At 31.1% G+C, this 107,696-nt stretch overlaps 10 protein-coding genes across 17 annotated transcripts; 5 read left to right on the top strand and 5 right to left on the bottom strand.

Moving 5' to 3' along the window:
• Nucleotides 1-15,406: 15,406 nt before the first annotated feature.
• On the bottom strand, nucleotides 15,407-17,175 carry LOC130452903 (RNA-binding protein 42). Its single transcript, XM_056792421.1, has 5 exons — nucleotides 16,969-17,175; nucleotides 16,263-16,606; nucleotides 15,987-16,128; nucleotides 15,722-15,906; nucleotides 15,407-15,641 (listed from the first exon to the last, which is right to left on the bottom strand). The coding sequence occupies exons 1-5, from the start codon at nucleotides 17,010-17,012 to the stop codon at nucleotides 15,508-15,510; spliced, it is 849 nt and encodes a 282-aa protein (XP_056648399.1). The 5' UTR covers nucleotides 17,013-17,175; the 3' UTR covers nucleotides 15,407-15,507.
• A 311-nt stretch (nucleotides 17,176-17,486) lies between these two features.
• On the top strand, nucleotides 17,487-18,290 carry LOC130452904 (60S ribosomal protein L21). The gene is made up of 2 exons (XM_056792422.1): nucleotides 17,487-17,581; nucleotides 17,769-18,290. Exon 2 carries the CDS (start codon nucleotides 17,777-17,779, stop codon nucleotides 18,254-18,256), a length of 480 nt encoding a protein of 159 aa, XP_056648400.1. The 5' UTR covers nucleotides 17,487-17,581; nucleotides 17,769-17,776; the 3' UTR covers nucleotides 18,257-18,290.
• Nucleotides 18,291-19,108: 818 nt separating this feature from the next.
• LOC130452905 (ubiquitin carboxyl-terminal hydrolase 46) lies at nucleotides 19,109-32,911 on the bottom strand. The gene is made up of 8 exons (XM_056792423.1): nucleotides 32,781-32,911; nucleotides 32,570-32,650; nucleotides 32,071-32,287; nucleotides 30,367-30,447; nucleotides 26,669-26,778; nucleotides 26,271-26,606; nucleotides 25,019-25,162; nucleotides 19,109-24,793 (listed from the first exon to the last, which is right to left on the bottom strand). The coding sequence occupies exons 1-8, from the start codon at nucleotides 32,781-32,783 to the stop codon at nucleotides 24,686-24,688; spliced, it is 1,080 nt and encodes a 359-aa protein (XP_056648401.1). The 5' UTR covers nucleotides 32,784-32,911; the 3' UTR covers nucleotides 19,109-24,685.
• A 1,767-nt stretch (nucleotides 32,912-34,678) lies between these two features.
• On the top strand, nucleotides 34,679-45,163 carry LOC130452906 (uncharacterized histidine-rich protein DDB_G0274557-like). 2 transcript variants are annotated; one of them, XM_056792425.1, is made up of 7 exons: nucleotides 34,718-34,901; nucleotides 35,401-35,685; nucleotides 44,038-44,088; nucleotides 44,336-44,392; nucleotides 44,705-44,827; nucleotides 44,900-44,956; nucleotides 45,009-45,163. In XM_056792425.1, the coding sequence occupies exons 1-7, from the start codon at nucleotides 34,760-34,762 to the stop codon at nucleotides 45,077-45,079; spliced, it is 786 nt and encodes a 261-aa protein (XP_056648403.1). In that variant the 5' UTR covers nucleotides 34,718-34,759; the 3' UTR covers nucleotides 45,080-45,163. The 2 variants fall into 2 exon arrangements, with proteins under 2 accessions (XP_056648402.1, XP_056648403.1); XM_056792424.1 differs by lacking the exons at nucleotides 44,038-44,088; nucleotides 44,336-44,392; nucleotides 44,705-44,827; nucleotides 44,900-44,956; nucleotides 45,009-45,163 and adding an exon at nucleotides 39,063-40,618 and having other exon boundaries at nucleotides 34,679-34,901.
• LOC130440671 (uncharacterized) lies at nucleotides 45,152-48,027 on the top strand. The gene is made up of 15 exons (XM_056773935.1): nucleotides 45,152-45,168; nucleotides 45,214-45,218; nucleotides 45,288-45,419; nucleotides 45,481-45,543; nucleotides 45,805-45,873; nucleotides 45,946-46,014; nucleotides 46,149-46,217; nucleotides 46,352-46,420; nucleotides 46,758-46,826; nucleotides 46,961-47,029; nucleotides 47,164-47,232; nucleotides 47,367-47,435; nucleotides 47,556-47,615; nucleotides 47,727-47,759; nucleotides 47,821-48,027. The coding sequence occupies exons 1-15, from the start codon at nucleotides 45,152-45,154 to the stop codon at nucleotides 47,922-47,924; spliced, it is 966 nt and encodes a 321-aa protein (XP_056629913.1). The 3' UTR covers nucleotides 47,925-48,027.
• A 9,119-nt stretch (nucleotides 48,028-57,146) lies between these two features.
• On the top strand, nucleotides 57,147-63,784 carry LOC130452909 (UDP-N-acetylglucosamine--dolichyl-phosphate N-acetylglucosaminephosphotransferase). Its single transcript, XM_056792428.1, has 4 exons — nucleotides 57,147-57,942; nucleotides 57,996-58,107; nucleotides 58,183-58,628; nucleotides 63,019-63,784. Exons 1-4 carry the CDS (start codon nucleotides 57,755-57,757, stop codon nucleotides 63,503-63,505), a joined length of 1,233 nt encoding a protein of 410 aa, XP_056648406.1. The 5' UTR covers nucleotides 57,147-57,754; the 3' UTR covers nucleotides 63,506-63,784.
• On the bottom strand, nucleotides 58,635-62,996 carry LOC130452908 (beta-1,4-mannosyl-glycoprotein 4-beta-N-acetylglucosaminyltransferase). 2 transcript variants are annotated; one of them, XM_056792427.1, is made up of 4 exons: nucleotides 61,825-62,996; nucleotides 61,343-61,768; nucleotides 61,104-61,289; nucleotides 58,635-60,006 (listed from the first exon to the last, which is right to left on the bottom strand). In XM_056792427.1, the coding sequence occupies exons 1-4, from the start codon at nucleotides 62,321-62,323 to the stop codon at nucleotides 59,936-59,938; spliced, it is 1,182 nt and encodes a 393-aa protein (XP_056648405.1). In that variant the 5' UTR covers nucleotides 62,324-62,996; the 3' UTR covers nucleotides 58,635-59,935. The 2 variants fall into 2 exon arrangements, with proteins under 2 accessions (XP_056648405.1, XP_056648404.1); XM_056792426.1 differs by having other exon boundaries at nucleotides 58,635-61,289; nucleotides 61,825-62,994.
• Nucleotides 63,785-63,970: 186 nt separating the features above from the next.
• On the bottom strand, nucleotides 63,971-76,681 carry LOC130452910 (bombyxin F-1). Its single transcript, XM_056792430.1, has 2 exons — nucleotides 75,844-76,681; nucleotides 63,971-75,340 (listed from the first exon to the last, which is right to left on the bottom strand). The coding sequence occupies exons 1-2, from the start codon at nucleotides 76,010-76,012 to the stop codon at nucleotides 75,123-75,125; spliced, it is 387 nt and encodes a 128-aa protein (XP_056648408.1). The 5' UTR covers nucleotides 76,013-76,681; the 3' UTR covers nucleotides 63,971-75,122.
• Nucleotides 76,682-97,859: 21,178 nt separating this feature from the next.
• LOC130452911 (uncharacterized) lies at nucleotides 97,860-102,672 on the top strand. Of its 5 annotated transcripts, none has more exons than XM_056792435.1 (5): nucleotides 97,860-98,029; nucleotides 100,392-100,595; nucleotides 100,671-100,823; nucleotides 101,132-101,270; nucleotides 102,457-102,672. In XM_056792435.1, the coding sequence occupies exons 2-5, from the start codon at nucleotides 100,524-100,526 to the stop codon at nucleotides 102,591-102,593; spliced, it is 501 nt and encodes a 166-aa protein (XP_056648413.1). In that variant the 5' UTR covers nucleotides 97,860-98,029; nucleotides 100,392-100,523; the 3' UTR covers nucleotides 102,594-102,672. The 5 variants fall into 5 exon arrangements, with proteins under 5 accessions (XP_056648413.1, XP_056648409.1, XP_056648410.1 ...); XM_056792431.1 differs by lacking the exon at nucleotides 97,860-98,029 and adding an exon at nucleotides 99,187-99,474; XM_056792432.1 differs by lacking the exon at nucleotides 97,860-98,029 and adding an exon at nucleotides 99,465-99,549.
• LOC130452912 (uncharacterized) lies at nucleotides 102,673-106,640 on the bottom strand. Of its 2 annotated transcripts, XM_056792436.1 has the most exons (4): nucleotides 106,315-106,640; nucleotides 106,042-106,188; nucleotides 105,176-105,305; nucleotides 104,883-105,112 (listed from the first exon to the last, which is right to left on the bottom strand). In XM_056792436.1, exons 1-4 carry the CDS (start codon nucleotides 106,363-106,365, stop codon nucleotides 105,015-105,017), a joined length of 426 nt encoding a protein of 141 aa, XP_056648414.1. In that variant the 5' UTR covers nucleotides 106,366-106,640; the 3' UTR covers nucleotides 104,883-105,014. The 2 variants fall into 2 exon arrangements, with proteins under 2 accessions (XP_056648415.1, XP_056648414.1); XM_056792437.1 differs by lacking the exons at nucleotides 104,883-105,112; nucleotides 105,176-105,305 and adding an exon at nucleotides 102,673-102,742 and having other exon boundaries at nucleotides 106,315-106,483.
• Between the last annotated feature and the right edge of the window lie 1,056 nt (nucleotides 106,641-107,696).

A 107,696-nucleotide genomic window follows, 5' to 3' on the forward strand; every position in this document is an offset into this window, starting at 1 on the left:
ACTTACGGCTCGTATTAACAGAATTTTTTTATGGTAGAAATATGTTTTCAATTATACCATTGATAGCTACGCATAGGCTACAGAGATTAATAAAAAAAACACTAACATAATTGATTCAGGAATACAATCTTCACAGATGAGTCTCGTTGATGTCCTTGCATCTAAAGCTTGTCTAAGAAATTCACCATTTTCAAAAGGGTTATGGTACTGAATTAAATGGTGCCATTGATGACCATAATTTGCAATGGGTAACCATAGAGAAGCTGAGGAATCTTATCTTAGTTGAAATCATGCTGCGACATGCAAATGGACGTTACACGGAATATTAATTGTTGTTTTTTATTTATACTTTATTAACACTATTTAATTTTAAATATTCCAAGATAAGAAGATTTATTTTCTTCTGGATTCCAATTGGAATTAAATCAATATCCTTAACTTTCAAACAGGTATTTGCGATCAAATATTTCGTTGATTCACACAAATTGCATTGATATTGGGAAAAAAATATACAGTACGAAGTAAAAACGGTGTTACCGTAAATATTTTGTTAATTGTTATATTTGTTTATTTATGAAAATAAATACTAGATTTCATTGGTTATAAAAAATCTTTCATTTCAAAACCAACGATGCATTAACACCCTAGATGGGTGGATACATTTATTACAGCGAACCTGCAACATCTCTAAACCTTTTAAAAAAAATGTTTCTTCTTGCTCTGCAAACCAGACCTCCACAGCTTTTATTACCTCCTCGTTGGAAGAAAATTTACGACGTCTTAGACTTTTTTTCAGTTGAGGAAAGAGATGATAGTCGGACGGAGCCAAATCTGGTAAATAAGGGGTGTGTTCTAGTAATTCAAACCCTAAATCACGAATTTTTTGCATGGCAACATGAGATTTGTGTGAAGGGGCGTTGTCCTGCTAAAACAAAACACCTTTGGATAGCTTTGCGCGTCTTTTCTCTTCAATTTTTCCCCGTAGTAATGTCGAATAGTAATCTCCAGTTATTGTTCTACTCTTATCCGAAAAATCAATCATGATTACTCCATGGCAATCCCAAAAAACTGAAGCAAGAACTTTTCCAGCAGATTTTTGGACACGAAACTTCTTAGGTCTTGTATAACCAGATGTCGCCATTCCATCGATTGTTGCTTTGTTTCTGGATCGTAGAGATGTACCCAAGTCTCATCCATAGTAACAATTCGATTTGAGAAGTCTACATCGTTTTCAAATCGAGCACAGATTGAACGCGATGCTTCTACCCTTGCACGCTTTTGGTCAACATTCAAACATTTGGGGATCCATTTTGCAGCAATTTTTCTCATGTCCAAATTGACGTGAACTATATGATGAACGCGTTCGTATGAAATATTCAGTTCTTCAGATAAAATCATGTCACAAACTGCATCGATATTTTCGGGGACTGACACAGAAATTGGCCTTTCCAATCGGTCATCATCTTCAATGGAAAATTTACCTTTTTTGAAGCTTGTAGTCCAATTTTTCACGGTGGCATACGAAGGACATTGATCACCAAGGGTATTAAGCATATCTTTGTAAATCTGCTTACCTCTTATCCCTTTTAAATAGGGATAAGAGGTAAGCAGGATGGGAAGATATTTCTGCTGTTCTTGTTATACATATTAGAATATATTTTATGTCTTTTTTCCTTTGATAATCCTGTAGAAAACATTGTCCTATTATTGTCCATGGTGTTCACTTTTCAGTTTTAATACTCATGTTTGCTAAAAAACATGCAGCGAAATGAAAATTACGATATCGAAGACTGAAATATGAGTTTTTCAACGTGGTACGAATTGAAGATTCAAAATAATGTACAATTCGTTAATGTTACCATTTAAGATTGTATCCTCAACTGGAAAAGTTTTGGTAAGCATTCCTGTACTCTAATTATAATTGATTTTAATGGAATCATGGTCAAACCATTAACAAATATCGTTATTATCATATTCTATCAAAATTATACATGTGTATGGTATTCAATTCAAAATTTTCATCTTTTTGAAACAAAGTGAACAGTTGTTTTTGCGAACAGCAGATGTTTTTGTCTTTAATAATATTTGTCGTCATTTGAAGACAATAGAAATATTTTTAATAGCTGATAAGATTTCTACGGGAAGGTCAAAACACATATTCTAATAACTTTCGTGAAAAACAAAAATTTTAGCTTCTTACCTCACTTGTATTCCATTGAAAACAAAACCAAGGGATTATATTTCAATTATCAATAAAAACGTTTGCTTAAGATCGATGGAATAAGGATCTAATCTAATTAAATTAAGCTATACTTTGATTATTTTTTTTAGAACTGTGGGATCAACCAAACCCAGCTGTAAAATCACTCTTAGACAAACTAAAATAATAACATTAACCAAAAAAGAATCATGTACAATCGAAAGAAAATATATTATACAAAAATTTAAACAACATCACTCAATTGCAAATGTAAAATGTGACGACAGACACTATGTTAGAGAAGAGACTCAAAGAAGAAAATGTTTGATCTGTTATAGAAAGCTAACTGAATATGGAGGCAGGAATCATGCCAGGAATAGAGCAACTCAGACCAGATTTAAATGTGTGCAGTGTACTAAATATTTTTGTATTTTTTGCTTTATCAATTATCATTCTTATATGTATTACGTACCAGATTTCCTTGAAACATTTTAACAAAAGTTTCGTGAATATGAACTCATAGTATATGCAAACTGAGTCGATTTTGCTATTTGAATTGATTTAGAAATAAATTAAATTATTTTAAACGCTCAATTTCTAAAAATTATCTTGAAAATATTTCGTTTTCTTTTTCCAGCTTTTTTATTTTGTTGTGGTTATAAATTAATATAAATAAAACTTTGCATCTTCCATCTATGCTCAAATTTCAAATTTCTGTATTTTTCCTCTCAAAAAATTTATTACGTCCTTTGACTATATATACTTCCGGTCCAAAGTTTTTCCAATCTTGTAGATTTCGTGATGCAGAAAAAGTAAAAATTCAGATATTTATATTCCAAATAACAAAGTAATGATGAAATCACAGTCTGTAGTTATTACTTATTTAAATTGTCGTCTATTCGATTCCACGCGTTTTCGAGTTGTAAACTAGAAGCTTTTTGAATTCCCTGTACAATAAGTCCCACAAAAACACAATCGGTTTGAAATCAGGCGATTGTGGCGGCCAAATCTTCACTTTCAGTACATTTTCCCTTTCCAATTATTTCAAATAATCTTTGCACAGCTTCGAGAAATGCTTGGAATTGTTGTCAAATTTTCTGCCGGTCAAACACTGACCAAAAAGTTTCCTTTAGTAGTTTTTATAGCTTTCTATCTCAAAAATCCATACAATTTTCACCAAGTCTTTAGTACAGCTTCCTCCAAAACGTTCCCAGGGATTACATTTAGATCGAACATACATTCTTCTTTTGACTTGCGCACAAACACTTTTCTCGTAAACCCAAAAGCCTCAAACTTTGACTCATCACTGCCTTTGACTTTTTTCTTATTTCAATTACCTTTGTACTCAAAGATTCATTGATGTGAACTGTTATCTCTGGGACCGTGAATCGTTGATTACGTTTACTGATCAATAGAAAACGTTTATCTTCAATCTTCAGCGGTTTTGCATTTGTGAAACCGCCCTGAACGTTTTGTATCGACAAAGCTCTTAGTGGAGGCAAAAATTAGATGGGGAAAATCGATTGACCGGTAGTGTATGTTTGTCGGTTCTCAATTAGCTCTTCTGGTCCATCTTTCTTCTTTACACAGTGATTCTTCTCAAAATTTCCTTCCACCATCTCCTTATCATTGAATGTTCATGTTTTTCTTCTTTCTTTATGTCGTCGCAATATTTTTTGATCTAATTGACTTTCTCATAATTTTAAATTTTTTATTTTGCGTCATTATTCTAGAATTTAATTTTTAAAAATGAATTCCTCAAATCCAAAGCACTTATCGTATAACAAAATGGTGTTTCTCTGTCATTATTGCCAACTATATTTTCTGATTCTTGTTTTCTATAACCACTACTAAAAATGCTGCTGAGTTTTATCTAAAATTATTAGTACAAACAATAATTTATTAAATAATAAACACATTACTCAATTGTTTTTTACTTATAAATGTTTTTTAAACTAATTTAGAAATGTTGTTGATTCCATTCTCATTGCAGCAAATTGGGATCTACCAAATCCAGCTGTCAAATCTCTTCTAGATAAATTAGAGAAACTCAAAAGGAAAACTTGTATCAATGACTTATCTAAAGGTGAGAGAAAGTACATAATAGACAATTTTAAACACCAACACGGTATTTCAAACATCAAAATTGACGGTAAACATTACGTTAAAGAAGAATTGCTGAGAAAACAGTGTTTGGTATGCTACAGAAAATTGAAACCGCACGGTAGGATTTACGCTAAAAACAAAGCGACCCGTACTAAATTTAAGTGTATCGAATGTGATAAATATTTTTGCATATATTGTTTTGTTAATTACCATTCGTATTTGTATCATATACCGAATTTTTGTGAGTGAATCAATAAATAAACTTTTTAACCTCTCTCAAGTATATAAATACCTTCAACGACCATGATCTTAGTAATTAAAGAAAACATGTTTGTCCATCCTCTATATATAACTCTCTGTTTTTAACAGGGTTTTATTATTTATTACATATATTATATTATAAGCGGTTTCTTATTATGGGGAACGTGGCAATGAAACACCAAAGTGGACTAACTTTAATATATTTTCCGAGCTTTCGAATTAATTAAGATTTTCGATAGTTTTGAATTGTATTAACTCTTGTAAAAATTTTAAATGTATAGGTTTCAATATATATTTATTATTAACTTGAGCGATCAGATTTAATTTAAGGGGGTATTCTTCAGGTTTTAGGTCACTACAAGGGCTGGAATAATGTCAATCAAGGCGAAATCTTTTTCATTCTATTTGTTAGTTTAGAAAATGCTAAAAATTTAGGCTTCTAGACCGGAATACCCCCTTAAACTTTGCATAGTTGTCGAAGACTGACGACAATGCAACAGTTAGATCAAAATATTTGTATATCCTGATTTAATTCGCCAGGATTCACAAATTTCTTTTTGTATCCTTTGCTAAGATAGAAGAAGAAAGATAGAGCTAGTGAACTAGGAAGCAAAAAATAAAATAAAGTTTAAAAATAGTAAGAAACATGCATAAACACTCTGTGCTCCGGAAAAAATCATTCAAATAGTCCCTGGACTGAAAATCAGGCTCAGTAATTCTCTCTAATTTTATTCATGTACCAACGATTATTTTCCACTTCTTAAGATCGAAACCCACTAGCAACACACCACGCCACGCCACCCCAAGTGTCGAATATGTGTCCAGATGTTTTTCCATTCGATTCAATTGTCTGCTTACACACTCAGTCCACTACGCAACACCCCACGCCACGACACACTATCCCACGTGGGACGATTCAAAATTCTCATATGTAACCGATACGTGTCAAGACGTGTGAATTCCCCTCTCATGTTTTGCACAATTTTTTTTGATTTTATGGACACAAAACGATGTTTTGTTGTGTAAAACCTAAAACTTCTAGGTTACTAAACGAACTACTAGCGCTGTCATCACGTGACGTGTTACGGATGTGTACATAACAATGTATCACGTGAATAAACGTCGCATGGCGTGGGGTGGCGTGGCGTGTTGCTAGTGGGCTTCGACTTTTAGTTAGATTATCGCTGAAAGCATGTTTTCAAGTTTTTTTAAACTATAATTTATTTTGAGTGGAATAAATACATACATTGAAAAAGTTGTAGAACAAAAAAATACCAAATAATATCAATAAAATATACTACCCTAAATTTTTTTAGAAGCCATGCATCAATGTCCATCTTGTGGCAAGACGTATAAATATTCTTACACCCTTACACGGCATCAACGATATGAATGCGGACACCAACGGCAATTTGTCTGTCCTCTATGTCCAAATAAAGCTTACACACAAAGTTCAACATTGAAGAAACATTATAGGAAAAACCATTCCGGAAATAAAAACGGACCCCACTGAGTATTGGTTTTATCAAAGTATGAACCTGAATGGTGCATTTAAACTGCGTGTCGTGTCGAAATGTTGTGGTATTTATCCGTGGATGATATGTGTCCAAGGATGGTATTTATCCGTGAGTTAAAGCTTATTATTGTTAAGATTCACGGCTGAAATTAGAGACACGGATAAAGCTTCATTCGGCTTAAAAAATGTTCGTGTCTCTATGGCTGAAATTAGAGTCACGGGTTTTTGAAAATATCCATTATTTTCCTCAATAATATACGGAATTTTTTGGTAATACCTAAAACATTTTATGACATGATTAGAATATTTTAATTCAACTTACTCTATTTTTTAGTTGCAGATTCCTTTCTATGTCCAAACTGTAAATAAATTTACAAGTACAAGTACAATTTGCAGCGCCATTTAAAATATGAATGTGGTATACTGCCGAAGTTTTGTTGTGATTACTGCCCCGAAAAGTTCAAAAGAAACTATAGACTCAAAATACATAAATTAACCAAACATAGCGACATCACGTTTCCAAATTTCATGTCGACATATTGAATAGTTAGACATTTGAGTTTGTATCACGCAAAGAAGTTGTTTGTATAAAAATACAACTTTTCAAGAAGAATCCGTCTCGAAAAAAGAGCAAAAAACGCAATAGAACCACAGGATGTTCAAGAAAAACGTAGTTTTGTTCGATACTTAAAAAAATGGCGTGAACGTTCAATATTTTTGTAGAATAATATGGGTCGATAAACTTTTTCTTGCAATATATATGTCTGGTACCAAGTTTTCGAGATTTTATACAAAATCATTTGATTTTAACTCAATTTATAGTTTCAATCAATAGTTTATAAATTATAATATAATTGAACAATAAAAATGTGTGACCCAATGGAAGTTTTTCGTATTCCAGTCCCTTCAATTTTATTGTCAACTAAACTAAATTAGTAGTAAATAGTACTGAGGAATTATCAAAATCATTGATCGTAATTAAAGGTTTATTTGTGACAATTTTTGTTAATTAATTTGATTTCCAAAAGTATATCCAGAAAAAGACAATGAAATCAATTGAATCACCACCACTAATTGACCACACGAGAAAAGCTCTCATTGCACGACCAAAATTGTGTAAAATAATATTGAAGCACCACGGTATGGTAAGTTTTATCTTTATTTTTCTCGTGGGTCACAAAATATGTAACTGAAACTTCGTATCATGCCATTCGGCTTGCTACGTTTTTCTTCAAACATTTTGAATATCACTTTGTTCACGTGTTGTGGCGCAGTAGTCACTTCTGATTTATTTATTCTAACATTCGAGTTTTTGAAAGAATTAATTTGTTATCGACCTCCCGCTCCATTCGTGAAATTCAATAAAACCTCGGTATGGATTCTAAATCGTCCTCCACCTATCTACACTCAAGTGTTCAAATCGAAGTAAATTTTAGTAAATTCGTTCGCTGTTATATACCTACCAGGCTGGGAGCTCAACGAGGGATTTAACCGGTGCAACAAATACAACTCCAACAAATGGGAATTTAGTTGAGGGCTGCAACCATCCCGAATTTTCATAGATAAGTCCCAGTCTTATATTTTATTCGTTGGGCTCTATTGGATAGTTGAAAATTAAAATAGAAGTGGCTACTGAACCATAATACGTGAACAAAGAAATATTCAAAATGTTTGAAGGAATGGCATGTTACAACTTTTGTTACATTTTTTAGTTAAAATTGATTAATTTGTCATAAATATTAAGCTGGTATCTCTTGAAATCTATACAATATTCTAATATTTACATTGTTTGTATTGAAAAATTCCCTTACAAAAGTTAAGTTCCGTGGATTTTTATGCATGATTGATGCATAATTATACTTCTAGCTATCATGGGATTTACTGCGGCTGAAAGGCAGATACGATACAAAGAAAGATTAAGATTAACGCTAGACTTATCTGGAGATTGAGAAAGATGAATTTAAATACATAAAGACAAATAATACTTTAATATTACGTTGAAATTCCTGTCATTTTGTGTCTGATCTCAAGTAAAAGGCCATTAAATTAGATTTACGTTGAAAATACCAATTGGAATTTATTGTATGGTTGTCTGGAAACTTTTTTCCTGGCTGACAATTACGTCCCTAGTTTTTATAAGGATTTTTTTTCTTTTTATGACCAATTTCTAATATAATTTAATTCATTTTTTATGTTAGCAGAGTAATTTTCAAATTGCGGTGGTTACACTATGTATATAAAACGAGTTAATCAATTTTTTTGCTTCTTTTGTACACCTTTTCCATTTTACACCATTTCCTAATCAGACCCCAAAAAATCAGACATATTTTTTAAAAAAATCGCTGCTAAAAGCGTTTGGGTAAAATTGGCACCTCAAAGAAAATCCATAAAATCTTGCAAACTTACAAAAAAATTTCATAATGAGCAAAGAATAGTGATCCACCCATATATTTTGCGGTATTCAATGTTATAAAACATAACTTTTAATTGACTATAACGGAAAATGATTTATTTTTATGACTAATTAATATCCGACATCATTTTTTCTTGATGTTTCGTATATAAAAACAAAATTTGACAATGTTAATGCAGTTCCATATACATAGTTATACTTTCTAAACCTTTCGATTCTTAATAATTAGTTAATCGTATTTCTACGATTGTAACTTTTGATTTTTTTTGCAGTTTTCCGATGCGAAATATGTCAGAAAACTTATCAACACAAGCGTTCTTTGAAACGTCACTTAATCTACGAATGTAATCAAGAACCGAAATTTTGGTGTACCGAAGACGGTTGCGGGTACAAAGCATTCCAAAAAGTATTATTAAAAAGGCACATGATGGTTAAACATCGATATCTTGAAATAGTATAAAGACAAAACTGTGATTAGAAAATAAAATAAATAGTTAGTGCGTATATCTAATATTTTCATATAGTTAATATGCGTTGTTATTAGGCGACAAAAAATACTCACAAAGAAGTGAAAACATGCTACTAAAAGCATTGAGTAGATGAAGCCACAACATAATACACTAAATTAGAAATAAAAATATTTTAATTGAAATTGTGGGGCCATAACTTGCGCCCATTTTATAAGTCTTGATGCATTTTTGATTTTAAAACAACAATTCACTAAAACTTGACGAAATGTCTAATATTCTACCCACATGCGAAATTATATTTTACCTTTTCCATAGACAAAATAAAACCAGATTATTCTATAAAAGATATGTGTGACGCTTCGAAACACACGCCACTGTCTGAGGCTCTAGAAATTTTCAATAAAGAAACTATGGTTTCCTTTGATTTTAAATGGATATTAAACATTATTTTCTGTTACTTCGAACAAAGTTTTCATAAAAACTGCTTCTGCATTATTAAATGAGAAAAGTTTACATACATACACATTTATTATGTTGAGCGTATGGAAAAACTTTTCTCAGTGTATTCTGTTGTGTCGTTCCCACCTGAAAAGTCATCGGATTGTCGCCTTTCTTCAATTAGTACTTTGTTATTCATACTAAAATATCTAGTCAATACCCCACTATTTTTACCTTCTTTTACGTTTTTCTATGTTCTAACTTCTTCAATATATGTAAATATTTAATCAATTATGTGTGTTAATGTTACAAAATAATGTTTTATTCAAATTTGATAACCTATTATTGAATTATTAATCTCTCATTTCAGACAAGACAATTTGTCCTGGTTGTGGAAAATCTTTTAAAAAATTCCAATCGTGGAGAGTTCACTCTCAACTAGATTGCAAAACTGTAGCCTTTAAGAAATGTTCTCATTGTCCTTTTATAACAAAAAGAAAATATAACCTCAAAATTCATGCATTGAAAAAACACGGCGTTAATTTATTTCAGTAGCACCTATATTAATATTTGTTTTGAAAAAAGGTTTATTAAATATTTTTTAAACGTTGTAAACAAATCAAATTATCAATAAATTTTATATTTTAATGTGTTTTCTCTTAATAATATTAATATTTTTTTAAATGAATTATTGAACATCGCTCATTGGGTGAAAATGCCAAAAAGCTGGCCAAAATCTAAAAAAATAAGATACTTTAATTGAAAATTTGTAGTAGGAAGTTTTCGAGGTGTATATGTGTTGAAATAACTCCATAAACCGCTACTATTGACAAGTAAATTGTCTATAAGAAACTAATGTGAGTCAGGTACCATACATTGATGGTACTCTGAGAGTATCAGGTTGAATAAATTATTTATTAAAGCATTATTGTGGTCGTTGTATAGAATTTTGTATCTTTATCATATCTTCGATTAGTGTGATGTTCAGATCTTTATCAATTGTTTGGTTAGTAACGTACCAGGGGGCTCTACTCAACAAGGAGTTTTTTTGGAATAAATATTTTCGTATTTGAAGGTTCACTGCAGCCCCTTAGTTCTATTCTATACCATCAGATTGGTATTAAGTCTTATTTGAGACTTTTTGTTGAGTAACCAGCGCATATTTTTTAGTTCCAAATCCAACCGTTTTCTCTTGTTTTTGATATGTGTTTTCCATGTAAGTTTTCCATCTAAATGCAATGGTTGCAAATTAGCGCAGTCAATCCTTCGATTTTTCAAAAGTTTTACATTCATAGAACCACCAATAACTTTTTGCGGGTTAATAATTACCTAGTTCTCATTATTTTCGATTAATATATACCTTGTGGGAGAGAATCCATAGTAAAACACTCATTTCAAATTGTAGGTACACTTCTTAAAGTGACTTTTCTAAAACCGTAGGTAGCTCGACAAATATAACCTCCAAAACGCTACCTGACACGGTTAGAACGTTTTGTGGGGCCGGAGACATCTCGATTTTGTTATGCCTGAGATACCCCACTAAAGCGCAGGACAAAAACGTCCAAAAATTAACCCTTCATTTTTAGAGTTTTGGCCAGCTCTTTGGCGCTTTTGCCCACTGTGCAGCGGCCTCAATTTCTGTTTGATCTTATTCTAATTTCGTTAGTTGTTGTTGTAATTAACATCAAAAACAATATCTAAAATAGATGGGAATTAGGGTGACCAAATAAACAGACATCCTCATTCAATAATTTCTTAAAAAGTAAGAAAGAAAACCGTTTATTTGCAAGGGTACTTCGTGCAATAAAAAAGGTATATGTCCACCCCAAAATAAAAGCAATATAATGTGTTATTTATTTGAAATGAATTAAAAGATAATTTGTATCATCTCATAATATTTTGTATGATAATATAGCTCGGGGTTATAGTAGATATTTATTTCTCCGTCAAAAGTATTTTTTGCCAATTTGATTTGTTGTTTTAGTTCAACGAAAAAATTATCAATGTAAACGATGCGAAAAGTTTTTTAATCACAACTCTTCTCTTTGGTACCATAAAAAATTCGCTTGTGGAAATAAAAGGAAATATCAATGCAATGAGTGTCAGTGGAAATCGACATACGAACATTTATTAAGGAAACACATGAAAATAAAACACGGTGTTATAGTTCCAACCAAATATAAAAAAACGTGAAAACACATCTGTAGTTTCAATTACATTCCTAATAAAAATTCGATATGATTTCGTTGCTAGCAATACTAAAATTCAGTGAAAATTAGTATGAAAATAATTTCAGGTATGTTGAAACTATTTTCTGACAGTTAGTCGATTGATTCTGCTCATCTGTAATGAAAAGCATGGTGAATCTTATCGATTTTTGTTCTTTACAAAACGATATAATATTTTTAGGCTTCTATCCATGTCCGAAATGTCACAAAATTTACAGACACTACGCTTCAAGAACGAGACATCTGAAATACGAATGTGGGAAACTTCCTACTTTTAGCTGTGATAAATGCTTCTATGTCGGAAGAAGAAAGTCTCACTTAACAAGCCACGTGGAGAGGAAACACAACTTTTACCAAAATAGACAGTATTTTTAAGTAGATAATATGTATTGATGTCGATATAGAAACCAAAAATAAATACGAGGGTGAATCAAATATAAACGAGACTTTTGTACCTGCGCGCGCAATAGTGATGGAAGAACGTTCCGCTGTTATTGGCTGTTAGGTTGGTTTGTCAGGAGTGGGGGAAGCACGTGACTCATCATCATAGACTCGCTCAGTGTCCATCGTTACGATGTCCGAGCAGTAGGTACCTCCCTCTATTGCGCAACGTATTGTTATAAAGTTTTTAGCTGCAGAAGGTGTAAAACCGGCCGAAATCTTGAGAAGATTGACTGCACAGTTCGGGGAAAAGACGCTGTCGCGAGCTAGAGTGTTTGCTTGGCATAAACAGTTCGTGGAGGGCCGTGAACGTGTTGAAAATGAGAGCCATGACCGCAGACCCCGCACCAGCATTACAGCGGGCAACATCGACAGTGTTCGTCAACTTGTTGAAGGTGATAGGCGTCTAACAACTTCGGATATTGCAATTAAGGTTGGAATAAGTTATGGGAGCACTTACTCTATACTCTCAGAGGAGCTAGGGTATCGCAAAGTGTGTGCCAGGTGGGTTCCTCGTCTTCTGACAGTTGACCAGAAACTGAATCGTTTTCAAGTGTGTGAGCGTCTTCTTGCTCGATTTCGGGAAGAAGGAGACCCATTTCTTTCTCACATTGTCACCTGTGATGAAACGTGGGTGCATCACTACACCCCTGAGTCGAAACAAGCGAGTATGGAGTAGAGGAAGAAAGGAGAAACCGGACCAGTGAAAGCCAAGTCACGATTATCGGCTGGCAAGGTTTTGGCTACCGTTTTTTTTTGACCAGTGTGGCCTGCTGCACCTTGATTTTTTGCATGAGCGCAGAACAATTAATGCGGCGTAGTACTGCAAAATTTTGACTGAGGTCAGACTTGCATATCGCCGCAAAAAACGACACCTTCCAATGAGAAAAGTGATTCTCATCCATGACAATGCCCGCCCCCATACGGCAGCCCTGACAGTACAAAAATTGGAGCAACTGGGTTGGGAGACACTGGAACACCCTCCATACAGTCCAGACCTGTCTCCCTGCGACTTCCATGTCTTTGGTCCTCTCAAGGAAGCTTTGGGAGGGCAAAAATTCCACAGCGATAATGAGGTTGAAGCATATGTGCGCAATTGGCTACAAACACGACCTGACTCTTTTTACCTGGAAGGAATTAAAAAATTACCTATACGCTGGGAAAAATGTGTTTCTAAATCAGGAGATAATGTAGAAAAATAAACTATGATTGTTTGTGCGTTTAAAATCAAAATAAATATTTTAAAAAATAAATCTTGTTTATATTTGATTCACCCTCGTATCTAATTATTATAAATGAAACGCTATAGTATTAATCTCAGCCATTTTATTAAAAATAATAGTTTGTTAATAAATTGTGTCAATTTTACATTTTTTTTATTTTAAACATATTCCATTGAAAAGTATGCAACTAACTTTACGTTTAAGTATCAGTGACAACGAATTTTCGCCCGCTAAAGATTTGGAAATCAAAGAATCATATTTTGCTTTTAACTAGGTGAAAAAGCGTGGAAGTAAATCAGAAATTTTCTTAGAAAACCACAATAATTTTAACTCCTTAGTTGTTGGTATGCTTGCGGATATGTTTTTTAGCATACATTTGACCTTCTGGAAATTTTATAACTGCCAAAATATATAAATAAGAGTGTGTTTGATCTAGATTAATACAGATTTTAAAGAGAAAACATTCCTGCTCATTATACAAAGGAAGTTATAAGAGCTTTTGCAGAGTTGAATATTCCATTTATTGAAAAGTCTAGGTGTGCTCCTAATGTCCTCTAACTGAGGTGAAATTTGACACAAAACGTTTATTCTGAAGATTGGAAAGCAACTATAATGTAAAATGTTCATATCAAACTTCTGCTTTATTGGAATTGAAAAAATGTTAACTTTGCACTACACTGTAGAAACACTGAACCAGTTAGCAGATAGAGTAAACCCACTTTTAAAAAGTATAACTTATAAAATAACGTAACAAAATTTAAGGCGTTGTAGCATTGTCATGAAAGCTTCGTCAAGATTGAATATGCGTGTCCCGTCAGCAAAAAATGGATGCATCTGAAATACTCTACACAAATTGTCGAAAAATGCTTCCGTATTAGCACGATTAAATGAAGTTTTTCTTGCTAAAATACAACGATTAGGTGACATCAGTGAAAGTTGTGGATGTCTAGTACGAAATGATATCAGCCATTCAACTCTAATATTATTATTCTTGGCCATTTCGTCGACTATCTATCTGCTATATGTTTGTTAGACCATAAAACGTGTACAAACATCCAACCAAGTAATCAATTAAAGATGTTTCTTCTTCGGGCATAAAAATTCTATTTACTTCATAATTGGGTGTTAATTTAACTGCATATTCTAGTCTTTGTTGCTTAAAAAAATAGCGCCTAAGTGTTGGATGAGCAAGACCTGATTTTTTTGGTATTTTTCTTAAATCATTACCATTTTGTAATTTAATCATGTTTAATAAGCTTGAACGCCACAGTGAAAATTGATGTCTGAAAAACTACCGTAATTTAAGCACAAAATAAATACAAGCGCCTTAAATTTTGTAAATTGCTCGAAAACTCAATTGCACAATCATTAAAGAAACTGCAAAAATACTCAGTTTTAGTAGGCAACAAATATTACAGATGTCAAATTAAACATATTGGAACATATGCAACTTAATTTACATGCTACTACATGTATTGAAATATATGCAACCAACACTACACGACTAAGTGGAATATAGAAAACCAGCATTGTAGGATCAAATTGAAATACGGCAACTTACATTACACGAATCAAAACTAATATTTTTTAAATATGAAAAAACTTCAACAATATGATATAAAGCACCCTTTCTTTTTTTCTTTCATCAACTATCATAAAGCAAATTGAATAATTGTCATTTATTTCCTCCTTTATGTGCTCTCCTAAAGATTAATCACTAGTTTGTAAATTCGGCTTTTCTTCCAGTACATTGGTCAATTTGAATTTAATTGTTCTAAAAGGAAAATTTCGCTACTTAAGTAAACTTGAATTGAAGTGGGAAACCGACAAATTAGTTTCTTTTAGTTTAGCTATTATTTCAAGAAAACTAATAATTGAAATTTGTTAGTTTTTGTTAAAAACTTTGTATGAATTAAGAAAAATCTTTCATTAATATTTAAATGAAATCAAATTGAAATAAGAATACGAACATTCTCTGCTGAAGCACACATAGATAAAAGGGACTTTGAATTCAATTCCTTTATACTTGTAGAATATAACAGAATATATGAAAATATACAATTTTTTCCATTCTTATACAGGTTTGAATATTAAAAAAGGAAAAGCCTGGGAAATTATAACAAAAATGTTGGATATCAAATGAAAAAAAGGTTTATTTAATCTTACTTAGATACAATAAAACTATATATACAAAGAAATAATTTACATATCTTATTTATCAGTGCCGGAAGTTAGTAAATTCAATAATGCCGCTTTCTCTTTTTCTTTTTTCTTTACGACATCTATACATCGATTTCTCCAGGTGCTTTTCCTCAGTTTTATCGGTCTGCTACCAACATATCGGCCTAAAAAATATAATTTTCACAAGAATACATATTTTATTTTCAATATTGGAAATTATAATTTTACTAAAAACAATATTTACCATTTAATTCTTTCATAGCTTTTGTAAAATCTGCAGGATCTTTGTAGCTAACAAATCCATATCCTTTACTTTTATTTGTTCTCTTGTCTCTAATTACTTTTGCTTTTTGGAAAGAAGGATATTTATTAAATGTTCTTGTCAACAATTCATCCGTAACGTCATTACCAAGATCTCCACAAAATATCCTGAAATTGTCCTGTGTTAGCATAACTGTAAATATTAATAATAGTTGATCATCTAAATTATAATTAAAAAATTTACTCACCTAAAATCATCCTCTGACCAATCGGATAAAGAAGGATCTTCCCAAGTTTGACCACCGGCGGTCCTCATAAGTTTTCTATTTTTACTACTTTTTCTTTTATATTCTTCAGGACCAAAAGACTGTAAAGCACTACTGGCTTTTCCTAAAAATTAAAGCTACTCTTTGGAATTCTTTTTTAATATAATAAACAAGATTCACAAGCAAAATATTCTGGCATAAGTAATTAATTACAATAAAAAATTTGAGTGGGCAAAGTAGATAAAATAATTGACTAACCTTGGGAAATAGCCAATTCAGCACTAACTTTTTCATTTTTCAATTTCTTCAATTTTTTCTCAACTTCGTTTTGTAATGCCATGAAATCAACAGATTGCATAGGTGCTGGTTGGGGGTGTGACTGAGTAGTGGTTACTAATTTAGGAGGAGCATACAGAGTAGGTTTGGCAGATACTACAGCAGGTTGACTTATGTGACTTGAGTATCCACTATCATACCTTTTTGGTCCTTTAGATACTTGTTGGGGAATTAGAATTGTTGGTGGTGGTATTGCACCAAATCCAGGTATGTATGTTGGTCCATATGAATTTAACATTGGTGTTGCAGATATCTCCGCTTCAAACCTATCAAATATTGAAATTTTGTAATGGTTATGCACAATTATCAATTTTTGTGCATATTTCCAGCAGAATATATACAAACATCTAACAATAGAATTTGGAGTACATATCTAATCTTTTAATTTTCACAAAAAATCTACTTCTAAAGAAATTTTATCAGATTGAATTTGAGGTATACCCTATTTTACCAAGAATCGATAATTTCAAAAGAATTTTATAACAAATCTATTTATGTTACGAAGATAAATTATTTTCATCAATTTCATTTTTAATAAAGTTTGTTTTTTCTTGAATTTTACAACATTTTCCTAGAGAAGTATAGAAATATCATTAAGTACAATTGCCAGAGGTTTCATGCAACATACCTGCTCATTTCGTCTTCCATGTTTCTATATTTATTTTTATCCATTTTACTTGATTAATTCGACTAAATTCAATCTTGAAGTAAAACAAAAACTTTACAGCAAGAAAATAATTCTCAATACGTCATACAGTCTCCCAATATTAAAGTACATACACAACTAAATGTTAATTTGATGTCTTCTATTCACATCATTATTATGTCAAATGTCAATATTATACTACCAACTGATAGGAATATACTGTTTTATGCAGATAAAAATTATTTTTAGGCACTTTTTGGATTAATGTGATATCAATTTTGAAATATTTAAATATTTTAAAGAAAATAGAAAGAGTTTATTGATTCAAAACCGCCGATTAAAAAGAATAAAATTTATAATTGTTTTAAATGAAGAAAGCCCAATGAATAAAACAAGATTAACAACGTAAAAATGATAACTATAAATGAATTTTTACTAAATTTAAATCGATAGAAGTAAAATTCAATTTGATTTGAGTAGTAGAAGTAAGAATTTAATATTAATAAAAAGATGGCGTAACAAACATTATCATTGTTGACGTTGACACATTATCCTCCGCCATTTCCTTTTACCTTGTTTCTTGACGCTTGAAAAGGTAATGTAATACTTAATTCAATTTATTTTAATATATTGATAATTTATAATTAAAAATTTGAGTAGTGTACTCATTTTTTTTAAACAATAATGTATGAATAACAGTAGAATCCTATTAGTTATATGTATTTTTTCAATAACCATGTGGTTTTCTAACCTAAAAATCATATAAATATTTCAAATTTCAGGTTTCAAAATGACCAATTCAAAGGGTTATCGTAGAGGAACTAGGGATCTCTTCGCCCGCAAATTCAAAGAACATGGAGTAATTCCACTTTCTACATACTTGAAAGTTTACAAAGTAGGGGATATCGTAGATATCAAAGGCAATGGTGCTGTTCAGAAAGGTATGCCTCATAAAGTATATCATGGTAAAACTGGTCGTGTTTTTAACGTAACCGCACATGCTCTCGGTGTAATTGTAAACAAAAGAGTTCGCGGCAGAATCATCCCCAAAAGAATCAATATCCGTATTGAACATGTAAACCACTCCAAATGTCGCCAGGATTTCTTGCAAAGGGTAAAATCCAATGAAAAACTCCGTAAAGAAGCAAAGGAAAAGAACATCAAAGTAGAACTTAAGAGACAACCTGCCCAACCTAGGCCTGCACATATTGTCAGTGGAAAGGTTCCAGCACAAGTGCTCGCTCCAATTCCATATGAATTTATTGCTTAGGTTTGTTAATTTTGAATAAAACAAATTTGCTAAAGTTTTTGTTTTTTTTTTATAACCAATTCTAATAAGTATCATTTAAGAGAAAATGACTTCAACCCTTTCAGTGCCAGTTTGTTTATTTGGTGTAAGTGAAGTTTTTGTATTGGAATTTTTTTCAAATGGGTCTTTTAGGATCACGGGACATATTTGTCCAAGTCTAGGTATTGGACATGTAAATCCTTTTGGTACTTATTATTGTAATAACTGATTTTTTTTGGTAGAATATGTCTACTTATTATAAACTAAATGTGATAAGTAGTAAACAGTTTTTTCATGGTGGTACATTATAAGCTGCATAAATTGTTTTAGTTCTTTTTATTTGCTTTTTCCTAGTACAGCAATGACACCTTGTAGGTCCTTTCATGGGTATATATTCATAAGATCTTGATGGCTGGCCATAGCTAATTAGGGATTCAAAGAACAAAGTAATCCAAAAAAATTCTTCCTTTTCTCCCTGTCAGTCGGTAAATATAATCAAAGAGTACTGCAATTGTTATCAACAGCTGATAAAAAACCTTTCTCCACTACTTAGTTGTCTTTCTGTTCATATCGTGAATGAGAAGTTTAGTTGAAAGATAATAGCATTCCATATATTATTTCAATCATCTTAGGTCAAAAAATATCTATTTGCCCTTTCTTTTCACTTCAGTAAGGTCATTTCTAAAGTACTGTGGCATTCTTTAGTGTCCTTCCAAGAAACTGTGTAAGTTTTGTACTCGTAAGAAATCTGTTAAAACATAATGACATAGTCTAGATTAAAAAAAAACATCAAATAATTAATTAATTTATTATAACTAACGATAATATTTACAGAACAAAAATAAAATCTGCATAGCAGTATATTTCGATATTAATGCACTAGTTATTTTTGACATCATTTATGAAAACAATTTAGGGTAAAATAAATTTGTTTTCTTCAACATAGGTACCTACATTTGATTGAAGAGAAAAACTAATAGAAATGACATTCCTTCATCAAGGTTTACAACCTTTGATGTTAGAAAACAGGCATCTTGGAATAATTATTGCTAAATACATGAAATGTTGGTAAATGACTGGAAAGTTGAAATGAAAACAAATTCATACTACCAATGAACACTTTCACTTGTTCAACAGCAGTTTATAAACTCTAAAAAGCTAACAATAAGAAGACAAAATTTCGTTGGAGGAATCATTAATTACATAACTATATTAAATTATAGTAAATTCATTTTGTTGCTGAATACTCGGAATTTTTTTGAGAAAAATTTCAAATCAAATATAGTTGATTTGTTATTTCTATTTAATTACTGACTGTAAGCTGTTTAATAAATTTCATTATCAACAAATTGTTAAAAAGTGGTCTTTGAAACAGTCCAGAACATTTTATAAGCTGGTAAAAGGTACTGCGGATCTAACTAAATTTGAAAAAGGGGCAACAAAATAACTTTTTTTTGACAAAAAACAAACTTTCCACCAAAACTTGTTCTATTTCACATAATTCTTACTGTTACCTTTTTGAGGCTATATTAAAGTCGGTTTCTAAATATATTTGCACAGGTTTCCAATAATTGACAATTAGACAGGGGTTTGAAATTTCAATATATATATATATATATATATATATATATATATATATATATATATATATATATATATAATATATATATGAATATCAAAGAAATCAAAACTTTTTTGTTAAAAACCCAATTTGACTGAGGTATATTTAATATTAGGGATTACCACGTGCTCTATATCTTCCATTTAATTATTTTCTTTAAATAATCTTAAGGATACCTGTGTTAATATCTAAAGAACATCACGTTACAGAATGTTGTGTAAAAGTCGCACATTTAAATTACTAAGTAAAAAAATATAATTTGGATAGATACCACTACAAAAAAATCAAATATTTAATTTTTATTGAACGTCTGAAGCAGATTAGAAATAAATAAAGTAACCATTTAAAATACAAAATGTAGCCCATAATTTTCTATAAAAATTTTGTAATATCCAATAAATAAACAAATATTATTACGAGGGTTAACTCAAAAATAACCGGTTTTGGTACCGTGAGGTTAGTTTACAAATGTCACATCATGTCTTTATTATATTTGTTTATTTAAATACGTGGTGAAACAAAAATCTTTCTTGACGCGTGTGAAGAAAACCAATTAATAGGGAAGGAATTTTTTTTGTAGTGATCATTCTAAAAATGAATTAGAAATATGGAATGTTATTCGATTTGTTTGAAACAATCTATTTATCCACATATTAGTAATATTTGATCTATCAAGACAGTTGAATTCATATTTTTATCAGATCTTTTATAATTTTTAAGTTTTTTTAATCGAAAAAAAAAAAATTGTAACTTTGGTTATATTATATATTATAAGGATCCTCGCAAACAATCAAGCGTTCTTTCTATTCAATATTAATCGAATTCATTAACGCTTCTGTTTAAATGAATGGAAATCCACAACGGTCGAAAAAGAAACTTCTAGTCATTTGTTCCAGGAAATCTGTGACCAGCTGGGAATGGAGAAGACCAAGGCGACCGTATAACACTTACAATCGAATGGAATAGTCGAGAGAATGAACATTATTGGCAGATATCCGTCTAAAGTAGTTTCCATATTTGAAGTGGTTCATAAGTTACAGCCCTGAAATGGGCACGCGCTGGGCTACTCCGAATCTCCTATATTCCTAAACCTGAATCTTTTGTGAATTAGGTCCAAGTAAAGAAAGGCCGTGACCGTTGAAAGACACTTTCGAATATTGACTAAGACGCCAGTTTTGCTGTGGCTGTGGCTGTGGCAGAACTTTCAAACTCGTTTTCTCGAAACGGTGAGCACGATATTTCAAAAACTATTAGACCGATCTTATTAAAATTTATACGGCATCTTTAATATGTCATAAGACAGCGATTGAACTAGGATTATCATGATTGCTTCGATAGTTTTTTATATTCTACGAGCGAAAAAATGAGTAAAAAATAGAATCTAATTTTCAAAAAGTCAATTTTTGTAATTTAGAATTCATTCTATTTCAATCCTCAGTCTTAAATATTAAAATTAAAATGCCATTTGGTTTTTTGATTTCGGATAAGCAGAACACTTGGTCACCGTCAAGCACCTCAAGATCTTGATGTCTTCCTGTCGGCCACTATAACTTTTTTTCACCTCAAAACTCACCTCACCTCATTTGTAAAACTTATTAAAACGTTAATAAAGATTATACAAAAACAATGAGATTGACTATTTCAATGATTTATCAGTAAAAAAATATTGAAAAGCCGAGAAAATGCAGCATATAATGGATCAAAAAAAGTCATTTACTGTTGATTTTCCTATAATTTGAATAGTTAGTCTACTATTCTCTACTATAATTTAATATTGGGCGCAGAATAATTGACGTGAAGGATTCTCTTAATCCTTTGAAAAAGTTGTATGATTTAATTTGATAATCTCCTCAAAATTTTAGTTCCTTTCTTATTTTTCTGTACTATTACCATCAGTTTTATTTTCCCTAACACTCCAATTTTGGATAAATAGAATCTTGTTTCAGTATTTAAAGACTGGATAATTGTTAGACATGATACTAAAAACAATATGCCAGTTTAATTTCTCACGATAATCTTATATGGCACAATATAATTGAATTTTTTGATAACATAAAACACGGTAATGGCTTCGAGTACAAATTTTCACCATTCGTTTTGTCAAATGTATCGATGAAACTACTTTTTGAAACCTCTCATCCTTCTTTATACAGATGGAACTCCTTTAGAAGATCTCATCAAAATCTTACTACTTTAGGAGAAAGATCCTTCCAAGGAGAGGAGAGGATATTATTCTAATTACAGTCATTTTCAATCAACTACATTTGGGCTTGAAGAACACACCAGAAACTACCCGGAAGAAGATTTATATCCGTAGAGTACACCCATGGAAAGAAGAGATTGTAACAGTTAATGTCAATTAATTTTAAGCAGTAGTTGATGAAAATTACCCAAAAATAAAACTAATTTTGTGTTTGGATCAGTTTAAATATTAAATAGTATTGGAATTAAGAAATGACATTTGTAAAAATTTGATATCTAAAGCCCGAAGAGTTTATATTGATCATTAACGTGTTTATTGTTATCAAATTTGATACATAGACCAGGGTCGATAATTTTTGAAACCAAAAAAAAATAATAATAGTATGAAACGCATTGGAAAAAGAGGAGAATGTAATAAAAACGAAAGGAAAAATAATTTACGGGCGAACTGAGGTCGGTACGGAAAAAAGAGTGACTTTTAAGGCCAAGAAAAGGTTTATGACAATGTTGTAGATAATAAAAAAAATCTACACTTTATTCACATAACCTCAAAATTGATGTGAAAAATTGAAATAACAAAGTTTTCAGTTTTTATTCTCATATTTTATTATTACCCAAATAATTTTGTCCCTCTTTTTTATTATATTCTACTTCTTTTCCGATAGTTTTCATCCTACTATTATTTTCTTTACTTTTTATCATTTTGAAAGTTTCTACCCTGATCTAATAATTAAGTTCACATCAATTCATTTATATTAAACTCTCGATTAACTGCGATTTTAAATTCTTCTTACTCTAATTCTCAATTCAATGAATGAATTTCATAAAATTTTAATTATTAATCTCAACCCCTTCCCCTTCTTTATCCTTCTTTGTTTAAAAGGTTATTTTAAACAATTTCTTCAATCAGATTGAATTTCTTACAAATAAGTTGATAAAAACATAATTGTTCTGGAAATGTTTGCAACTTTCAAAGAGAAAATCAAACTCCGGGGTATAAGTCTAACAATGATGACTAACTCATAAACGATATCATTCGAGGTGACATGAGCTGACAACCTACCAGTACATTATGTAAATTGAAAGATGGACGAACCAAATTTATTTATTTAAGAAATGGTTGGAAATTCAATCCTAAAGTTAGAGAGCATTTAATAGAATCTCAAAGTTTACCACAGAAAGCTGTTTGGGAAGATGGAACAATTTTTACCCCCCAATTTGCTTCAATTAAGAAAGAAATACAGAACGAAATTACTGACAAAAAGGATTAAAAAGGAAGATTATGTTTTTTAAATAATGTGGATGACATTCACGACGTAAACAATACCTAGAAGTCAGTTCAAAAATCAGCTTTCTTATAAAATCTTTGGTAGAATCTGAAAAGAAAAAAAAAGTTTCCATTTCATGGAAAACTGGGAGAGATGGGAGAGAAAATTTTGATGAAGATAAAATGAATGATTATGAAACTAATCATCCAGACTTCAAACACCTGAAAACAAATTGTAAAAGAAGAGTTAGGAATGAATTTGGAAAAGAGCAATGAAGATAAGATAAGGTATAAAAGAAAGTGAGCCACGACGCAACTTTAGTTCATGTCTTATTCAGTATTTACAGGATAGCACAACACTTTGTGATGAAAAATCCAATACTAAATAAAGAAAATTTTGACCTAATTTCTAAATAATTAAATTTGTATACCTCATCAAATGCTTATTTGTGTAAATTTGTTTTTTTTATAATTTCGCGGATAATCTAGAGTTGACTGTAGTACAAAAAACTCGAAATAAATATGTTAAAACATCCCGAGACTCCCTTAAAAAATAATTACAAAAACAATATAAAAAAATATACAAGTGCAACTTTCACAGTACAGTTCTAAATAACAACTAAAAAGTTTGCTTTTTTTAAAAAAAATAAATATAATAAAAACATAATAAATAACTTAGGGATCTTTTTACAACTTTTTTTACCACTTATTTGGGTATAATTCGTACAATATCGAAACATCATCAATCAAAAATTCTGAGCATTGAAAATTCATCGATTCATTTTTTTGCATCGCAGTTTGAATTGAACGTAATAAATAATGACTAGAAAGTGTCAAAGTTGTCATTTCGAAGTTTCGATATTCTAAAAATTCTTTTATCTTCGCTAGGACCATTTCCTAGAGAATTTCAAGTAATGCGACATTATTTAATCGCGCAATTGTATAAACGAAGAGAGCAAACAAGAAAAAAAGCCCAGGGCACAATTTAAGTAACATCTACTATCTATAATACATAATTTATTTGAGGTGCTTCTCGGACAAATCCGAGAAACACTTGTCTTCAGGACATTAGATAATGTCATTTATATATTAATATATGTATAACATATAAAAAGAAACACAAGGTCATTTTTTTTCACCCAATTACCATTTATACAACTGGCGAAAACAGCGTTGCATTTCAAAGTGATAAAAATATACTCCGGGAACTGGCCTGAACTGGAATTATCAGAGATATTGAGATAGGGAGGGGGTTATTTGTACTTCTAGAGAGAGAGGAAACGCCCTCCCTTTCCGATAAGGCGAGATGCACTCTTAGAGTTCATAAGCTTTCTCGGCTTTGGTAGAACAGAATGTAACCAGTTTCGGATGATTTTTGGGTGTCTGCTGTGAGGCCGTAGAAGTCTTCTATCGTAGAAGCGTCAATTTTCTAAAAAAAAAGTAGTGTTAGTATTAAAACATTGTTCAATCTATATCGGACAAAGAAACCCCATTCAATTCAAGTACCACTTCGATAGTAATTAATTTTGAAGTTAATATTAAAAATGCTCCACTGCATATAGTTGACACCATACAGACACAATTTTAATACCAATCTATAGAAAATAAATGATTTGATGTTATAAATATTCATTGACATAAATAAATGACTTACATCGACTTGATCATCGTCAAAAAGTAGCCAAAACCCGTGGCTTTTAACGATGCTTATATAATGTCCTCTATTAGGTCCGCTACCACAATGTATCACAACAGCTACAAGATCATAAAGTCTATCTGGATTCAGTGCATCATCAGACTACAACAAAAATGTACAAGTCCAATGAATATTGATTCTCTAATGTAACAAAAATTTAGAAAAACATATTTTCAAAAACCACATTCAAAAGAAACTGTGTGAATCATTTAGATTGAATTTGATAATTAAAATAAAAAATATAGTTCACAGGGTCCCACGGTTACTATAATGGTTCAAATAACCAAGAGGCTCAACAAATGATTTTGAACCTCAACCATGTAGAAACCACAGTAGGAGCTTGCAGCGATCACACACGATTTTTTCTAGTTCAAATCAGATATTGTCCATTCAAAAAGAACAAAGGGTTGAATCTGTGAAAAATCAAATATCGACTTTTGAATTCATTGGTATGACATTCCAATCCAAATTTATTTCATCAGTAAAACGAGGTAAAGTCCAAATATGAATTTAGAGGCAACAATCCACCATTTAAGGGTATTTTTAAACTGGTTGGATCGATACAAAGAAAAAATGGTTTTGACTCTGCGTTGATAACAGCTAGAGAAGTGGCAGAAGATATTGGTAAGTTGGAATTTTTGGAACCATTGGTTACATTCATACTTAAATTTTAGTTTAGTTGTTGTATAAACAGTATGTTCAGTAAGAAGACTTACTGAAATGACTTTCGACTCTCAAAGACTTAAACGAAAGAAGAAAATGTTTAGACCATAAAGCAAGTGACGAGGCTCCGAAAAAAGCATCCAAAGTAAGATACTTCAATGTAGTCGTGTCAGCTACCATTTGAAACCCTGAAGCAGCATGAAATCATTTTTGAGTATTTGGACAACGTATTGAATGTGTCGTCAATGCCTTACAAAGAACTTTCGTGTCATTGCAAAGACTTAGGAACTGCTTTTACCGATTGGAACCAACGCGACATTGAAGGATTGGAATTGTTTAAGAAGCTAAAAATATTTCCAAATGTTGTGGAGGAAACAGACAAAAGACCAACTGAATAAAAGCGGAATACTTAGAGCACCGAAGTGATTTACATCCCAATCTATTCATTGCCCTAAGACCATTCCTGTTACTGTTGGGGCTGCACTACATCAAAAATTATATAGAAATGTGGATATATAGAGATATAATTTTTTTTTGTAATACTCACCGTATTAAATAACCTAAGTTCTAAAGGAAAGACCACTCTGTGAGAAACTTTAATATGTCTATTGTACTGTTCGACATATTTGAACCTTTTGAGGTGTAATGCTAGTATCATAGGTAATTTTTTAACGCGCATACATTTCTGCGCCTCTTGGTAACTGCTGCAGTTATCACATTTGAACTTGTTATCGCTACATAACGTTTCGGTATTACTGAAACACCGCAGGCAATGTGTTATGCTAGTATTCTGTTCGATGTCTACTTGCAAATCGAAAAAGTCTTCGTCTTTGCTACTGACGTTCTCGCAATTCAAACATCTCGTCTCACTGGTCAAAATACCCTACAAGTTTAGTTAGAATCAGTGTCGCTAGGTTTATCACAAAAAATAACTGCAATTCCTACCTGAAAAATTTCATGAACCCACGTTGGCTCGGGCGGACTATGGGTAGTACCATTTTCGCCCGAAGCTTTTGATTTGACATTATTTGTAGTTGAGTTTTGCTGCCTTTCAGCTGAAAATAAAATTTTTGGATATATTTTCAAATTTACAAAGTGAGAATGGAAAATAGACATTTAGTTTTCATAACCTATAAAAAATTATGGAATCTGTACCCTGGCCACTAATAATCACGAGTTGACACCACGATATTCTGAATTATTTTGGCCATAATATTGACGCTCGTGCAACATAAGTCAATGGGTGTTTACAACGTTTATGGTACCAACTTTGAAAGATAGAAACGTAAAGTTTACTGAGACCCAAAGTTTTAATAAATGTAATAATCAATGAATAGCAACTGAAGTTGGGTTTGTTAAGAAAATAAATGAAAAATGGGAATTTTTCGTTAAAATATACCAGTTTTGGATTGAAATTTGGTCATCCAGAATAGTGGAAAATGGAAACCAAGAAAAGAAACAAATGAAAAATGGGAATTTTTCACTAAAATCTACCAGTTTTGGACAAAAATTGAAATTTGATGATCCAGAATAGTAGAAGATGAAAATTCAGAACACAAACAAATGAAAACTGGGACTTTTTAGCTAATTTCCACCAGTTTACAACATAAATGAAAGTTTGGTAATCCAGAATCGTAAAAAATGAAAATTAAGAATTTACGCAAACGAAAACTTTTCACTAAAATCTACCAGTTTTGGATTGAAATTTGGTCGTCCAGAATAGTGAAAAAGAAAATTGAGAATTCACGCAATTGAAAAATGAACATTTTTCACTAAAATATACCAGTTTTGGACAAAAATTGAAATTTGATGATCCAGAATAGTAGAAGATGAAAGTTTGGTAATTCAGAATCGTGAAAAATGAAAATTTAGAATTCACGCAAATAAAAAATAGAATTTTTCACTAAAATCCACCTGTTTTGGACAGAAATGGAAATTTGGTACTACAGATAGTGAAAAATGAAAACTAGAAACACAAACAAAAGAAAACTGAAAATTTTTCGCTTCTATCTACCATCTTCACAGAAATGAAAATTTGATAATCCAGAATAATGAAAAATGTAAATTTAAAATTCACGCAAATGAAAACTTTTCATTAAAATCTACCATTTTTGGACAGAAATGGAAATTTTGTAATCCAGAATAGTGAAAAATGAAAATTATAAACAAAAAAACACTGAGAATTTTTCGCTTCTATCTACCAATCTTCACAGAAATGAAAATTTGATAATCCAGAAAAGTGAAAAATAGAAATTTAGAATTCACGCAAATGAAATACCAATTTTGGAATTCTTGGGAGCATTAGGCAAAATCACGTGACAAATTCAAACGGACGTGATTGGCTCTTTATATATTGCTACGAACCGCCGACGGGAAAAGATAAAATTCGTTTATGTTGAAAGTCACCAACGGCAGACGGCGACGTCAAACGGCAACTATGAATGTTCATATGCATTTCAATATTTTTAATTTCGTAAAAGCAAACATCAACGGCAAACGGAAAGTCAAGTTTATGAATCGGCCTTTATAAATGGGCATTAATATTTGTTTATACTGCAAAGTCTTTTAGAGGTTATGTTTCGAAATAGACTACTTCTACGTTACTGGATTTTCATCGAAACAAGTGCTTGAAGTACTTTTATAAGATAATTAACTTGGAAAGAAAAGAAAATTCAACAGCGCCAGTTTAGCTTTCATCTGAATATTTTAAATCTACTCCAAAAAGTTATTTTAAGAAAATTTAATGAAATGCAACGTAATTTTATCAGAATATAAATAAGCAGGTTTATAATTTCGGGATTTTTTATCTAAATTTTCAAGATTCTAATCATTAAATACATTATGTACCCGGGCAATCTATCAAATGACATAAATTAATAAGTAGGTAATCAAAAATATATTTTAAAAGATGATTAAATAGATAAGAAAACATTTTCCATTATATTAAATAAAACTTATCGCTGTTTTTAGTTCGGTAACCTATATTATTAATCCGTTATTAGACATTATAAAATTTTACTGTTTGTTAAGAAAAAAAAAACAATAACATATGTCCGATAAACAACAATAATTTATATGTTTATCGAATTTCAACGCATATGATTATGGGAAATTATGTCAAAAAATTATAATCAGACTTAATTTGTTATTCAACAGATTGATTTTTAATGCTCAGATATAGAGTAATTAATAAAGAACTACCAGTTGATTTGATTTTTTTTAGGAATTATCATTTTTCTCGTGATAAATTGTCGCGATTTTAGGTATCTTTTGATACAAAAACAGTTTAAAATAACAAGTGAAATATTTCAGACCGATTTGCAATCAAAAGAGACCTAAAATCAAGACGAACAACATATACGAGGATGGTTCTGGAAGTACCTGGCCTGACATAGAGATGGAGGTAGTTACTCGAAAAATAACACTGTATTAGAAAGTTTCGAGTTTTAAGACGCCACGCTGATTGGCAGCCATCAATAGCGAACGTTTTGCCGACTTTTTGCGCCGGAAGATTCCATCAGCTGCTTCTAAATGTGTCACGAAATCGCGGATTCATTCACAAACATTCAAGTAATTTGCACGCTACTCTGTCGATGTGTTCACATCCATACTAAGAAAGAATAAGAAGTCCACATTTTTGTTTGCTCATAATTTAACAAACACAACATCGTGAAGATGTTTCCATCGAGTGTTTGTCAATGTTTCACAGCCGAGGAGCCATCACTTCATACCCAAACCAAAAGAACAATCAAAACAATGGGCTGGAATCGGTTCCAAAAAAAGGCAAAGACCGTTCCATCTTCAGACAAAGTTTACCATCTTGAAAAAGGAAAAACTATTAATGTTATAGTGTTATACGAACTTATTGCAACGTTTGAGAGAGGAAATCAAGCAAAACAGCCGCATTTGGCTAAGAAGAAAGTGTTGTTTCATCAAGACAATGCATCAGCTCACACATCCATTATTGCAATAGCCGAAATCAATGAATTAAAGGTTGAATTACTACCTCATGCACCCTATTCGCGAGATTTAGCCCCCTCTGATTATTTTCCGTTCCAAGACTTGAAAAAATGGCTCAGTGATCATCGATTTTCCAGCAATGAAGAGGTGATGCATCAATTAATGGCTATTTTAAAGAGCTCAACGATTCTTATTATAAAAAGGGCAAAATGTATATTTTAAAACAGAAGATAATAAATAATTTCATATTAAATAAAAGAAAGTTCCCATCGTAGTTTTACTTTTTTTATTAATTCGTAACCCCCAATCTGAGTAGCTGAGACCGCAGCTGGCTTTAGGACTCAGTCATTCATATTTTCTTATTCAGTATAATAGGATACAAGTCAATTGAAAATAAATATAATTGATTAAGAAAATGTTCAAAAAAGTGTGAAATAAATTTAAATGAAACTAAAAAGAACCAGTCAGATGAATAATAGGAAACATAGGAAACGAGATACAAGTTTACATTTTCTTATCAATACTTTTTGATATCACATGTTTTGCCAGCTATATCAAGTGTTTTTTTTTATTTATTGTATATTTCACCTTGAAAAAATATCCCTAATAAAACGTTACATAATAATTACAAAATAGTTTAAATTCGTACAAGCATAATAAAGCGGTAATTAACTATGACTTACCTAGTATAATTTCACTAATGTGGTTGATGAGAAAATTTAAAAATTCATGTGCATCCTGCTGCATATAGTTATCAAATTCCTCTACAAAAAAAACCGAATTATCTTGTTAAAACCATCCTAGTACTTGATTATTTTATGTTTTACTGCTTAAAAATAGTTGAAATATTTAGAGAAATAATAACTGCTTTCCATTTACATTAAATTCAAATGAGTTATGTATCATCTTATACTCAGATAATGACGTCACTGTTCAGTAAATAAAAGGAACTCATAATGTGAGTTAATATTCTCAATAACCACATAAAATTCACCATTATCATTGACGACATTTGATGACAAGATCTGACAACGTAATGTCCTCAATCTCACTTTCAATCTGAGTTACTAAAGCACACTTGTGCAGATTGCTGTTACAAACTCAGTTAGGTCTCACTTGTGAGACTGAAAAGGAACATGCATTGAATTGTGAGTTTTGATGTAAATGGAAAGTAGCTAATAATTAAATCATTTGAAAAATGGTGTATTGAGATTTCTAAATTTTATCAAAGAGTTATTCTTTTCTGGGACTAATATGTTTTAGAATAATTCAGTTTAGTTATGGGAAAACTGTGATTTTGTAGTTTTTTATTGAATCAAAGTTTATTGTCTTACAAAAATGTTTAAGAAGATATTTGAGTGAAATTTTTACAAAAAATCAAATTTTGTTCATTGGTTTTCCGTCCAGAATTCACTGGTATAACCAGGGTTGGACAAATTGTGTTTTTTCCGAAAAAATTAAAAATCAATTATTTTTATATAAAAATTAAAAAACCATGATTTATTTAGTTTTTTTTTTCAATTTATATTATTAAAATTTGATGCTATGTTCAAAATGATATTTTTTTATTCAGCAGCACTTGAATACATAGAGAAAAAAAAGTTCTCACCAAGTTTGATCTCTTAATATAAAATTTAAGTACTTACAATTTAAATATAAAGTTTTACCATTTCAAATGCATGTGAACAAATTGTGCATATGGGATTGCTAAATTCTTATTTTAAACAATACTTAAGGAGGTATTCTGGTCTAGAAATTTGAAAAAATCGATTTTTTGCATATTTTCAAAGCTTAGAATAGGGATGCTCTAGCCCTTTTGCTTACTTAATCCGGCCTGTTGAGAAATCTCACATGCATTTTTCTTTAATCTCTAATTTTTGTTATTTACAAATATAATAATAAATTGAAAAAAGTGAATTTTATGTATTTTTTCTTCTTTAAAAATCTCGTTATTTCTAAGTACTCAAATAAGTAATTATTATAAATCATATAAGGCTGACTGTTTTGAAAAATTTCAATTAGTTTGAAACAATATAGTTGAAAATGCAAAATTTCTGAAAAAGTTTTACATGCTCTACAATGAAAAGATAATGACATAGAGAAAAACTGTCTGCCATAACTTGTAAGTACAATACAATAAATAGGTATTGAAAATTTGATTGAAATTGGTCAAATTGATTCTGAGAAAACAGGTCTCAAAACAAGATAATTTTTAGTTCCCCAGAATAGAATCCATTTTAAGCCTACATTAATTGGAATTATGTGGGTAATTAATGCAATAATTACACAGTTATAACTAATTGAAATTATGTTTTGAACTACTAATTTCCTTAATTGACCATCACTGATCCTAATTCACCTTAGTTTATAGTATTTTACATACTAACCTTTTTCTTTTCGTAGCCTTGCTATAAATTTTTTTGGTGCTATAGATCCTACTTTTTTTTTCTGGGTGGCTATACTGTGAAAAAGGTCTGCGAGACATGTAAGTAATGTCTCTTTAGTCCTTTTATTCTTTGCTTTATATTCTAAAACTTTATCTCTAAATGGTTTACAAAAATACAAAGCTTGAAGCACTGAGTTACTGTAACATGTATTCCCAAACTAAAACAAATACATTATGATAGAAATTTACAATTATATCAATAACAAACAAATTTTTAGTGACCTAATACAGACAATAATTAAACATATTTTTCTAACCACTATAAAAGTTTGTCAAGCATTGTTCATAATATTTGAAGAAACTAGAATGAAAAAGTGTTTTGTAATGCTGTTTCAATAGAGTTAACCAGTTTCTTATCTAATTTCTTTACATAAAATAATTTCGTATGAGTTGCTACATAATCTTGTAAATATGAATTGTAGTTAAATTATTATACTTACATTAACTAAACCAAAGTAGTGCTCGTTGCAAGGAAATTGTTCTGAACCAATATCTCGTTCCAATTGGGAAATATTTGCACCCTAAAATATACATTTCTATGTTACATGAACTTCAAAGAGATACTTACATCAGAAAAAAATGTTAAAACGTAGATTGAATAAATGTTATCAAAACGAATGTTTCAATTATCATTAGTGGTAATTATCTCACCATATTTTAGTAGCTAATCCATAACTTTTGGGTTGAAAATGTGCGAAATTAACACAATTAGTGAACGAGACATTTCCATTTATCGCATTTTGACGGTTGACAGATGTTAAACAAATTCACCAACGTTCGTTAGTTCATGTGTCATTTAGAATAACTGATACATATATGAACCAATCGAAAGCTTTAACAATTTTCTATCTTTTTATAATACTGTATAATACTCTGAGGACAGACGAAAATTAGCACGTGACCAATGTCAAAAATACAACTGTCATCAATTTGTTCAGATTTTAGGTGATAATTGTATTAATTACATCAAATTTTTTCATATTAATCACAATATTTGAAATAGTGACAAAAATTTTGGTCCTACAACGCATTTAAAATTAAAAATATAGACAAAAATATATCTTCATTATATTAATTGCAGAAAACTAAAAATTTTAGTAAATACTTGAGATACTCTACAACAGATGACACTGTACCATTGAAATCGCAGTATCAACTACCACTTTTGATAAAAATATTTACTTTAGAAATTGTTACATAATATATAAAAAATTGCTTGAAAAGATCAGTAAATTTCACTAATTTTAGAGATTTCAGCTTCATGATAACTGTTATTAAACACATTATTCTCTTGATTACATGAAGTTGATATATAATGGATCAATAATATGGATTCATTTTGTAAAAAAGAAATATTTGGTTTTACCTAACTCGATCACCTCTTTTACAAGATTATTTTGGTATCTGATTATACAATTACAATTGTAAACTACTAGGTCCATAATTTTTTTTTAATTGCACTATTTCAATGACAAATATTTCAACTGCCATTTATACAGTTATTCAAACGATTTAAATTATTTTTTTAATGTATTCCTATAGATTGTCAATGGGGAATTTATGCATATCTAGGGAATTTTGTTTGTTGGCATTTTCCTTCGCAGTAAATAATATTTAATTTCAGGACCGTCTTATGTTTGAAAAGAAGCAAAGCAAAATCATAGACAAAAAATATGTAAGAAGGTTTCAGAATTAAGCAATTTGAAATAATAGTAGTTGTTGATTAACTACAAAGTGCATTGTAGTTAATTCATAAGTAAACTAGCTTAGTAACTGGAAAACATTCAAGGTTGGTAGAGGATAGAGGTAGAGGATAGGTTGCCCTTAGATCTTAAATATCCAATAATATACAGGGTGTTCCATTGCAAATTAAATGAATTTTTGTATGATTTTATTATGATTGCATGCAATTTCTTGCAAGGTTCAAATATTGTATAGATGAATATTGCACATCGCTTGAAATTATGCGTCGCATCATGGCCGCCACCAACAAAAGTTCCATTAGTAAAAGTTGAAAAATTCCTAACTTCAAAGTTTGTTTAATATCTTGTCACCGGTTTGAATGAATAACAAAACTAAGTAAGCAATTAAATGAATTAAACAAAAAAGTGATCAGTGGATAACTGTCAATAATTATATCTGTTGCTGTCTTGCTTTTGGAGCCTGATGCATGGTTAGTTGTTGAACCAAAAGTAATTAGATGTCGGCAAATCGTTATTGTTGTAATTTCGAGATCTAGCATGAACCAATTATTGCATTGCATTGCATCCATATATATAATACTCCCATACGGACAGTTGGTATGGGTAAAAACGTCCCAACATTACGGTGCCGACAATATTCATTATCTTTCTCGTTTGAGACACTTTATCTATACTGCGCATGCTTGAGAATGCGTAGAATCGAGCTGGAACCTCGGAGGATAGAGGAAGAATTATCATTTTGTGTTCCTTAGTCAGAACAATCAGAAATGTACAATCTTTATGTAAATAGATCATTATATCAACATTTATTTTTATAACGTCCCTGTTTATGTAATTACGCGGAACAAATAATTTTAATATATTGAGGAATTAGTACGTCAAGGGCGAAAAATTTTTCGCGTTCCAAACATCGTTTTGTGCAAGAAAATGTATAAATATATACGTATTAATTTAGTGAAACATGTTCAGTACTTTTCTAAAATGAAGAACACAACCATGCGACTTTTTACTGTGGCATTAATACTTTGTTGTTGCTTGAATTTTGTAATATCCAAACCAAATCATGAAGGTAAGTAATAAATCGCTAAAAAAATGATAATTTTATTTTTGACAACTTTTTCATGGAAATATATTATTAAAATTAGTTTCAAATAGTTTTATTATGTTATATATGAAACCACTAACTAAATAACGGGTATTTTGGGATGAATCCCCAGCAAAAATTTTCACAAAATGTTGTATAATGTAAATTGGAAACAAAAGATTCATTTTATTAAATTTTATTATGCTACTTTATCATTAAAACAAAACAAAACTGCTTTTTACAAAAATTTCCTCCGTTCAATTTCCTCTAAAAAATATCAGAGTGGTTAAATTCATAACATTCATTAAATGTTAAAAGTTAAACTTATATTGCACCACAGATAAAATGAAATGTAAAAGAAGCAGGAAAAAATAGAATAGAATAAAGTTAAAAACTGATCTTTTATAAAAAAATAAATATTTAAACGAAAATAATTGTTTGATATGTACAACATATGAATTCTCCCCTTGATTTTCGTTTCCAGAAAGCGAACATAACCATTTGAAAGAAAAGTCTCATCAACATCATAATGAAAGAGCTCATCAGAAGGTGAGGGCTCACCATGAGAATCATGAGGGAAGAGCACATCAGGTACATCAAAATGAAAAAGCTCATCAAGTAAGAGCTCATAATGGAAATCATCTTGACAGAAATCACCATGAAAGTAATAAACATTTAGTTGAGCGCAAAGGACATCAGCAAAGGTCCCATTTACATTATAGAGATCAACAGAACCAACAATGCTCGTGGGTTTGCAATGGAGACCAAAGTAAGTGAAATTATTTTTATTATAGTTATTATTGCTTGTTAAAATACCTTTATTTCCTAATAAACATTATCCTTGATATAATAAAAGAATAATTATTGGTAGCAACGCGTTGTTGATGATTGGTTGAGAAAAAATCCTCAATTAAAATATTCTTCTAGTACTTATTAATTAACTATTCTCTTCTGAAATTGTGACTTAATAATTCAAAAACATTTTTAAACTTCTTCCTCAAGGCCACATCTCAAAGACTTCACTTAATTTGTTGTTTTCAATAGAAAAAATTAAAAGAAACAGTAACGATAAACATTTAATTTCTAATCAATATTTTTCAATCAAAAATTTAGGAATTACGGTGATAACTAAATAAATATTTTTGAATTTCTTGTGGAAAAAAGTGCCACTTTTTCTATTATGGTTGTTATGAATTGTAAACTCGTTCCATCGGTTGATGTTAAGATGTCATAACGAAGTGGCTACCACTACTTTGCCGTGTGCGTAAATATTTTCTTAGTTTGATGTCTTTATGGAGTATATTCTACATAGATGTCTTATCAAAAACTACTAATTTTTGAGTAAACACACCAATTGCCATTGTCTGTATAATAAGCAATTGAATTTAAATTTTAAGAAACTCCATAATTCGTCTAGGAAAGACTATCACTCATACTTATAAATTATACTAATTTACAGAAAAAGTTTATCAACAATTTCATATTTTTTGGTGCGATATAAAGCAAACTAAAATATTTTCAGATTTGTTTACAGGATACACAATATTCCCGTCAAATGAACTCTTAGACACAATACATATGATCGTAAACATTCAAATGTCATTCTGAAAATATTTAATATTAAATAATTATCAATAGGACAGAATACAGTATGTCCTTCTAATTAATCGCAATTTGCAATCTATAGATGAAATTATAATAAATGTATACGAATTTTAATGAAACAATTTTTTTCATTTAATTAGTTTTGAATATAGTTTCGTCGTGAATCCAAAGATATTCTATAAAACGTAAATGGTACTCGAACTTTATTTATAAGTATACTTTGTCTCTAATAACTAGTACTCATTATATACAGGGTGGTCCAGATTTAAAGTATTGGAATTTATTTTTTCCTACCATAAAAATTTTTTACCTCTGCTATTCAACTATATAGTTATAGTTTTATTATTAGTGCATATTAGAATGATGGGTAGCAGGGTTGCCAGATCCTTGGTTGCTAAATACGGGACAATCTAATCCCACCATCTCGAAAAGCATGAAATGAATGAAATAAAGGAACATAAGGTCAAAAAATAACTTTTAAAATGTATTATATGGATTTTAGTATTAAAAGCTTTTTAAAACATACTCCAAACCTACTCAAACAGTATATAAATTAACAATCTCACTCGGTTAGAGCTTAATTCGACTGCTGTGAACCGAACTGAGTAACGATTGGTGAAATGGATGACATGGCGTCGTGGGGTGGTGACGCCAATATTAATGTACTTTGTTGTGGGATAATACAATGTTTATTAAAACATATTATGTAACTTTCCATTTAATTTTTTAATTTTGTCACTTGTGAAAGTGAAATACTGGACAAACAGCGTCCCGTTTCACTTTGATCCGGGACGCGGGGCAAATTAGGGAAATTCGGGATGTTTGGCAACCCTGATTGGTAGTGTGGTATGGCTATGGAGAAATATATATAAAAAATGTGATGATAAAAATATCAGTCTTAACTCCAAATTGCATATAATGTCTTTTGAGTAGTTTTTTAGAAATCGTATTAACAAAATGTCTTATAAAACGGTTTTCAATACTAACTGGAATCATAAATAAATAAACATCGAACTAAATGTTACAAATAATATTTATCTAAGCTATCTATCACAAACATTGTTTGAAGTGTCTCCTATTTCTGTCGATGCTGTTGTTACTTTTATTTAGATAATGAAATATACTAAAAAAATTCAATTCAAACTAAACATCTTGTTTAATTTTTCTCTCACTCACAAGTTAACCTCTCGAAAGATTAGTGACAAAAATCGAATCTTGAAAAAAACCTATTTGAAATATCTCGTATCTTATTTCCAAATCCAGTACTTATAACTATTTTGTGAAGGTCTGAAGTATGTGTGAAGCTGCCCCTAACGGCACAGAGCACATAGAACCGCGAAAGTATAAGAATGAACATAACCTCTTTCACAACATGACAGATTCTCTCTTAACTTGTTGGGGGAATTTTCGGTTGAATTACTGTTGCAGTTGGCAGCGCTTCCGTCTGAGTGTCTAATTACAACCGAGCAATAGTAACTTGTACGGTGTTTAGGCCAATTGGTTTTCGAATAATGAGATATTGGGATTGCCAGAATACATAGAGTCACGAAAGTATAAGAGTGAACATAACCTCTTTCACAACATGACAGATTCTCGCTTAATTTGTATCGAACGGGGAATTTTCGGTTGAATTACTGTTACAGTTGGCAGCGCTTTCGTCTGACTGTCTAAGTTAACTGCAAAAACAAGCTGTTGCAAAGGAAAAGAGAGTGTAAATAGGAATAGAAGATATCATATCCAAGGCTGTAGGGACTTGTTAATAAATTTGCGTTGACTGTAGTTTCCATGAAAAACGTTTTAAACGTAGTGTGCTCCATTTTAGAGGAAGAAAATTTCCAATGAGAATTTGAACTGCTGAAATGGGAACCAGACTCGAGCTGAAGAAGCTTCAAGTGGAGCTTTGACGAGGTGTTGTATTGGAAGGGATGATGAATAAATATAAAGAAAACCAAATAAAATATATATTTTTAAAGATATTTAAAGTGCATTTAGAATGAATTTTAAATTAATATAAATAACAATTAACTGATGAGAGTTGGGATGTTTGTAAATGGGATATTTTAGGTTTGGCCCCGATATAGGAAAAACTTGTTGGTGTCGTCGAATGCTTACTGAGTGTGCAGTTCGACCACTGCCCCGAGAGGGGTAAAAAAGAAAATGTTTGGTTCGAAAAAATGGCTTTTAGGGTTATAATAGACTTTATTTTTATCGTAAGTAGAGGCGGGTACAGTTGCGGTTGTTTTATTTTCCTATTGCACGGCAACTCTTACTACTAAACTTGTTATCAATGGTATTAAAAATGTTTCTCTTCATATTGACTTTAAATAGACCATAGATAAAACAATTCATCAGTTTTTTGAGAGCATTCCAAAAGATGATTGGGTCGAAGCTTTTAAGTTGTGTCCAAAAGGATTTTAATTTTTTAGCGTTTCAAAATATATCTTCGAATTTTGACATGCCGAATGTGTTCCTACAAAGAAAAAGTGGTACTTTCTAGAAACATTAGATAGTTTAAAATAAAATTGTTTAAATTTATTTCAGACGGTCTGTTTGACTCCAACATACAAGTGCAATACAAAACTTCATCGGCTTTATTTGGAATATTTAATAAAGCGTCCAAAGAGGCGTTAATCTTTGCTTACGATGCAAATATAACCGCTTTACTTGATGGTAAAACAGGATCGTCTTTTATCCTCGATATCTACAAGGATCAACTGATCAGTTTACCATTCATCCCGGGGATTTCGTGGAACGCTAATGACACAAGTTTCCAGGATTATTTCCAAAATATATCTATACCTAATTATTTACAAGCAGCGGAAGAAAAAGGCCAAAAGTTCGATATAGATAAAGTACCAGAGAGTATTGCTAACTCAATTGAAGAAGACTTGAAATCTCTAGGTTTACCGATTCCTTTCAACCAAGCTCTGCCTATGTTCACGGTTTTCTTAACGTCTTTAAGAAACGGTTTAGCGTTATTGTACGTGGGCAACGGAGCTTTCGATATTCAAAACGACGTTAGATGGTTTATCAAAATAAATCTGTTCTTAAATGATTTATTAAAAGATGAAGGTTTCGACTTATCGAACATCACCTTGGATCCTAAGAATATATTTAGCGGATCTTCTGGAATACAAGTTGTGGCAAATCTGTTTTCTCAATTAGCCAGACGCGTCAATTTTTCGTCTTTCTTCAATAGTTTCATCAATTCAAGGGAAAAATTTTTACATTTATTGGAAGATCTAAGTTCGGGATCTAATGACGGTCTCGATGGATTGATAACAATTTTTGTACATGTTATGAGAGCTTCGTCGATGGAGGAATCTCCAACGGCAGTGATAAGATCAATTTTATCGTATAATTCCACTGGATCGGAAGAAGCTAGTATGAGTCAAGTTATAGATCAATTTTTAGAGATAATGAGGGTTCAAAGTCACTTGTTCCCGATGAGCGAAGGCGCCGATTTGTTTATAAAATTCTTAGAAGCTGCCAACCATAATAATTTAGTTATGAACAACATACATATCTTCGATTTATTCAAAATATTCTTTTCTCCGAATCCAATGGATAGATTTAGTACTATTATACAAGTTTTTTCAAGTTTTATGCCGCAACGTGGCATTCCAGCTTTCTTTGGTTTCGTAAGAGAAATTATAAGCGATGGATCTAACTCAACCGTACTAAATCAACTACTTCCTGGTGTCAATATATCTCAGTTTACCGGTAACGGTAGCATGTTACAAAATATATTCGGCGGAAGAAATTTAACCCAGTTACTATCTGATGGTAATATAACGTCACTCTTGTCTCAAATTCCTGTTTTCGGGGATATATCTCGAAGAATTGCCTCAGCTTTTGGAGGACAAGGCATAGAACAGTTTATAGATCCATTCCATTTCGGATCTATTTTTAATAATGGATTCAACAATTTTCTACCTGGAATTGAGCAATTTTTTAGTTCGTTTACAAATTCTTCGCAAGGTGGGGGTTTTGAAGATATTCTGAATACGTTTCAAGGTGAAGCGAATAATGTATTTGGTTAATATGAATGTGGGCATGTAAATTTTTTCTGTTAAATATAAGGATTATCAATTGAATAACTGGATTTTTTCTGTACTCTCTATATTATTGCAAACTGTTTAGGGGCATCGTAATTTTTCACTCTAAACAAGTATTGAAGCTATTCGAATGAACTTTTGGACATAGCGGTCCGTTAGTCATAGAAATCTGCCGCCTGCGAACTTAATACACCTGCAGGTCATCATCTTCGAGTCTTATTCTACATATCATCACCAGTTACTATTCAATCTAGTACTGAATCACCATAAACTTGATCTACAATTATAATTTTTAATCTGTAAGCAAGTTTGGTGTGGTGGCAAAGCTTCTGTTTGACAATTCTTAACCTTAACCAAGTTTGTGAAACTTGTTTATCAACCGATAGATGTCTCACTTAGGAGAAAGCTACAGAAAATTAAAATTTCACTATTTTTAGTTTCTGAAATTCAATCACGATTCTTGGAGTTCTTTAGATAGAATTGATATGCAAGATGGACTTTTGTTGTTACATTTGGCACTATAGATTCGTCACGTATTCTTAAATAATTTTTTAGACTTTTTATATGAAATTTCACCAACTTCCAAGAATCAATCAACTAAAACTGTTAGGGCCTAGAAGAATTATGTCACTCTTAAATTTTAAGAAATCAAATGTACTATTAGTCATACCAAATGTTCTTTAATGGAGTTATACAATGAGATTCCTTCAGAAGTTTCCTAGAAAACAATGTAAAGAATCTTTATTACATTTTCCATTATCTACCAGGGGTTGGAAACGAGTGGGTGCAGACATAAGGGAATGAATCCTATTCGGTGCTATTTAAAGCGTTTTCAAACTGTTTGGAATTGCAACCTATCAAAGATAAAAGCGCCGACAAAAGCAAAAAACTTTGATCGTGTAAACCAAGGCTGCTCAACCTTTTGAAGAGTCGGGCCAAACGGTGGATTCAGTCGTTAAGGACGGGCAACTTACATTTCCTGTTTCAGTTACTCTCAGGACAAGCGCAATTAAAACTTAATTCTCAAGAAAATAAAATTGAATTATAGTTTATTAGGATCAAATTGTATCTAGTAATTTGTTTATACAATCAATGTGATTTCTGCCATTGTTTGACTTTTAATTATTTTCTTATGTTTGGCGACAAATCCGACGATGACAGTAATAACAAATATGATAAGGATGTGCGGTAAATACATGATTAAGATCTGAAAAAACCTTTTTGCATACATATGTTGATCCAAAACTACTTAAAAGCTGTAACGCCAGGTCAGTTATTGCTGGAAATTCTCCTTTTGGTACCAATTTCCAGTAATTTGCAAAATCTCCTGTAGAATTTTGTACTTTCGAAGACAATTTGTTGCAGTTCAACAAGTAACGAACTGACAGCTAACTTCAGAGAGGTCTTAAAGTTTGAATCGGGATATGCACCGCGGGGTTTTTGAATTTGGTGCGCAGTTTTAAACCACACTTGCGCGGGCCACTTAAAATTCCACAGTGTGGCCCGCGGGCTTGAGGTTGAGCAGCCTGGATGTAAACACTAGAAAATGGAGTTGACATATTTTCAGCTCTTTTGATTATAGAAACTCACCTTAAAGATAAGAATTATCTTCATTCGCAATTGCTAAGTAAAAAAATCAAATTTGGCAAAAATACAAAGATTTAAAGCCGTTGGAAGGAAGAATCAGAGCAATTATGTTTAATATACAGCTAGAATTAATTGTTTGTCTTTGTTTCTGATAGAGTTGAGCATTTTAATGAATTGTTTAACTTCAGAAATTGCAAATTTAGCTAATTCTGCAATTGCTGCATTAATGCTTGGAAAGTGTACAAGAAAAAACTATGTTTATAATGAAAGTAGGTGTCGAGGATAGAGAAAAAAGGAACATTTAGCCTATTTTCAAAAAAAAAATAAGTAAGTTACTTACAAACTAAAAATCGAATAGAATTTCGGCTTCTATTTAGTATTCTGCTAGTTTGACATAATTTTTTAATACAGTTCCATTTATTGGAAAATAATTTTACGTCTTATAGGAAATAATTAGACTATTTTCATAAATAATATTATTAAAAATTCGTTTTTATTCAATCCAGTTTTTGTTAAAGTAAAGCGCGAGAAATATATTTACAATAATTGTTAAATAGTAAGATAATTCCAATTTAATCCGACCACCCTGTATTTCAATATAAATACAGGAACACCTGCCAAATGCAAGAGTTGTTTTACATACGAGGTGTGATGAGAAATGAAATAAAAACGTAAATTTCTTAAATTAAATTCATACGCTTTAATTGACTTATCAACTATCAAGATTTTGCCATCTAGGTGCAAATTTTCAATGCTGGTTTGATAAATATCAATTGGTTTTCGTGGAAAATGTCTCGAGATAACGTTTAACACATCATCCAATTTTTTTTCCGCTATTGTTGCAGTATAACGCCTTTTCTGTTAACAATCTAGCATAAATTGGTTCCCTCGATCCAATTTTTCACAATAAAGCTCTGCATTATCATTTTGTCCAGGTGTCTGTACTTCATAATGATGAATTCAGCGTATATTTCACCAAACCGCTTCTTAGGGATGTAAACCCGGCTTCGTGGTACTTCATGGTAGCATTTTTTATTATCATATAGAACCAATTTTTCGTTTCCAGTGACGAAGTTGTCAAAAAACGCTCTTTTTGAATCCGTTGGAGCAGTTCGTTACATGTGACGGTCATATTAAGTTTTTTGGTCGCAACTGTCACGTAATTAACTCAAAAAAGTTTTATATTTACGAGTGAACAAATCTCCATAACCTCAAAATGTTTTATACCAAGGTTAAATCCATAATTACAAGCATTTCTGGTAGGTTTCTTCGGTGCTGTAGTGGTCATGGTCTACAAAATATAAGGGATAGTGTCCTTTTAAGTACGTTTTTCATTTTCGAAAATCGTATGGTGCTGAATGAGGTGAGTAAATTAGATGTGGACAAACTTTTAGTGCAAAAAAATCAGAAATAAAAAGCGTTTCAAGCCTTTTTCTCTACGTTCTAGTAAAATTAGGAGTTTGTAGTAATTATTTCCTTTTAATGTATACTTATAATAAAAGACTATGACCTGGATGTTTGACGCTTTTTAGTGTGAGGTAAGTCATCGATTTTCCAGACATATTTTTTAATATATGAATTAGAGATTGAGATGTATCAAAAAAATGCTGGGAACTCAATAATGGCATTGAGAAAGCTAAATTGGTATACTTATTGTTATTTTTATTATGAATATGATGAAAAAAAAGAATTTTTAAAATGTCCGAATACCTGTAGTTACTTGGAACTTTTCTTTCATAACATAGAACAGCGAAAATTGACAAGTTTACTTTGATTTTTGAATAGATTTCGTTAAATTCTATGATGATATAGTAAATTAGCTTTCTGTACTCGCTATGCTTTATCAGAATAACATGCTTCTTTGTTACAAGGTGTGCCTCAACCCCCACAAGGAATCGGTGCGAGCCCAGACCCTCAAATAGGTAATTATTATTATAAAATATATGTGAAAGCGAAATATTCCTATAAATAGATTTTTTTAAATATTTTTCTTGATGAAATTAGTACCAAAAAACAATTGACTTTTCGTAATATTTACATTTACATAGGACAGACATTTAAGTACATAGAAAATAGATTAAAAGATCATAAATACCATAAAAACTGTATCAACAAACCATGAAAATCTTTCTTTTTCTACTGTTTTATGATGGATATTTTTGTTAAAAGGGGATCCTGCAGCTCAAGCTAGTTTCAGACCAGATTCTAATCCATCAGATTCACAAGGTAACTTTTTTTTGTATATCCAGTTCCTCATCAATCATGATAATATATCCCACAGATAATGTTTATAGACGAAAAAGTGTAATAGAGAAATTGTAGTACTTGTACTACATTTCGAGGATTGAAAGGGGGGAAATAAGGCAGGTAAAATTGTAGGGAGACAATAAACCCCCTTGATTTATGCCCAAAATATATCAAAAGAATATGAAATTAACAGTTATGGTTTTATAAATAAACCAACGATTTAATTACTTCCTAGAGACATTATCCTTGATTAAGTCACTCTATTAACTAAACCGATTCATTTGTTTAAAGGTCCTCCATCATTCGACTCAGGTTCCGGAGGACAATGGGAAAGCAATCCCGGTTATCCATCAGATTGGTCACAAGAAGGGTCAACTGAACAAGTTAATGGAAATCCTAATCCTGGTCCACCAGGTAATAGCTTTTATCTAATATTTCCTCTATTTCGGATTACACAGGTCTCAAACAACTATTTTTTTTTTTCAGAAAGCGGTCCAGCAGCTTTTTCAGGCGCAACCGATAACTATTTTCCCAATCAACCAGGTAATTCTTTATTCTAACTATTTTCATTCTTAATAATGATTGTTTTTTATAGAAGGTGCTTCATCAGCAGCATCAGCTTGGCCAGATAGTTGGACGACCAATCCACCAGGTAAAGCTGTGTGAACGCGGCTTTTATATATGATCTTATTTTTTATCGTTGTGAATCTTTATGAATAAAACTATCTATTGATAATCATGAACATGAAATTAATGTTTATAACTTTTTTATTTTGATAACCAACAAACTATATATACAGGTACTGTATATCCTTCTCCTAATACAATAATTATTTATATAAAACACCTTTTTTGATAATTGTGTACAAAAAAGGTACTCCTTCATCTTCCTCAGCAACATCACCCTTTCTTGCTAATAATAATCCTTCTTCTAAACAACAAGGTAATTCAACAACTTCTTCAGCAACCAAAATCGTGACAAATACTCGAGATTATGTTCCTAATGGTACAGGAAACAATAAAATTCATGAAATTGTTTATTTTGTAATATTTGTTTTCGTCAGAAGGTGTTCCAGTATCTCCTTTAGCAGCATCAGCAGGTCCAGATAGCTCGAGGCCCAATCCTCCAGGTAATAATAAAATATTTACATTATGTTATTTATTTTTATATCAAATTTATACCAGGATCTTCCCCAGTTCAATCTTCAGACTCTTAGCTACTCGTAGTGCGTTTCCCAATCCATTTTTACAACTATTTAGAATAAAAATTGCTCCAGCATCTTCATCGGCTATTTCAGCTGGTGTTAAACTCCTAATCTACCAAGTACTAATTGGAAATATACAGAAATTATTACTTCATATATAAAATAAGCTTTTTTTTATATTAACAGTTGCTCCAGCATCTTCTTCTTCATCATTAGATATTCCACCTGGAGATATTTCTGCCTCTAATACCCCAGGTAATAATACTATCGAAAAAAAATATATTTTTACCATTCCAACTGCATTTTAACAATTGTTTTTGTTAAAAGGTGCTCCAGAATCTTCTTCGGTGGCATCTCCTGGTGTAGTTATTGCTAGTTCTACTTCTAATGCACCAGGTAATGATTTCTCATACGAAATTACAGCTTGACAAGTGAAATTATTATTAAAAATTACTTTCACTTTTGAACAACATTCTAAAAATATGTTTTTACCATTCTAACTGCATTTTAACAATTGTTTTTGTTAAAAGGTGCTCCAGAATCTTCTTCGGTGGCATCTCCTGGTGTAGTTATTGCTAGTTCTACTTCTAATGCACCAGGTAATGATTTCTCATACGAAATTACAGCTTGACAAGTGAAATTATTATTAAAAATTACTTTCACTTTTGAACAACATTCTAAAAATATGTTTTTACCATTCTAACTGCATTTTAACAATTGTTTTTGTTAAAAGGTGCTCCAGAATCTTCTTCGGTGGCATCTCCTGGTGTAGTTATTGCTAGTTCTACTTCTAATGCACCAGGTAATGATTTCTCATACGAAATTACAGCTTGACAAGTGAAATTATTATTAAAAATTACTTTCACTTTTGAACAACATTCTAAAAATATGTTTTTACCATTCTAACTGCATTTTAACAATTGTTTTTGTTAAAAGGTGCTCCAGAATCTTCTTCGGTGGCATCTCCTGGTGCAGTTAATAGTAGTTCTACTTTTAATGCACCAGGTAATGATTTCACATACGAAATTACAGCTTGACAAGTGAAACTATTATTAAAAATTACTTTCACTTTTGAACAACATTCTAAAAATATGTTTTTACCATTCTAACTGCATTTTAACAATTGTTTTTGTTAAAAGGTGCTCCAGAATCTTCTTCGGTGGCATCTCCTGGTGTAGTTATTGCTAGTTCTACTTCTAATGCACCAGGTAATGATTTCACATACGAAATTACAGCTTGACAAGTGAAATTATTATTAAAAATTACTTTCACTTTTGAACAACATTGTAAAAATATGTTTTCACCATTCTAACTGCATTTTAAAAATTGTTTTTGTTAAAAGGTGCTCCAGAATCTTCTTCGGTAGCATCTCCTGGTGCAATTAATGCTAGTTCTACTTCTAATGCACCAGGTAATGATTTCTCATACGAAATTACAGCTTGACAAGTGAAATTATTATTAAAAATTACTTTCACTTTTGAACAACATTCTAAAAATATGTTTTTACCATTCTAACTGCATTTTAACAATTGTTTTTGTTAAAAGGTGCTCCAGAATCTTCTTCGGTGGCATCTCCTGGTGTAGTTATTGCTAGTTCTACTTCTAATGCACCAGGTAATGATTTCACATACGAAATTACAGCTTGACAAGTGAAATTATTATTAAAAATTACTTTCACTTTTGAACAACATTGTAAAAATATGTTTTCACCATTCTAACTGCATTTTAAAAATTGTTTTTGTTAAAAGGTGCTCCAGAATCTTCTTCGGTAGCATCTCCTGGTGCAATTAATGCTAGTTCTACTTCTAATGCACCAGGTAATGATTTCTCATACGAAATTACAGCTTGACAAGTGAAATTATTATTAAAAATTACTTTCACTTTTGTATAACATTCTAATAATAAATAAACAGCTTTTTTGATGATGCCTTTTTTAGCTCAATCGGATTTGTCTCAAATGACACGTAAAATAATTAGAGGAAATATAGGCGGTGGAGGTAAGTTACAAAATTCATTTTCTGTTCTTTATATTACATTTTGTCATAAATTAAAAGTCTCTAAAATTATTATCCTGATTCAACTTATAAATTTTTGTATAATTTTTTCAGTATTTGCAAATTTTGAATTTGACAAAAGACAGGGTGAGTTCTAAATTCTCGTAATTGAAACAATGCTTCTTGGGAGCTATAAATTATATTTCAGCTCATCGTCATCACCAACAAGAGCGTCATTCTCGTCATGAAGACCACATAGCACGTCATCATGAAGAACATCGACGTCATCACAAGCTAAAGACATACCAATAACCTGAGCGACATCAAAAACAAAATCAGCAGTTGACAGAGTATTAGTGATCAAATAGTTTTAAAATATATAAAAATTTTATCTAATAAAGTAATATCTAGATAATTTTAGTTTCATTTAAACACAAACATAACCTATTTCCTGTTGAAACACTCATAATACTTAAAGAAAGTTCCTCGTTTCCAAAGGTGCTGTAGATGATTAGAATTAAATCTTACAAACAGTTAAAACAATCCTTTGAACTCTAGATGGATAACAGATTGGAAGAAAATATTATTTCTACCCACCTAGTGTCCCAGATTTAAACCCTATTGACGATTGATGAAAATATAAATGTGTTTTGTTAATACTGCTGTAGAATTTCAATGAAAATAGTAATTAGAATTTAAAATCGATATTATTCTAATAACTAGACGATTTATAAGGATTTGGTGATTGGTATACTACCTTTGCGCTTCTAGAATCCTTCATCTGGCGGTAGTGAGCTCAAAAACTAAGTTGGAGGAGTTGAATCTCACTATTCTGAACAAAGTGAAGAGACCACTTCTCCACTTACTCTACAGAACTCATTAAATTAATTTCTTAAATACTTCTCATCTTCATTAAAAAGTAGTTTAGATGAAAAATTAGGTTTTCTTCGCATGGAAGAGTTAGATCTGGCAACTTCTTAAATTCTGCTAAGACCTACATCTTCCACCTAAAGATTACCCATACACACGTTGATTTGGGGTTAAAACGTCGAAATCTAGAATACCGAGTACCGATTTATAAAATATTGTTTATTAAATCTAAACTTTTGTGTTCTACAAACTCAACGCTTTCAATTTTAGTTCCTTTAGTTTCTAAACAATAGTTATTTGTATGCCCAGACGAGCCCAAAAAAGTAGTATGTCAGCCGCCGCGGCGTACACAACATTTTTTAGACGACGCATCAGATCCAAAACTTTTTCAATTACACTGAGGAAAGAAAATAAATAATAGAGAATTATAAACATTTTATTTATTGAACAATATAATGTACTTAATGATATAACTCATTCATTGTTATTCATTAATTTGGACAAAACAAATCATTTCAGAAAATTAAAAATTCAAGGTTATGCAAAATCATCGAAATGAAACTGTCAACTGTCAACATTAAATTAAAGTTATTTACTCCAGAGCGTCCCGAAAGTGTTTTGCTGTCATTTTCACAGAACACTCAAAACACAACTTTCGGTATGTAAATGAATACAGAACGAACAACTTTCAGATCTTTTTAAAATAAATAATTTGACAGTTTTGTTTTAATTCACATACCGTGTATGTTAAAACATGTCAGCTTAAAAATAAAAATTGTTATACCGATAGTTGTGACGATTAGTGCTACTCTAGGACATTTTTCAGTTGAATTAGACGCAACCCTAAGAGCGGGTTGTCACACGGTAAGTTAACTAAGGGATGTTAAAACCACTGGTTAACCACGGAACAGTAGTTAAGCTTCTTATATGTTGTATCAGTTTGTAATTATATTACCAGAGTAGAAATTTAACATTCTATGGTTTTTTATCGATATATGGATATCGAAACTGTAGGTGTTGAGCGTTCATTGTTCTTCCACTTATTTTAGAGCTAGTCCAATTTCTTCAGACTAAATCTTGAGATAATCTTCAGACACCTCTTTCGAGTCCGGCTGCTGATCTTCTGGTGGTTGACTTCTCCTTGAATCGCTAGCCACTCTGTCGAAGTGTGCCTTCCACTCTCGTCTTCTCATCCGTACCCATCTGTTATCTGATGCAGGCGTATCCAAAGTCGGAACTGTGTTTTCTGTTCCATTATTATGTAATTATCCAAACTCTTGAAATATTGTGTATAAAATCTCATTAAAAGTTTCTTTAAAAATACTGTCCGATTGAAGATCTATCAACTCCATTTTTAAATAAACTGGTGCCCGTGAAGCTTCAAAATTGAATGAATTATTGAACATTGGAAATTCCATTTCATTCATTTTGTGAAAGTGTTCGAAAGTTTGATTTTTCACCTGATATTCTCAATTTTATTTCAAAGGCTTGAATTTATGAATACATTTGAGTGACAAACAGATTTTCACCCTGTAACTTTATATTCAGATCAGTCAAGTGTTTATTCATATCTACCAAAAAGGCACAATGGGTCACGTAATACAAAAAATCTTTCTAAAACTACTCCTCGATCGAGCCAACGAATTATACAGTGAAATCCCACAAAATTCCCTGATGTTTTCAGTTATAATTTAGTTACAACGCCGTAGACTTGAGAATTCGAGTATTCAAAACATCCGTAGAGGAATCGAATAAAGTTCAAAAGCTCTAAAAAACATGATTCTTTTTTCTGTGACACATTGCGATCGCCGGCCTTATTGACAGGGGCCGGAAGCGGCCCGCGGGCCGTATCTTTGGCATGACTGACATAAACCATGATTAATCCACCGAAATCAGATGATATAATTATTTATAGTTAACCACTCGCTAAACTTCCTTTATCATATGATAGAACCGTTAATACACCGTTAACCAATAGTCAAAGAAAACTAGGAGTTAACTAAATTTCAACAAGTCCTGAATAAGTACCGAAGAATATATTAGTTTAGGAAACAATTTCTCAATGTGATTAAGTTACTACTAATATTAAATCTATTTAAGTTGCTCAGGACCATTTAAAAATTGAAATTATCTATAAGACAATAGCAGTAAAATAGTGAAGTGTATTTAAGAGAAGTGCTTGGTGATTAATATTTTCTCATTCAAACAATTCATCATTTTACCTATGATACCGATAAAATTAACTTCTACAAAGTAAATTTATTTGGAAACATTGCAATACACATAAATTTTTCATTACTAACCGTCAAGGTTTTAATATATGTTCAAAAAAACATATTTGTTCTCTACAATTAAGGTTATGTCAAAAAACATCTTCGGATGAAAATGCAATAATTTCGAATGGAGCTTATGATATTCTACAGTCTTAAAATCAAACGAAGAATATTGAAAATGTATTCTTATGTTGTAAAATATAAAATATATCCATACTTTCATATCAACTCAACACATAAAATAGAAAAAACATCAGTGGTGGATTAATCAGCAGGCTGAGTGGGCTAATCCCATATTAGTTGTAGTTTTAAGTATTTCCAAGAAAAAATTATGGAATTGACGAACAGAAAGAAAATACTAGAGAAATGAAAAAAAGGATATTTGATGAAACACCTAATGAAGATATTGGAATGACTTTTCATTACTTCGTATTACAACAGCGAGAAATTGTTCAGGTGAAAGATTTTTCTTGCTTTAAAAGTGAATGACTTTGAGTCACAAAAGGATGAACGCTTATATATGCGTTGAATAGTCTTAAAACACACCTTTCCTCACTCTAATGTCTTTTAACAATAATCAAGAATCTTAAACAAACCCAAAACCTTTGTTCATCAACCTTTAGGTTAAAAATCTTTAAATCCGCCACTGTAAAACGTGTTCAATACGATTTAAGTAGAACAAATAATAATCAAAATTAACTTACCTCACCTCATCTTGTATATATTATGAAAATTATTGATGTTACTGTCTTATTTCATGGAATTTTATAACTTTATATGATAGCGGACTGTAACTAACATCGGAAAATACGAAATAATCTATAAAATGTGTTGAGGTAAAACATTATCTTATCTTTATTTATATTACCTGTTGAAACTTGTGTCATCAAACATCAAATATGAGAAATGTGTCAGTTCTATAATCTATCACAACGATATTATGCTCTTTTTATAAATTATATTTTAAGTAATCGAATTTTAAACGCAATGTACAGTGTGGAACACCCGAATGGAATAAAATCAATATTAAATAAATGTGAGAAACGTCGATTTGAATTTTTAAATGTCAATTATGTCATTTGACAATGCCTAATACCAACCCGATACACATGGAGCAAATGAAAAGAAACTAAACTAAAAAATGGTTGCCAACTGATTAATGACAGGTGTCTGCAAATACAGCAGACTCAAAAGTAAACAAAAGATCATTTTGATTTATAACAACTTGGGGTAACTAATTAAAATTTTGAGCCTTCCACACTTTAATAATTATATTAGAACGAAATATTTATTTCCTTATTCTAACAAAGGGACAGGAGCTATTCTACATCCTCTTTACGGGTTTAACTAATAAAAAAAATGATGTACATTACGTCGAACCAAACAATCGAGTCCAAATTTATTTTCCAAATGTATAAACTATCTTAATCGTCCATTTTTGGCATATTACTCGCACATTTGGAGCTCGGCCCCCAAACATACCCTGAGGATGGTCGACTCAAAACAGTACAGAGCAATTCGACTAATAAGCGATCAAAAATTGATCAGCTTAGAGCATAGAAGAAAGATCGGGGACCTGACTTTGTTTTACCGATACTGCCACGGCAAATGCTCTTCCGAATTGTCCAACATAACCCCATCTAGAGGAATTTTGCAAGATCTACTTGATACGCAGAATTTCTTCCTTTGGAGAAGTGCATCCTGTGGAATCAGCTACCAAGGTACGTATTTTTCGAAATCTACAACTTACAGAAGTTACAGATCGATATCCGCGCTTGTTTTTCACATAAAAAAAGTAATTTTACTGTTGAAGTAACAAACAAAATAACCTTCGTCCATTGAAACCTTTGAGAGGTGTGGAATTCAAGTTGCTAGCGAATTAACAGGTCGAGTTTCTTGCCGAATGGTTGGCAACCAGTTGCCTCGGCTGGAGTTCCCCATTCAAATACAAAGGTGTTACTCATTGCAAACTGATTAGTGATTTGCGTCATAAATGAGTTTCTTTTGAGTTTATTCGGCCTTAACAAGAAAGTACTTTTTGTTTAACTCGATTAAATAATTACGATTTATGATAATTTTCTTCGGAATGTCTCTTTATAGCGAACGGTTTACTTGGCATGTACAACGATCTAAAAATCTGCGTATCTCCTAAATCACAAATTTTATCCAGTTAAACAAAAAGTGAATTTTTGTTAACAAATCGATCGAAAAATTCATTGTTGATATGTTTAGATTATACAGATTGTCCCTATAGAAGTTACGGATTGTTAACAATTGGGCATGAGCCGCCCCTGGCCTTTAGATAGTAGTTTAGAATTATTTATTCCGTCAAACACATTATAAATATGTAATCATCCATTAAAAATTCATATTCGAATGTATAATTTACTTATTAGCATATACCGATTTCGCAACTCAAAAACGAGAAATTTATTTTGATGCCACAATATTATTTTTCATCGAATATTTTTCATAAATTCCCGTATATGAAAATTGTAGTTTTTTTATATGAAAACTCAAAATTAACGGATATATAAAAAATTAGATAATCCATATTCCAAAAACTGATAAAAAAAATTAATCGTCGACTCACCTGTCACACCAAAATCACCGTCGAAATGACAAAATAATTAGTTCAACAGGTTTTTATAGTTGAGCCGATCCCTAATTGATAAGAATGTATCGGCGACCAATTGGTTTTCGAGAAATATTCGATAAAGTACCTACAAGTTGTCTCTGTTTACATACCTCTTCCAAATAAGATTCTTTTTTTGCACACACGAAATAAAAAAAAGTGCACGACCAATCAACGGATTCGATGTATGTCAACATGATAGTCTAAGACAAGTGCTTTCCTCTCAAAATTGGAATAGATAAAAACTTTTATTTCGCAGTTTATCACGATGAGTAAATAAAGTTGAAGAAATTAATTCATTTATGTCATAACCATAACAAATAAGAACATTTTATAAAGGTATATATTTAGATAATCTTATCAGTAGTACTCGAAATTATATTATTTTTCATTTTACGTATCTTCAAATGACCCAGAAATTAAATTGGAGTTTAAAATATCATCTATCAAAATATAACCTGACATATAAGTCAAAATGTAGGTAAAATCCAAAATTTTATCTCATTAAAAAAACAAAAGTTTGGTGCACAAAATGGCCGTTGCATATGGCGGACGGCAATATCCGCTTTACCATAGGCGCGCCATTGTCTTTTAAATGTTTTCTTGATACAATTTCAACTTGGATTATTTTCACAAATTAAAATCAAATCTTAACTTTAAAAGATATCAAGAACGCTTGGTAATAGAAAAATATTGTTTTCCAATGGAGTAATGTCATTTATAACTGACAGTTTTTATATTTTAATTAAATCAATTTACAATTCGTTTGGTTTCAATCTTTTAAGACACCATACGTTTTCTTCAGTTATTTTCTTCACGAGTACATTAGGGTGGGAACTAATTTCGGCACTGCAACTTAAACTTTTATTCTTGGTTTCATCTCCAGATCTCTGAATTGCGTACGAGGTGTTCACAATAGTTTTAAGGGCTTTATTCTGGAACCTTTGGAGGATTATCAATGTTTAACCGTTAGCTTCTGCCATTTAGCAGGTGTAGTACAGTAAAACTATACATAACTGTCAAACTGTCAAATATATATTGCTTTTTATAGATTTTATAGTTGCGAAAAGTTGACAAAACATTCATGGTTCCAAAATATTTCCTGCACTAGTTATTTTATATAGGAAACTCAAAATTTATCATATCTAAGATTTTCTGGTTATTATCAATATGAATATTCATTTTTACATTTACGTCAAAAGTCTTAAGCGCCATTTTGTCAACAATATACATTCCAAACACAAGATAAAAGCTAAGTTTTATTGTAAGACAGCATTATACATTCGAGAAAGTATCTTTAACATTCAAAACGTTCGTTAAAAAATGTTAGACAATTTTTTTTCCCTAAATTACTGTCTTGGTTACGAAGGTCTTCGCCATCAGTACTAATCAAGCGGGTACGAGTGGTACAACCATAGAATTAACGCCCCTCACAGAGCAAGCGAGAAATTTCGTGAATTTGGATGATAATACGATTGCGTAAGCATGTATTCACATCCTTATTATCCCAAAAAGCAGTTTTTCCTTGGTACACTACAACCTCCGCGTCCTCAAGACAGACAACGTTCTATGGCATTTTGCACAAAAGATACTGCCCTACTCCAGGCTATCAATATATATCCGGTGCTAAACAAAAAGACCAGGGAGTCACCATAAGACGGTATGGACTTCGGAGGAGAACTGGACTATCAATGCGTAATACCTAGAAATCATTCTGGATCAAAGACTGGCGTTTAAAGACAACGTTTTAGGGGCTAAAAGGAATGAGATAATAGAATGGATTCTTCAGAACATGATGCAAACTGCAATGATAACCATTTTCCACGTCATCTGGGTCTCATTTATTTCCATTAAGCTGTATGCATCTACAGCCATTCAAAACATCAGTGGTACATCAGGACCTGATAAATCTACCAAGAGTGCGATGAGGAGAAGATACAAAAAATCTTGGACGACGCTACAACGATAAGAAGATTGAGGGCTAGACGGACTCTTCCGGAATTTTCTAGAGTCCCGATGAAGCTATTGCATAGAAAATTGCATTTATATAAAATACTGTTGCCAAATTATGAGAAACTTCCCGTTTTATAAGAATTTCAGTAACCTTCCATAGACGTTCCGGACTACCTGCACAGGTAGAGCTCTCCGGTGATCCGTAACGTGTGTGGCAACTATAAGAGTATATAAATGGATCTGGTATTCACAAAGAAAGACTAATAGCCTTCTAGGATTGTTATTTCAATGATTTAACTTTAATATTTCTGAAGTAGTTAAAATGGCGACTGAAATCGTTACGTAAGTCCGAGAGAGATACCTGACGCATAATTCGAAGGCGACATTAACTGAAAAATTTATTTTGCCGGTAATTTTTTGATACATAATTAACTCACTCGAAATCAAAACTGTGTGTAAACACACTTCGATATTCTAATAAAATTATGGTGTCACAGTTATTATCCACATCTATTGACAAGCTTTCAACGAATTAAGCAATTTTACAGTTTACAGGAATATTTGTCATACAGGTGCTCTACTGATAAAAGTGTATTATTAGCTCTTGAGACATTTTTAAATTCGTTATCAGTATTACCAGAATTTACTTTCTTTTCGATATGATCGATTTTATAAGTTCAAAGTACACAAAATTTAATTGGAAGATTATTTTTTTTTCAATAAAACGTTTCGAAAGTTTATCCATTTTATGTACTAAATAGTTCATTGTGTAATATGGATTTACTTTGTTTTCTTTATATTTTTTATTATTATTCAAAATGATGCTGCTAATTACAAGTAAATGTCAAATAAAAAAAGAAGTAGACAACATCCGAAATGGCCGTTCTTAGTCAAGGTTGGTAGAGGATAGGTTGCCCGACACTTGTCTGAACTACAAGTGACGTCATTGAAAACAATACAAGAATATAGAAAACGGTTTTTGTCAATTTATTCAGCCGTTTTGATAATAAATATAAATATATATTTTTAATCAGGAAGAAAATATTGTCTACAATTTCCAATAATATACAGTGTGTACATTCCGAATTTAATTATATTAGACATTTTCATATGATTGGTTATTTAAAATAACTGTTTAGTCTTATTAATAGAGTGACTAATTAAACATAAATATAAGGCATTAAATTAATGATATCATTAATCAAACGTAAACACTGTTTAGTCTTGAACAAGTGACGTGACGGCTTCCCCGTTTCGTCTGTCACACACACGTTACTGGACAACCTATTCTCTACCAACCTTGGTTTTTAGCTTTAATTACATATCAACTTTACTGACCGTACAATTCAAATCTGATCCCTAATCAGCCCAAATATTCCCAAAAGAAATGACTGAATCAAATAATAAATGTTATAGCCTGTTTTGAATAAGTTCGTTGAAAAAAATTAACTTCATATGTCACTTTTCATAGATAAAATTAAAATTTACCTGGAATTCTTTGGTTCTGGAACACCCAGTATTCATTTCAAATCGCACTACACATTATTAGAATTGAAATATATATTTTTTATTCAATCACATGTTTATAGCACTAAAACAAACTACACAATGATATTAATTTGTTTAATCTATTTATTAATAATCTATTTTTCTCATAAATTACAAAAGTAGATGAATAAAAAAATGTGTGATAATTTCATTTATAAAATTTGAATAATAATGTAAATAAAGATAAGTATTTAATTCAATTTGTACAGTTTATCATAAATTTTATTGTTTTTAAAGATAATTGTATGATTAGGTAGTTGCGCAAATGATGTACAACAATAGTGAAATTTACATTCTTCTTAAATAGGTGCTATAATTGTTATATAATGTTAGTCAAAAAACAAATTGTCTTCTTAGCAACTGGTCAGCTATAAACAATAAAAAACAAATGATATTAATCATAAAACTACGAAGATTTTGGTAAAAAATTATTATTTTGCATTGTAAACAACTCATTTCGAATTGTTTGGTATAAATTTGTATAATATACAAGTTTAAAATGAAATATTACATTTCAAATTTTACGGGATGAATTAAACAAGATAAAACAATTTCGTTAAAAGCTGTATTTCGCCATCTATACTTCAAATAGCAAACCATATTCATAGATTAATAAATAGTTCCACACGTAATAGCGCTGTGTCATACGATATACGGTTTTTACAATTCTATTATTCCATAAATGCTACATTAACTCACTGAGGAGTAACAAAATATTATCTATTTAATATTAATGAAAGAATTTTAATATTCTGGTTGAAAGACAAAAGTTAGTAGATTTAGAAAAAAGAATATGAAATTGACTATGTTCGACTGACATTTCTTTGACACAATATATGACGTGTTGTTTTAATTTTTAAATTATGGCGGCAGACGTAGATAGTGAGATAACAAATAATTCAAGGAAAATGTATTTTCCTTTACTAATAAATTTAGGAATGTCCATATTGGCATATTACCTAACTGTAAGATTAATACCAGGTCTAAAAGAAAAATTTATTAAAGCTAATTTATTCGGAATTGATATGAGCAAAACAACCAGTGATAAAGTGTAAGGTTATAAATATTTGAACTCTAATTTTTTTTAATTATAATTTGTTTCAGGCCAGAATCATTAGGGGTAGTTACAGGATGTTCTTTTTTAATTACCATGTTTTTATTCATACCAATACCTTTTGCAAATAGTCTGTTTAATGGAGAGTTTCCACATAATGAGGTTTGTTTTACATTAAATACGCTGCAAATTATCGAATAACTTAAAGTAGTTATTACCAATAACGAATTTTTTTAGTTTGTGGAATTAATAGCAGCACTTCTATCAATATGCTGCATGCTATTATTAGGTTTTGCTGATGATGTGCTAGACTTACGCTGGAGGCATAAACTTCTACTCCCAACAATAGCTTCACTGCCTCTTTTGATGGTTTATTACGTGAATTTTAATTCAACAACGATTGTAGTTCCTAAACCATTAAGGGATATATTAGGTTACTCTTTGGATATTGGAATTTTGTATTATGTGTATATGGGTATGCTTGCCGTATTTTGCACTAATGCAATTAATATTTTGGCAGGAGTAAATGGTTTAGAAACAGGACAAAGTGTTGTGATTGCTCTATCCATTATCATTTTTAATGTCATAGAATTATTTGGAAAATTATGGAAAGCACATCAGTTTAGTCTTTACTTTATGTTACCGTACACTGCAACTACCCTCGCTCTTCTTAAACACAATTGGTAAGTTTTCCAAAATCGATATAGTGGTAAAAAATATAGAATTTGATAAATATTGCTTAATATGTGTAGTTTGCTAGAGATATCTCAAGGTAAATAAATTTACATTTACATACTGATATTATAAATAGAGTATGAATGTTTTAATGAAATAAATTTATTAACTGATGTAATTCACTTTATCTGCTGATAAATGCTTGGAATCGTCTCTTTTAAGTTAGTGAATAATATAGTGTTCAAAATCCATGATGTTTAGCTAGTTAGCTAAGTTTCCATATCGTGGAAAATAAAGGAAAACACAATGGACCAATATCTATGGTTCTTTAGGGTTTTGTATATTTGTGCATAACTCCGAAAGGATTGGACGGATTTCCACCATTTGTTAGAGTGATTCGAGAGGAATCTTTTTGTGTATGATATGTCAAGGTTTTGTGGAAATAACCACATATAAAACAAACATCTATGCCGCTTCTGTGATTTTGTATATTCGTATTCTTGCATAACTTGAAAACTAATAGATGTATTTTCATGCAGTTTACATCAATGGATGAAGTGATTCGAGAGGAATATTTTGGTGTATGATAAGTCAAGTTTTTGTGGAGATTAATGGAGGTTTCCTGCACTAACCTAACCTAACTCACATACTTCAACTCAACATTCAGTTTACTGTCTTTACACAACATTTATTGTTTAGTCCTTCAAATGTTGTATAGATTTCTGGTTCATATGTGGCTACTATCTATATACAGTGACTATCATAAGGGCTGCGATAATTTTCTTCATGTACCATTGAATACTTGAATATACCGAAGAGAAAGAAATTTTTAATAAAAAAAAATAGAAATAGCTCTATATTTCGGGGAATTTACCAGGAAATAACTAATCTTAGGTTTACTGAAGAAATCATTCCACCACCAAATGTAACTATGAACTTGCAATGTTCAGAATGAACTTGTAAAGGTTGCATAGCAATTGTGTACTCTTAGTACTTCTTTATTTTAGCGTCCCTGGTCCATTCATAAATTAGAAATAAATAGAGTTATTATAATTTTGTTTATTCACCTGGCGTATAATTACAAACAAAATAAAATTAACAATTATTAGTAAATATTTGGCCAAATCAGTGTACACTGCACACTGGATTGTTAGTTTGTAAATATCACAAAAATCTCCATGTTATCTGCAGTAGGCATTAATGTAAGCAACGAGAAAGCATTCGATATATATATAAATATATATAAAGTAAATTTGGTAGATGGATATAATTATTAGAGTTTGTTCTGTATTAAAGCTTATATCTTCACATTTTTTCATAATGCCATGATGAACTGAACACACCTTTCCAACATAGGAGAAAACACCTTGGTACCTGTAAAATAACCTGAAAGGGATAAAGTTAATAGGTTAAACATTTTACGTCTATAACCAACATTAGAGTCCAAAGAGGTCCCAATTGTGACTCCGATCATTATCTCTGATAAGTTATCAATGGTAAGAATAAAACAACCCAAATGGAACAATCGAAAACTCAAGGATGATACTAATCATCTGAAGAATCATGTAAGAGAGATGCTTATGATATGATGAATGAATTCAGCCAAGAACAACAGGGTTGCTGGAATCAAAGTGGATCGTTCATTACAGAAAGAAGAGGAACATTTGCACATCATTTGAACAGAAAATTGGTTATATGAGAAAGGAAGTTATTGAGGAAAAAGTTTTGGGGGTATAAAAACAAGTGAAGAACTTTGAATAGGAAGAATTAATGGAAAACTGGTTGGGGCATACTAAAAGGATGTCGGGAAATAGATTTGCAGAATGGGTAATTGAAGATAGAGAACAATAGAAAAAATATTTGGATGCAGTTTTGAATGTTATTAGAGAAGTATGACCGAATTGGAAAGCAAAAATAAAAATTGTGAAATCATTAAAGACCGATGAGGAAAGATAAATAAGTCCTGAAGTGTAAATATGTATATATATAATATCCATCGTCAAAAACGTTTTCTAAATCATAAAAATATTTTTTTTCAACATTATTTGTAACATTAAAACACAAACTAAGTTTCTATAAAAAATCAAGTACTAAAATTGCCTCTCACACAAAAAAAATTAATAATCTTATATTTAAATAAAACAATCAAACAGTATTTACCTTGGGAGTTATAATTATGGAAAGAAACATAAAAATTTGTTCAATACAAAATGAAAAGTTATTCAAAGTATACATATTCAATATAATCAATTGAATATGAAAGAAGAGATAAGAAGTTGTTGAAAATTCGCTCTTCAAGTTGCTTTTATAAATCACATAATGAACTGAACAGAAATATAAAGCAAGATATCATATATCGTAATAATCTGCTTTTGAGTAAAAATTTATGACCAAAAAGTCGTATTTCCAATTATGTTCTAAAACAAATTTTGGTGCGAAATAATTGTCATGATACATGTGTGCTCTGGTAAGAGCTGTTTTACCATCTATATACACCCCGTTCTCGATTAGGTCTTCTATATAACTACTATCTATTTTTTGGTGATCTATTTTATCCCAATTTATCACATTTTTCGGTTTAGTCGATAAAAATTCCACTATATTGGCAGGATCGTTGCAGTATTCACAGTACCATCCCCCATAGTGATTTAGATCTCCCAACATCAAACCTATAAATATTAATTAAGAATTATTTGTGGTGGCAATTTTAATAAAAACCAACCTTTATAAGCAGGACTAAAAAGTGTCTTGTTATCTGTTAGAAAAGCAATTTTATTATTAAATGATTCTTTTAGAAAAGAAACTGTACAGGCACCTCCTCCACTTATAGTTTTTTCAGGATGTTTCCAAAAGAACCCAAACACTGACCACCGGTATCTAAATTTAATAGGCTGTGGCCAGTTATCATGGAATTTTAAGAAATTTAAAGCTTCTTTATTTGGCAATTCATACAGGTCACTTGAGAGTATTATATCATCATTTCTAATATTCCTTAGATAATTTTTAACTTTTTTCCATAAATTTTCGATATCATCTTGAACGTAGAGAATTTTGTGCTGATGTTCTTTACAGAATTTGTTGTCTAATTTATGTTGCAAAAAGCTCGAATTTTCGTCTTCATATAATATAAAAAGATCAACTATTGCACCTTGAATAATAAAAAATCGTATTACCTTACAATATTTTCATTGAATAAATATTTACCTAAGTCATTAATTCTCAAATCAGCTATATATTCTGAAAATTTATCAACTTTAAAAAGGTAAATTAATCTCCTTTCAAATGTTCTAGGTCCTTTAATTTTATAAGGTTTTTTACTTGTTAAAACAGCTCTCCATATCACTTCTGGTAACCCACAATCATTACCGTGCCACCCAGGAAGGCAAGTACATTTCCAATTTATCCCCCTAGATATTTTCATCGATTCTAAATCTGTACCATTTTTAAAACATAAACTAGAGTTAAAATCAATATAACTTTCTCTGGTACTCACAGTTTTAAGTATGATATTGCTTTTCAACGTATGATATGTCGTCTGAGAATCGGTAAAGTAGTCTTCGTTTTTTACAAATTTTACACCATTTTTTGGGGTTTGTTGATTAGGTCTAAGTTGCGTATAGAAATAAACCAATACTAGGAACATCTGACATAGTATTAGTATCCATAAGGATATTTTTTTAAGGTTTAAACGAAAGATATACATTTATTTTTTGAACCGCTACATAACCTTGAATTTTGTTGTTATTTATACCGAAACATTCGTTATAAGTTGGAATTTCGAATATTTTTCTATTACTTTCTTAGTAACGTTCATAATTAAGATGATGTACGATGTATACTGTGTTGGGAAACACTCCGTTGGTGGTTTTGAATTCAAGTTCTCATTTTCGGCAGGAGGTAAACATTCGTAAATTTCTAAATGTCAATATTGAAATGACAGGCAAGTTTCGGCGACGTTATTTTTAAACGTAACTACTACACTTTACTTCGCTTTATAAATTAGAGAATAGTGTTTGAGTATTGGTACAAGCGATAATTTTATTTAATAAAACTAATTTGGCAAAATTTTCACTAAGAAAATTAGCCAAGAGCAAATTATTTAAACAAAAATCGCTCTTGATTGGCCAATTGATACGGAATCAGGTGCTAAATGTATACGCATTCGAGTCGCTTAATATTCTTCTTTTTCGTTCGTAATGCCAAAACAAATTTAATGTATAGATGAGTTGGATAAAGTGTTGCTGTTTATTTTGTTAAAAATTATATGCCTACTTAAGTTGGAATTATATATATTGTAAATTCTTCTATAAAATTGTAAAAATTGAGATTTGGCTAAAATAATGATTCCAACTTGGCTAGAAACACTGTATTTATTATATTTTGAATACCTTGTTCTAGGTATCCTTCAAAAGTGTTTGTCGGCGATACATTCTGCTATTTTTCAGGCATGACGTTTGCAGTCGTAGGTATCCTAGGCCATTTTAGTAAAACAACATTATTATTCTTCATACCTCAAGTGTTTAATTTTTTATACTCTTCCCCGCAACTTTTCCGATTAATTCCATGTCCTAGACATCGATTACCAAAGTTTAATTCGAAAATAGATCGTATGGAAATCAGCACCACCATTTTTAAATATTCAGAATTAAATATCTTAGGAAAATCTATTATAAGCCTTTTTAGAATATTCAAATTGATTAGATGGCAAGAAAAAGATGGTGTAGTCGTTACCAATAATTTAACGCTGATTAATTTGGTTTTATTGTATTGCGGGCCATTACACGAAGCCAAATTAACTGCGATTTTGATTTGCATACAAATATTTTTCACTGGAATTGCATTTGTGATAAGATATCCACTAGCGTCTCTTTTTTATGATGTATAGTTCGTAGAAAAATCAGTCTATAAGTAAATAGTAGTTTATCAAAGCACCGAAATCTATTTTTAACTATAATTATAATCATCGTTATTTTTTATCAGTGTCATTGACCTACTCGATCTATAAATATTTTTTTTTGAAAAGAAGTTTGTTCATCGGCCAAAATTTTTCTATAAATTCTTGACGAAAAAATACTTTCTCTGTTGTAGTATCAAACACAAGTTTATTAATTGTTCAAATACCTACACTGTTAAAATTATTCATTATAATCGACATTAATTGTTATGAGTTGTTTTATTTTTGTCCCTCGTATTTTATTAAACTTTAAAATACAGAAATAGATTTGACTAGACCTGCGGTTTAACATCCATTTTTGAAAATACATATGAATAATTGTTGTTTTGTCGAAATTAGGTACAAATAAAGAAAAAAATAACCTCCATACTTTGTACATTAAAAAACATGTTTTGGCAAAATATTGGTTTAATTATAAATATGTGGTTACAAACAATGATAAACCCGATAAAATATTCTAATTTTAAAAATTATCTCGAAAATTCTATAGCAGCAAACATTCGAAGCAGACTTTTTATTATCTATCAACATTAGAAATATTTATCTCAAAATTTTGTTTATGGTTACTTATAATTATAATTCACTATGACCAACATAATGTAAACTAAATTATTTTTCAAGTACTATTCCATTCGTTTGATTAGGACACTTTTGCAAAATTAATTTCTAAGCATTATCTCTAATCATTATTTACTGGAAGCTTCAGTATATTAGCTGCTTTCCATTTACATCAAAACTCAGATTATTCTCACTTATGAAGTCATAACTCAGTTCAACACACCTTCTCTATCCTCCTAGATTTCAGCTCGGTTCTCATTCTCAAGCATGCGCAGTATGCTTTCCCTTACCACTACCCTTTTCCCATACCAACTGACCAGCAATCTGCATAAGCTTGAGTTTCGTGAACTCAGATTGAAAGTGAGGTTGAGGACATCACGTTGTCAGATCGTGTCATCAATTTTTTCCCTGTGGGTAACAGATGATAATGTTGAATTTTACATAGTCATTAAGAATATTAACTCACGTAATTGAGTGTCTCAGTTCACTTGAATGTAAAATGGAAATCAGCTGATATATCGATCAATCTAAGGCCCTTAGTATTCGCTAGAAATAAATACGTCATAGATAACGTCACTATTCGCGATCATAAAATATTTGGTAGGGAAGATTGGGGCAAAGAAATAAACTACTTTACAATCCCGTAGGTAAGAAATGAGTGTCTCAGTTCACTTGAATGTAAATGGAAATCAGCTGATATATCGTTCAATCTAAGGCCCTTAGTATTCGCGAGAAATAAATACGTCATAGGTAACGTCACTATTCGCGATCATAAAATATTTGGTAGGGAAGATTGGGGCAACGAAATATACCACTTTACAAACATAGAGCTGATAATAAAGATATCTTTCTATTATTTTCTGATTGGTGTTCTATGCATAAGAATGATATTAAATATCGAATCAGAATGAAGTAGAGTGTAATACCGATGTTATTTCTCTCTATCAGTAGTTGGGCCCTACTTGGACAAACTTTAATATCTTCCTCTAGTTTTAATAGTACTTAATGAACGGTAATCCATGTTGAATTGAATTTAACATTGTTCGTGCGAAATATGCATTTGAAAAAATGTCCAAAACTTTGTATGTCAAGTTATTATGAACGTATCCAATTTTGGGTGAATATTGGCGATTCGATTTATTCGGATTTCGGCGTTAGTAACAGAAGCAAATTAAGATTCGATTTTAGCTGATATTCGATTCGAATTAAACTAGACGACCGCCTGAATTAGAAGTAAAGTCGAATGCAAAAAAGAAGAAGAAATATTAAGTAATCAGTTGGATACTAAATGGATCGATATTTTCTCGATTATGATTTTATAAATTTTAATATACGAGGGTTGCTACTTAAGTTTTGAGCTAGACAAATAAAAACAAATATTTATAATTGAATATGGCTCCACAGTTTTTGATTTGACCGCTTCTTCAGGTGTAGAAATTTTTTCTCGAGGTAATGTTAACTTCGAAACCAATAATTGAGGTATAATTAAAACAATGATCATTAGTTTTTATTTAAGGCATCTTTATTTTCAATTTTTTCAATAAATTTTCAAAACAATCAACAAAAAGTCAATTTTAACAAAATATATTTTTTTTCCTAATATACATACACCAAAGGCAGTTTATTTCCTTTCAATATAATTGTAATATCAAAAAAAAAGCACGAAAATATTCCTTTTTTATAACTCTATTATGAAATCTTACTGCCTTCTTATTTATCACTATGGGGTTATTTTTTCAAAAATCAAATCAATTTTCTAACATTAATTTCACGTTTATAGCACTTGTAAACTTTTTGACCAAAAAAAAATATTTAAAACTAATTGAACACAAATTAAAACACTTAAATATCTAATAAACACATTTTTGTACTTAATTATTGCTTAAGCAAGTCCAAGATTATTAACAACTCGAAACAAGTTACTCCAACATAAAAACTAACCACAATTCATACGAGGGTTGCTACGAAGTTATGGCAAAACTGATGTGAATATGTCAAATCAGACGTTGCGTTCATAAATATCGAACGTACTCAGAACGTGTATTTCTGGTTTTTATAGTTCAATCGTGGTCGTACTTCCCTACAGGATGAATCGGGTGTTGTGCCAGAAAACATCGATGCTTCGCGTGAACGGATATTACCAGATTATCACGTGACGTATTATGAATTACATTATGAATATTTGGCTGTCAAACAGATTTTTTCGCGTTGGATACACAGCATAATTTGATAATCGCTCAATAAAGCTCAAATGGTGCAAGGAAGTGCTGAAAAAATTCAATCGCGGTGCTTGAAAAGACGTGTTCGAAAAAACCGAATCATTCTCCATCACGACAATACGAGTTTTCACACATCAGTTCAAACAATAACGTTTTGAACGGCGAAAACATCGAATACATTGGTAATTCAGATGATTTATTTTTATTCCCGAAAATAAATTGAGAAGTCAAACCCTAAAGAAGCGATTGATGCATTCAAATCACGCGTTTTGGAGGTACCTCAATGGGTATTTTAAAAAACTATGAAGCCATATCCAATAATTATAAAAATTTGTGTTTGTCTGTCTCAAAACTGGAGTAGCAACCCTCGTAAGCGTTAAAGTTGGGTTCCGCAAGGTATCATATTTAACCCACTGTTTCAAAAACATTTAATAATAGTGATAAAACAAGTTAAATAAAGTAAAAAATTGAAATTCGTAATAAAGAAACCAATAGTGACTCAATGTACCTATGATATAAATTGTTTACATTTTCATATTATAATTGATTAATTAAAAAAAAACAGGGAATTTCACAGCCTTAATCTAATTACTTTATAGTTTTATAAGACTTTAAAAGCACTAGCTTTGTTCGCGGTAAATATCCTGAACATGTTCTGTCACCAGATTCATGCGCAGTTTGAAATGGTGCGTTCGCGGTGTTGTTCAGGATTTAAAATTCCGTGTTCTGAATACGTTCAATGTATTCTCGGACTTGGGCAAGGATCTTTAATCTGGCGAAACCTTCGAGTCGATTATATACATTTTATTTTCTTAGCTAGTTTTGAATTCAAATTATAATCTTAGATTTCTTGTGTCCAAATTATTTACCGCGAACGAAGCTGCTATATTACAAAAACAAAAATTTACCAATGCTACGTTTCACAGATAACAAAGGACTAGAATAAATACAATACAAAAAAATAACCCCAAATATAATAATATTATCATATAAACTTACTTTTATTACAATATCACAAAGTTTTTTTTAATCTATTCATTTTGATATTTCAAAAATGGTAAGGTGGACGTAAATTAGTATTTTTTTTTTTTGGTACAGAAACGGGGATTTTTAGGCCGGGTACCAGCCGACCTCGTAGGTCGATAGATTGACTAAGCAACTTTTATTTCACAAAGTTTTTCATTAATTACTAATAAGTTTTCATTTTATCAGCAAAATCGTGCAGATCAAAAAAGTAGCTAATAAAAAAACAAAGAGATTCGTTTTTTAATGACCTCTGTAAATTCGATAATAACTGAGTTATTGCTCGTTGAAGCTATTTTTGGGGAACACCGAAATTAAAAACCTTTAACCTCAAATAACTTGAAATTGATTAAACTTATGGAAAAAACTCGACAGATGTTTTTCAAAGCACTTAGAAAAACCATTAAAATGAGCACTGCTAAAAGTTTTTTGCATAAGAGTTGACTGATTTATAACAAAAATAAGGTTTTTTCTTTTTTGAAAAAATGTAATAATTATACCCTTGCCATTACCACCCTAATCGAAATTAATCGTAATCCACTTGCAATTAATTTTATTTATGTATTATTGTTGTGACCCATGTGATTTCACCGGTTTTGAATGTTAATTTTAGAAAAAGTAATCGATTAAACTGAACACTGTATTTACGTAATTTATTTCTCAAATAAACCAAAAACTATTCATATTATGAGAGAACGTTTCGAAAAGTCTTAATTGTTGGGTTTTTCTTGTCAAAAACTTTGTGTTTTTTTAAATCTATGTATCATAAAAATTGATTAGATTAGTTTGCATTCGCGTCTCAAATGTGGCTTATGCAACCCCTTTGAGCTGCACTTTGGAGGGGTTGAAACAAGTTTTAATTGATATGTCGTTGAAGTTCTTGAAATCCCCTACAAAATGTTTTTTAAAAAAAGTTTCTAGCTTGAAAATTGAGCGAGTTATTGTCGAAAAACCAACTGTTTTTTTTTTTCAAATATATTTTTAAATATTCTTATTTTTGTTTTTTTATTATTTTTCTAAAAAAAATTTGGTCGTTGAAAGTGGGTTTCATAAGCGTTGGAATATTTAAAAAACAACACTTTTTAAAAATACCAACGAAATATTCTCAATTCATTTACATTAGGGGATGATTTGGAGGGGTTGCATGAATCTGATTGATCATAGAGGTGTCTGAGAATGTCAACAGATTTACGAATAATAAATATAAACTTCATTTTACACGAAACATGCATGAAATCTGAGGTTTTAACTTTTTTCACAATAAAGGGTAGTTAACACCCCCCAAAATATAAAAAGCTCGATTCGGCACAAGGCAGATTTTGTAGAAGAGGGTACGTAGAGCTTGAATTCAAATTTTCATGAAAATCCAGATTATAAGTGTCGTTAAAAAAAGCTTTTGACATTACTACCCTTAGAAAATGGTCTTTGGAGGGGTTGCATGAGTCCGATTAATCATAAACTTGTTTGAGAATATCAACAGAACTACGATTGATTCATTTAAATTGTATTTTACTCAAATACATGTTAAAATCGAAGATTTTTAAATTTTTTACGATATGGGGTAGTTTTTACCCCTAAAAAATGAGAAGTACCCTTAGGCACAGGGTAGATTTTGAGTTGGAGAGTAAGGAGAGCTTGAATTAAAATTTTCATGAAAATAGAGATTATAATGAGTGTCTAAAAAAAGCTTTCGACATTACTACCCTTAGAAAATGGTCTTTGGAGGGGTTGCATGAGTCCGATTAATCATAAACTTGTTTGAGAATATCAACAGAAATACGATTGATTCATTTAAATTGTATTTTACTCAAATACATGCTAAAATCGAAGATTTTTAAATTTTTTACGATATGGGGTAGTTTTTACCCCTAAAAAATGAAAAGCACCCTTCGGCACAGGGTAGATTTTGAATTGGAGGGTAAGGAGAGCTTGAATTAAAATTTTCATGAAAATCGAGATTATAATGAGTGTCTAAAAAAAGCTTTCGACATTACTACCCTTAGAAAATGGTCTTTGGAGGGGTTGCATGAGTCCGATTAATCATAAACTTGTTTGAGAATATCAACAGAACTACGATTGATTCATTTAAATTGTATTTTACTCAAATACATGCTAATATCGAAGATTTTTAAATTTTTTACGATATGGGGTAGTTTTTACCCCTAAAAAATGAAAAGCACCCTTCGGCACAGGGTAGATTTTGAATTGGAGGGTAAGGAGAGCTTGAATTAAAATTTTCATGAAAATCGAGATTATAATGAGTGTCTAAAAAAAGCTTTCGACATTACTACCCTTAGAAAATGGTCTTTGGAGGGGTTGCATGAGTCCGATTAATCATAAACTTGTTTGAGAATATCAACAGAACTACGATTGATTCATTTAAATTGTATTTTACTCAAATACATGCTAATATCGAAGATTTTTAAATTTTTTACGATATGGGGTAGTTTTTACCCCTAAAAAATGAGAAGTACCCTTCGGCACTGGGTAGATTTTGAATTGGAGGGTAAGGAGAACTTGAATTCAAATTTTTATTAAAATCGAAATTATAATGAGTGTTTAAAAAAAGCTTTTGACATTACTACCCTTAGAAAATGGTCTTTGGAGGGGTTGCATGAGTCCGATTAATCATAAACTTGTTTGAGAATGTCAACAGAACTACGATTGATTCATTTAAATTGTATTTTACTCAAATACATGTTAAAATCGAAGATTTTTAAATTTTTTACGATATGGGGTAGTTTTTATCCCTAAAAAATGAGAAGTACCCTTAGGCACAGGGTAGATTTTGAGTTGGAGAGTAAGGAGAGCTTGAATTAAAATTTTCATGAAAATCGAGATTATAATGAGTGTCTAAAAAAAGCTTTCGACATTACTACCCTTAGAAAATGGTCTTTGGAGGGGTTGCATGAGTCCGATTAATCATAGACTTGTTTGAGAATATCAACAGAACTACGATTGATTCATTTAAATTGTATTTTACTCAAATACATGCTAAAATCGAAGATTTTTAAATTTTTTTCGATATGGGGTAGTTTTTACCCCTAAAAAATGAAAAGCACCCTTCGGCACAGGGTATATTTTGAATTGGAGGGTAAGGAGAGCTTGAATTAAAATTTTCATGAAAATCGAGATTATAATGAGTGTCTAAAAAAAGCTTTCGACATTACTACCCTTAGAAAATGGTCTTTGGAGGGGTTGCATGAGCCCGATTAATCATAAACTTGTTTGAGAATATCAACAGAACTACGATTGATTCATTTAAATTGTATTTTACTCAAATACATGCTAAAATCGAAGATTTTTAAATTTTTTACGATATGGGGTAGTTTTTACCCCTAAAAAATGAAAAGCACCCTTCGGCACAGGGTAGATTTTGAGTTGGAGAGTAAGGAGAGCTTGAATTAAAATTTTCATGAAAATCGAGATTATAATGAGTGTCTAAAAAAAGCTTTCGACATTACTACCCTTAGAAAATGGTCTTTGGAGGGGTTGCATGAGTCCGATTAATCATAAACTTGTTTGAGAATATCAACAGAACTACGATTGATTCATTTAAATTGTATTTTACTCAAATACATGCTAATATCGAAGATTTTTAAATTTTTTACGATATGGGGTAGTTTTTACCCCTAAAAAATGAAAAGCACCCTTCGGCACAGGGTAGATTTTGAATTGGAGGGTAAGGAGAACTTGAATTCAAATTTTTATTAAAATCGAAATTATAATGAGTGTTTAAAAAAAGCTTTTGACATTACTACCCTTAGAAAATGGTCTTTGGAGGGGTTGCATGAGTCCGATTAATCATAAACTTGTTTGAGAATGTCAACAGAACTACGATTGATTCATTTAAATTGTATTTTACTCAAATACATGTTAAAATTGAAGATTTTTAAATTTTTTACGATATGGGGTAGTTTTTATCCCTAAAAAATGAGAAGTACCCTTAGGCACAGGGTAGATTTTGAATTGGAGGGTAAGGAGAACTTGAATTCAAATTTTTATTAAAATCGAAATTATAATGAGTGTTTAAAAAAAGCTTTTGACATTACTACCCTTAGAAAATGGTCTTTGAGGGGTTGCATGAGTCCGATTAATCATAAACTTGTTTGAGAATATCAACAGAACTACGATTGATTCATTTAAATTGTATTTTACTCAAATACATGTTAAAATCGAAGATTTTTAAATTTTTTACGATATGGGGTAGTTTTTACCCCTAAAAAATGAGAAGTACCCTTAGGCACAGAGTAGATTTTGAGTTGGAGAGTAAGGAGAGCTTGAATTAAAATTTTCATGAAAATCGAGATTATAATGAGTGTCTAAAAAAAGCTTTCGACATTACTACCCTTAGAAAATGGTCTTTGGAGGGGTTGCATGAGTCCGATTAATCATAGACTTGTTTGAGAATATCAACAGAACTACGATTGATTCATTTAAATTGTATTTTACTCAAATACATGTTAAAATCGAAGATTTTTAAATTTTTTACGATATGGGGTAGTTTTTACCCCTAAAAAATGAGAAGTACCCTTAGGCACAGGGTAGATTTTGAGTTGGAGAGTAAGGAGAGCTTGAATTAAAATTTTCATGAAAATCGAGATTATAATGAGTGTCTAAAAAAAGCTTTCGACATTACTACCCTTAGAAAATGGTCTTTGGAGGGGTTGCATGAGTCCGATTAATCATAAACTTGTTTGAGAATATCAACAGAACTACGATTGATTCATTTAAATTGTATTTTACTCAAATACATGCTAAAATCGAAGATTTTTAAATTTTTTACGATATGGGGTAGTTTTTACCCCTAAAAAATGAAAAGCACCCTTCGGCACAGGGTAGATTTTGAATTGGAGGGTAAGGAGAGCTTGAATTAAAATTTTCATGAAAATCGAAATTATAATGAGTGTCTAAAAAAAGCTTTCGACATTACTACCCTTAGAAAATGGTCTTTGGAGGGGTTGCATGAGTCCGATTAATCATAAACTTGTTTGAGAATATCAACAGAACTACGATTGATTCATTTAAATTGTATTTTACTCAAATACATGCTAATATCGAAGATTTTTAAATTTTTTACGATATGGGGTAGTTTTTACCCCTAAAAAATGAGAAGTACCCTTCGGCACTGGGTAGATTTTGAATTGGAGGGTAAGGAGAGCTTGAATTCAAATTTTCATAAAAATCGACTGATTGATTAACAAAATTAAACGTTTTTTACTGCTAGTTCTGGCCTAAATAAAGTGAGTTTACAAATAATCTAAAAGTTAATCAACTTTCAAACAGCATATTAATCTGAAACTATCAAAAAAACTTCATACACTTAAATAGTGTCATAAGTGAAAAAATTAGAAAATCTCTATTATTGTACCACTGGTGCTAGAAAACTAGAAAATCTTATCTCAAATAATGTCATGTAAATGGTTATTTTTGCGGTAAGTTTTTGAATTATCATGCGTAAAGTGAAAAATAAAGTTGACAATATACTCAATTTGATTATGATAATTCATGGAAATTTCCAAAATATAAAGTGAGGCTATTAAATGAAACAACTTCCTTACCACTTTACAATCATTAGAAAGTTTCTAGCATTTTTAAAAGTGAAGATCCTAAGAGATCATAGTCTACAAATATTTCGAACTACTGATTATATTATGTTTAATTTAATTGAAGAACATTGCGATGAAACGCGTTCTAACCGAGTACCCAAAATATTTTCACTCGAAATGTTTTCGATTCGTAATCTCAAACTATATAACAAATCCAAAATGAACAATTATCAAACGTAAACACGACAAAGTATATCTAATTTAAAAAAAAAAACTTTTGTTTAATTGGATATTTGTTAGATACTTAGGAATATATCCAACAAAATAAACAATAACATTGAGGTTATCGGTTTAAGTTTAAGACTCCCTATCACGTGTTTAATTCATGATTCGCATACACGTTCAAAATTTAGAACCCAAAATATGATAAAGAAAACATTTTTAGGATTCTTATGTTATCGAAATATATAACATTCTGAGCAGATAATAAATAGTGTTACATCATTACATGCGGTCTCTTAAATAACGAATATTTTTACTATATTATGTTGTAATTTATTAATTTCGTAATTTTCGAATAATTCCTATACTAAATACTTACAAATGATAAAAATCTTTCGCCTATTATTCATCAAAACTATTTAAATTCAATTGTTCAATAAAAATAAATAAGATAAATGCAGGGCCGGATTAAGCTGGGGGCTTAAGAGGCGCTATAGCCTATAGTCCCAAATCCTTATAAGGACTTAAAATATTTTGATAGATGACTGCCGGCTATAAACAATACTAAATTAACTGCAAGTGATGTATTATGAAGTTCTAGTGATGAAATTTAATAAAATTTGGTCTAATTATTTAATATGTAACAATTTAATTAGCTATTTGTGTATGTAATATTTTGTTTAAAAATAGGTTTATTTTTTACCACACACGTTATGTTTACATTGTTATTATAATTGAAAGATTATTAGATTAGTTTCGAAAGTATATAATGGTTCTCGAAATTAATTCTTAGTATGAACTACCTTCAAGTAATTCAAATAACGCGCCAAATTTAAACCTGCCAGTATTTTTTGAAGGATGTCATAATAATAGTTCAAGTTTACACCCCCCAGTCAACGTTAATTTGGTTAGAACCACAGACATAGCAATTCGTAACGACGGAAGGAGTACGATACAAGATATTAAAAGAAACACTTGACAGAGATACGAATTCTATTGAAAGACCAGTATAGTATCACTTTGTCTATGGTTAAAACAAATAACATTGTCGTGTTCTATCTGAATAAAAGTGATCTGTGGTTACGTAAGAATTTATGTGATTTGTTGATCCAGCTCAAACATTTTCATACCTTATTTGTAACACATGTAAACAAATAGCAAACAATATTTATGAATTATAAATTAAATGTTTAATAGTCGAGTAGTAATAATAACACATCTATTTCTCAATTCATGTAAATGAAGAAAGAATAAAAGGGCGAGAACATCAAAATGTAGTGTCAATAACTTCAGTTATTTTATATACAAATATCTACAACAGTTTACGCAGTTTGAGGTTACATTTTATGTGTAAATTGGACACAAATACCCCTTTTTTTATTATCAGGTAAATAGAATTGAAATATTTAATTTCTAGTGATCTAAATTGGAAAAATGATATGTAGACTCAGATAAATATTGAATGAAATTAGCAAGTATTTTCTTTGGGCCAAATTATCAGTAGATGTATAAAATATTCAAAAATCGCATTTATAAAGCACACTTTTATGTTTTGGAACAATAATATATAATTTTCTCTACATTATTAGAAATATCAGATGTGGAAATTATCAATAATGAATGGTTAGATATAAAAAAAAATCTTGACGAGTTTTACTTGAACAATCAAAAAATATATTTCACAGATAGTTTTTTTTTCTATTGGAGACTGTTAATGTAAATCATACCTTTCGTTAAATCATTTTTTAAAGATTATAACTTAGATTAAACATGGCCTCACCCTTGTTCCACTCGAGTTCAACTAACTCATATCCACTGGAAGTGGAAAATATTATTTTTCATAGAAAAAATGTAAGATTCGTTTCAATTTGGTCACTCAACCGATATCCAGATTTTTATATTAAGTCAACAACTTAATACTAAATTTAAAGATAGTATCACAATCACTTGGTTTGCTTTTTATCATTATTATTATTATTATCTCCGTCGTTTTCCTTGTGCACAATATGAGGATAGTTCTTCTCTTGTACAAGATTTCTCGCAACACTCTGTGTATACACCTGTTCGCTTTCTCCTCCGTTTACCTAGTAAAGAAGTTGCTTCTGCTTTCGTTTGGAAAGGAAATTCTAAACTTTCTCCTCTGGCTGCTGGCATATCTGAATACATGTCGTCTATGTATACTGGTCGAGGAATCTCTAAAACAAAGAAAAACCGGTCTTAGAAATCGAGAAAAAATTGATAGGAAAGAAAAAAGAGGAAAGTAGCACAATAAAAACTTAGTGAGAATAAAAAAAGATTACAAAAAGAAAAAGAGAGCAATATTTAATAGAATTAGAACAGATTTTTCATATTCAATTAACTTGAAAATAAGATTTTAACTTTATCTTAACATTTATTTCTAAAAAGAAATGACATCAAATTCCATCAACGTGTGTTTGGTTTCATGAATTAATTCAATCAAGTCCCGTTTTGACAAAAAAAGAAGATTGCATATAAGTCTTCTTTTTTATGTAATTAACGTCTCATCTGTGAAAACTTATACAGAATATTGTATATTAATCATATAGACAAAGGCCAAGCTGCAGAAAAAAGAATAACTAATTGAATGACATATCCACAAATGTGATGAATATGAAACTGAATGAGTTTATCAACAAATGTTTTGATCTTATGATTGTAGTTAAATATTTCTACTCACTGGTTATCCTTTTGATGGTGTTGTAATTTCCTTTACATATTGTTGATAGCGCCTTGCCTATTTGACCACCACAATATTTTTGACTTTCTCTGATTTGAGGATAGACCATTCGGAGATGCATGACTCCTATAATGACTGCTAATATTAAGAGTTTACATTTGAATTCCATCTGTAACAAACGATAGGTTCATATTATATATACATATATTAATTTCAGAATAATAATTGAGGTAAAATATTTTCTGTTTTAATTATTTGAAACCACATAATAAATAAAAGGTTACTATTAGAACGGACAGTCATACATAGACTCAAAAAAGTCTTGTTTAACTAAGATTAACAATAAGAATGACAAAATGGTAACAAGGCTTTCCAGAAGAAGTTGACATTAAAAAATGCTTCGTCAATTGTTTCAAACGCAAAGAAAAGTGTATTGATCTTAATGAAGAATATTTTGAAAACCAATAAAGCCAATTATAATTTTTTTTCTATCTTAAACTTGAATAGCAACCCTCGTACTTTTGTAAATATTGGAAAAGTTTGAGAATAAAGTTGAAACATGGAAGTGAAAAATACCCAGAAAAGTATTTGGAATCAAGGAACTAAAAGATGAGTATTGGAGAAGAATAACCATTGAATTAGTATAAATTAAGAATCTAAAGCTAAAATACAAAAGAATAGACCAAAAAAGGAGTAATTAGAGAGTCACAACACATTTTGAGAAAATTAAAAGGAATTAAGAGGGAAGCTGATAGATGTTAAGCATACAGAAGATTGATAAACATCGTAAATTTATTTGTATGAATATAACTACATGTACTATTCAAAATACAACATTGACCATAGTAATTTCCTTATAAAGTCATAGATTTATATTGTTTATGCTGTATTAAAAATTTAGAATAAAATGAAGTATAAACTTTTATTTGGTATTTTCAATTTACAAAATAGTAGATAATGACAAGATAAATTGATATTTTTCAAGTTTCTAAAAAACAGTTACTGATATTTGGTCTAAAATGATGAAATAAAACACTTATTAGTATCATTAAAATATAATCCTAATTTTTTTATTATTATTTGGTTAATAATAAGCGTGATAATTATTTTTAATTATTTGTTATGGTCAACTTTTGCTTTGATAAACAATTTTTAGTTAATATACAATAACAGAGGAATCTCTGGGTCAGAATTTTCATGTATTATACTACTACGAGGATGGTTCCAGAAGTACATGGCCCTACCAAGAGTTGCTTGAAACGTACTAAGCCACACTATTTAGTATTTGTTTGGCGGCCAAGACAAAGACCGTTCCATCTGCAGGCAAGGTCATGGCGTTGGTTTTTTGGGGTGCACTGGGGATAATTTTCATTTACTATCTTGAAAAAGCAAAAACTATCAAGACAATGCACCAGCTCACACATCCGTTATTGCAATGGCCAAAATCAATGAATTAAAGTTTGAATTGATACTTCATGCACCCTCTTTGCCAGATTTATTATTTAAAATGACTCGGTGGTCAAAGATTTTCAAACAATGAAAAGGCGATGTCGGAGATAATGGCTATTTTTAGGAGCTTAAAAATTCTTATTAAAAAAAGTGTACAGAACTTATTGAACATCCCTGGGGAAAGTGTATGGAGCTAAAAAGAGATTACGTTGAAGATATATTTTTGTGTATTTATTGGAGATACAAATAATTTGTAATGAAGATATTTTAACTTTTATTTTACAAATTGACGTCCTTTTAAATAAATTGTTGATGAAAAAATGTGTGAAAAATTATTATCAACTTAATGAGTAAGTACAGTAAGTAATAAGGATAGCCAGGATAAAACGTTTCTAATTCCTGTTAATATTATTTACTAATCGACTATTTTATATCTACAATGACAAATATTTTTTCAAAAACCGTGTTTATCTCAAACAAATAACAAAATTTATTAAGCACATGAAATAATTGATTTGTTTTAACGAATGTTTGGTAATGAAAGCACTTCCTTATTGACATTATGTAGAAATGTAAACAAATTCTCCATTTTGTTTGTTCTTAAGATATTTTAATCGATCTCCTTCCAGTAAATGTCTTATATGTATTTCTAAATTAATATAAGGGCACCAGACATCCTGTTTTCGGTGGGACAATCCCGATTTAGCATGTCATATCCTGGCGTCCCCAAGATTCCCGCGGGGACACCCAAACGTTCCGCTTTAAAAGTTTGATTCAAATTTTGTAATGAAAATACTCATCATTATATAAAATCTACGGAAGTTTTTTTTTGTTAACTCACGATTACACTGTCTGACGTTTCAATAACCAAGTTATCATCTTCAGAGTCTTCAGTCTCTTGTTGTACCAATTTTAAACTAGAACTAGAATGCTTTAAAAAGTTGTTGAAATGTAGTAGCTTGTTCTAGCCGCTAAATTAAAAAAATTGTAATAAAATCATTACTGTAAAAAGTAATTTTCTATCTCGACAATGAATTCTTATCGTTTTAAGAAAATTTTTTGTTAAAACACCAGAATATTCCTTTTAACTAACGTGGATTGTAAGAAGTAGGAAAATAGCAATTTAATTGATCGAATTTCAATAATTTTTTGACAATTGTTTGTAAATATTTCTACAACCCTTAGTAGCAGTCAAACTAGAAATTTGAAAATTATTATCAATTTATTTTGGCCACTAGTATTATAATTTATTGCCATAGAGCAGGGGGTCGGTAACCTTCTAAAGGAGAAAAATTTTTCCAAAATATCCTTTTATATACACTATCATTCAAAAATAATAGTGTTTACTTTTTATGACCGTATTATATATAATTATTTTTTCGGATTCTTCGGTGCTTATGATCTTGTAGTTTTCGTTTCGTCAAAACGAAGGAAATATCTGTTGAAACACAAGTCTTCATAGTCTAGTTACCTTAACAATAATGAATTAAAAGACCTTGGCGTACCGGGGACTAAAACATGAAAACATGATCCACCAGAAACTTTGGCGATATAAAAATCACAACCGACTCATTTGCCCAAAGATAGCAGCTCAGATCAATGAATCTAGAGATCTGTCTTTGATTAATAGTTTAGAGTAAAGGAGATTGAGGGAAAATGGGCTTTTTTTAAGGGTGAGAGTAAGTAGAAAAATCCTTCTAAAGACGTTAAAATAAAATTAAGAGGTTGTAGTAGCCTAAAGAACAAAAAAATTGAACCCTTGAAGACTGCGGGAGAGTTTTATGGAGTAATGAGTCAAAGTTTGAGGTTTTCGGTACTAAGAGAAGAGTATTTGTGCGCAGGTCAAAAAAAGAACAAAAGTTAAATTTATGCGTAATCCTAGTGTAAGACACGGTGATTATTTGGGGATGTTGGGGTTGTCCAGTAGTCAAAATATTAAAGGCAAATGTAGTAAGTTCTGGTCAGCTCCTGATGAGCAAAAAATTTATTTTCTATCATGATAACGATCCCAAGCATTCCTCGTAGATGTGCAAAGAGTTTTTGAAAGATTTGGACACTGGAATAAATGATTTGGCTGTCACAGTTGACGATTGAGTTGTCGCGGAACAAATTTTACAGGGAAATTGATTGGAACCAAATGGACGAAGATTATTGTTACATAGAAAAAGCGGTCATCTATGTATTCAAAATTTAAACATGTAAAAATGACAGACTGTAAATAACTTCCTTCTCCTTTCCCTTTATACAGGGTGTTTCTATATTCGATAAATGATTCAAATTGATATACGAATACGAATCCTTACGGGGTCTAGTTGCTTCATAATTTGCCATAACTCAAGAACGCCTTGAGATTTTTTTTTTCAAACTTGGTGATCAATGTGATCCTGAATAAAGTAATATTTTGACATAAACAAACTTTGGAACAATTTAACCAGTGGCGCGCTGTCAGGGTTAGTTGTCCCCCTATTGCCTGATTATTTTTAGTTAATAAAATAACCTTTTATCGAGCTAAAATGAACGGTGCCACGTTTGGAATGAAGAAAATCCGCATTTTGTTCGAGGAAAGGTAATATTCGATGAATGTGTGGGTGGGTATTGTCAGAGATTGCTTAATCGGGCCTTAAATTTTACCAAATAAATTAAATGAAACAATTCATACGCGCTTTTTGGAAGAAATACTTGATGGATTATAGGGGAATGTATTTAATTAAACAGACGTTTTAGGGGGAAATGGATTGGTCGGGGTGAACCCAATTGTTGGCCTCCAAGATCACCTGACTTGAATTCTATCGATTTTTTTAATATGGGGCTATATGAAGTCCAAGCTGCGGCAGAAATCATTCAGTCACATCCAGATTTATTCTCAAAGACACGTTTTTTAATGACAAAACGGTGTAATAAGTGCCACAGAGATCGTTGTCGGTCGAATATAGAAACACCCTGTATTTCTTGATACTGATATGAAACTAAAATAATAACATCTGTTAGCAATATTTTGAGTTTTAGATCAATTGGAATTTTTCATGAAATAGGATTTTCTTTTCATTTAAATTGATAAATCTAAAAAACGAAATTTCTAATTCGACCTTTTTATTAAAAATATATGATTAATATTAACTAATGACCTGTAGTTTTATCCTTTCTGACTAACGTATCGGATACTCACCACACATTATTTTGTAAAATTTCCAAAGTCTCGAAAAATTTCGCAGTTTTTGATCACACTAAATACAGTTAGAAAATAAAACTTTTGTTTAAGTACCTGGTTAAAGCCACAGCCCCATAATTTCTAGTCACGAAAATTAACAACTAAAATTTCAACAACACATCACAGCCAATAAGTTTTCGTGTTCTCAAGTATCGCTTAGCGTCGAACTGAACCGTACACTGGACTTAAGTTGATCAGCCTCTCACTTGATAACTACCAATACCACCGGTTGTATTGATAACAGTCATCTTAATATAACGTGAAAACTTCCAATTAGGTATTTATTCAACTGCTATCAAAATAGAATTGTTTCCTTATAAACAATATTATTTTTAGATCGTATACATAATTTTATGCCCGAGTAACAGTTATTTTTATCAATAATCATCTAAACGCTACTAACAGAACGAAAAAAGTGGATTAAATAATATGGTTTTGACTCAAGCATTGATGCAAAATGCTACCGCCAAATACCAAAATGTATCAAACTTTCTTAAACATAGAAAAATCAAAAACTCTATGAATTAATAACTATCTATGATTTAGAAACTTAGTTGCAGAAAAACTCGATTAACATTAACATTTTGGCATGTCGAAGCCAGGCTCTTTTTCGAAAAGTTTATCTACTTTTTTAAATTAATTAACAGGAAAAAGGCGCAAATGTATGATAGTACACATCGCCGAATGGTTTTCTTGAAGTTGGTTTATTAACTTTTGAATCTACTCGTTCCGGTGACTTCCATCAGGATATGATGATGTTTTTGAAGAATGGTTCAAACAAATGGAAGATGAAACGACAAATTGATGTTCTTTTAAAACGAGGGATGTAAAACGGTTGTTTGGAAAATGTCATTATGAATATTGGTTGCAACAGTTCAACTTCTATTGAATATATATGTCGTAGACATAATGCAAATTCAAAAATTCCACAAAAAACCGCCAAAACTTTCTTGTTTTACTATTAGATCATTTTAGGCAACTTATAAAATGTCGGCAAAACACGAGTTGCAATATTAGGCCTACTTAGTTTCGGGCATTTTACGATTTAACGAATATGAGTTAGTCAAAACACACGAACGCGGCTAATTCACATTTGCAAGTCAACAATAACATAACCTCAAAAAAGTACGATTGTTTTAAAATTGGTTAGGTGTATATTAGTGAAAAATAGATGATAATCGTGATCATATATCAAGTACGGTACATTTAGAAACAAAAATGCAGTTTAACCAACAACAATTTTTCAGCGAAATAAAGAAAAAACAACAACAAGAAACTTTGAACAACTGCTCTAGTTGTTCATTTGAAAATTAGCTGAATCAAAAGGCGTTAAAAGAAGCAATAAAATGTATCGTTCCATGAAAAAATATGATGTATTGTCTGTTGGTAACATTGAACATCTAGTGGTAAGACGAAACACATAACCTATAATTTATATAATACCCACGGAACAATATTTTGACGTAATAGTTGAGTGTCACAAATCTACAGGACATGGTGGACGAGATAAAATGTTATTTGGAAAATGTGGAAGTTGGACAATATTATTGAGGAAATCAAGTCACTCATTATGAAGTACGGTAAATTTAGAAGCAAAAATGCTGTTCAACAACAACAACAAGGAACCTTGAACAGCTGCTCTAGTTATCGAAGAAATTTGCGTCCATGGTGGACGAGATAAAATGTTATTTGAGCTGATAAATAAATATTACATTCTTAGATCTACGGTAGAAGATTTTAATCCACTCTGCAGGGAGTCCAGTGTCAACAACCACGTAAGGGATTAGTCGTATGCCTTATTATTTATAAAGATTTTAATGTTCGAGGTCAGGTGAACTTGTTGGATATGAATTATTGAATTATAAATGGTTTCTTAATCATCAAGACCACGGTACCAAATATTTGCATCTGCGCCACTTATAGTCTAAGATCCCACAGTTTGATCTTGCAGGTATCTGCTTTTTTTTTGAAATTAATTTTAAAGGAATCTTGAGGATGTATGGAATGGACTAAGGATAGGTTGCCTTGTAAAAATTAGCCGCAATTACCTGTAATTAATTCTAATTTCATTAATATACTAGTATGGCTATCAAATCAAAATAAAAATGGTTGCCAGCTCTCAGTCGGCCGCAGCATTAGGATCGCCAAGTGTAAACAGGTATATTATTGACTATATTCACCAGTTTTATATACATCGAACATGAAAATCCATGGTTGCCAACTGCACAATGTCCGCAAACAGAGGTTGCCATGATTTTTGTGAACGACTCTCGTTCCAGGTAAGTGGAAGCGCAAGAGAGAAGTTGCAAGCATTGTTACGTGTTGTTAACAATAGTATAAAGTTGTGTAAATGAAGTTTTATTATTTTTTCTACTACGAAATGCCCAAACTGCACATAAACTGTATAAGTGTCGCAGGTACCATGCTTTGTCCTTATTCATCGCACGTAACAATGCGTGCATCTCCTCTTTTGCGCTTCCACTTACCTGGAGCGAGAGTCGTTCACAAAAATCATGGCAACCTCTGTTTGCGGCCATTGTGCAGTTGGCAACCATGGATTTTCATGTTCGATGTATATAAAACTGGTAAATGTAGTCAATAAAGTCAATAGTCTTAATGCTGCGGTCGACTTAGAGCTGGCAACCATTTTTATTTTGATTTGTCACATCATTTTCTTACAAATGCTGTAATATTGACTGAAAAAACATACAGCTGGAAATCATATTAATATATTATTGAGATTAAAATTAATTACAGGTAATTGCGGCTAATTTTTACAAGGCAACCTATCCTTAAACCATTCCAAACATCCTCAAGATTCCTTTAAAATTAGTTTCATCAAAAAAAAACAGATACTTGCAAGACCCAGCAGTGGGATCTTAAGCAGGGTCCACACCATGCCGGGGTAGGCCGAACAGATCAAAGAAAGCCGAGCCGAACAAAAGTATAGAGTGGGGACGTGCCGAGCGGCTTTAGTTACAATTAAATCTACGACCGAACTAGACGAATTTTTTTATTTTCTACTCAATTTGTTTAAGTAGGGTTTTTTTATTGTTCGTTTTAAGTGATGGAGTGGAATCCTTATACAAAGAACGTCGTCTTCTATGGGATACTTCAGATTCCAAACATAAATTAAAAAACCAAAGACACGACAGTCTCACAGAGATTGCTGTGTCTTTTGGAGTAGATAAAAATGAAATTGAGCGCAAATGGAAAAATTTAACCAGCCATTTTTGGAGGGAAAAAAAAGAAAGAAGATGAAACGAAAAGAACGGGGAGTGGCGCTAATGTAGGTAGAAATAACCCGGTCGGCTTCGTTTTCGGTGTGGACGTCGTGCCGGCCCGAACGCACCCGCCCGGTCTACCGCGGCATAGTGTGAACCCTGCTTTAGACTATTACAGACAAATTATATATATTTCTTTCGACATAAAGCCGTGGTTGATAAATCTATTTGTTATTTTTAATTGTGACTAGGAATTGATAATAAAATTGTATAATGCGAGGCAAAATGAGATTTGCTGGTTTTTTTGTGAAATGTAAAGTGAAAAATCGCGAAGGAGCGATCGCAATTATCGAATTACGCACCTTCTCACACCGTAATTTCCGAATTGCACTTCGAAATGGTCGAGGAATGTTTTACTGTAAACATGTACTCCTCTTAAAATGAAAATCGACAGCATTTTCTTAAATTTAATAACGGGGCGCACTGTGTGGTCAACACTTTATAATAATATCAAAAAATGGCAAATTAGTTATTTATTTTTCATTAATTAAATAATTTTTGACCGATAATTTTATGCGTGGAGATAAAAACTGCCAAAAGATCCTGTTTATGTAAAAAATACAATATCAGCGGTTATAAATTATCTAACGGTAAAGATTGCACGAACTCAAATTGTATATTTAATATTGTTATTAATAAATAATCGTTTGCAATACAAAAATAGAATCCTAATCAAAATGCGAATGTTTTAAATGTTACGAAAAAGCCACTAAAATATAAAGATTAGAATAATTTCGCAACATAATACTAATATCAAAAGTGCACAGTTTTGGTCTCACATATAATGGAACTAGAAGAAGAAATAGCGAGTGGCTCCATCTATTGTGTCACCATCGAAATATTGTTCTAGATGCTTCAGTAACTACACATAGAAGGTTCTACAATGCTCTGTTACTTAGCATCAGTCTTTACGCAAAATATCAACTTGTTGCTCAAACGACCACTCAGTCAAGTTGTTTTGGAAAATGTCCGCGTTATTTTTAACTTAAGAAGATTTAACACAAATCAAAAAATTGAGGCTGTTTACAGTGATTTATGTCCATCGTTTTCACCAACTAAAAATTGGTCCTTGTGAGCGATTTTTACAGTTTTGCCGTGAGATTGTTATAAAATTTTTAGCTTAGAAATATTCTGTACAATTTAAATGACAAACCCTCACTCGAGAAACGTTATAATACATTTCTATATACGAGTGTTGCACGAAAACTTTCTTACCTATCAAAGGAACAAGATATTTTCTGAGCAGGTTGGCCCCACTATCTTGAGTATTGGTAGATCGAGTGATCCGGTTTATTTTGCTTAAACCGCGTCAATAAGAAAGGAAAAATGTTAATTCGCAATTGCTTTTCGTCTAATGTGGACAAACTTCACATTTAGCAAGCGTAAAACTTTATACAAGGTGTCCAAAAAGAGTATCTATCGGGTATTTGTTTTCGCGCCACATTTGAAACGGAGCGACGAAAGGAGCGGGGAGGGGCTCGTGGCTTCCGCCATTTTGTGGAGTTTTAGTCACGATAGAACGCATCGCGTATTATCGTAACGGTGATTCAATAGCGACTGCTCAACGTCTGTATCGTGCGGAATATCGTACACGCCACGCCACGCCAAGTGACGATAGCATTAGGAATTGGATCAGGATGTTTGAGAATACAGGTGCGACAGTTAAAATTCAAAACTCTGGTCGCCCTCGTTCAGTTCGCGTAGAAACAATTGAAGAAGTTGAGTCGTCGAAATTCATCTTTATCCATCCGAAAGCGTTAAACAACAAAAAATCGTCCTTACATTTGAGTTTAAAGGAAGATTTTCATTTAGAAGCCTATAAAATTTAATTGGTTCAAGAATTGAAGGATACGGATTGTGCTAATCGACTGAATTTTGCGAACGAAATGATACAGCGATTTAACAACTTTGAAAACATACTGTTCAGCGACGAAGCAAATTTTCACATGAATGGTCATGTTAATAAGCAGAATTGTCGGTAGTGGGCAGTCGAGAATCCGAGACGAAAGCATGAACGACCCCTGCACAGCCCAAAGGTCGTTGTTTGAGCCGCTATGTCTGTTAAAGGAATTATTTGTACTTATTTTTATGAATATCAACAAGGTTGAGCAACCAATGTGAATAGTGACCGTTACTGCGATATATTGCGAAATTTTTTGGTCCCAGTGCTGCAGAATTCAACTCAAGAACGTGGTTCCAGTAAGATGGTGCCATTTGTCATACCTCGAATGACTCGAAGGAAGTCGTGAGTGAATTATTCCCTAATAAAGTCATTTCGCGAAGGGGTACCATCAACTGGCCTCCCAGAAGCCCCGACCTTAGACCGCTTGACTATTTTGTATGGGGATATCTTAAAAGTTAGATTTATCAAAATAATCCAACGAACTTAACCCAATTGAAGGAAAACATCAAGTCAGAAATGGCAGCAATATCAAGAGCTTTGTATCGACGTGTTATCGCCAATCTTCGTGCCCGTTTAGAAAAGTACCAGCAACGTAACGGTCATCATTTGGATAACACCATCTTTTCCAAATAATTTTCCAATTCATATGGTATCAAAAATCAATAAAAGTTTTTATTGCTTATAAATATTTTTTGTTTACTTGAACTTACAAATACCCGATACCCTTTCTGGACACCTGTACATCAAGTTTATATTGCAAACGACATGTTCATTCTGGTAAATTATATCTAATTAATAATAATAAAGAAACCCATTCTTTTAAATTAATTTTATTTTTCAACAATTTATAATTATCCAAATATGATAATATACGACAAATTTAATGGTCTTTTAATATATTTTGGTGCCACTGCAGGCGCCGTCTACGAAGAATCCTTGCTACAAAACTATGAGATAACCTACAAAAGTACGCTTATCTTTCTAGACTTGAATAGGTTACATAAACTCTTTTACAAAATGTTTCTATAAATATCGAATCGCTTTTTCTAGTAACAGTTATTTATAACTCAATTTTTTTTCCTCTATTATAATTAAGCAACTAAGATATTATACCAGGAACAATAAACGCCCACCTTTGATTGTATAAAAAAATTAATTAACATCAAAGTACGCAACAATATGTCTTCGTTTAAAAATGTGGACTCAAAAAAGATATTAATGAAAATCTATGACACACAAAATAAAGGTTTACTAAATTCGACTAAGGAATATCAGTCAAATAGAACACGATCCAGTTGACAAAACAAGATCTGGAAGGCTCAAACTGCACCCGTTCAGAGCCATCCCATACAGAGTGAAGATGAGCTGTCAACAGTCATACTTCAAGTCCAGTAGAACGTCAGCTCAATACAACATTAAACACCACTTGGTACATTAGATACTCAGCAGATTTTTCGACCACGTAAAAAATTGACGAATTCTTCGAAGGACAATCCAAGCTGGTACTAAACCTCTCTTATTTTCCATTAAGCTATACAATGACAAGTCATCAGAGAAGCTACAGGTCCGTTAGAACATCAACCAGAGGCAAGCAGTGAACGCTTCTTGGTAGAGCAGGAGTAAACAAGTGGACTGCATACTTGAGATCTATACTTGATCGACGAAATGACGTTCGAGGTTCACGAAGTCTACCTAGTTGACACCTACTTGGCCTAGAAGAATCTAGAACTACACTCAGAGCTGAATATCAGATAGAGGCAAGCAGTGAACGCTTCTTGGAGTACCGTGATTGGCATGAAGAAAAGAAGAGGGAAGCTGACCAGTCGCATTAAAACCATCGTGTTCCAAAGGGAAGTAAATAATTGATTTACCTATGTATAGGCTTTAAATTAAAATGTACTGTCGATAAGTCTGTTAGGAATCTAGAAAATTTTGTAAATATTATTCATGCATCTTTTGTTGATTTGATTTAATATAAATTTGAGGTTAGCATTGAAAATTATATTGTTATTTATAACAATTTATTATCGCCGCGGTCGATAAAACGTAAACAAAACAGTTCAATTTTTTACGTTCATCTACATGTGCCGAAGATATTTCCGTGTTTTCAGCATCGAGTTATTTACTTGAGAAATAATTTGTAATGTCACATGCGCATCGATATTATTCTGAGAACCTAGATTAATGTAGTTTATTTATAAAAGCCAGGAATGTCATAAACAGTTATAATGAGTACATAGGGTCGTTGTTTTCCAACATCTACTTATTTATTTTTAGAACAACAAAAATGGTCAAGCATAGCGCCAGACTGACTTGAGACATTGTAATACTATACCGATTATTATAAAAACTAATTGTCGCTTATCGGTGTTATCACAGATTTTATTTTATGTGGGTAGTCGTTAGGCAACCGTTCAAGATGATCCTTAACTTCGAGACAACCAGACGTCTACCTACATTGTTTTGAAAACACTTTACTCGGTCAAAAGACCGAATAAATTTGTTAAACTAATTCAAATTTCTCGTGCAGTTCGTTAAAGATTTGCTATATATGAAGAAAAAAAGGATGGCGATGATCTAGGGCAGGGCTTCCCAACGTTTCTAGCTGGAGGTCACCCTTCCTCAGGGTTCGCTGTCAGAAGAGGAAAACACTCAATCTCTTCCTCCTCCACACTCCATTTTTCTTACATTGAAGCTCAATTTGTAGAAAATATATGCCAAACAAGTTGCCAGTTTATGTCATTGATTTGTCGATTATCATCAAACTGTTCGGAAGGACTCACTGACCTATAACTTTCGTTGTACTTACGGCAGAATTTGCAGAGTTTCGTATGATAAATCTTCTTCATTTGGCCGTCCCCTTCATCATTAATTCCAACCGGGAACTTTCCTTGCACTGTGAAGGCGATGAAGAAACTTCTAACTTCCTCAATGATCCCGACCTCAGCCACCCATTCATGGTGGTGCATCCACATTCAAGGAAGTTCAACATTCAATGATTTCTCCAAGAAAACGAGGAGATCTTACGAAACAGGGAGCACTTTGATCGGAAAATCTTCCTTACAAGCTAGTACTGTTAAATAAAGTCTACTGGAATGAAAACAAGTTGTTAACTGGTTTAGACAGTTTAAAGAACGCGTTCAACGTCAAAAAATTATTAAGTTTATGAAAGACCAAGTTCTGGAAACTTCATTAAGACAATAAATTCTATTTTGGCCATTATGTATTTCTTGAGTTCTTCAAGGTCCGAAAGTTTGGAAGCGTTTCTTAATTAGTAAAATAGGTTATAAAGTCTGGACAAGTACTTTCATTATATTTGTTCAAGTTTCTGATCGAATTCTTTTTTAGGTTTGAATTAGTACATTTCTCGATAAAATGGGGTTTGTTTTAGATAAGAAAATAATAGAAAAACAGTTAGTTAGACTTTGCCAGAACATTATCATGAAAGATAGCATTTTGTGTCCACAATATATTTGAAAATAACTTATTTATCAATCTAATTGGATCTATATATAGTGAAATTGATTTTACGTTCCAATAATATTTTATTTCATACTCTAGAGAGAAGTAATAAAATTTATAAAAATTTGAAACGCTTGCAAAACTCAGATCATTTTTCTTTATTGCCAACAAGATTGACTAGGAAAGTGTTGAACAAGAATTAACTGACAGAATTCGGTATTAATCAGTCAACAAATTTGGATTAAAGGAAAAAAATGAATAAGTGTTCAAATTGGTGTCCACCTTGATCGATGTATGTACGGCAACGTTTCAAATTCTTCTTCAATAGCAGTTCGAAGGTCGGGACTGATGCGTGGTACTCTTGCTTGTCCTTGATAGGACCCCACAGAAAGAGATCACAAGGTGTCAGAACACCGTGCGTGCCACTTAACGAATCCTCGTACTCCCGCTCACATAACGCACAGATTCTTGCCGACACATACCCTCCAGGCAGGTTTAATTCTTCTTCAATGTAGACGTGAGGATTCTGGTCGTTCCAGTACACGCAGTTACGTCGATTGACCGTAACGCTCAGCTTGAAGGTTTCTTCCATCTTACTACAAAATGGAATGCTGTAACTACGGATCGTCTTGACTGCCACCGAGGTACAAATCGCCAAATTTCAACCTGCGAAATCATCCTCGTGAAGTGCATGGAGAAGACGCGGAAAATAAACTCGATAGTGCATCCGTTTCGGCGTTCGCCGTAAAGAACGATCAGATATTTGAAGTTCACCCGATAACCGCACCACGATTTGGATATTTTCGTTAGTTTTTACAGATACCTGTCGCGTAGATAGCGGCGCGTCGTCAACAGAGCCCGTTTTTAATCATTTCTGGTACGTCTTCCACTTTGTTAAATGAATTGGTAGTGGTGAGTTCAGAAATTGTTGTTGAAATTTCGTAATCCACGTCTCTGCCCGAGATTACTGCCAATACTGTTACTTTAGGACTATACAGGGATTTCTTGTACTCGAGTTTCTCACAGTTCCAGAAACGACAATGGATGCAGTTTAGCTTGTGGTATAAACCGATTTTTGTTTAGCTTAATTCGCAGCTGGATCTGTGCTGAGCACTGAGAACTTTCATTTCCTAGATATCATGTAAATATTTTAGAGCAAATAGATGGTTGATTAGCGTCTCCCGCCTGTGAAAATAACATCTTACAATGTATAAATAAAGTGGAAAGTTTAACTAGAACATATACATTTATTGATTGAAGATTTTTCGCAAAATAAATTAAAATCGCTTATTGTTATGTTATACGGGAAATAATACAAAAAAACTTTATTATCTAGGAGTTTACATTAGTTTCCGACTGTTTTAATAATACAAGCATCTCTTTTTTGGCACTTCTATAAATATTACTGGATGCTACTTAAGTATTGAGATATGGCAACACTGATGTGCATATGTCAAATCTGACATTGACGTATAGTTATACGAGTGCTCTTTTCAGTTGTTTACAGTTACTTGAAATATCCATCTTGGTCAAAAAATGGTCGTCCTTAATGAGTTGTTGTGGCAGAAAATATGAGATTTAGTCATAAATAGACATTAGTTCCATTAGCATACATACAATATTGCATGAACATTTGGCTGTCAAAAGTCAAATGTCAAAAGCATTTGAAAGCAATGGGTTGCTTGTTTTTTCGGAATGCTGCCACTTTTCCATTAGAGCAACGTTGAAAGATCAATTCTGAATGGTACACCAGCATTTGTTTGCCAGAAATGTTAGAAAAAATCAGGGAAACCAATCGCTGGAGACGAATCACTCTCCACCACGACAATGCGACCTCTCACAAAACATCAGTTCAAACAAAAATATTTTTGAACGTTAAAAACATCGAATTGATGAGTCATCCGCTGTACAATCCTTGTTTGGCATGCAATAAATTTTTTTTAATTCCCGCAGCTTAAAAATAAATTGCCTGTTCAACGTTTTTCTATACGAAGCGGTTAATGCGTTCAAATCACCCTTTAAAACGTTCATATGCTGATACATAGATGGCGCTACTAGCAATGCCCGATTTTTCTAATCATTAGTAGACTGATTAGTTTTTGATTTTGATGTTTTTCTAACTGCAAATACAAGCATCTCATTTTTAACAAATTATAACTCGAAATTTGAAATATTACATCTGTTTTTTTGCACAGATTGCATTCAACGTACGAAGGAATTACATTTCATGAAATTTGAACATATATCGCTCATTGATAATACGTGGGTTATCTGAAAAGTTCTGATACAATCACATTTCAGTCATTTTGGATGCTTTCCACGTTTGACAGATCATCCAAAATAGTCTGGATATCAATTAGTTCTTGTTCTGACGTTGTTCATTTTGTCTATGTCCATTCTTGAAAGCAATAAAAACGAGATCAATTCTTATACGCTTATTTACTTTAGTGCCAACTTTTTCTAACAACAATTTATCATTGAGAAGGAATTTATTTGTAATGTGTAATTTACACGCTTGTTTGTTGTGGATCAAAATATGAATCAAGGCTAGACTAGGCATTATTTTGTATAATTATTATCGTTATAGCTTTATTGTCTAATAGGAATTACCGAATTTTCAAAAATCACACACATATTTTTAATAATGACACCATTTATCAAATTTTTCATAATACTAAGTGAGATAATAAATATCTAGACCAATGAATTTTTATAACATCAATTATATTTCAACTACTATTTTTATTACCCTCGTATAGTAACGTTGTGATATAAAAACAGAACTTTTGGTAATTTTATATCGTTTAATGGCTCTAGAGAATCGAAAAATCATCCTATTTCAAGGATTTTTTTTTAATCTTTTACAGTGGATTTACGAAAAAAAAATTATAGGAATAAAAAAAAAGAAAACTTGTTTTGGTTTCAGAGCTATAAATTTTCATGAAAATGCACTCATTCACGTAAAATTGTTGATAATTTTTTTTCAAACCATCAAATGAAGTTGTTATATTTTTTTTCATAATCTACACAAAAAAAGAACAAATTGAAAAAAAAATTATACAAAAATGTTTATTTATCATGTTTTTACACTTAAAAATAATGAAAATTTTTCTTAAAATTGATCTTTTCTCACATATAATCGTTTGTACGTTTTTTATTAAATAATCATTAAAGTTATATGAATAAAATAATTCTTAGAATCACTTATTGTGATCAAATGTATAATATTAAAACTTAACTTTGAAAAATTGAAAATTTTCATCATTAAAAAATGGTATCTTACCAAGGTCGACTGTTGACGAGAAGTCGTAAAACCACATAAAATCTTCAAATGAGATAATTCCTATATGTTTTTACATAAATTCACTGTAAAAACGAAGATTTAAAAAAAAATCATGGAAATCCGATAATTTTTCGATTTTCTAGAGCGTTTCTCATAATATTTACAGTCGGGAATCTATATTACATATTTTAGTGAGATAAAAAATGAATAAACACACATTTTTCTCCAAAATGTTCGTTTTTTGGGTATTTTCCATATTTTTTTTCATAAATCCACCGTTAAAACGAAGGTTTAAAAAAAATCATCGAAATCCGATCATTTTTCGATTTTCTAGAGCGTTTCTCATAATATTTACAGTCGGAAATCTATATGAAATCTTTTAGTGAGATATAAAATGAATAAGCACACAATTTTTTCCAAAATATTCGTTTTTTGACAATTTCTCATATTTTTTTCATAAATCCGCCGTAAAAACGAAGATTTAAAAAAAAATCATCGAAATCGGATGATTTTTCGATTTTCTAGAACCAAAAAACGAAGGGACCGCGAAAGTACAAAATTACCGAACATTTTTTTTTTAATTTCCAATATTTTTATTTTCACACTACAGTGGCCTTTTAAATAAAGTTAATTGGTGAATACAATAAAGAAAATGGTTGTTTTATATTTATATACATTTACACAAATTATTTTTACTTAATATAATCAAAAATATAACCTCAACTGTCGACTAAAATTTAATTAATAAATCATTGGGTTTTAATCAGAGTTTAAACTAACGATGCCTAATATTTAATAATCACTTAACCGCTTTCATTCGAATCAGACCTGATGGAAAATTTGCTGATAATTACGTGCAAATAAACTATTATATAACCAAGCGTAGTATGAGTGACATTAAGACTGTTTTTGACTGACAAGTAGGAGAAACTGGAGCAATAATAATTTCGTTTACTTTGTTCCCTTGAAAACTTATTTAAACTGAAATACCATCATTCTGTTTTAAAAAATAATGAATAAAAGCTATTCAAAACATATGCACAAAGTCAAAAAGTGTACAATATCGAAACCATTTTCGCATTCAAAAGATTTGTGACTTCAAAAACGGTACAGACTAAGCAACTTCAGAATAAAAGAAGACGAGGAAGACATAACCTAACCTAACCAATTTTATTAGTTTGTCGAAATGTGTGTTTAAATGATTCTTTCATCATTTATCAGTATTGTTGAGATTTAATCAAGCTTGTATAACGTATGGAAATTGTAATTACTTCTTCATAATTAATATTTAAGGTTAGAAAATGTTAAATTATATCTTATTAACAGCAAAAGAATTTTTGAAGATATTTCTATTTCCCCACGATTGATACTTCGATCTCTCCTATTTTACAAACTGAAGTTCAAGGTTCATATTATTATGTAATAGTCCAACATATGATTAGTAATTATTTCAAATATAGACATTTTGCGTAGGATGGAAATAAAGACACACCCACGTGCTCATCATACCGAATAGATTTATATTTAACGTCAATGACCTTCCTATTAACCCTACTGATGCTTCCTCAATACGTTTGTTGTTAATACTAATATATATTTTTATTTTTAAAAATAGTGAATTGATTATGACAAAATAATTATTTGACAATACCTACCATTGATTACCAATAATTTGGGAAAATTTTATCGATATAATTTGAATGTGAATTGACCAGTATGTAAAAAGATGAAGAATTCAATACTGGTAAACGTTCAGAACCGCCAAAACTAATAAATTAGTATTTTCTCATCTAACAAATCTACTGATAAATTCTAACAAACTAGAAATGAAATTAATCAGCTGCATTTTTATTCTATACATCGTCGCTATTTTCTTTTGTTGATTATGTTGTGTCGATATTTTTTAAGTTGTTGCGATTCTCTTGTTTTGTTTTTACTCTTTTTTCCAAAAGACAATTGTGTTTCTCACACCATCACGAACGAGCCTGTAACTACAAGAGCCGCAATTAAATGGAACAACATATTTTGTAAGAGATGATTCCAACATTTTCATCGATTTTAGGACGGCATATGACGGTATTCTAAGGCACTACCAGATCATAAATGCACTACAAATTCCTAAAACGTCGATTGAATTGACAAATATGACAATGTCACGCAGACCTAGGTGTGAGGCAGGGTGACGCGCTGTCATGTCTCCTGTCAGCTCGACCATCTTTAACAAATCATCGCAGGTGCTTGCCTTCGCAAACGACATAGATCTGACCTATTGAACTCTGAAGTAAATCAGAAGAAATTTTTCTAAATTTTGAGAACGTCGTAATCAAGATTGGCAGTACATGTAGCACGCATCGACAACAGCGTGCTCACACAAAAGAATCTTAAGGCTATACCAACGGACAATAGAATCAAAGGGAGACCAAGACTAAAATGGAGACATGGGGTGTCTGAAGATGCTAGAAAGATTGATGCAGCAAATTGAATGGTCCTTACAAGAAAGTCGAGGTCACCTTATGAGGCTCTAGCGCTAGTGATGAAAGATGATTCTAAATAACTCATTGAAACGTCATATTTAGCTTATGTTGATATGAAAATGTCATCATTGGTTCAATAACCATGAAAATATAATCCTCACTTGCGATTTACTTGTTAAGAAGGTTATTTACAGCGTTCTTCAGGCTATTGGAGTAACTCATCTATTGTAGTACGTAGCGAACGCTCCACGTCTGCAATTTTAGATATTAAATTGTGACATATCGCTTAATTATTTGTATGCGTTCATATAAATTGATTGGCGCGGTGTAATTCAAAAGTGAATAAGGATAATCCGTAGTACTTTACCTTAGAAAGTGAACTAAACCTTTATATAGTAACAGATAAAAAAATTTAAAGGAAGAAATCAGAAACATGGGGTAAAACTCCAAGTCTGAAAAAATAGAAAAGCATCAGATAAACTCCTGGCAGCTCTTGTCGTTTCTGTGAAAAAGATAACGAAAAACCTCCTGCGCGAGTGCAAGGCTGTACATAGACAAAGTCTACATTCGATTTATCTGAAGTAGAGGTTAACCAAATAGCCCACAGACAAGTAACTCATAGTCAAAGTAGAATCATACATGTTTTACTAGGAATTATAATATAAATATTCAAATTTTGCATTATCCTTTCGCCGAATATTAAAACTACTAATATTGTATTAATTCACGTTGGCCAAACAACTTGAAGTACCCAATTACAGATGTAATGAACATATATTCAAAATTTGTCGTTGTTTCTCAGATATATAATACAGCATTTTCTTTTCAACTCTCACAAACATTTTTTAATATGAATTTTGTTTCTATACGGTACACAAAAGTCCCTTTTGAATTTATTATCGTGAGGTCTATTCTGACACTTGTTTGTTGTATATGTAACCAAAAATCTTAGTTATAAAATCAGAATAAATTGATTTGAGCCTATTACTTACCTTTGCATTTAGGATCGGTATGTTTTTTTTTTGTGAAACTACATCTTACTAGTACTTTACCTTGCCAGACACTAAATGAGGAAATATATCTACCTATCAGTCTAGGTTCAAACCTATTAACCATTCCATTAGCGTAACAAACAATTTAAAAATGAGGGATAGTACTGGTCGAGAAGATAGATGGTTCAACAAGGTTCTGTGTCGACTATACGAAGCTGTACTTTGCCACCAAAAACGGATCCATTGTTAAGAATAATCTTAATGTATATACACAATGTTATTTAGAACTTAATACATTCAGAGATGCTTCATCCTAATTAATAGTGGTACTATTTTGGTTCAGTAATGTTAATAACCAATCCTGGTCTAGATTCAGAAAGAAAAATACCATAAGGAAGTTGGTTCTGTTTATGTTTTAGTAATTTATCTAACTTGAAAGTAAATCTCGTAAACCTAGACCAGAGGTGTTTAGTTTTGTTTTCCTCTTGGATCAATTTCAAAATATTACTGTCTTTGATCAACCCCCTGCTACTATATTTCATATTTCCAAAACTCCTACACAAATGTGAAAATTTAAAAATGTGAACTTGTTCAAACCCCTCTTGAGTCTCTGCCATGATCTCTGGAGGTTGAGAATCACTTATCTTAGGATGAAAATTTTTGTAAACCCCTGTGGAGCCCTTCGTGGACCTCTGGTATTCACCTAGACCACTTTAGGATTCACTGAATCGGACAAAGAAAATCAGAGGAATGTTATAGCCAGGATCTAACATTATTTTCAAAATGGAAATATTCCTAGAAGGAACATCAAAACAACAATGAGTTGAAAATATTTTTTTACAAATATAGGTACTTAGAACTCGGGAAAAAAATGCAGTTTTTGCTTTTTTCTGTAGCAAGTTTATGTTATTACAAATAAAAGTACGTATAAACCAGCGAGGTGAAAAGAAATAAAGAAGAAGAAGCAATACGTGACATGGATATTATATTTCGTAAGTAACCGAAGACTCTCTGAAAATCCAACCAACGAAGGTGCTACAAATTCGGCCTGTACCCTGTTAACCTTACCTAACCTAACCCAATCTAACCTACCCTAACCTAAAAAAGTATTCATATAATAAGTGATCAGCTAAAATGAGTTATATTCAAAACTATGAAGTTGTATAAAATTGTTAAAAACAATTCCACCTTCCATATATTGTAATTACCTCCCTCTAACAACCGATAACATTCGATAGGGGGTGGGGGATGATTTTTAGATAATTACCCGTGTTTTACCATGCAGTACTGCATCCAGTCTTCCTTCCAATGTTCAGGCATACGTTGGAAAGCGAATGTTTGCCGCAAACGTATCGTGTAGTACCGGCTTTACAATTTCAAATTTTGAACCCAAGCAAACAGACGCGAAACTTAATAAAATGAATATAATAAAAAAGTAGAGACAAAAACGAATCTTGTAATGTGTTTTTTTTATAAAAATTCATCGGTAGAAATATAGAAAAATGTGGTTTTAGGTACGCCCATGTCAGATTGGCACAATTGAACTAGAGACTAGACGCCAAATTCTATTATTGGCCTTAATTTATTCTTGGAGTAGAATAATTATTCTTAAAATTATGATTTAATCAATAATGTATATATATATATATATATATATATATACAGACAGATTTTTACGAGAAATAATGATAATATATTTGTACAATTTTTTAAGATAAATACCAATTAAAAAGAGTTAATTGAAATGATTTAATTTCCCTTTTTTCCCAATAGATTTATATCTATCTATACCAAATCCCACCCTGTAATATATGTGAAAAACAAAATACGAAAGTGTGCTGGGCGATCAAATTCTGGGATGTTTGGTTATAGGACGCAAAGGCGCCGGCCGTTCTGGAGACTGAGTATTGGATGGGGATGGTGGAAGGTCGGTTATAATAATATTTGTTACCCGCCACGCCACTACCACGAACGAATGCTTTTTTCGCTAATATAATTTTGCACTTTGTCTAATGAAATAGGTATGCTGACACGAGAAATATTTCAAGTTTAACAGTGTCTTCTCAGAATTTAATATTTCTTGTAATCGAATTGAAATTATTTGAATGCGATGTTTAATGTTCAGATACAGGTAAGTTGATTATATAAAGTTTATTTAAATAAATCTTTTATATCACAACAGTATATTTACAACTAGAATAACCGCTTATAACTGGTATTTACAGTCCTGAGCTTTTTGTGAAGGGAAAATATTAATAAAAACAATTTTCGTTTGCCACAATGACACTAATAGAAAAATATGTGTAACTGGTTACAATATAAATAAGCTATAGTATTTTGAATTTTGCTACTAGGTATTTTTTATGAGTTATTGGATTCGAAACATTTCATGATTTTAAATCCAGACAGATTTTGTTATATAGACCGTCCTGTTATTCGTGGAAGAGACCTTGATGATGGAAGGCCAGTGCAGGGTCGGCCTTAGGCAACTACACCTAGAGAAAATAGATTTTTGAGATTACAAGCTTTACGAAGAAGACATGTAACGGGTAAGAGCCCAGTTCGCACAAGAATATGCGCACTGGAATGTTGAGGTTCCACGTAAGACCTTCAACACATTGGAAGAAGGTTTATAATGTTTAAGGGCTTACACAGAATTGGTACTGTTAGATTAGTACACCAGTACCTTCGAGAGGTATTGAGCATTTGTGGGACAATGTTTATATAAGGGTGAGATTTGATACCAACAACTGCAGTAGGTTTTTATGACTCAAAATTTCGTGGAGGACTTGATCAAAAGTATGCTACGGCGTTGTCGTGATGTGATATATATTTCCAATATCCCTACTTCATTTTTACCACTTAATGTAGGTTTCTATTCTCTTTTTCCTCTGAAGTAGCTCTCACATGCGTATAAATTTTTTTAAATAAACCATTGTCTGTCTGACGGTGATTTTCATTCTACGGTTATGTCTTTGTAACCGTCTCTCACCACCAAACATAGACAACGATAGTTTTTTTGCTTCAAATATTTTTAACGCACCGTATATCTGTATTTCTTTATTTATTATTTCACACTACTATCCGTAATTATGTCTGTTGATTCATTTATCAAAAAATTTAAATCATACGATACGCCAATGATATTCACTTTTCCTTTGGTATGTTAAGCTATTAATAACCAGCGATTATCGATTGTTTCGTTTCATATTTTTTTCAATTTGTTTTGTTTTACAAATTATTAGAATTACTTGTTTCAATAACCGACAAATTTTTATCTATTGTTATCAGAGTTCTCAGTATCATGTTTGAACAAATTACATTCAAATCGTATTTTAAAGATACTAAATTCATAGCTTCTTGATTGATATAATAATAATCTATCCTTGAAATCATTCGTGAGTTGACTGTTCTAAGAGCACGTCCGGTTCTGTGGTAATAATTCATAGAAATAAAAAACGACATTAAACACCACATGTTACACGTTAGTGAATTAAATGGTTCTCTCGACGCAAAGAGGTAGGCAAAAACTGGTATTCTGATTCACAGAACGAATTTTGTTTACCAGACAGACAGGTAAGTCAGTCATAGACATAGATAAAATTGTAATAGAACTTTCACAGACACGTGGTTAGTGTTGAAATTAGATGAGTATGTGTATTTATTTTTGTACATTAACGGGTATTCATCAAGATTTAATGGGTTAAGTAGTACTGTTATTTGTTTAGCTATAAAATAATTTACCTACATGTTTATACAGTTTGCTATTAATTTCAATGTTTAAATATTGTGCTGCCAGTGACGGACTTTTGATATTTTTCAATCGGTTTGTAATTTATGGTGTAGAATGAAAACAAGTAATAAAACCATATTTTTCGGATGTATTGAATGAGTGACATGAATAAATGTTTTTGATTTTAGTTATATTCTAATGAACACAATACATTTTTTAGTTTTCAGCCTTATTGAAATACATTAATTGCATCTCGAATATCTTTGACTTAAAAAGAAGTTCAAGATGTGGTAGTATGTATTTGAAGGCTAATATTTGTACTAGAGAATTCCATTTTAGTTTTATAATAGGTGTATTAGTATTAAAATCAATTACACATAAAAAAAATAGCAAATAACGATCCTCGACATGATTACATCTTTCAACGTGTATAGTTTGTTAATTGCTTATCTTGTCTTCCTTAATTGATATGAATGGTTCAATATCAAGATCGTGGATTTACTTCATGGACGTTCAGACGTGCAAAATTGTTTTCACAACCACCGAAAACTTTTTGTTGTACATCTATATTAATTCAATAGAGTTGTATAAAAAAAATTTTGGATTACCCTCGTACAGCTTGGATTATAAATTCTATTTTATTAATTGGGAATACAATTTTGATCAGAAAACTTTGTTCAAGTGATGATTTTTTTTAGTGTAACTGCAAATATAATCGATATACAATGAATATTAAACAAAACACTTCATTTCGTTTCAGGCGATAAGACCTGATAAAGAAACAAGCAAAATGCTGATTAAATTTCAACATTAATCGTTATGAAGTTTTTTTCTATTATAATCGTAAATACTCCATGCAGATATGTGACAAAATATATAGAAAATATGAAATATGATTACAAGAAGACTTAGTAGAGTAAATATTACAAAACTAGTTGTGTGTTTTATAGGAATTATACATTCGGTAAGTTCACATCTACCTTTTGTTTCAAATTAATAATTATCTTAGTAACGTTTGAATACAATTGTTATTTTCCAGATACTCCTGTACATTGGTTTAACCAATACTTTAATTGATGCCCCTCATTTTGAAAAAGACGAAAAGTTAGAAAACAGAGAAAATATAGAGGCAATTATTTTGTATACCGGACATTTTTTAATTATATTTTTATTATTTTTTTCTGTTTTTAAGGTTAGTATGTACCTATTGTTATAAAAAATAATGATTATTAATTTATTTGATCCTGTTGTAACTAAAAAAATGCTTAAAGCTGGGATTTTATACAGATGATATATTTAAAGCCGGACCTGTGCTTTAATCAGCTGTGGTCTCTACTTATGAGCGGCTTTGATCAACGTAGATAACCAGTAAACAGAATTTATTTTTATCAAAAAGGGATTTCCAATAATGTAAATACAAAATCATTTAAAAATTTTAACGAAATAGTTTTTGTGTTTTGTTCAATATACGCTACAATTTCAAATGCGATTATTTTCCAGAATGCAGTTCGTTTTTTGTTACCTTGGCTAATTGTGATGTTGTTGCCTTTTACGTACATGACATTTATGGTGCTAATAGGATTAAGAGATATGAAAACTTATTTAATAAATCAACTTCTATTAAATTTTATTATTATCGGTAAGTTTAATCACTACTGTTTCTATTAAAACACAAAATAATTATTCAGAGGCGTCTACTAAGCAATACGAAATGTTGCCTTGGTTGGAACTTGCTTTCAGATAATTTATAATGGATTGTCTTGAACTGGTTTTATTCAAAAATAAAAATTTCTTTTTTTCCTTTGTACATCTCTAAAATTTGTATCCCTTTTTTTATATTTTTTCTCTCAAATTTATTCTGTCGGTCATGATAAGCAATAAAATGACATTCCAATTTTGCGCCATCAATATGATTTGAATTTGCTAATATTTTATACCGGATGTGAAACCAAAAGTTAAACTTTACCTACACCTTTAGATGGCTCCAACTTCTTTACAACATTGAGCAATTTAACGACTTGTCAAAATCAGCTGATGCCCTTTTAAAGATGGCTGCCGTAGGATAAACAAATGCTTTTGCTGTAATTTTCTGTGTAGTTTATTAGGTTATTTCTGGGTTTTTAGCCGTTATTATGCCCATTTTTGTTGCAAAATGTCTACTTAAAGTAGACTATGCAGTATTATGCCTAGTGTATACAAACGGTAAAAATAGTCTGACAAGCAAATATATTGGCAACTTGTGGAACATGAACAGGAATCTCACTAAAGCTCTTTTGAATTTAATGAGCAACCTTAATAACTAACTAATTAAATCAGAACTTAGAAAATCTCCAGTATCAGCTTTATTAGTTCTACTGAAAGAGCTAAATAATATCTATTGAGAGAAAAGTTAACACGGGTTCATACGACAAAATCAATTATTTACCCTACGGCCACCATTTTGAATTAGGACAACTGTTTTCTTAGATTACGGTTCATAGATAAACGTCGTATAGATATCATTTCAATATTGAAATTATTGTACTGATTTCTGGACGAGATAATTTGAAATATCACTTGATCTTGATTTAAATGATACTAAATAAAATGGTTGTAAATTAACTTTACTGGACTGAAATTCAATTCTAAACCTTTTACTCTGAATTATGAAGAAGTTACTCAAAGTTGACTTTTGACGTATAATGATGGCGGTCGATGACATATGACATACGGTTAACAAAACATTGTACCATGCATTGCGATAAAAGTACTTATCCGGAAAACATCTAGACTTGTACTTTGAAAAATAATTTCTCGGTTTAACATGAATAATTATTGTGTTTTAGGTATTTGCTGGCTATTTTGGAGTATATTATTCCAAATTTATCTAAACGGAGATTTTAAAACCGTCAATTTGATAGATAGAGGATACAATATTGTTTCTTCTATATTCTTTCTCAAACGACTGAAAAATTTTCGTTGAATATTGTTTACATAAGTCTAAAATAATAAAATGTTTGAATACATTTGTCATAATCGTACAATAAATATTTTTTTACCCATAGCTTCGATAAAATTGAGTTTGTTGCTCAGATTTCAGCTGCAGTAATACGTTAAAAAATAAAGTTTTTTCTGAAAAAAAATAACAGTATTAAATACAATTTATTGTCATTATAATGCCGATAAAACTCTTTTTTTGAATTTTGAAAAATCGAATTTTCCAGAAAAATACTGTCACATAAATACGAGCAGAGTGGAGAGTTCAATCCAATAGTAGAAGAACGAGTAAAAACGCTAATTACAAGCAGTGAATATAAATTAGTGAATAGTGTAGTGTATTTAAAATATCAATTATTTGTGCATAGTTGAATGTGGAAATAATTTGGAGGTAAGGAACAAATTCGATATTTTATCTTGTTTATCTTTATTTAGTTATTTTTATGTTTTGTTTTTTAGTTTTTGCAAGCTTTTGTTTACAAATTGTAACAATTTATTGGCAATAAAGCATTTCTCCCTCACACTTTTTTTCATAACGTTTCCACATTAAAACAATACAGAATATTAGATAACTGCTTAATCATATAGGCAGAGACCAAGTTGCAAAGGAAAGAAGAATACCTTTTTTATCCTCTATATATAATAGGCCTGTTCAAGTAGCTGTCATTTGAAAACAAACATGATGATGGACGACTGTACAGGAGATTCCTGATTACGTTATTTTTTTGTTCATTTGTAATGGCAAATAAAACACTAAACTTTCTTCTTATTTACTGTTTAACTAAATTGTACATTGAAACTAAAACATTTACACACTCTTGCTAATTGACATCAACCAAAATACATAAAATATAAATATATTATAAGATAGTAGCACAATCACACGCACACTACCAAGGCCAAAAAGCAAGTGTTACATTTCTTTTTCTATTTATCTTACGGCCCAGAGTTCGCAGACTAGACAAGCAAAAAAAGGTCTAAGAATAAAAACCACAATACAGCTTGTTGCCACGGTAACAAAATTCAGTATATGTATACGGCGAACAGATTCATAACATGAAAGAAATATACATATATACGAGGTGCGTTGACAACAACGACACACACATTTTACTTCTGTTCATTTGAATCAAAAAATGTTGTTAGTTTTTTTTTTAATTCCGGCTATTATCTCGTTCAAACATAAACAGCATCTCAACCAGCTGTCCAAGGAACATAGAAAAGATGGTTAGATTCTACAAAAAGAGTAGATTTAACAGAAGAAGAAGTGAAATATACAGTAAACTGTACAGAAGTCTAGGAAAAGAAACTTTAAGGGAAATCTGCACATCGGATTAAACTCAGATTTAGTATCCAATTTAAACAGGCTAGAGAATAGGTGAAAGCTTCATTTCTGCAAAAAACAAGATACGAAAGAGGAAAAAATAGTCAAAAAGTACAAAACATGATAAACTGTAATGTAAAAAATGTAATAATAGTAGAGTGAATAATTATTTCTGTCTACGTGAAAGATGTATGATGATGCCTACTCCTGTCTGTTGTGTCGACTGTAATTGGGCAGAATTTAACCTAACTGCTTGTATTACTATATCAATAATTTCTGAAATCCATTAGAATGCGTTTATGGGACTATATTAGTCAGTTGCAACAGTCAAATGTTAAAAATCTTGCGCCAAACTTTAGGGATAACCCGCAAGCACAGAAAATTCGTCTAGATCTACTAAAATAGGGCAAAGCCTTTATTATCTTTTTATTAAAGAAGAAGAGAAGATACTGGAGCTCCCACATGGATGTACTCAAGAAGAGCAGATTTATCGTCAGAAGACATATACTAAGTTAGCTCAAAAGTGTATTATCAAAACCTACCCTTTCTAGTGAAGCTTTAAAAAATAATTTTAGTTTACTGGAACCATACATATGGTGCATTCCCTACGGCGTCAGAAATAATAAAATTACGTTTAAAATTTGTATTATCAGGGTTTGGGGTATTGATTTGAAGTATCAACAGCTTCATAGTTCGTAGCCTTCAGCCCGTGTGAGTGCAGGGCACTCACAGATAACGTGTTTATTTTAGTGTTTCACGGATCATGGTGCTAGATTGCCCTATATTATTTGGGTTTATTAATGTTTCTGATTCTAATTATACGTAGAACTCAAGACTTTGATCCGTGTAATGATTGGGGATTGTTAAAAAAAACTTCATTAAATGAAATCGTTTTTCTACGCACTTTATAGCTAAATTTGGATTGGGATTATACAAATAAAAAAGAAGAAGAAAAAGAAGAGTTCTGCGTTTTATTTATCACAAACAAGGTAACTACAATTCTGGTTTCTTTGGTAAATAAATATTTTTGAAGGAAGAATGTACTTCTCCATGGTGATTAATTTCAAATTCTTATATCAACGATTATTTTGAAATTAATCTAACGTATTTAATTTTTTCAAAAAAAGGACTTTTTTGAATATTATATTTTAAAACTGTATACCACATAATCCATATAGCACCTAAAAATTAATTTCGTTTCAATTACTAACCATCAAAACTGATATTTTAATTATAAAACGCACCCATTGATAAAAAATTGTAAAAAACTTGTCCTGCTTCTTCCGTAAATATAACATTTAGTCCATATAATGTTACTATGATGAATGCAGGAGTTGTGATTAGTAGCCATGGTATACTGAATTTTGGATTCTCCTTCAAAATAGAAAACTATAAATGGCATATATAACATAACTTAATAAGTCGTGGGACTGACACATAGATAGCGCTGTTATTGTCAAATCTAAACGACGTTTATGAAGTACCTACTTTCAAAAAACCATGTGTAAAATTTCATGAGATTTCGATTAGTCAGAAAAAAGTGTCAATGATTTAAGTGAAGCTACCTTTGTTATTTTCAAAAAATTTCGTGTGTTATTGACTTCAAAAATTTATCCAGACTTTCAGTTTTGAGGTACTGGAATTTCATTTTACATAAGGCCCTTTTCCAGTTAATAATACTAACTGATTTTAGTCTGAGGTATAAAAATATGATTTTCATAAAAAATGTTACATACGACCATCTGGTTTTGACGAGACAATATGTAAATCAAATCTAAACTAATTTTTTACCAGAATCAATTTATGCCTTAATTCATATATAAAGGAAATAGAACTCTAACAAAATATTGAATATTTTTCTTATATATATTTTTAATTACTACTTATTTTTCTCTTTTAACTTGTTTTGAAATTATCTTATATTATAAACTTTAAAATTTACAAACTGAAATCCATCAATTTTCAAATTTACATATAGTAATATGCTTAAAATTCGTAGTTGTACTATTTTTATTGTAAAAAAAAAATAAAGAAAATACTCTGGCTAACATTTTATTCTCCTGAGTTCGACTCTGTTATATTGGATGGAATTATCAACATCTCTACTTACGTTAGCAGTTCCATAAATCAGTAACGAAACAGTAACTATTTGGACGATATACGAAAGAAATAGAAACATTTGCTCTCGTATTACAATAGGTTCTTCCAAAACAATCAATTCCCAAATCCTTTCATATAAACGTAATACAATCAACATCTAAAATACGATACTCATTTAAAAATAGTGATCAATATCTTGAACAAATAACATACATTTCACATCTCTATTAATCAAATACTGATATAGGTTATGTTAATGTTTTTATGTTTATAAATAACTTACCAAGTGTAAGAATCCTACTAGGAAGCAGTAATGACGTGAAGTTAATTTCATTATGTGGTGTCATTAAAATAAAATTTCTTTTTTGTTTTGAAAAACTAGAAAATTCACACTGGAACTCTGCTGTGATTAAGTGCAAACATATATAAATATTCACATCTTAAAGATAATAAAAGCGTAGTTGCCGCTTCGTTTTATATTGTTGAAATTTACAATAACCTCCTTCAATAAATTGATGATTTCATTGAAATTTTTATTTCTGATTTTTTGTCGAATCATACCAAATGTTATAAAGTTATCGTGTATTGTATAATAATAAATCTGTGCATATGCAGAGCTATGACGGAAATCGATTTTAGCTGTTATCGGAATTTATGATAATAATCAGATATTAATTTAACCAAGTTTGGGATCTAGCATATCTAAATAGATACGAAAGTAGCATTCCAATACGTATGCTTCAAAATATTATATTATTTATTAAATAAAATTATTATTTACGGGTAAACTTGGCAACTCCTTAGAAGTAGTTTAAGAACATAAAATAGCTGTGATTCTACCACACATTGTCTATGGTTTTCTAATACGGGGCCGGGTTTATTGATCATTATTTTTATTTTATTTACAAATATGAAATTTTTAGATTTAATTTGCTTTATGTATTATTACTATGTTGATTTAATGGTTTAGTAAAGACTTAATAACTTCCAGTTCCATGGCGGTTTTTCAAATAATGACTTACAATGAACGGAAGTTAAAGTAGTTCTTGTAATATATAGGGTGATCCCAAGATACTATAGGTTATATTTTTCAAAAATCGTGTAGGGGATTCTAATTTGATGATATAATTGTAATAAAAAAATAAATATTGTTGAAGGACTTATATGACCTACATTTCTATTTTGTTTAGAGGTTAGTTCTAAAATAAGTTCAAATGTTTACACATAAATATAATTGTGCTTATTCATTGAATAGGTACTGGTATTAAGTTTAAAGTAGAATAAATATTTTTCGATTTATTTACGTCTCTATTTCAAAAATCGATTAGCAAAAATAATTTAACGGCTACCAATAATAAATCCAATTGAACAGTTTATACAGGTGATATATTATTGAAATTTATATGTTTTTATATGCCAAATAAACGACCAAAATAAACAACACACTTGAAAGAGTTATGTAAGGTTATAAATCAAGAAATGTATATAATTTTCGAAAATACATATGAGAAATTTTGATTGTTTAGTCTCTATAATTTGATTTTAGAATATTATTTGAATTTCAACTTCTGGAAATCTGTTCACCACATCTAAAAGATTTTCAAAAGAATGTTAGAATTTTTTTTGTAAATTCCCACTTCAATGAATATGGCCGGACTGGGTAAC

Source organism: Diorhabda sublineata, chromosome 2 (assembly GCF_026230105.1).
Source record: "Diorhabda sublineata isolate icDioSubl1.1 chromosome 2, icDioSubl1.1, whole genome shotgun sequence".
NCBI classification, from domain to species: Eukaryota; Metazoa; Arthropoda; class Insecta; order Coleoptera; family Chrysomelidae; genus Diorhabda; species Diorhabda sublineata.

What these genes read in the sequence shown, in the direction of transcription:
- LOC130452903 (XM_056792421.1), bottom strand. Translation starts at nt 17,012, where the DNA reads ATGGATAAAAATAAATATAGAAACATGGAAGACGAAATGAGCAG. An exon ending in TGAATTGGCTATTTCCCAAG is followed by an intron (nt 16,129 to 16,262) that starts GTTAGTCAATTA and finishes TTTAATTTTTAG; the next exon opens with GAAAAGCCAGTAGTGCTTTA. An exon ending in AGCTATGAAAGAATTAAATG is followed by an intron (nt 15,642 to 15,721) that starts GTAAATATTGTT and finishes TATATTTTTTAG; the next exon opens with GCCGATATGTTGGTAGCAGA.
- LOC130452904 (XM_056792422.1), top strand. Translation starts at nt 17,777, where the DNA reads ATGACCAATTCAAAGGGTTATCGTAGAGGAACTAGGGATCTCTTCGCC.
- LOC130452905 (XM_056792423.1), bottom strand. An exon ending in GGGTTCATGAAATTTTTCAG is followed by an intron (nt 26,607 to 26,668) that starts GTAGGAATTGCA and finishes CTAAACTTGTAG; the next exon opens with GGTATTTTGACCAGTGAGAC. An exon ending in TTGACGATGATCAAGTCGAT is followed by an intron (nt 24,794 to 25,018) that starts GTAAGTCATTTA and finishes CTTTTTTTTTAG; the next exon opens with AAAATTGACGCTTCTACGAT.
- LOC130452906 (XM_056792424.1), top strand. Translation starts at nt 34,760, where the DNA reads ATGTATAAATATATACGTATTAATTTAGTGAAACATGTTCAGTACTTT. An exon ending in ATCCAAACCAAATCATGAAG is followed by an intron (nt 34,902 to 35,400) that starts GTAAGTAATAAA and finishes TTTCGTTTCCAG; the next exon opens with AAAGCGAACATAACCATTTG. An exon ending in GGTTTGCAATGGAGACCAAA is followed by an intron (nt 35,686 to 39,062) that starts GTAAGTGAAATT and finishes AATTTATTTCAG; the next exon opens with ACGGTCTGTTTGACTCCAAC.
- LOC130440671 (XM_056773935.1), top strand. An exon ending in TTCTACTTCTAATGCACCAG is followed by an intron (nt 46,015 to 46,148) that starts GTAATGATTTCT and finishes TTTTGTTAAAAG; the next exon opens with GTGCTCCAGAATCTTCTTCG. An exon ending in TTCTACTTCTAATGCACCAG is followed by an intron (nt 46,827 to 46,960) that starts GTAATGATTTCA and finishes TTTTGTTAAAAG; the next exon opens with GTGCTCCAGAATCTTCTTCG.
- LOC130452909 (XM_056792428.1), top strand. Translation starts at nt 57,755, where the DNA reads ATGGCGGCAGACGTAGATAGTGAGATAACAAATAATTCAAGGAAAATG. An exon ending in AAAACAACCAGTGATAAAGT is followed by an intron (nt 57,943 to 57,995) that starts GTAAGGTTATAA and finishes AATTTGTTTCAG; the next exon opens with GCCAGAATCATTAGGGGTAG. An exon ending in GAGAGTTTCCACATAATGAG is followed by an intron (nt 58,108 to 58,182) that starts GTTTGTTTTACA and finishes GAATTTTTTTAG; the next exon opens with TTTGTGGAATTAATAGCAGC.
- LOC130452908 (XM_056792426.1), bottom strand. Translation starts at nt 62,323, where the DNA reads ATGTATATCTTTCGTTTAAACCTTAAAAAAATATCCTTATGGATACTA. An exon ending in TTTGAGAATTAATGACTTAG is followed by an intron (nt 61,769 to 61,824) that starts GTAAATATTTAT and finishes TTATTATTCAAG; the next exon opens with GTGCAATAGTTGATCTTTTT. An exon ending in TTTTAGTCCTGCTTATAAAG is followed by an intron (nt 61,290 to 61,342) that starts GTTGGTTTTTAT and finishes TAATATTTATAG; the next exon opens with GTTTGATGTTGGGAGATCTA.
- LOC130452910 (XM_056792430.1), bottom strand. Translation starts at nt 76,012, where the DNA reads ATGGAATTCAAATGTAAACTCTTAATATTAGCAGTCATTATAGGAGTC. An exon ending in CACCATCAAAAGGATAACCA is followed by an intron (nt 75,341 to 75,843) that starts GTGAGTAGAAAT and finishes TCTTTGTTTTAG; the next exon opens with AGATTCCTCGACCAGTATAC.
- LOC130452911 (XM_056792435.1), top strand. Translation starts at nt 100,524, where the DNA reads ATGATTACAAGAAGACTTAGTAGAGTAAATATTACAAAACTAGTTGTG. An exon ending in TTATAGGAATTATACATTCG is followed by an intron (nt 100,596 to 100,670) that starts GTAAGTTCACAT and finishes GTTATTTTCCAG; the next exon opens with ATACTCCTGTACATTGGTTT. An exon ending in ATTAAATTTTATTATTATCG is followed by an intron (nt 101,271 to 102,456) that starts GTAAGTTTAATC and finishes ATTGTGTTTTAG; the next exon opens with GTATTTGCTGGCTATTTTGG.
- LOC130452912 (XM_056792436.1), bottom strand. Translation starts at nt 106,365, where the DNA reads ATGAAATTAACTTCACGTCATTACTGCTTCCTAGTAGGATTCTTACAC. An exon ending in TAGTAGGATTCTTACACTTG is followed by an intron (nt 106,189 to 106,314) that starts GTAAGTTATTTA and finishes ATCGTATTTTAG; the next exon opens with ATGTTGATTGTATTACGTTT. An exon ending in TTACAATTTTTTATCAATGG is followed by an intron (nt 105,113 to 105,175) that starts GTGCGTTTTATA and finishes ATTAATTTTTAG; the next exon opens with GTGCTATATGGATTATGTGG.